Source organism: Pelophylax lessonae (assembly GCF_965119305.1).
Source record: "Pelophylax lessonae genome assembly, chromosome: 4".
Lineage (NCBI taxonomy): Eukaryota > Metazoa > Chordata > Amphibia > Anura > Ranidae > Pelophylax > Pelophylax lessonae.
Window position 1 is genome coordinate 492460785 of NC_138771.1, and position 144179 is coordinate 492604963.

Below are 144179 nucleotides of genomic sequence, written 5' to 3' on the forward strand. Positions count from 1 at the left end.
GTATTATCTGGAATACTGCTACCAGTGGCGTAGCGTGGGGGGTGCAGGGGGGGCCAGCCGCACCGGGAGCAACATCTGGGGGGGCGCATCCGCAGTGTCACTCTGTCTGACTCTGACATACACAGTTCACACACTGTCTGCGGCTACCTCCATCTTTAGGCTGGGAGATGTCCAGCGCGGCCGCCCTATGGCTGAAAATGGCGGGGCTGAATTGTGCCTCACCTGTCCATCAGTGGCGGCTGGTGCGTTGGGGGCGCAGGGGCGCCGCTCCCCCTATCCATGCGTCTGGCACCCTAATCTACATGCGGGGCGCCGGATGCGTGGAGTTCAATGGGTTTTTTTTTTCATTCACCTGATTAGAGCCAGAGGCTCTAATAGGCTTCAGAAAAGGGTGGACCCAGGGCGCAGAGCAGTGCGCCCCGAGCCCACCCATTATGTGACAATAGCGAATGACAATTTGCTATTGCCACACGGATCCTCTTCCTCCTGGCCAATTCTGCATTGAAAGGGGGCACGCTGGTCATTCTGCATTGAAAGGGGGCACGCTGGTCATTCTGCATTGAAAGGGGGCACGCTGGTCATTCTGCATTGAAAGGGGGCACGCTGGTCTCTCTGCATTGAAAGGGGGCACGCTGGTCATTCTGCATTGAAAGGGGGCACGCTGGTCATTCTGCATTGAAAGGGGGCACGCTGGTCTCTCTGCATTGAAAGGGGGCACGCTGGTCTCTCTGCATTGAAAGGGGGCAATGTTTGTTTTCATAACATGGGCTTAGGGGGTAAGGGTTTCTTTAACTAATCTAGTGGAAGAGACTCGAGTGCTAAAAATACCGCGGGTTAGGGGGAGCAAATTACTTGCCTTGCCCTGGGTGCTGACAACCCACGCTACGCCACTGACTGCTTCTGCCATGTTCAGAAAGACTGCAAAAGCTTACAGAGATAAATATGAGAGTAAAGTCTTGGGAAGGATTTGAGAAAACTGCGCTGACTTTTCACAGCCTAGAACCATAGTAATAAAGACAGTTTGCACATAAATAGAAAGGTTGTTTTGTGCTAGGCACGAAATTTGTATTATTAAATTATACATAACTTGTGATTTAAGTCACAACATCCAAGCAATTTGTTTGATTACACATTTTATTGGTATTGTAATGGTTGTTATGAATAATTGCATTATTGCATTCTGTGTAGAAATGGTGAAATAAAATAGTGAACATCACTATGAGTTGTCAAGCAGTAAGTTACATGCTCCCCATTCTCGGATATACTGCATATTTTTTCCGCTCGCAGTGACTGAATGTAGCAGTGAGGAGTGAAAGAAAAGGGAGCATGTGTTGCTGAGGTTTTATCTCCAATTGACAAAATGGTTCTTCAGTGTTGGTGCTGTGGAATTACAGGATAGTACTCTACAGAAAATTTTTCTGGTAGCTAAGGAGGATTTTAAAAAAGGGTATAAATGATAGATATCGTTGGGGGCTGGGTGTGAAAAGATAGACTATTTGCTTACTTTTAGATGTCAGCAATATTTTTCCTCCCTGTTGAAACAAACCCAACCATACAAATCCAAAACTAAAACTGTAATATATTGCAGCCTATCAGTCATTAGATGAGGTGGCTGCATTCGTTTTATTTTGTTAAGCTTTCTTCTCCCTCTGTTTTCAGCTGGTGATCTGGGCAGAAACACAGATCCTGTATTAAGCCTGGTACACACCAGCTCTGGCAGCTGACAGCTGTGGTCAGAGCCACTGTGCTAACAATCTGATGTTCATACAGCGATCTCCCCCATCGGTCGGCTGCTAGTTTTACAGCGTGCATGTCGCCTGACATTTACCAGTGTGTACTAGGCTTTAGAGTGTCCCTACTTGGGATAAAAGAGTAACAGAGACATCTTTTAACTTCAGCACTGTTGATGTTAGATGTACTATTAGATTAAGGGCTCTTTCACACGGTCCGCGTCCGTAGGCGGATCCGTGCTGCTCAGCGGGGATCGATCCGCCGATCCCCGCTGAGCCAGCAGATGACAGCTCCGTATCCGCTTGCAGTGCAGAGAGGGAGGTGTCACAGCCCCCGCTGCTCTCTATGGGGAGATCGGATGAGAACGGACCGCCTGTCCGCTCTCATCCGATCCGATCCCTGAACGGATGGAAAAATAGGGTTTCCATCTGTCCAGATTTCACGGACAGGATTGGATACGGATGGCAGCGGATGTCAGCGGAGGTGTCTCCGCTGACATCCGCTGCCCCATAGAGCTGCATGGAGGATCCGATCAGATCCGCCTAAAAAACTGACAGGCGGATCTGATCGGATCGCCCGTGTGAAAGAGCCCTTAGATAAATTAACAAATTGAAGCTAAACTCCAGCTAATTCTTTATAAGCAGTTACAGGAAAATGTTTTTTTTCTTTTGGGATAAAGATTTTTCACAAATAAATAAAAGCTGATCATTGTAAGCTCCCCTGTCAGTGGTAAATGGTTTGAATCATCCCTACATCTGGAAGAGAGCTTTCTCTTTCGAGACACAACAGACTTACTGGCCAGATCACCAGGTGAAACTAAGGGATAGAAAGCTTAAAAAGAAAATTAATGCAGCTACAACATCTGGGAATTGGGGGGGGGTGGGCACCTTTAAACTATTACCTGACTTTCCTTGTTTTCTTAAAAGCAATATTGAAGTTACAAGAGAAGTGACAAAACACCAAAAGAAGGATCAAGACCTGTACCTGTGCTGATCTCCATAGCATCGTCCAGCACGCTAAAAGCAAATCATGTTCAATGTCCGCAATGAGTTGCCAGCTTCTGAGAGAGAACAAGATGTATGTCACCCTGGGCAAGGGCCATCAGTTCAACTGCTTAAACAATGTTTTGAGTCCAGAAGCCCACAGATTACACCATTGGATGGCAAACAAACTTTTTCACCAAAGTCTTTAACAGCTCATCAACCATCTGATGTTTCACCGAAACCTTCAACAGTTCTACAAAGATATTTATCCATACTCCCACCTCCTGATGTTTCACCAAAACCTTTATTTCCTCCACCATCAAGACCTTTATCAATAGCCTTGTACCCTGATGTTTCACTAAAACCTTCAACAGCTCGGCCAAGACCTTTATCAATAGCCTTGTACCCTAAAACAGAGGGTCCAAGCATTTCACATGAATATAGTGTTGAGTCATGGCTTGATACACTGCAATTTCCAAGGGTACTAAAGAACTCCAGCAACTCTGAGGCTCCACAACCTAAACCAACCATATATTATCCCATAGTATCACCTTTGATGGGTAAGTAGATGAGACTTTTAATCCTGTATAACATAAAACATGAAGGGAACTTCCTGATTCTTATCAAGTGTACTGGAGCAGTCTTGGAATCAGAATTACAACCTCAGGCACATGCACCACCATATACATTTAGTTCTCCTTCTCAGTGCCTATCCTCTCTAGAGCTCTTTTCTTCAATGTCACCTCTTCTCCTGGCCCTGTCTCTCTTTCTACTCATCCTTAGAGTTGCTTTCCCCTGTTTTGTGGTGTTTCTTTGCCTATTCACTCTCCTTCCAGGGATGTCTGCTTCCCTGCTTTGCGTCCATTTTTTCCCAGGTGATTTTTCACCCTTTTTCTGTTCTGAATACTTAGTTCCCTGCTCTGATCCATCCATTAGCTTTCTCTCTCTATATCAGCATCACTGCTCTTCCCTCTTGTCACAGATGGAGATACAGGAATGAGAATGGCTGGTCAATGTGAGGTGTCACTATCTGTCATGCGTCCTAGGAAATCCACTGATATAGAATATGTCTGTGCTCAAATCCAAATAGCATGGCTATACACCCTTACACATTTCTAGCAAACTTTGCATACAAATTGTATTGTTTTGGTTCACATACATTGCAATACATGTTTAAGTTGGCCAGCTGCAGCAAAGTAATCCCTCTCTGGCCAGTCCCAACTCTACTCTGCAAAATTCAAATTACTTATTTGCTTATAGCATACTTCAGTGGATAAAGCGCCAATGTGGGGGCAAATAAGACACATTTGTTGAAGAACTACATACACAGGTCTGGTCATGTACCTGCACTAACAAAAAAAAAAAAAATTAACAGAAATAAATGTAGTGTAACGTCTAAAGGAGCCATTGGTGATGATGGGTCCTCTGCTCTGCCATGACTCTCTAAACTGCTGAGTCCCCACTAACACACTTGGTCATATACTAAAGACTGTTTGCACCTTTGGACTTGCTCTTCCGACCAGGTAGTTCCAGGGATTTCAATCACCACATTTAACTCCCAGAGGCCATTTTACTCATCACACCACTGGGTTGCAGTGGCAGGATCCATGTTGGCTGTGTCTGGCTCATTTTTCTCAGCTTATTTCCTGCAGAACAGAGGAGTCCCAGATGAGCTCCCACTTGTAGCGCTACCCCTGAAAGGAGCTGCTGGTGATGGAGAAGTAAAATACCCCTTGTGCATACAACCCCAGTAACAAGTGGGCGTGCGCGTTCCTAGTGTGAGATAGCCCTAGAGGTGGTAGAAAGTACCTGACGCCTAGTAATTAACATTGCTTGTCTTTTGGTGTGGTCCTTTATGGATGGTGCACTGTCCCTTCAAGAGTGTTAGTAGATTACAGGGCTAAGTTGCTAACTGGGAGAAGTCTCTGTTTGGGCTAACACAGTGTTGCGGCCGTTTAGGACGTGAAGTTCAACTCACCACTTCTGACAGGCAGCTAATTAGGTCCCAATGACTTGGCTATGAGCAGCTCCCAGCGATCAGGTCCCAGATCCTTACACCATCTGTAGTCTCTCTGCTTGGACCCTGAAAATGCAGTTATTCTCTCTCTCTCAACCCAGTCTCTGAAGGCAGCTTCAGCAAGCTCGGGTGCAGGTCTGTCCCCTCTCCCTGATTTGGGGGACAGGTACAGCAACAGTTCTTCTTTGCACCTCTCCAATGGCTCCAGACCCTCAGATGGGAGGCACAGACTCTGACAACAGGTCCATACTTGTTGCTGTCTTCCCTGGACTGCCCCGGTTGCTCTGTTTGCTTGGGAAAATGGTGAAACTCTTCTCCTCTAGCAGCAAGGATTTTTTGGGAACTGAAATCCAGTAGCCATTAGTTTCCATAAACAAGGAAGGTGCAGCACCCCATTTAGGAACTACAACTTCCATGAGGCTCTGCAGCACAGCAAGTCCTCTTCTGAGTTTTCCTATTGGCTATGACTCTCCCTTCCTCTTAATGGATTTGATCCGCTCTGAAAGGAGGAAGTGGGAGAGAGAAGAGCAGGCAGTGTAATTTGCTCACTCCTAACACAGATACTGGAAGTGGGGTGATCGGGGGATGACTCTACACACACACAGACACTTAGCCCGCAGCCATCCACTTTCTACAGTTCACAGCGGCTGGGGAGAAGGTAGAAGTAAGTGAAGTGAACTGGCCTTATCACCTGCAGCCCTCTCTCTCTCTGCTGGCAGCCTGGGGGGGGGGGGGGGATAAACAGAGAGCCAGCAAAGGCAGCACACCTGGCGGGGTCGGTAGTTAGGTGGCATTCAGCTACACAAACTTGTACTGTTTTGAGCAATGTGGTTTATCCTGCTGGTTGAAACACAGCAGAAAAAATTTAGCAATCTATCTTGTTCAAAACAGGCTCCATATGAGTTACACTATACACACTGTATCTTCTGCTAGGCAGGGAGCTTCTTTCTGAAATGGCCATGGGTTAAATGGTCCTCCTAGTTCTGAGGACTAGGTCAGAGATAGGATTACTGACACCAGCACATCAGTCAGGTCGCAGCAAGTTCTACAACAGCAGGGCTGTCAAGGGCAGTCTCTATTTAACCACTTGCTGACCGCCCGCCAGCCGCAGATATACTGCGGCAAGCTGGCTTGGCTGAGCGAACCCCCATACCTGTACGGCGGTACGTGGAAGCGCTCCTCTAGGCAGCGGGGATTCCGATCTACTGGGCCGGCAGCTGCGATTGCTGCCGGGCACCCTCAATCGCTCCCCGCTGAGAGAGAACGACGGTCTGCTGTTGTAAACACAGCAGACCTTTGTTCTCTCAGAAATGAACACAGAGCGCCTGTGTTCCTCCTATTTAGGATCACAGGCCTCTGTGTCCATTTCACAAATCCCTCCCCCACACAGTTAGAAAACACTCCCCCAGGCTCACACTTAACCCTTTGATCGCCCCTGGGTTAACCCCTTCCCTGCCAGTGTCATTATTACAGTAGCAGTGCATATTTTTAGCACTGATTACTGTGATAATGCCACTGGTCCCCCCAAAAGTGTCAAAAATGTCAGTTAGGTTTCCGATCTGTCCGCCGCAATGTCGTAGTCCCCAAAAAATTGCAGATCGCCACCATTACTAGTAAAAAATAAATAAATAAATAAAAATGACCTAAATCTTTCCCCTAGTTTGTAGGCGCGATACCTTTTGCGCAAACCAATCAAAATAAGCATATTGGGAATTTTTTTTACCAAAAATATGTAGCAGAATACAAATTGGCCTTAAAGGATAACAAAAATTGTATTTTTAATTTTTTATTTTTTTTTGCGGGGGGGGGGGGGATATTATATAGCAGATAGTGAAAAATATTGTTTTTTTTTTTTTTTTTCAGAATTGTCACTCTTTTTTTGTTTATAGCATTTGTGTTTTGCTTTCCCTAGATATTCAGGATTAAAATAAAAGGACATCAATTTTATTTTGGTACAGCGTAACACAGTGCCGAATCACAAAAAATGACCTGGTCAATAAGGGGGCAAATCCTTCTGGTCCAGAAGTGGATAACTTATTTTGGGCAACTGAACTACACAATTTATATGTTCATGTAGCCAAAATGTGTATTATTAGAAGGAATTCGTTTAATCATTCTTAAACTACTATTTGTATTTGAGATAAATATATTCCCTCTAATCTTTAAAAGACTGTCATAGTAGACAGTTGGGTGCTTTCCATCCGAGATAACATGGCCGATTGATGATTCTACAGATGAAAGATCTGTTGAGGTGACAGTTATCCACCATTATTTGTACACAAACCTGTGACGTGGGTCATCAGCAATTGAGTGTCGGTTCCTTCAATGCCATCCCAAAGAGCTTTCGATTTGGATATTAAATTGTGACCATTTGTCTGCCTCTCCTACTGCTGAGTTTATAAAACACTGTAATATTAAACATTGAATTATAAGAATATCTGTAATATCCTACCACATTAACATGTAATGTCACATCTCAACTACAGATTGTATCACCCCATGTCTATGTTTATGTTAAACCTCCTGTGCACTCTCTACTCCAGTCCAGTGTCTCCAAGCCTTCCTTTTTTTCTGCTCTAGAACTCTCTTCTCCCGTTTCCCTTCTTCTCAGTATCTCTTCTGCACTTTCTTTGCCAATTTCCCCATGTTCTCCATTTGTACCTCTGTAGAGCTACTCCTGTAGGAGCCACTGAGTAAATGCCCAAGGTTGTTTTCCAGATAATTGCCCCACAGTCAGGCACACAATTTTTATTACCCTTCAGACTCAATAATCAGCCTATGGGTATGCATTTCTTATGCTTTATTGTAGAACTTGAACTGGGGTAGGTAGTGTGTAATTGTAGGATACTCCAGTAACCCTTAGTAGCTATTTGAGAACACAAACCTTTTTCCTTTAGAACTGAGCCAAGTCCTTGCACAGGTAAATGATGGACTGAAATTTGTAGTACCAACCTGAGGAGATTAATAAGCCTCCTAGAAATCTGAGCAAAAAAAAATAGACAGAGCTCTTTAGGACACAAGACACAATATCTCCCTTAAACATGCTGACTCTAGCCTAAAGGCTCGTACACACTTGACGAAAATCAGATGAAATATCCTCCGATTTTTGACAGTGCATAATGTTCACAAAATTTTTTTGTCCGATTTTCTTTTTTTTTTTTGGGAACGTTTGTTCGTAGAGTGTGATGTAAGTACGTATACGTGTGACCCCAAGGCAACTTGACGAGGCGTCAGCAACTTCCGATCATGCACGGTCTTTCGTATCTGATTTTTCGCGAATGTACTGCGTACACATTAAACGAAAATTGGTAGTGCTGGGGACAGACGATGAAAATTTTGGTGTTTGTCGCTCCGGTTTTTTTTCGTTGAAAATGTCGGCATCAGCTGCTGAAAGTTGTGTACACACTAGCCGAAAATCATACGATTTTTACCTCGGATGGGAATTTTGGGCAGATTTTCTACTAGTGTGTACCCCACTTAAGGGGGATGGCAGCAGCACACAGCATCTACGATCTTTCACACCAGTCTGTACTCACTAATGTCCTTGGATAATTGGCTGCCTCTGTCCAATATCTTCCAGACACTTTCACCTTGTGATACCAGACTAGATCCTCAGACAACAGCCCCTCAGTCAGCTTCAGCAACCTCTCAGCAAAGTAGACCTCCAGCTAGCTCAACTGAGACCTCGATGAACTGCAGGCACATGGCAGAATTACCTAGGGGACAAACAGCCCCTCTAGCCTGTGATCTCCTCCTCAGGAAAAAAAAAACCCTCTTTTGCAGGTCTCAGACAATTTATATACCTTACCTTCCCAGTCCCCATCTATGCAGTTTCCCACAGGGATTGGCTGAGACACTAAAAATATTCATGCTGCCCACTTGCCTTCACACCTTGTTCCAGAGCAGCCCAGAGAGAGTTCTGAAGTGCAAGGAGGAGCAGTCAAACCTGCAGCCTGTGAAACACAGAACATATTGAAATAATCACACTCAGCCACACTGACTACAGTGAGCTAGGACTACATTTCCTAATAATTAAATTCAGCTTCACTGAACAGTATGCCAGAACTAAACTTACTTAAAGAGGTTGTAAACCTCTAAAAAAAAAAAAATGTAAAAGATAAAAACCTGAAACACATAGGCATAATGAGCTAGTATGCATCGGATACTAGATCATTAGGAAATACCTTAGAACGAAGCCCCCACAGCACCGTCTGCTCACCGCTGACACGGCCTACATGTTCAGCTGTCTTCCTTCCGGGTTTACATGCTCCGACCATCTGCCGGAGGCGCGATGATGTCACTCCCGCGCAGAGCTGATCATGGCACAGGGCTCTGAAGGAATGGCACAGGCGGTTGTTCCTTCAGAACGCATGCGCCAGTGATGTCACTGGCTGCATGCAAAGTATATATCTGCTAAGCGGTGCATGTTTAGGAGATATTTACAGTACCTATAGGTAAGCTTTATTATAGGCTTACCTATAGGTACAAGTTACAGAAGAAGCTTTAATTCCTCTTTAACCTGGCACCAATCTAGGAGGGTGCTACACCTCCATTTGCGCCCACTCTGCTCCTTCTCCTCATTGTTTTTTTTTTTTCAAGTGCACTAACCCCTTTCCAAGTTAGAAATGATAGGAAATTATAGCACCGCTCAAGGTGATCAAGGTGATTTGATCGATGAACTAAAGATCAGGTGCCAGTCTAGTCCTCGAACTGGGCAAATTGAAAATATAAACAAATGAGATGACCGCACACCAATCCATGACAAACCAAAATCTTGAATGCTTTATTCCATAAAATCCACGTCCAGCATCAGATAAACACAATACAAGTGGACAATAGCAGCATGGTTAACATGTTTCACAAATAAAATCATACTTAAAGATGTTGTGGCTGTTGCAGAAAGCTGTAGGGTGGTTAAGGCTGGCCCTAAAATACTTTTTTTTTTTTTCAATCAGCCAGTGGGCTGATCAAAAAGAAAAAAAGGAATGGATAGAATACACTGAGCAGTGGCTGCAGATGCTGAACAACAAAAGTTTTCCAATGTTTACGTTCGACAGAATTTAATCATTAGACTTACTTCTGTAAAGTGGGAATGGTCTTAATAAACCAGCTGAATTTTGATCCTTTAATGGCCAGCCTAACTCACCTAGCAGATTGATATTAAAACTGCCCCATGGTCTAGCCTATGTCAGACGTCAGAACATGCGATTTGGCTTCTGAAAACCAGCTTGATTGTGCTGGGTTACATTGTTTTTTTGTCCGATAACTTTTACCTCATATATTATACACGTATTACAACTGAAAAACTTATAGTCCTCAATGTCGATACAAAAATCTTAGCCAAGGTACTTACCATCCGACTAAATCACGTTTTACACGGTCTGATCCATAAAGACCAGGTAGGCTTTGTACCCCATAGACAAGCCGCAGATAATGTTCGTCGCACGCTCCTCCTCACCCACACGGTGCACTGTCTAGCTAATCAACTAATGTTGCTTTCCTTAGATATCTGTACAGCATTTGACACTCTATCCTGGACCTATCTAAAGGCGGTTCTGACCCACAGGGGTGTAGGAGACTCTTTCCTAAACAGGATAGCTGCTTTGTATAGCGATCCTTCAGCTACTGTAAAATACATGGGACACGTTTTGTCCTCTTTTCCTATAGCCCGGGGTACCCACCAAGGATGTCCTCTCTCCCCACTCTCCTCTTTATTATCACCCTAGAACCCATAGCGAAGCACATGCGTCTCAATCCCAACATTAATGGCATTGAATTGGCCAGTATATATCACAAGCTCGCAATGTTTGCCGATGATATTTTGTTTTATATCACCTCTCCACGTACTACACTCCCTAATTTGGTATCTCTTTTAGACAAATTTTCCCCTTTCTCAGGTCTTCATGTAAATCAGGCCAAGTCCCGTGCATTGAACATTTCTTTAGCAGATGACGCTCTTCGGTCAGCATAAGATAATTTTTCTGTTCAATGGTACGATTTCATCCCCTACCTTGGAATCAAACTTATGCCAACATTTTCAGCTCTATATAGTACCAACTATCCTCCCCTTATTAAGGAACTTACCCATCTGTTGGAGTCTTGGAATTAACGCATATTTCTTGGTTGGGCCGGATATTTGCGATAAAGATGACTCTTTTGCCCCAGCCGTTCTGGTCCTCCCACATGTTTTACGGTCCTTACAGCGCCTCCTCTTTAAGTTTGTCTGGGGCTCGAACAAGCCAAGGCTGAACAGACACTTACTCTACAAGTCCGAGCTTCAGGGAGGGCTGGGGATGCTGAACATCACTTGTTACTACAAAGCAGCCCAAACAGCATCTCTGGCCCAATTGTTTGCAGGAAAGGCAGCACCCCTTTGGACCTTTATTGATGTAGTAGACGCAGACCTGGTCCCACTCTCTTCCTTACCTTGGATCCTGCGGCTACTTCACTCTAAACCTTTAAACCCTGTCCTAACGCATATTCAGCTCAATTGATCTCACCGCATCTCCCTCTTCTAGAAATATTTAACTGCCCTTTATTCCCCCCCATCTCGAAAGTCCCCGGAGCTATCAGTGGTGGTACAGCAAGGGCCTAACGACAGTTCAGTCTTTTCTCTCTTCCATAGTCTCCTTAAAATACCTCAAAGATACATACGACATTCCAGACTCTGAAACATGTTCATTACCTCCAAATTCGTCACCAACTAGAAACCTTGACAAAAAACCATGATTGGTCTATGACCACGACGGCATTTGAAAACAGATGCAGGACATCGCCCACCACTCAAGGTCTCATCTCCTTGCTATATTCTTCTATACTAAATAATACTAATTCACATGTCCCATCTGTTCCAATTGGGAAAGGGACCTCGGTGCCACACAAACCCCCGGAGACATGGGAAAAAATGTGGGACGCATTATTTCATTCCTTGGCTAAGATTTTTATATCGACATTGAGGACTATAAGTTTTTCAGTTGTAATATTATGACGTTGGAAAATTCCTTTAAAGTTCTTTCTCCGTGGTATTTTACCACAGCTAGAATTGCGAAATGCTTTCCTTCTTATCCCTCTACATGTTTCAGAGGTTGTTCAGACCTAGGCGATATGAAGCATACAGTATATGGTGGACATTCCCTAAGGTCAGGCATCTTTGGATTAGGGTCTATAATATGGTCAATTTGGTGCTACATATAAATCTGCAAAAAGATCCCTGGGAGGCACTCTTACACAAACCAATAGATGGCGTCACTAAACATGAGCACACCCTAGTGACTCATATCTTCTCAGCCACAAAGCAGACAATCACAAAGACGTCGAAGACGTCAACTCTCAACTTCGATGAGGTTAAAAGCAGGATGCATGGCACATTGGTAAATGAGAAACTGACGGCTATATTAACGGATACACATGATAAATTTTTACACGCTTGGCGACCCTGGCTAGAATACTTCCCATCAGCACAACCACCTACACGATTTCTCGAACTGTAACTCACTATCATGGCAAACCCCTTGGGCAGAGGTGGCTTGCCTCTCTTTTCCTTTCTTCCTTTCTTTCTTTCTCTCTGTTCCTTTCTTTCTTTCTTTCTTTCTTTCTCTCTTTCTCTCCCTAATTCATCCTCCCCCCCCCTTTTTTTTTTAGTTTGTTTTTGGTTTGTTTTTGTCTAATACTACACTTTGATCTAAAGTAGGGAGAGTTTCTCTCTGACACTCTTTATACAGTCCTTCCACTTACGTATTTGAGTGGTCTTGCCCCCATCTGGACACAGTTAGCTCCCAATAAGGGGTGTCCGGATGCCCTTGCCCTACTGTTTGTTTGTTTTTTATTTGTTTTTGAAAATCTCTAATAAAAACATGGTAAAAGAAAAACTTATAGTCCGTTACTGACCATTAATGGAGAAATACAATGAAAGCTCATTTGGCTGTACTTCTCCTGTGGATCTCAGGAGTGCAGTTTGTTCTGCAACCCATGTGACCCATTTTCAGCAGACAGCAGGCTAAAGCTCGGTGTTGGCTGATGTCACAGTGCCAGCCTAGGCTGGGGAAAGATTGTGACCATATGGTTGGATCCACTCAGGAGCCTGGACCAGCACCTGGCTCAGCCTCTCAATGCCCTGCTGAGAGCCATAGCTAGCAGCGCCCACCCCCTCCACAGCCCAGCGCTCCAGTGAGCGTGGGGGGGCAGAGAAGAGAGCCGGTGACTGACAGTCACCAGCTCTCTGCTCACAGAGCACTGAGAACTGAGTGATCAGCGGTCTTTGATCGCCTGGTTCTTGGTCTTAGAAACAGTAGGGGACAGATGCAGCATCGGACCAATGCTGCATCCACCTAGGTAAGTATGATTCTTGAAAAAAATCCTAAACTTCAATGTAAGCCCTAAAACTTAGTCTGAAGCAAAAGCTGCACTGTCAGTCCAAATGAAAGTAAAATTTCAAAAGTAAGTATTTTTGCTGCTTTAAAAGGTTAGTTCACCTGTATCAATGCAGTTAAGGGGTGTCTGTAGATAAAAACTAGTTGTACTGCTTCGACTGAAGTTGGATAATGCTCTTGCTATAGGCATAGGCCATCTATGTACCTCTTGAAGCTTGACTGAAAAACTCCCAGAGATGCATCATCCTTTCCTGCCTTGTTGCTAGGACCTTGCTAGACACTCAGAGCCATTACTGCTCACCCCCACGATCACAGGAGCGAGTTCTTAATCCCCTGCATATGTGTGGTCCACTACCTCCTCCATAGCAGCATTGCGGAGCTCAGAGCCACTGCGACAGGGGATAGAAAGCGTATGCAAGGGAATTTAAATCCACTAGAAGTATCTTAGCAATGTCCTAGCAACAAGGCAGGACAGGATGATGCTGTCTCTGGTAGTTTTTCAGCCAGGCTTCAGGAAGTACCTTTGGTCACAGCTGCATATTTGTTTTTACCTGCAGGCACCCCTTACCAGCATATGCAGCTTTTCAATAAAGGTGACCTAACCCTTTAAAGCGTAACTCCACTTTTGTTGAGAAAAAAAAACATTCCCTCTGGGTGACCTATGTACATTGCAAGTATTTTAACAAACTTTGTTTCAGATTCCTACCTTTTTTATAAGAAATCCCTGTGTGTTTGTCTGTGTCCATGTGGGAAAGTGAGTCTAATGGGAGTGTTTTCATAATTATCAATCAGCTGTGCACCTGCAGGGCTCTAATGAGGAAAGCTGCATCACTTTAGACGGAACTTCCTATTGGAAGTATCTTACCAAAATGTACCTTTTTGTTGCCGGGGATGCCTGAAATCTGACTTGTATCTTAGTGCAGACTTATGGGAAAAGTGATGAGCCAATCACACAAGCAGGAAATGTTTCTGGGGGGGTGTCCAGTACACATTCTGTTCACAGTACTTCTCCAGGTAGCCATATTGCATTGCATTTTCAGAAATTTACAGAGCTGCAGGTTGAAAAGAAAATGTCATTTTTATTAACATTCAATTACAATATGACTTGTGTCACAATTGTACTGTATACGCTATATTGTTTTTTTGTTTCTTTTCTATTTTTTTCCCCACGAAAGTGGAGTTACCCTTTTAATATCCTGTGGTAACATTTCACTGCTCTATGGCTGAAGGTCAGAAGCCTGAGATTCCTCTCTTTATTACAATTAAATATCTTTTTGGCTACCAACTTTCCACACTCAAACAGAAAAGTGAGGCAGCACAAGTCAGTAAAAGTGACATCTATTGTAAAACAGCCATTTGTATAATTTGTCTTCCTTTTCTGTTGATTTTAGTTTCACCAGAGAAAAATCCCGAAATTTGTCTCTCTCATATCTGGAAGCACTGTGAGTCTGAAGGTAAATAAGCTTGCGTCGCAAGAGTCCTATTTCTTCACCTGGTAAAATTTGTTACATATAGTGCATCCGGAAAGTATTCACAACATTTCACTTTTTCCATGTTTTGTTATTTTACAGCCTTATTCCAAAATTAATTCAATTCATTATTTTCTTCAGAATTCTACAAGCAATACCCCATAATGACAATATCAAAGAATTTTGTTTGAAAATTTATTAAAAATAACAATCACATGTACATAAGTATCATAGCCTTTGCCATGACGCTCAAAATTGAGCTCAGGTGCATCCTGTTTCTACTGATCATCCTTGAGATGTTTCTACAACTTGCTTTAAGTCCACCTGTGATAAATCCAGTTGATTGGACATGATTTGTAAAGGCGCACACCTGTCCACCAGGATTTTATCGAGGCACAGATCTGGGGAAGGCTACAGAAAAATTTCTGCAGCATTAAAGGTCCCAATGAGCACAGTGGCCTCCATCATCCGTAAATGGAAGAAGTTTAAAACCACCAAGACTCTTTCTAGAGTGGACCGCAGGCCAAACTGAGCGATCGGGGGAGAAGGGGCTTAATCAGGGAGGTGACCAAGACCCCAATGGTCACTCTGACAGAGTTCCAGCATTTCTCTGTGGAGAGAGGAGAAGCTTCCAGAAGAACAACCATCTCTGCAGAACTCCAACAAGCAGGCCTGTATGGTAGAGTGGCCTGAGAGAAGCTACTCCTCAGTAAAATCCACATGACAGCCTGCCTGGAGTTTGCCAAAAGGCAACTGAAGGACCCTCAGACCATGAGAAAAAAAAATTCTCTGGACTAATAAATCAAAGATTGAACTCTTTGGCATGAATGGCCAGCATCATGTCTGGAGGAAACCAGGCACCGCTCATCACCTGGCCAATACCATCCCTACAGTGAAGTATGGTGGTGGCAGCATCATGCTATGGGGATGTTTTTCAGCAGCAGGAACCAGTGGCAGCTGGTGCTCCATGAGCAGGGGGGGCGGCAGGCGGACCACACCATACCCCCCCCCCCCCAACCACACCAGCTCGTCAGTTCGCGAACCCCCCCATCGCCGGCTCACTTACATTAAAGTGCTAAAAATGCCCTGGAACACTCCTGCCTGGCCCCATTAGAAGCCTCCCATCAGCTTCATCTCCAGCGGTGGCTTTCCCTGGCAGCGACGGCGGCGGCTTCCCTGGCGTCTCCTCCCTCCTCCTCCTCATTGGCCAATAGCATGGCCTCTCCTTTTGGTCAATCAGGAAACAGGTCTCATGATCTGCTTCCTGATTGGCCAGGAGGAGGATCCCTGTGACAATAGCGAATTTTCATTCACTATTGTCACACAACTGGGTGGGCTCGGGGGTCAGTGCTCTGCACCCCGAGCCCACCCTTTTTTTAGCCTGCGAGAGCCTCTGGCTCTAATCACATGGTTAAAAAAATCGCCATTGAACTCCATGCGTCCGGCGCCCCGCATGAAGATTAGGGGGCCGGACGCATGGATAGGGGGGCGGCGCCCCTGCGCCCCATATACACCAGCCGCCACTCGCAGGAACTGGGAGAGTTGTCAGGATTGAGGGAAAGATGAATGCAGCAATGTACAGAGACATCCTTGATGAAAACCTGCTCCAGAGCTCTCTGGACCTCAGACTGGGGTCAAGGTTCATCTTTCAACAGGAGAACAACCCTAAGCACACAGCCAAGATAACAAAGGAGTGGCTTCGGGACAACTCTGTGAATGACCTTGAGTGGCCCAGCCAGGGCCCAGACTTGAATCCGATTAAACATCTCTGGAGAGATCTGAAAACGGCTGTTCACCAATGCTCCCGGTCCAACCTTATGGAGCTTGAGTGGTCCTACAAAGAAGAATGGGAGAAACTACCCAAAAATAGGTGTGCCAATCTTGTAGCATCATACTCAAAAATACTTGAGGCTGAAATTGGTGCCAAAGGTGCTTCCACAAAGTATTGAGCAAAGGCTGTGAATACTTATGTACATGGGATTTTTTTTCCTTTTTATTTTTAATAAATTTGCAAAGATTTCAAACAAACTTATTTCATGTTGTCATTTTGGGAGATTGTTTGTAGAATTTTGGGGAAAATAATGAATTTAATACATTTTTGAATAAGGCTGTAATATAAAAAAATGTGAAAAAAGTGAAGTGCTGTGAATACTTTCCAGATGCACTGTACACTGCATGGCAAAAAAATGTGGACCCTGACTATCACACCTTTATGAGCTTGTTGGACATCCCTTTTGTCACTAACTTGACTACTAGGTGTACAGGAATGAGGGAGGCAGGTGATGTGCAAGGCATCGCTGTCCATCATGTGTCCTTCAAAATAAGCCTGCAAACTGGCAAGTTATTAATTGAGCCTCAGGTTACCCAATCTGGTCACAATTAACAAATGTATACACCACATGCACTCTCATATTCTATTGCTGTCAACAGATGCCAATGATCATACCTACAGCAGCTTGCTAACTGAGGCAAGATCTTTGTTTGGTGGTGGAGGAATCAGGAGAAAACTTGTCTTGGGAAGATAAAACAGTTATAACAGCCTGCAATACCACTCCTTTCCTGCTAGGTTTTGCAGTTGCCAGGTCTAGTGAATTATATAAAGGTTTGTGAGATGACAGTTGATTAAATCCTTTAATACTTCCAGAGATCTCTTAGCAGCTAGGTGTTAGCTCCTCCCTTGTCCAGACCTCAAACTGTCTATTTAGATTCTAAATCAGTATTTCTCTACTTTCTAACATTGCGGAAGACCTGGCAAAAAGTTTGAGATCTTGGGGGACCCCTGAAATAAGGTTCACATCTACAGCTCAGGGAACATTGGTATGATCAGCAAGCTGTTGATAATAATAACAATATTTTTTAGAAACAGCATTCAATAAAAGAATAAATATTATTTAATACATATTAAAACGTACCTATTTAATGTGAAGATAACCAGAGTGTGTGTGTGTGTGTGTGGAGGGGGGGTGTCAGCAGGGCAAGGCACAGGGGCTCAGAAAGGCACACTACATAAGCGGGAAGCAGGGCACATTATGTGGGGACAGGGCATGTTCTGTCCCCACTACACGTTCCCCTATGTGTATTACGACATGCAGCTAAACCTTCCTATTCTGCAATAAGCCAGACTTGAAGCAGGATGGCTGAAACTATGGGAAGAAAGCAGACAAAGTACACTTAATCAGTATGTGAAACACATAGAAATACAGTACAATAAAGCAGTGAATGGCAGTAAGGTTCATACCAGCGTTGCTGTGATTAAGGGCACCAAACGAATACAAGTCTCAGTCAACATATACTCTGATAGCAGGTTCCTTCTCACTCAGTCTATAAAATGGAGTTTGACCCCCCATGATGTATCTTCTTCCTTTTCTTGGACTGAAGAATAATGGGAAGCTTATTAAAGGTGAACAGCTTTCTAGTTTCTGCAAAACTAAACTTACCATTGGCTTTATCTTGTGGTCAAATCTGATGTTTCAGGCAAATAACTAATAGATATCCTGCTGGAGGCAGAACAGAGCAAATTACATGAGGGCAGGGGCACAATATGTGTTGCTTGGCACATCACATGGGGGCAGGGCACATTATGTGGGAGCTAGGTGAATTACATAAGGGCAGGACACATTACATGAGGGCAGGGCACATTACATGTGAGCAGAGCACATTACGTGGGAACAGGGCACATTACAAGTAGACAGGGCACATTACAAGTAGGCAGGGCACATTACAAGTAGGCAGTGCGCATTACATGGGAGCAGGGCACATTACATGGGAGAAGGTCACATTACATGAGGGCAGGGCACATAACATGAGGGAAGGGCACATTTTTAGGGAGCATTGCACGTTACATGGGAGCAGGGCACATTATGTGGGAGTAGGGCACATTACAGTACATGAGGGTAGAACACATTACGTGGGAGCATGGCATATTACATGAGGGCAGGGCACTTTACATAGGAGTAGGTGACAATACATGAAGGCAGGGCACATTATGTGGGAGCAGGGCACACTGCATTGAGACATGGCACATTATGTGGGAACAGAGCACATTACATAAGGGCAGGGAACATTATGAGGGAGCAGGGCACATTATGTGGGAGCAGGGAACATTACATAAGGGCAGGGCACATTACATGTGAGCAGAGCACATTACGTGGGAACAGGGTTACATGGGAGCAGGGCAAATTATGTGGGAGCAGGGCACATTACAGTACATGAGGGCAGAACACATTACGTGGGAGCATGGCACATTACATTGAGAAAGGGCACTTTACATAGGAGCAGAGCACAATAAATAAAGGCATGGCACATTATGTGGGAGCAGGGCACATTACACTGAGAAAGGGCACATTATGTGGGAACAGGGCACATTATGTGGGAGCAGGGCACATTACATTGAGAAAGGGCACATTATGTGGGAACAGGGCACATTACATAAGGGCAGGGAACATTATGAGGTAGCAGGGCACATTATGTGGGAGCAGGGAACATTACATGAGGGCAGAGCACTTACGTGGCAGCAGGGCACATTAAATGTAGGCAGGGCACATTAAATGTAGGCAGGCCACATGATGTGGGAGCAGGGCACATTACATGGGAGCAGGGCACACTACAAAGAAGCAGGGAACATTATGAGGGAGCACAGCATATTGCAAGATGGCAGGGCACAATATGTGGGAACAGGGCACATTATGCAGGAGCAGGGCACAATACATGGGAGTAGGGAACATTACATGAGACAGGGCACATTACATGGAACGGAGCACAGGGAACATTACATGGGACAGAGCACATTACATGAGGGCAGGGCACAATATGTGTTGCTTGGCACATTACATGAGGGCAGGGCATATTATGTTGGAGGTACATTATGTGGGGGCTGGGTAAATTACATGAGAGCAGGGCACATTATGTGGGAGCAGGGCACATTATACGAGGGCAGGGTGCATTACATGGGAGTAGAGCACATTATGTGGGAGCAGGGCACATTATGTAGGAGCAGGGCACATTAGAATGGGAGCAGGGACCATTGCATGAGACAGAGCACAGGGAACATTACATGGGACAGAGCACGTTGCATGGGACAGGGCACACTACTGTACATGTAACAGAGAACATTACATGGGAACAGTGAACATTACATGGGACAGAGCACAGGGAATGTTACATGGGATAGACCACAGGCACATTGCATGGGACAAGTCATATTACATGGGACAGGGCACATTGCATGGGACACATCATATTACATAGGACAGGGCCTATTACATGGGACAGGGCACATTGCATGGGACAGATCATAATATATGAGACAGGGCACATTGCATGGGACAGATCATATTACATGGGACAGGGCCATTGCATGGGTCAGGGAACATTGCATGGGATAGACTGTTGGGCACATTGTGGGGGACATATGCAAAAGGGTCCCAGTCAAAGAACTGGTTGGTTGGGGAAGTCCTTCACAGACTCAGCCCAAAAGGGGGTGTGGGGAACCTATGGGAGTAGAACCATCAAAAACAAAATGGAATGGGAGTAGCCATTCACAAGATAAGGCGATACCCAAGCGGTGTAAAGAGTAAAAAGAAATAAACATTGTGGGGGACACAGCTGGACACACTACAGTACCAGCTTCCTTCTTCTTCTGGCTTCAGAGGCAGCAGGTTTCATAAGTCCTCCAAAGGTGCACTGTTCCCACCGGCCCATCCTTCTATCCTGTCAATTCCAGATTATATCACATACAAACACCAGGGATGGACAGGAGGGGAGAAGGGGCCGGAGGGGAACCGCACTCTACAGCCAAGAGTATGCCAGCTGCTTCCCCGCCTGTCTCTTCATGTGTCCATACAATCTACTTGTCAGCTGCCTATACCAGTCTCCACCCTTCTGGGAATGCTTTCCACAATCAACGTTCAAATTTATCCCAAAGGTGTTCAGTAGGGGTTAGATGTAGGCCACCTGACATTCTCCAATCCAAACTCAATAAAACCTTGTCTTTATGGAGCTGGCTTTGTGCAAAGGGCACAGTGATACTGGTGCAGAAAATTAGCTTACATGAACTGCTATCACTAGGTTGGAAGCACACAATTAGGCCATATGATTAAGCCCCGGTGGGCGGGGCAAAATGCCTCAGGGTGTGTGGCTTGGTGGAGACATTAAATTATATCTATACTATAAATATGTGCAAATACTGTATTAAATTATGTGCTAAAAATGAATAAGTAAATATCATAAATCCAATAAACACCTATATAAATGAACAATATTTTAGCTAATATGCAAATATATTATAAAGTGCTAGGTGCAACCTCATAAGCATATATAATATATATATATATATATATATATAAATACAGGTGATTATAAATTATCCAATAAATATGTGCCAAGTGAAAACTTCTTTTACTGTACATAAAAAATCAAAGTGTCCAGTGCTTCAATATATGAATGAATAAATAAATAAAATGATCAATAATAAATACTCAAAGTGTCCAGTGCTTCAATAAATGAATAAATAAACAAATTCATAAATGTGTGACTCTCCTCTTCATGCAAATAAGTGCTCAGTGCTGATCTGCTAGCATAATCAATGTGGAGATTAAGAAAAGTGCTCCGTGCTTGTACACGGGTGTTCCCCTCTCAGTCCCCTACTCACCGGACTGTCAGAGAAATTGAGCCTTTTGAATAATCCCCAGCGGTCAGGATCCTGGGTAAGCCACAAGTTACAAGCTCCACAGATCACTATCTCCTTCTATTCTTATTGCAGCAGCCTCCAATATAATTTATCCAGCAGCAGATCCACCATGAAAAGTTTAAATAGAGAGAGACCTCATCGTTCAGTATTAAAGACTTTATTTCAAATCAATAAAAAGTTGCACTTACAGCGTTAAAAGATATTCAAGCGGTTGAAATCCTATTATGGGGACGCCGGACATTCCTGTGCGTTCCACCCAATCAACCCGGAAGTGTCATAGGTACGTGAGAGTAAGGGCTTGACACGTTTCGCTCTGCCAATCAGAGCGTTCTCAAAAGCGAAAATGCAAAACGCGTCAAGCCCTTACTCTCACGTACCTACGACACTTCCGGGTTGAGCGGGTGGAACGTACAGGAATGTCCGGCGTCCCCGTAATAGGATTTAAACCGCTTGAATATCTTTTAACGCTGTAAGTGCAACTTTTTATTGATTTGAAATAAAGTCTTTAATACTGCACGATGAGGTCTCTCTCTATTTAAAATTTTCATGGTGGATCTGCTGCTGGATAAATTATATTGGAGGCTGCTGCAATAAGAATAGGAGGAGATAGTGATCTGTGGAGCTTGTAACTTGTGGTTTACCCGGGATCCTGACCACTGGGGATTATTCAAAAGGCTCAATTTCTCTGACAGTCCGGTGAGTAGGGGACTGAGAGGGGAACACCCGTGTACAAGCACGGAGCACTTTTCTTAATCTCCACATTGATTATGCTAGCAGATCAGCACTGAGCACTTATTTGCACGAAGAGGAGAGTCACACATTTATGAATTTGTTTATTTATTCATTTATTGAAGCACTGGATACTTTGAGTATTGATTATTGATCATTATTTTATTTACTTATTCATATATTGAAGCACTGGACACTTTAATTTTTTATGTAAAAGAAGTTTTCACTTGGCACATATTTATTGGATAATTTATAATCACCTGTATTTATATATATATATATATATATATATATATATATATATATATATATATATATATATATATATATGTATATGATATATGCTTATGAGGTTGCACCTAGCATTTTATAATATATTTGCATATTAGCTAAAATATTGTTAATTTATATAGGTGTATATTGGATTTATGATATTTACTTATTCATTTTTAGCACATAATTTAATACTGTATTTGCACATATTTATAGTATAGATATAATTTATTATCACACAGCAGCGCTGATACTTTTTAATACAGCACATGAGAAAGGTTCCCCCTTTTTTATCAGCAGCAGCTTGTAATTATTTATAGATATTTATTTCCTAAGCGCAGGTACTTACCTTTTAATTGGTGGAGACATGTAGGCTGAGGCTGCTTTTTATCGTTTGCCTGGGGCCTGGGCTGGTTGGGAGTAGCGACAATCCTTTCCTCTTTACATTTACTAATCCCTGGATTGGTATTAGGACAAGCCTGCACCCCATGTTCTCGGACACAGGGGTATGCTTTTACCTATACTTTGAGCAGCACCAAAAGCAATCTAACTTGTCTTTATGGAGTTGGCTTTGTGCAAGGGGAACAGTATTACTGGTGCAAAAAATGGCCTTGCTCAGACTGCTGTCACCAGAGTGGAAGCACACATTCATCTAAAATGTCTTTGTATGCTGTAGCATTAACTGTATCCTTCACTGGAAACACCCAAGCCCAATCATTTGGAGTGGGTGCACATACTTTTGGCCATATAATAGGATATACTGAAATGTTGTTCTACCAGAGATGAAAGTCAATGTGTTTATTTGCAGGTAAGTGTGCCAACATGCACTACTACTTGCCGTACCGCTGGCAAATGTTTAATGGATCCGACTGGGAAGACTTTGAAAACATGGAGGATATTGAGATGGCTTATTGCAATCCTAAGATTGACATGTAAGTACACCTGAGCACAGATTATAAACTGGAACTCTGATTTAGAAAGTAGGAGGCCAAACCCTGCCATAAGCCAGGGGATTGGGTGCTAGACTGAAGTTGTGTGCTACTCATGACATCATGACATATCCCCTAAAAGTTACTACATACAGTAGAGTATACAGATAGTTCTGATTTATTTTATTATTTTTTTTTTGTTAATAGTATTAGTATTGAAAGTCACCTGCAACAAGTCAGAATTCCATGAAAAAAAACTCTGATGATGTCACAAACTTCAACCACTTCATTCCACAGAGCCAAAATGACTGCCTTTGCCTGTGGGCAGCCCACTCTGACGCATTTCTCCCACACAGGCTTAGTGGTAGAGGCTCTCTACCACTAAGCACATGTGGGTGAAACTTGCCAGAGTGGCTGGTCCACAGATGGGGTCTGTCATTTTGGCTCTGAGGAATAAAGTTGTTGGTATTCATGGCATCATAAAAGTGCAGCTGTGTGCCTTTTTCTTGGAACTCCGACTTGTTTCAGGTGACTTTCAAACAATACTGATAGTAGTAACAATAAAGGTATCAGAACTACCTGTATACACTGCTGGGTGTAGTTTACTAAGTTAAATGTTAAAGATAAAGAGATATGTTATCAGTAACGCACTGGGGTTGATTTACTAAAGGAAAATGCAGTTGCTCTACAACTTACTAAATGAGGTAAAGCTTCACCCCGCAAAGAATACCTAATCACGTGCAAGGAAAATTAAAAAAAACTGTATTTTTGCTTGCATGTATTTGGATGATGGCAGTCAGCAGAGATTCTGCTCATTTACTAAGCTCTGGAGCAACTGCTCTTGCAGTGTGCAACTGCACCGTGCAAAGTGCACAGTCTATTTGACTTTAGTAAATCAAGCCCAAACTGTGTACTTTGCAAGTGCAATCTGCAAGGGCATGTGTTTAGGGCCAGATTTCCCATTAGGCACTGTAGGCATGTGCCTACAGGCGCCCTTCCTAGATGGGCAACCGTCTGTATGAGGTTTTTTTAACAGTTCTTCTGACTTCTGAAGAGTCCCGGAAATGAAGGTCTGTCATGGACAGCTGAGCTGCTTGCAGTGAACTTAGTGCAGAATGGCACCAAAATAGATGCTGTTCATCAGTGTGAGTAACAGACATAACTAGCGGCACACATATCCTTCCCCCTTATCAAGCTGCTCTATTGGCGAATTGAAGCTTGCAGTAATTGGGAGGGATTTGGGAGGGGGTGTGGTCGCCTTGGAGGTGAATGCGCTGGACCACCTCCTGGTGCAGGTGTGACAGGCTCAGTCAGGCTTCAGACACTGTGAACTGAGCCATTCCCTCTCTAGTAGGTACTGGGGGAGGGAAGTGAGCAGAGGAGTCCGGGATCAGGGACAGTCAAGATCTTTCTAGGCGGAGCAGAGAGGGCACAGCAGTGAGTCCCTTTCACTGATCAGAGTGGAGGGATCTCTGCACAGCTGTCTTGCACACAGAAGAGGAGGGGGAGGGGGAAGAGTGGATCACACAGAACAGGTCACTGTGCAACATCACCATCTCCACAGAGATGTGATGGGGCTGTGGTCATCAGAGACCACCCCCCACCCCCTTAAAGAGTTCCCCTTTACATTAGGGTCGGCAAAGTTCCCCCTTGCACTGTAAGGGGGAGCCCTGCAGATTCTGATGTAAAGGAAAATTCTGAGGACTCTGATCTAATGGGAACTCTAAGGACTCTTGTGTAAGGGGGGGGGGGCTGGTGACCAGAGACCCCCTTACATCAGAGTTCCCCTTTACATTAGAGTCTGCAGTGTTCCCTTTTACATCAAAGTCTGCAGCTTTCCCCTTTACACACATAAAAATATTTATATAAAAATATTTTATCAAGAGAAAAAAAAGTTTGTCTTACTGTCTTTTTTTGGACAGGGGGCATGGTGATTCAGAATTCTCAGCCTATAGGCTCCTGAGATGTAAATCCAGCCCTGCATGTGCGCCAGATCTTAGTAAATAAAGAGAAGCTCTACCAACTTCCATCATCCAATCATGTGCAAGCAATAATTCTGTTTTTTTATTTTCCTTTTATGTGATTGGGTATTCTTTGTAAAGTGAAGCTATGTCTCAGTTATTAAGCTCTGGAGCAACTGCGCACAGTTTATTTGCCTTTAGTAAATTACCCCACTGGGTACCAATTTGATATTGTTACCTGCACCCATAGACCAGCATTATTGATTTATTTTCTGTAAGAGCAATAAAAATAGACATTCCACTCATTCACCCTTAAAGTGATTGCAAAGGTTGTAAATAAAAAATAATAATAATAACAAGCATGTTATGTTTACCTGCTCTGTGCAATGGTTTTGCACAGAGCAGCCCGAGCCTCTTCTTTTTGGTTTTCCCATCCGGGCTCCTCACCTCAGGGGCCCGCAATAGCAAGCCTCCTGCTATGGGGGCACATAAACAGGCTCACTCCTGAGCCGCACTCCTCTGACATTGTCCATTCACACAGAGAGAGCGGCTCGGTCCTGCCCCCCTGCTCCTGCTGCTCTGCGAGCCAATGAGAAGAGAGAAGAGGAGGGACTGGGGGAGCTGCATTTTGAAGGTTTTTTTACCTTAATGCATAGAATGCATTAAGGTAAAAAAAAACCTTCTGCCTTTAGAACCACTTTAAAATGGATGAAAACACTGCACAGGGGTTGAATTGCAGTGAGTGGAAAACTTTTCCATAATGTGGCATGATTTTATTTTTGAGACTAATCCATCTGAAAACTGAAATTAGGACATTATGAGGCTGTCATGCAGTTAAATGTTGGCTTATTTCATCCTTTTTCAAGACTCCAAATTGTCAGAACCATTCCAAAGCCAAATTATGGTGTCCCTCTCTCATAATAAATTCCCTATATTTTAACCATTTCACGCCCAAGCTATAGCCAAAAGACGGCTACAGCACAGAACTAAATTGCCGGAAGGACGCACCTGTTCTCACACAGGTGGCCCGCTCTGTGACACCTGATCATGTGATGTAAACAGAAGCTGGTCCTCACGTTGACAGCGTAAGGAGAAAAAAAAATAAAGCCGATCACTGGCTTCTGTAAGAGGGACATTGGCCCCACACTGTCCCCATCAGTGCTGCTAACCAATGCCCACCAGTGCCACCTACCAGTGCCCATCAGTACTGCTAATCAGTGCCACATATCAGTGCCCATCAGTGCTGCTAATCAGTGCCCATCAGTGCTTCATCAGTGCCATCTATCAGTGCTGCCCATCAGTGCCACCTATTAGTGCCCATCAGTGCCAGCTATTAGTGCCCTTCAGCGCCGCCTATCAGTACCCATCAGTGCCACATATCAGTGCTTATCAGTGCCATCTATCAGTGCAGCATCATCAGTGCCTTCTGATCAGTTCCCACCAGTGCTCCCTCATCAGTGCCCATCAGTGCCACCTATCAGTGCCCATTAGTGCTACCTTATCAGTGTCCATCAGTGCCCATCAGTGCAGCCTATCAGTGCCCATCAGTGCAGCTTCATCAGCACACATCAGTGAAGGAGAAAAATTACCTAACAAACTATGAAAACAAAGGGGTGGAAAGTCCGGGCTAAGGAATAGACTAAGGCTGAAGCCTACCTCAAGATACAACCCAAAAGGTTGTATTCAATGAATAAGTAAGGGGGTAGTGAGGTAAATGCCGCTGCCTCTCAATTGACAAGTAGGGCACTGTACACAAACGTATTAAGCAGGGTAATCCAAAACACATGTAATCGTATTATCACTTCTAACACCACATTAAATATGATCAATACATATGAATAAATAATTATTGAAAAGTGAAAAAGGTGCAGCAAGGTGTTATTCATGATGTGAACAATACATAAATTATTAATTAAGTAAATTAAAGCAATAAAAAATATATACGATAAATACATATAAAGTGCTCAGTGGGAGATAACAAATTTAGGTAATAAATAATATCCAAAGTGCATTGACAAGTGATCAATAAATATACCAGCTGATAAGAAAAATATCACTGTGTGTGAGTGGACACATACAAGTGAATTAAACGGAATTAGTGTATCCAATAAATATAAAGTGGAGTAGTGCTAATTGATCCAATATATGGTTTTACAAAAGTAGCAATAAAATGCAAAATAATATGACTAGGTGTGGCCTGGCAAAGACCTTGCACTATGGGGCGGCCAAAGAAATGATATAAAGTGACTAAAAAAATATTTAAATTAAAAGTATAAGTCCATAAGGTGATCAGTTGGTGAAGTAAATTCCAAAAAAAAAAAAAGTTGATGGGTGAATCTCAGGGTGATCCAAATGGGACGTGACAGGTGAGGAAACTAGTGCTCCCCTCTCAATTCTGCCCGCACTCACCGGAGCTCACTAACCCTACAGGGGTAACCAGCATGATGCAATTGGGGGTTCCCTCTACCAGACAGGGCCCAGATGCCGGTAGCCTCAGTGGTTCTATTGGATCATCTCTCCCTGATATATGGTATACCCAGTATAAACGATACAGCCTCGTATGATATCAACATCCCATCATGTATTTACGGCAAGTTCCAGATCATATACAAGAAGAAGAGCCTCATATAGTGAAGTATTGTATGAAATCCTTTATTTATTAAGTAAATACGGTACTCACATTAAGAGCAGGTAAACGGGCATATACTGGTATAGGGACCGCAACTTCCTCGTTCACGGTATGCTTCTGGAATGCTATGCGTTCCAACCGCCAGATGTGCGTTCCAAAGGTAGCAGAAATGACGTGATTACGCTCTACGCGTTTCGTCAGATTGACGTCATCAGGAGCAGTATTTCATACAATACTTCTTTGCATGATGTAGCAATCACAGTCACTGGAAACACCTGACCCCAGTGATTGGGAGCTGGGTTCACATACTAAGCCTTATTGTGCATTTTTAATGCTTTGTTGTTTCACTATTTCTACAGAATTCCCAAAAAATTTTTAGGATCTATTGACTGATGAGCTTGCTCTCTGATTTACATTTTCCACTCATATCCCTTTACCTGTCAATCTATGTTTCTGTTCTAGCATCAAGAACGCAATCCCATCATCAAGGCCAGAAAGAAATAAAATCGGCAGGTGAGGAAACCTATTTTTTCTTTAGAGAGAAGTGAACCTATGCGCTACCAATGAGGTGCAAAAATGAATAGAAAGTAAAAAATATATATATAGATGTAATGGAACACCAGAAATCCGCAGCTAATTCAGTAGTGTCAGCACATGCTAGACAGAATATAACAGAGGGGAGAATCAGTGCTGGATCTCTAAAATTGGTGGACCACAAATAAAAAATCACTAGTAAAAAATGTCTCCAATATAAACGTAAAAAATAGTGATAAGAACAATAATGTAAAAACCATAAATATACATTTCTTATATAGCAATAAAACTGATGATTAAGATGCTGTAGTGATGATCAATAGAGTGATCTGTGCTAAATCATATACGTGAGCAAGAATGGGTGAAGGTGCTGCTAATAAATAATAAGTGCAAACGTACAGTAGTAATAATCCCAATGATCCTCCTATCGCAATGTGAACAATATAAAGGTGCTAGAGTGACAATAAATCAATATAGTGATCAATGCCCAATAAAAATCATCTAGATGATAAAAATAAAGTAGCTAGTGGTAAAATCAAGTGCAGGTGAATGTGTCGGTGGATATTCAGTGGTGCCAAAAATGATGATCAGAGCAAAAGATAATAGAAAGGTGCCTAAAAGCATAAGATATATATATATATATATATATATATATATATATATATATAAAATAAAAATCAAAATGATAAATAACAAATAAAATCGCACAAAATCGCAAAGTCCCTAAAAATGTGCAAAAAAGTGCAATAATTATAATAATTGAAGAAGATGAGAGTTCATATGTGATACGGTGATAAAAAGACACTTCTGGTGAAGACCAAGTGCGACAATTCGTTAGCATGGAATCCAAAATTATGTGTAATGGCCGCTCACCTCCATTAACCTCCCTGGCGGTATGATTCTTTTGGATTTTAGGTGCTGAAAGCGGTACCATTATTTTAGGTGCTGAAAGCATGTAATTCTTGTGAATGAGCAGCCCAAACCAACTGTATACATTTATTATACATATTATATATATATATATATGTATGTATACATATATGTATGTATACATATATTATATATATATTATATATATATATATATATATAATGTATACAGTTGGTTTGGGCTGCTCATTCACAAGAATTACGTGTATATGTATATATATATATACGTGTATATATATATATATATATATATATATATATATATATATATATATATATATGTATACATACATATATATATATATATATACATACATATATATATATATATATATATATATATATGTATATGTGTATATATATACGTATATATATATATACTGTATAAATATGTATATATATATATATATATATATATACATATATTTACATAAAAAGTACAGTAAAACTGCAGGAAAGGGCACTGGGGGGTAATGTAATGTGATTTTATTTTATTTTGAACGGTATCAGTGTGTTTGGTGCATTTTACATTCAAATTTGCCGCCGGTTCCACCCCCCGGCGGACGTCACGTCGCCGGAGACGGAAGCCGGGGCTCGCAGACGATCGGGAGAGAGCTCCGCCGCCGCACACCGCTCGCAGTCTTCGCTGGATCCCGGAGAAAAGGTAAGTAAAACCTCCTCCAGCATCCAGCGATCTTCTTAGCGCTACCACGAGTGTGACTCGGGGTTACCGCTTTTGGCACTAAAATCTTACCCCGAGTCACACTCGGGAATACCGCTAGGAAGGTTAACACTCAATCGAGCATTTTGGTGTAATTAATCACCGTAGGGCAGTGGTCCTCAACCCTGGCCTACAGGGCCCACTAACAGGACAGATTTGCAAGATAACTGAAATACATCCCAGGTGATATCATTTGCTGCTCAGTGAATACTCTAGTCTGCATCTCCCCAAGGTAATACTTAAAATCTGGCCTGTTAGTGGGCCCTGAGGACCGGAGTTGAGGACCACTGCCGTAGGGGACCTCCAGATAATCTCCAATCAGATGAGGGGCTTATGGGGTCGCTATGGAATCGCCAAATGGATCTCCAAGAACTGTAAAATGCCCAATGGATAATCTTTTCCCTTCTATGGGGTCATCAATTAGGTGGCAAATGTAGTGTTCCTGGGATACTCGCTCGCCAAAGATAAAAGGCGGGCTCTCATTGTGTAGTAATTAAGACTTTAATACATCCAAAAGTATATTACAAACTTACAGTTAAAATGGGGAAGATGTGTTCAGTAGTACAGCGAGATACCGCCGATGCGGCCTGTTCCGATACTTCCGGTCTCGGCCGTAGACCGGAAGTGACGTCACCCGGCTTCTCCTGATGCGTTGCGTCACAAACTCACGTGACTTTATCAAGGGTCAAGGGTCAGAAGATGAGAGTGTGATCTGCACTCCTTCCATGCAAGTATTGCTCAGTGAGGATACGTCAAGTGCTTAAGGTTCCATTCACATATGGGCGTCTTGTATCCAGTTCCGAACCACAACAAAATACAAGAAATTCAGTCTAACAGTTCCTGGGAGCTAAAATGTATCTAAAGCCCAAAACAAAAGGTATTTTTTTCAACATTTACATGCTAACTAGGGATCCTTGTTGCCCTCATTACAATATCACTCATTGCATTGTTATGCGGTAACCGTGGCGATCTGAGCCAGAAGTGGAAGCGGGTACCTGTCAAAATCAGGCAACCTCAGTTGTTGCAGTTGTAGAAAAAAATTGGGGGATGGTTTTGGATTTCCCCTATTTAAATTATAAATATGTATTATCTTGTCTATTCCTATAGTTAGCTAGTCAATCATGTTACTCGTGATGATATAATACCAAAATTAGCTATAAAATAAACACAATGCTCAAAAAAGCATTTCTTTGTTCTATTACATATTACAAAGAAAGTAGAACACTAACACAGAAAACTAAAACAATAAGATAAAGAGCGTACAAAATAAAAAAGCATAAATGATACGTTACGTTGATAAGTTCGTCCTCGATCTTCAGCTGGGCTCAATGAGCATAGAAGAGACAGACCATCGCTTGCCATTGCCTTTGAATGTACTCTCAGACACGACCCACTCAAACACCCTTTGCCCGCCTGTGTAGTCCTCCGTACAATGAAAAGCTATAAGGGGCAGTTCTTCCTAATCACCAGAAGGTATTACCCGCACATCCACTTTAATCTTCCAATCACTTGGTGGTCCGAACAAAGCTCTCCTATTCCCTATTCCCATAACCCACCGCCAGGGGATATACATGAATCCTTTTTCTAGATGAGGATTTTGATATGCACTCTTCAATTATACACACCCTGTTGTATAATCTTGTTTTACTGACATTGCAAGACGACTTCCAACAGGTCAAATGGCTTTATTACCAGGCAGTAAAAATCCATAAATGTCTGATATAAAAAAAAATGTTGCGCCTTTGTAGAATTTTTTTTATTAATTTGGCTTCATTATAGATATCTGACATATGCTATTTTCACAGATTCTCGTTTCTGAGAACCTGGCATAGGTTAAATCCTGAGTGTGAATGTAATTTTTGTCCAGTTGTTCTCCTGTCCAGAGTTTATTGCTTAAGGTCAGTAGGTCAGTAGCTATTCAGTCAAATATAACTATAGAGATATTTGAGACAAAAGAGTTAAACAAGACATAGGAATATATATTTTATGAAGAGAATCATTGGTTAGCTATAATACAGTTAGTTATTTATTTAAGTTAGTTAGTTATTTAAGTTAGTTATTTAACCATTTGCCTACAGTGCACTTTCACCCCCTTCCTGCCCAGACCGATTTTCAGCTTTCAGCGCTCTCACACATTGAATGACAATTACTCAGTCATGCAACACTGTACCCATAAAAAATTTGTGTCCTTATTTCACACAAATAGAGCTTTCTTTTGATTGTATTTAATCACTACTGGGTTTTTTATTTTTTGTGCTATAAATAAAAAAACTGAAAATGTGAAAAAACTAATTTTTCTTTGTTTCTGTCATAAAATTTTGCAAATTAGTCATTTTTCTTCACAAATTTTTGCCAAAATTTATACTGCTACTTATCTTTGGTAAAAATAACCCAAATAAGTGTATATTATTTGGTCTTTGTGAAAGTTATAGAGTCCACAAGTTATGGCGCTAATCATTAAAAATTTATCACACTTGATCACACCTGATGTACTGAAGGCCTATCTCATTTCTTGAGACACTAAAAAGTCAGAAAAAGTACAAATACCCCCCAAATTACCCCTTTTTGGAAAGTAGACATTCCAAGGTATTTAATAAGGGGCATGGTGATTTTTTTGAAGTTGTAATTTTTTTCCCACAAGTCTTTGCAAAATTAAGATTTTTTTTTTTTTTTTACAAATTGACGTATTAACAGGTTATTTCTCTCACACAGCATATGTATACTTGCAACTACAACCCAAAGCACATTCTACTACTCCTCCTGAGTATGGCGATACCACATGTGTGAGACTTTTTCACAGCCTAGCCACATACAGAGGCCTAACATCCAAGTAGCACCGTCCGGCATTCTAGGAGCATAAATTACACATATAATTTCCTGACAACCTATCGCACTTTTGAAGGCCCTGGAGCACCAGGACAATGGAAACTCCCATAAAAGGACAGCATTTTGGAAAGCAAACACCTCAACGTGTCATTTTGTTTTCCACAAGTTTTTGGAAACTGTGGAAAGAAAATGAAAATGCATTTTTTTTTTTTACACAAAGTTGTCCATTTATGAAATATTTCCAACACAGCATGTACATAGCAAAAATTGCACCCCAAAATACATTCTGCTATTCCTTCTGAGTATGGCAATACCACATGTGTAACACTTTTACACAGCCTAGCCACATACAGAGGCCTAACATCCAAGTAGCACTTTACACAAAGTTGTCCATTTATCCACTTTAAGACTGGGCCTATTTTTGACACTTGGTGTTTACAAGCTAAAATCATTTTTTTTGCTAGAAAACAACTTAGAACCCCCAAACATTATATATTTTTTTTTAGCAGAGACCCTAGAGAATAAAATGGAGATTGTTGCAATATTTTTTATCACACCATATTTGCGCAGCAGTCTTCCAAATGCAATTTTTTTGAAAAAAATGCACTTTTTTGAATAAAAAAAATAAGAAAACAGTAAATTTAGCCCAATTTTTCCATAATGTGAAAGATAATGTTATGCTGAGTAATTAGATACCCAACAAGTCATGCTTCAAAATTGCGCACGCTCACAGAATGGCGCCAAACATTTGTACTTAAAAATCCCCATAGGCAACAATTTAAAAATTTCTACAGGTTACCAGCTTAGATTTACAGAGGAGGTCTAGGGCTCAAATTATTTCTCTCGCTCGAACGATCGCGGCGATACCTCACATGTATGGTTTGAACACCGTTTACATATGTGGGGGGGACTTGCGTATGCGTTCGCTTCTGCGCCCGAGCTAACGGGGACAGGGCGCTTTAATTTTTTTTTTTCCTATTTATTTCATTTATTATTTTTTTATTTTTACACAGTTTAAAAAAAAATGTTTTGATCATTTTTATTCCTATTACAAGGAATGTAAACATCCTTTGTAATAGAAATAGGCATGACAGGTCCTCTTTATTGTGAGATCTGGGGTCAAATAGACCTCACACCTCACAACTACACTAAAAAAGAAAAAAAAATCACGCAAACAACGCATGACGCCCCAAAGAAGCTCTTGTACCTTTTTTGGGCATCGTGCGTTGTTTGCGCGATGTTACCGCGATTCGGCAGGCGGAAATCGCGGCAACATCGCACAGCATTTGGGGTGCTATTGCAAATCACGGGCAACGCACAGGCGTCCTGCGATTTGCAATGATTTCCGGATCGCGGGCAGAATCGCAGTGATTCTGCCCGCGATCGCTACGCTCACATGTGAAGGTAGCCTTATGGGTGGCAATTTCTGGGCACTGATGAGGTGACTGTTGGGTGACAGGTGCAATTGGGGGGGTCTGAGGACTGTGTGGGGACCTTTTATTTGTGTGCTTTTACATTGTGACAGGTGTACAGAGCAGTAACTCACTGTTTCTGGCTCTGCTCTCCTCACACTGGAAACTATGTGAGGGGAGAAGAGCTAGTAACAGTGAGTTATTGCTCTGTGTTTACATTTTGTGATCGGCTGTGAATGGATTCACAGCCGATCACATAGTAAACAGCCACTGTCAGTGACTGTTTTATACTGCCGGTGACTAGCTGTGTTCCTAGGGAACACAGCGCCACCGACATGACCGCGCTGCGCGCTCCCGATCGCGCATGCACGCTCTTCTTCTGGGCTTTCCCATTGTGATCGGCTGTGTGATTGGAACACAGCCGATCACGTGAGAAACAGCCACGCCCATTGGCTGTTTCCCCCCTGCCGGTGACGCGCTGTGTCCCGGGGACACGCCACCACCGACAGTGCAGGGCAGCGTGCGCCTGCCCTGCCTGAATGGGCCGACATCATATGACGTCCGCCCAGAACAATGGCCGCACCGTCCCGCCGTCATTTGACAGTGGGCGGGCGGCAAGTGGTTAATATAGTTAGTTCACTAGTTAGGAATAGTGTGCTATAGTATATTCTCTATTGTAATGGATTATGTCTATTAGGGATCGACCGATTATCGGCAAGGCCGATATATCGAGGGCCGATATGCACTTTCCCCGATATATCAGAATCGAGGCCGGATGCTACCGATATTGCTGATATTATGTGCGGCACACACGTGACGTCATTGCGTGTGTTGCTTCACGTGTCTCCGCAAGCTGTGCCTAAAATATGGCATGTTCTGCCTTCTAAGACCACCTCCCACGCCTCGGACAGTGTGTGCAGCTGCAGTCCGGTCATGGTGCCATTCAGCCAGCCCCCCACAGGCCCTGGCCTCAGCCACCCATCACAGGGTGCCAGCCAGCCACCCACCACGGGGTGCCAGCCAGCCAGCCAGCCACAGCAGGGTGCCAGCCACCAGCCATCGACCCTCAATAGGATGCCAGGCCAGCATCCAGCCACCCAACCCTCAACAGGGTTCCAGCAAGCCAGCCACCCACAGGGTGACACCAAGCCAGCCAGCCACCCACCACAGTGTTCCAGCAAGCCAGCCACCAACAACAGGCCAGGGTGAGTGACACCAAGCCAGCCACCCACAACAGGGTGACACCAAGCCAGCCACCCACAACAGGGTGACACCAAGCCAGCCACCCACCACAGTATACCAGCAAGCCAGCCACCCACAACAGGGTGACACCAAGCCAGCCACCCACAACAGGGTGACACCAAGCCAGCCACCCACCACAGTGTTCCAGCAAGCCAGCCACCCACAACAGGGTGACACCAAGCCAGCCACCGACAACAGGGTGACACCAAGCCAGCCACCCACCACAGTGTTCCAGCAGGCCAGCCACCCACAACAGGGTGACACAAAGCCAGCCACCCACAACAGGGTGACACCAAGCCAGTCACCCACAACAGGGAGACACTAAGCCAGCCACCCACCACAGTGTTTCAGCAAGCCAGCCACCCACCCACCACAGTGTTTCAGCAAGCCAGCCACCCACAACAGGGTGACACCAAGCCAGCCACTCACAACATGGTAACACCAAGTCAGCCACCCACCACTGTGTTCCAGCAAGCCAGCCACCCACCCACCCACAACAGGGTGACACCAAGCCAGCCACCCACCACAGTGTTCCAGCCAGCCACAGCAGGGTGCCAGCCACCAGCCATCGACCCTCAATAGGATGCCAGGCCAACATCCAGCCACCCACCCCACAACAGGGTTGCATTCAGCCAGCCACCCACCCCTCAACAGGGTTCCAGCAAGCCAGCCACCCACCACAGTGTTCCAGCAAGCCAGCCACCCACAACAGGGTGACACCAAGCCAGCCACCGACAACAGGGTGACACCAAGCCAGCCACCCACCACAGTGTTCCAGCAGGCCAGCCACCCACAACAGGGTGACACAAAGCCAGCCACCCACAACAGGGTGACACCAAGCCAGTCACCCACAACAGGGTGACACTAAGCCAGCCACCCACCACAGTGTTTCAGCAAGCCAGCCACCCACAACAGGGTGACACCAAGCCAGCCACCCACCCACCAGTGTTTCAGCAAGCCAGCCACCCACAACAGGGTGACACCAAGCCAGCCACTCACAACATGGTAACACCAAGTCAGCCACCCACCACTGTGTTCCAGCAAGCCAGCCACCCACCCACCCACAACAGGGTGACACCAAGCCAGCCACCCACCACAGTGTTCCAGCCAGCCACAGCAGGGTGCCAGCCACCAGCCATCGACCCTCAATAGGATGCCAGGCCAACATCCAGCCACCCACCCCACAACAGGGTTGCATGCAGCCAGCCACCCACCCCTCAACAGGGTTCCAGCAAGCCAGCCACCCACAGGGTGACACCAAGCCAGCCAGCCACCCACCACATTGTTCCAGCAAGCCAGCCACCCACAACAGCCCAGGATGAGTGACACCAAGCCAGCCACCCACAACAGGGTGACACCAAGCCAGCCACCCACCCACCACAGTATTCCAGCAAGCCACCCACCCACAACAGGGTAACACCAAGCCAGCCACACACACAACAGGGTGACACCAAGCCAGCCACCCACCACAGTGTTCCAGCAAGCCAACCACCCACAACAGGGTGACACCAAGCCAGCCACCGACAACAGGGTGACACCAAGCCAGCCACCGACAACAGGGTGACACCAAGCCAGCCACCCACACAATGTTCCAGCAGGCCAGCCACCCACAACAGGGTGACACCAAGCCAGCCACCCACAACAGGGTGACATCAAGCCAGCCACCCACTACAGTGTTCCAGGAAGCCAGCCACCCACAACAGGGTGACACCAAGCCAGCCACCCACAACAGGGTGACACCAAGCCAGTCACCCACAACAGGGTGACACCAAGCCAGCCACCCACCACAGTGTTCCAGCAAGCCAGCCACCCACAACAGGGTGACACCAAGCCAGCCACCCACCACAGTGTTTCAGTAAGCCAGCCACCCACAACAGGGTGACACCAAGCCAGCCACCCCCAACATGGTGACACCAAGTTAGCCACCCACCACAACAGGGTGCCAGCAACCCACCTACACTGCCAGGCGTCGGCCACCAACCCACAACAGGGTGCCAGCCAGCCACCCACACTGCCAGGCATCACTCACCGACCCACAACAGGATGACAGCAGCCAGCCAACCCAGAACAGGGTGCCAGCAAGCCACCCACACTGCCAGGCGTCAGAAAACCGACCAACAACAGGGTGACAGCAAGCCACCCACACTGCCAGGTGTCAGCCACCGACCCACAACAGGGTGACAGCCAGCCAGCCACCCCACAACAGGGTGCCAGCAAGCCACCCACACTGCCAGGCATCAGCCACCGATCAACTACAGGGTGCCAGCAAGCCACCCACACTGCCAGGCGTCAGTCACTGACCCACAACAGGGTGCCAGCCAGCCACCCACACTGCCAGGCATCAGCCACCGACCCACAACAGGGTGCCAGCAAGCCACCCACACTGCCAGCAAGCCACCCACAGCAGGGCAGGGTGCCAGCAGCTAGCCAGCTATTTTTTTTTTTAACCTTATTGTCTCTTTCAAATTGCAATGGAGATGGATGAAGACAGAAAAAGTAAAAGCATGGTCAGGGACTATTTCTGGTCTCAACCATCTCCAGGAAAAGCAGCAGTGTGCAACACATGCACAAACAATATAAGCATGGAATCAGTAACTGTAAAAAACAAAAATTTGTCAAATCTTTGGACCCATCTAAGAGTTCATCATATTGAATTATATCATGCAGCACAGAAAAACCAAAATGAATATCATTTTCAATTGCAGTAATGATTTAAAATTATTGCAGTGAGTGAGTGCACTACTGCAGCAGTTTATGCATCATTCACAATCAGATGATGTGAAACTGATGTCCCTGAAAGTGCACTTTTCCTTATTAGTTTTCATGCAGTTAAGGTGTGAAGAACGAGCCCTTAATGTTAAAAATGTTAGTAAATAAACATTAACATGTTCGGTTAGGATCCATTCACACTAGCGCGACTTGTCAGACGACTTGGTCGCCTGACAAGTCGCGGTCGGTCGCTCGCAATTGAATAGTACAGGACCCATTCTAATAGGAGCGACACAAGTCGCTCCAACTTAGAAAAAGGGTCCTGTACTACTTTGGGGCGACCTGGAGGCGATTTGCATTGACTTCAATTATATGAAGTCCCTGCAAGTCGCGCCGAGGTCAAGCTGTGCACCGCGACTTAACAGGTCGCCCCAGCAAGTCGTGTCGCGCCAGTCTGAATGGGCGCTAACAGATTTGTGTCGAAATTTGTGTTTATTTTGCATAACTTTAAATATACAAAATATTGGCCCATATCAGCCGATACCGACATGCAATGGCCAAAATATTGGTATCAGCAACGAAAAAAACGATATATCGGTCGATCCCTAATGTCTATGCGTTTGTAGGTTTGGTTTCTTACTGTTTTAAAGAATGTATATGTTGCAGAAGATGACCCTTTAACTTAAGAGAAGGTCATACCATGTTTTTTTCCAGAATACTACTATGTGTTTCTGTCAATCAAAGTAGTTTAAGTCTTGTCAGCTTTTTTGGCCATATGCATATTTGGAATAATTACTAATATGGGTATTACACATACATTTACATACTTTGTTTACTTTAGGCCTACACATGGGCTCTCTTCAACAGCTGTTCTATTTCTCTCTTCCTAAAAACCTACAGACACCTCTGTAGCACTGCCCCCTAGAGGACTGCTGGATATTACACTTTAAGGATTTTCCTGGGTTACCCGTAGCAACTATTTGCAGAAAACGTAACACTTTAGGTTCTTGGCTCAGTCAAAGATCAGTCCAGGGGTTGTTCTTTTTGTGGTTTTATTTAAATTGGGATGGAAGAAGGGATGAGTGGGATACTCCAACTGTTAACAATACACTAGGCTGACTGCCTGTGACCATCACCAACTGCTGCAGAAGAGGAGGCAGCAGTCACCCTCCTTCTGGGACCTGGTTTCCCATCCAAAGACCTCTACCTCATGGTAGCTTTTTATACCCTGTCCCATAATGCACCACTGTCTGTGCCAACCCCTGGGACAGTACCAAAAGCCTGTGTGTCACTGGTCAGGTTTCCTCCAGCATCCAACGTGCCTCCCCATTGGATCAGCTGGGACACTCCCTGAGACCAAATGAATCACACACTGGGCACACTGAGTAGACCTAACTGCAAATCCTGCTCCCCGATAAGCAGAGTACATAAAGATTTTGCCTTCTGCTCTTCTGGTAAGCAGAGAGAGCCAAAACTACACTCTCTAGCTAGCACCGGACTAGGAGGGTGCTACTCATCATTGCGACTAAGCTGACAAGAAGCTATTACTTTTTCCACAATATCTAACTACAGATTTCATCCCTTTTTATTTTATTTACACTAAACTGAACTGTTATACATTTACATTGTATTTAGGTTGATGCCAAGTGTGATTGAATAAACCCACACTTTGTTTTAAGTCAGCCTGGCTATTGAACTATTGAACGGAACGCCTAAAAGACACTACAGATATTTTTAGATATCTGCATTTTTACAGCCTTCCAACAGTTGTGCATTTAGCTATTGTTTGACATCAATTTTAAAACCATTTTCACTGGCCACCAATCCTCGTCAGGAAGAACGCTGCACGTTTCTCTGTCCCTTTATATTGCAGATATCTTAACATCAACATTGAGACAATGGAAGCCAATACCAAACCTGTCCGCAGGCTGTCCACCCCTTCTTCTGTCACACAAGCCCCAGAATATGTACTGACCACTGAATGGATTTGGCACTGGAAAGACGAAAGAGGCACTTGGATCGAGTACGGGCATCCAGTAAGCGTAAATCTTTTTTTAAAGAGTCTTGCTTAATCTTCTTCCATTGAAGCCATGCATGGGGCCTCAACCAGAGCCCATGACTGTGGCCTGTCTCTAGGTAGCTTGAGAGTCAGGTTGACTTTGGGCAGTACATTTTCTGCAAGTACAGAAAAATGCTTGCTGATCCTGCCAGAAATTAAGTGTCGTTGTAACTTTTTGTGCAAGGAACTGAAATCTCAAACAATGTTATCAGCCTTCCTAGCTATTTTCTGTGAAACATAAAATGCTTTATTTCTATTTAACAGTGATAAGTAGAGTGGAAGGTGTTAGTTGTCTAAATAGGAGCATCCTAGGTTGGCAGCTTTGCCTCTCCATGGATACAATACACTAAGTGAGGGTTGTCACCCTAGGACAGGAAGTGCTTTACTGGTGGGACCACCAGGTCAAAATAAAGTACAGATGGCCTCAAAATATTTATTGTCTGCCCCTGTTATTCCAGAATATATCAGGCACACGTGCCTCCATTTCATCATCATACCTGGAAGATGTCTACAGCTACAATACCACTGAGAAGATCCTGTTCACTGCTGGCAGGCAGAACTATGTCCTGGACCTTCAAGGTGGGCATCAACCTTTCTATCATAAATCAGTTAACATACCAGTTCACTGAAAGTATGCATTTATATACATTAATACCGTGCAATTATAATCAAAGTAAAACATGTGAAAAACATATATGATAAATGATCAACTCATTTAACCTAAAAGTATCCAGTGAAAAGCCATGAAGTGAAATCAAAGTCTTTCCAACGTGTCCTTTATACTTGAGCTCTGGAAGATTTTATCCCCTTCATGATCAGGCCATTTTTTATTATTCGGTAAATTATTAGTATGCATTTATATACAATAATACCGGGCAATTATAATCAAAGAAAAACATATATGATAAATGATCGACTCATTTAACCTAAAAGTATCCAGTGAAAAACCATGAAGTGAAATCAAAGTCTTTCCAACGTGTCCTTTATACTTGAGCTCTGGAAGATTATCCCCTTCATGATCAGGCCATTTTTTATTATTCGGTACTGCGCTACTTTAACTGGCAAATACACATACATGCAATGCTGTATCCAAATGACATTTGAATCATTTATTTTCACACAAATGGAGCTTTCTTTTGGTGGTATTTGATCACCACTGGGTTTTTATTATATCAATGAAAAAAGACCAAAAATGTTGATTAAAAAAACAAAACTTTCTGCTATAAAACATATCCAATAAAAAAAGTTTAAAAAAAATCTAATTTCTTCAGAAATTCAGTCCAAAAGGTATTCTGCTACGTCCCAATAAGTGTATATTGATTGGTTTGCGTTAATGTTATAGTGTCTACAAACAATGGTGTGTATGTATATATATATATATATATATATATATATATATATATATATATATATGTATGTACATATGTATGTATGTATGTATACAGTAATCCCCCGCTCCATCGCGGTTCAGTTTTTGCGGTCCCGGTAATTTGCGGTTTTTTTTGTAATGTTATTTTACTATATAAATCATTAAAAATGAAATATTTTTGTGTTTTCCATAGCTCTTGCTATGTCTCTTAGTATCTTTTAGGTGTTTAAATGAGTTTCTATTGTTTTAAAAGTGTGTTTAAAGACCTTAAAATGCTTCTACACGTACAGTGACAGTAAAATAAACATGCCTACAATGCATTTTAATAGGGTTTTTCTATTTTCACGGAATTTCACTTTTTCGCGGCTAAGTCCGGAACGTAACCCCCGCAATGGAGGGGGGTTTACTGTATGTGTGTGTGTGTGTATATATATATATATATATATATATATATACATTGAAATTTTATTTTTTTTATACTAGTAATGGCGGTGATCAGGAAGTTATAGTGAGACTGTGATAGTGTGGCAGAAAATCTGACACTAACTGACACTGGGTGGGAACTGGCTAACTGCTAATGACATCACCAGTGACACTAATACAGTGAACAGTAATAATACTATACACTATCACTGTACTAATGACACTCGCTGGGAAGGGGTTAATATCTAGGGCAATCATGGGGTTAAATGTGTGCCTAATAATGCATAATGTGTGCTTATACCAATAATCCATATCTCTGTGCAAATATGCAGCACAAATCAATAATACATATCCAAGTGCATACTGTAAGTAACATGAGATGACATAATTGGGTTTATTTACTAAAGCTGGAGAGTGCATAATCAGGCTCACTTCTGCATATAAACCAATCAGCTTCCAGGTTTTATTGCCAAAACTTAATTGAGCAAGCTGAGACTAGAAGCTGATTGGCTTTTATGCAGAAGTGAGCCTGATTTGCACTCTCCCACTTTACTAAATAAACCCCAAAGTGCTTTGCAAGAACATAATGTGCTTCAATAAAAGTCCAAAGTGTCTTGTGTTAAATTTTCAAAGTGCTCAGAGCTCATTGTCTTTAATTCTTCATGTTATGCGCTATTGTGAAACACTTCACCCACGTGCCATCAGCTCTATATGAGGAAACTCACCTGACAATTTTTACCCTTTTTTGAGTCATGGAGCGCCTTTAAGGGAGGGGATCCCATCCCCCAGACCACTGCTGCTGTCTCTCCTCTCAGTACTCTCCTCTCCACACATAGGAATAAATGCCACCATATAGAAGGGTTAAAACTCATATAGTGTAAAACCTTATTTTTTAATAAAATAATTACACTAAAATCAACAAATTGGCCACTCACATTCAGAGGCATACCTAGGGTCTCCAACGCCCTTGGCGAGGAGCTGTATCGGCGCACCCCTCCCCACCATGAAAAAGTAGAAAATGTATTTTTTTTTTTTTCTTGTTTACATCAATTTCACTAATTTTCACTCATTTTCTACATTTTTAAAGGTGATATTCCTATATAAGTTCTCCACCCTGTAAAAGGAAACCAAAGAAACATATGTAGCATTATATTTTGTTTCCTAATCCTCCCTGTCCCATAAAAAAAATGTATAAAAGGAAATTGAAAGATTCTGAGAGATTCCAGCAGTCACTCAAAGCCCTCTGCGCTATATGAAATCACTACAACTCGTACAAATGAAATAGCAAGGCTCCATATACAATGCTTTCCCAATCCGCTTCAGTCTGGATTTCGCCGGCAACACTCCACAGAAACTTCTCTCCTAAAACTTACAAATGACTTACTAACAGCAAAAACCAATGGTCGCTACTCGAAACTCTTACTCTTGGACCTCTCGGCTGCCTTTGATACTGTTGACCACCCCCTCCTTCTCAAAAAACTCAGTCTGCTCGGTCTCCGTGACTGTGCTCTCCACTGGTTCGAATCTTACCTATCTCACCGCACCTTCAGTGTCACTTACAATTCCACTTACTCCTCTGCAACTCCTCTTACTGTTGGGGTCCCCCAAGGTTCTGTCCTTGGACCTCTACTATTCTCAATCTATACCTCCTCCCTGGGTCAGCTAATAGCCTCCCATGGCTTCCACTACCATTTCTATGCTGATGACACCCAAATCTACCTCTCTACCCCTCAGCTCACCCCATCAGTCTCCTCCCGCATCACTGATCTACTAACAGACATATCAGCCTGGATGTCTCACCACTTCCTCAAACTGAATCTATCTAAAACCGAGCTCATAATATTTCTTTCTCTACGTGCCCCTTCCCCAGAATTCTCTGTCAAGATCAATGGTATAACTATTAGTCCTTCCACACATGCCAGGGTGCTAGGGGTAACCCTGGACTCTGCACTGTCCTTTCAGGCTCACATCCAATCCCTGTCCAAATCATGCCGCCTTAACCTCCGCAACATCGCTAGAATACGGCCCTTTTTAACCAATGACACCACCAAGCTCTTAATTCACGCCCTGGTTATCTCTCGCCTCGACTATTGCAACTCCCTCCTCATTGGATTACCCTTACATAGATTATCCCCCCTTCAATCCATAATGAATGCAGCTGCAAGACTTATCCACCTTACCAACCGTTCAGTGTCCTCCAACCCTCTCTGCCAATCCCTTCATTGGCTTCCACTCACCCAACGAATAAAATTCAAAGTGCTAACAACAGTTTACAAAGCCATCCACAACTCTTCCCCCAGCTACATCACTAACCTGATCTCAAAATATCAACCTAGCCGCTCTCTTCGGTCCTCCCAAGACCTCCTGCTCTCTAGCTCCCTTGTCACCTCTTCCCATGCTCGCCTCCAGGATTTCTCCAGAGCTTCTCCCATTCTTTGGAACTCTCTACCCCAATCTGTCCGACTGTCCCCTAATCTATCCATCTTTAGACGATCCCTGAAAACCCTTCTCTTTAAAGAAGCCTACCCGGCTACTAACTAATAACGCTGTTTCTCTTGCTCCATCAGCGCATCCCCCACAGCTATTGCCTTTTGTATCAATTGACCCTCCCTTTTAGATTGTAAGCTCTAACGAGCAGGGCCCTCTGATTCCTTTTGTTCCAAATTATAGTGTAACTGTAATGTCTGCCCTCATTTTGTTAAGCGCTACGCAAACTGTTGGCGCTATATAAATCCTGTATAATAATAATAATAATAATAATAATAATAATAATAATGCCAATAATAATCTGTGTTATAAACCTCAAATCATAAATATATATTTACACACACATATTTAGACTTGTGTGATGATGGTGATGTGCCAGAGGAATGCTTGTCACCATATTACAAGCATAGTAGAGGCACATCACACCTTATGATAACCACAACACAGGCCATTACACCTTTTTGTAAACACAACATTGATAAATCACACCGTTTTACAAGCACTGGGACATCACACCATAACATCACACCATACCAGTGCTGAACTGAGGATAAAAACCAGCCTCGGTTCAAGTTTTATACCAATTCACAGGACTTGCCCCAGGACTTACATCAGCAAAGAGATTGCACTCACAGGACTTGGCCTAGCACTTACCCCATCACTGAGATTGGACATACTCTGGCATTTAGATTGCACTCACAGGACTTGCCTGAGGATGTGAATCAGCCTCCTGCATGCACCATGCAGAAGGAAAAAGATGCCGGATATGAGATTTCTGGTGGCAACAAAGGCGGCATAACATTGGCAGAGAGAGTACGCTCTCACACTCTTACGGCCGCATCTGCATCCCGCCACTGCCAAATTTTTAAAGGCCACATCCCACAGCGGCCCCAGGGTAGTCTGGCCCTGCACCCTATTACAAACAGAAGTCTTTACTGGTGTCACTACATTTTCTAAAAATAATTTTATAGCTAACAAATACTTTGGTTGTGACAGATGAACTCAGGCTGCCTGAGTATAGTGGGGACTGCACGTAATGTATTAGGGTGTCAAGGTGTAATGGGCACTGCATATTGATCTGTCTCAGTGTAATGGCTACAGTTTGTTTGTGATGTATTTGGCTACATGTGATGTATTATATTGTTTGTGTGTGGTAGTGTTATGTTTTTGAGCTGTGTACATGTGATGGAAACATTGTGTTGGCATTGGGCTGGCTGTGTGTGATGAGAATGTGTGTGATCATTTTGTGCTGGTAATGTGTGATGGGGACTGCTTGTGTTTGTGATGGTTTTGGGCTGTCTGTGTATGGTGGGACTAACTGTGTTTGTCTTTGAATGACAGTAATAACCACTGATGAGTAGATAGCAGCATGTAACTGGTCATCTGTGACCTGTATAAAGTTGGTGAATCCTAGAGCAACACAAAGTAAAATTATGTTTTTCATTCTCACACAATATGTAATCCTGGGTACATATATATCATCCACTCAAAAGCTTCACTTTGTTACTTACGGTATTAGTAGTGATGCCACTGTCTAGAATGCCCACTCCACACGCTCCCTTAGTCCCTATGCCAACTGCAGTCTCAGCCAGGTAGGTAAGGTATCAAACCTTAGGTGTAGCCGTATTATTCGATCTGCTCGGTCCCTCCCTAGTCCCTCTGCAATCTCCAGGCAAGGTAAGATGTAACTGCACTCTCCGCTCACTTCTATCCCCTCTCATCCATGTCTCTTCTACCCCCCACCCCTTCCTTTCTCTGTTCCCCTCTCTTCCATGTCTCTCCCCCCCAACCTCTCCATCCATCCATGCATCTCATTTTCTATCCATATCTCTCTCCCCCTTCCATGTCTCTCCTACCTTTTATTCATATCTCCCCCTTATGTCTCCCTTCCATCCATATTACTCAAGCCCCCCCCACCCCACAGCGTTTCTCTTCCATCCATTTTTCTCTCCCCCATTCCATCCACATCACTCCCCCTTGCCAACCTCACACTTTTCATCTATATCTCTTCTACCCCCCCTTCTGTTCTCTGTTCCCCTCTCTTCCATGTCTCTCCCCCCCCCCCTCCCTCCATCCATCCATGTATCTCATTTTCTTTCCATATCTCTCTCCCCCTTCCATGTCTCTCCTACCTTTGTTTTATATCTCCCCCTTCCATCCATTTCTCTCCCCCTTATGTCTCCCTTCCATCCATATCCCCCCCCCCCCACCCAGTGTCTCTCTTCCATCCATATCCTCCTTCCTCCCTTTCATCCATTTTTCCTTCCCCAATTCCATCCACATCTCTTCCTCTTGCCAACCTCCCCCTTTTCATCCATATCTCTCCCCCTTGCCAACCTCCCCCTTTCATCCATATCTCTATCCCCCTTGCCAACCCCTCCTTTCATCTATATCTTTCCCCTCTTGCCAACCACCCCTCTTTTATTCATATCTCTCCTCCCTTTCATCCATATCTCTCTCCCACCAACCTCCCCCCTTTAATCCTTATCCCTCCCTCCCTTGCCAACTTCCCCCTTTCATCCATATCCCCCCTCCCCCGCCAGCCTTCCCCTTTCATCCATATCTCTCCTCCTCCCTTGCCAACCTCCCCCCTTCTTCAATATCCTTCCCCCGTTGCCAACCTTTCCCCTTCCTCAATATCCCCAGCACCCTTGCCAACCTCCCCCTTCCTCAAATTCCCCCTCTTGCCAACCTCTCCCCTTCCTCAATATCCCCCCCCCCTGCCAACCTCCCCCCTTCCTCAATATCTCCAGCCCCCTTGCCATCCATATCTCTCTCCCCACCAACCTCCCCCCTTTAATCCTTATCCCTCCCCCCCTTGCCAACCTCCCCCCTTCCTCAATATTCCCCCCCTCCTCAATATCTCCAGCCCCCTTGCCAACCTCCCCCTTCCTCAATATTCCCCCCCCCCGCCAACCTCCCCCCTTCCTCAATATCTCCAGCCCCCTTGCAATCCTCCCCCTTCCTCAATATTCACCCCCGCCAACCTCCCCTCTTCCTCAAAATCTCCAGCCCCCTTGCCAACCTACACCATCCTCAATATCCCCCCCTTTGCCATCCATATCTCTCCCCCCCCGCCAACCTCCCCCCTTTAATCCTTATCCCTCCCGCCCTTGCCAACTTCCCCCTTTCATCCATATCTCCATCTTTCATCCATACCTCTCCCCCTCCTTGTCAACCTCCCCCCTTCTTCAACATTCCCCACCCCCTTGCCAACGTCCCCCTTCCTCAATATCTCCAGCCCCCTTGCCCACCTCCACCTTCATCAATACCCCCCCCCCCCGACCAACCTCCCCCCTTCCTTAATATTCCCCCCTCCTCAATATCCCCCCCCCTTGCCAACCTCCCCCTTCCTCAATATCTCCAGGCCCCTTGCCAACCTCCCCCACATACTCAATATACCCTCCCACCCTTCCTGAAATGTACCTACCTATGCAATCCTAGTCCCACGCAGCACTCACAGAGCCGGCTGTCCAGTAAATGGCTATCCTCACTTGCCTCCCTCCCTGCCATTTTGCCTGTCATGGCAGGGGAGCGGGGCGCCCGATGTCTGGCATGCTGTCTCTGTCATGCTGAGCGACTGGTAGTCACGTGACACCCGGTGCTCCAACGCAGACTGCGAAGGGGAGGTGCTCCCCCTGTGTACTGTGCGTGCGGTTCCTTGATGGAGCCACACGCTGCCTGGGGGCACCGGGGGCGCAGGCTGAGCGGAGGGTGCAAAAATCACTGCTAACACTGCCAATTGATTTTTGCGCTCCCCCCCTCCCAGCCGGGTTGCGCCCCTGGCGGGCACCGGTCTCGCCGACCCCTTGGTACGCCCCTGCTCACGTTCCATTGTGCATGACACTACACCAGGATTGCAGCATATAAGCATCAGTGGCGGCTGGTGAAGTTTTAAGATGGGGGGGCGCAAGACCCCGCCCTTCTATTTTGGCCCCTCCCATTTCTCAGAAGCCACACCCCTTATAGACCCCACCCATTTTGTCCCCTGTATTTTGCTTGCGTGAACCAATTCTCCCAATATATCACATATTAAGGGCTCCATCAGTACTAGTATATCCCATAATAGGGAGCAGGGGCCCTATTATGGGATACACTGACAGAGTGGCACAAACCCCACAGTACAGACCCCCTAGCACAGACCACACAGTACATGCCCCCTTTCAATGTAGTGACCAGCGTACATGCCCCCTTTCAATGTAGTGACCAGCGTACATACCCCCTTTCAATGTAGTGACCAGCGTACATACCCCCTTTCAATGCAGTGACCAGCGTACATGCCCCCTTTCAATGCAGTGACCAGCGTACATGCCCCCTTTCAATGTAGTGACCAGCGTACATGCCCCCTTTCAATGCAGTGACCAGCGTACATGCCCCCTTTCAATGTAGTGACCAGTATACATGCCCCCTTTCAATGCAGTGACCAGCGTACATGCCCCCTTTCAATACAGTGACCAGCGTACATGCCCCCTTTCAATGTAGTGACCAGCGTACATGCCCCCTTTCAATGCAGTGACCAGCGTACATGCCCCCTTTCAATGCAGTGACCAGCGTACATGCCCCCTTTCAATGTAGTGACCAGTATACATGCCCCCTTTCAATGCAGTGACCAGCGTACATGCCCCCTTTCAATACAGTGACCAGCGTACATGCCCCCTTTCAATGTAGTGACCAGCGTACATGCCCCCTTTCAATGCAGTGACCAGCGTACATGCCCCCTTTCAATGTAGTGACCAGCGTACATGCCCCCTTTCAATGCAGTGACCAGCGTACATGCCCCCTTTCAATGTAGTGACCAGCGTACATGCCCCCTTTCAATGTAGTGACCAGTATACATGCCCCCTTTCAATGCAGTGACCAGCGTACATGCCCCCTTTCAATGTAGTGACCAGCGTACATGCCCCCTTTCAATGTAGTGACCAGTATACATGCCCCCTTTCAATGCAGTGACCAGCGTACATGCCCCCTTTCAATGTAGTGACCAGCGTACATACCCCCTTTCAATGCAGTGACCAGCATACATGCCCCCTTTCAATACAGTGACCAGCGTACATGCCCCCTTTCAATGCAGTGACCAGCGTACATGCCCCCTTTCAATACAGTGACCAGCGTACATGCCCCCTTTCAATACAGTGACCAGCGTACATACCCCCTTTCAATGCAGTGACCAGCGTACATGCCCCCTTTCAATACAGTGACCAGCGTACATGCCCCCTTTCAATGCAGTGACCAGCGTACATGCCCCCTTTCAATACAGTGACCAGCGTACATGCCCCCTTTCAATACAGTGACCAGCGTACATGCCCCCTGCAGAGGTATGGCAGTGGGAGAGATGGGATCAGGCAGAGGGATGGTGGTGGGAGAGATGGGATCAGGCAGAGGGATGGAGGTGGGAGGGATGAGGGCATGAGGCAGAGAGGGATAGCAGTGGGAGGGATGGTCATGGGATGAGGCAGAGCAGAGGGGGATGGCGGTGGAAAGGCTGGATGGATGGATGGATGGATGGTCATGGCCCATGATGACCATCCATCCAGCCTTTCCACCGCCATCCCCCTCTGCTCTGCCTCATCCCATGACTCATGGGATGAGGCAGAGCATAGGGGGATGGCGGTGGAAAAGCTGGATGGATGGTCATGGAGGACTGACAGGAGGACCACGAGGACTCACCGGTGGTGATGTCTTCCAGCAGATGACCTCCGGTGGTCTGGTCTCCTCTCCGGTGCCGCCGTCACTCCCGTCCGGTGTCCACCCGACTCCATCGCCCGCGGTCCGGTCCACTGCTGCGAGTGACGTCAGCGGGGTCAGCGTTGGATGTCCTGGATGCTGTGATTGGTCCAGGCTGGAGGCTGGACCAATCACAGCCAGGAATCCACGAAGTGGGGGTTTCCAAGGAATCTGCCTTGCGCCCAGGTTACGCCCCCCACGCCCCCCAGAAGGCAGCCAATCGGCGCCTCTTCTGGGTGGTAACCCCACCCCCCCACCCCCTCCACATCGGCTGGCGGCGGCGGCGGCGAACGCAATTTTTTTTTTTTTCAAACTTTATTGCTCGTTTTGCAATCTTTTTTTTTTTTTTTATCTTTTTTTTTTTTCTTCCTTTTTTCAGGGGGGGCGGCGCCCTGGCGCCCCCTATGCACCGGCCGCCACTGATAAGCATATAAAGCACTGATTTTGTCATCCTAGCACTCCTAACAACCAGAGCCCCGACGCATGTTGATGTCTTCAGTGGGCACCCCCTGAAGACGTCAGCATGACGAAACTCTGGTTTTATAATTTATTTCGGTTTTAAGGACATGTTGGAAGGACTTTGATTTAACTTTATGATCTTTCACTGGATACCTATTATGTTAATGAGTTGATTCTTTATCACATATGTTTTTTCACATGTTTTATTTTGATTATAAGAACATGGTATTTATGTATATAAGGGGAGCATAGCACTTTATTGCATTTTTCTTAAAATAACTGTTTTCCATTTAGATAGGGCAGTATATGGTTCACACAGTGCTAGTAGCCTCCAAGGAGTAGGAACACCATAGTGGTAGCATAAGCACAGGATCTTTGTAGTTTTTAACTCTAAACTGGTAATCTGTAAAGGCTTTTAACCACCTCAATACTGGGCACTTTCACCCCCTTCCTACCCAGGCCAATTTTCAGCTTTTAGCGCTGTCACACTTTGAATGAGAATTACTCAGTCATGAAACACTGTACCCAAATGAATATTGTATCATTTTTTTCACGCAATTAGAGTTTTCTTTTAGTAGTATTTAATCACCACTGGGTTTTTATTTTTTGCTCTACAAATTAAAAAAGACTGACAATTTTGAAAAAAAAATGGGCTTTTCTTAGTTTCTGTTATAAAATTTTGCAAATAAGTAATTTCTCTTCATACATTTTGACCAAAATCTATTCTGCTAAATTTCTTTGGTAAAAAATAACCCAAATCAGTGTATATTATTTGGTCTGAGTGAATGTTATAGAGTCCACAAGCTATGGTACCAATTACTGAAATTTGATGTACTGGCGGCCTATCTCATTTCTTGAGGCCCCATAATGTCAGGACAGTAAAAATATTCCCCAAATTACCACTTTTTAGAAAGTAGACAGTCCGAGGTATTTAGCAAGAGGCATGGCAAGTTTTTTGAAGTTGTAATTTTTTCCCCCAATTGTTTGGAAAATAAAGAAATTCATTTTTTTTTTCACAAAAATGTCATATTAACAAGTTATTTCTCACACACGGCATAGGCATGTGTGCAACTACACTCCAAAACATATTCTGCTGCTCATCTTGAGTATGACAATACCACATGTGTGAGACTTTTTCACAGCCTGGCCACATAGAGAAGCGTAACATCCATGGAGTACCTTCAGGCATTATCCACTTTAAGACCAGGCCTTCTTCTGACACTTTTTGTTTACAAGTAAAAATCTGTATTTTTGCTAGAAAATGACTTAGAACCACCAAATATTGTATATTTTTTTAGCAGAGGCCCTAGGGAATCAAATGGTGGGTTTTGCAAATGTTTATGTCGCACAGTATTTGCGCAATTTTACACACTAACACATAAATACATTTTAATCATTTAAATGCACACAGAGATAATATAATACCCACATTTCTGGTAATATATAAACATAGTGTTGCACCGGGTAAATAGATACCAAACATATCACACTTTAAAATTGCACACGCTTGTGAAATGGTGCCAAAATTCGGTATTTAAAAGTCTTCATAGGCAATGTTTTATAAGCCTTTATTGGTTACCAGTTTAGAGTTACACAGGAGGTCTGGTGCTAGAATTCTCGCTCTGAAGTTCACATCGATACCTCACATGTGTGTGTGCTACCGTTTTTTACATATGCATGCGTACCCAATGTGTGCGTTCGCCTTTGCACGGGGGGATGGGGGCACTATAAACGTTTTATTTATTTATTGGTGGTAAACTGGTACACTAACAAATGTTTTTGTGCACTTGTACACTGACAGATGTTGATCGGCTACCGGCAGACACTGATAGATGTTGATGTCACAATGGTACACTATTGCAGATGTTTTGTGCACTGGTACAGATGTGATGGGACACTGACAGATGTTTTGTGCACTGGTACAGATGTGATGGGACACTGACAGATGTTTTGTGCACTGGTACAGATGTGATGGGACACTGACAGATGTTTTGTGCACTGGCACAGATGTGATGGGACACTGACAGATGTTTTGTGCACTGGTACATGTGTTGGGACACTGACAGATGTTTTGTGTACAGGTACAGATGTTTATGGGGTCACTGTGACAGATTTGTATGGGGACAGGGACAGTGGTGCTTGGTGTACTGTTTGTGGTGGGATCTGTGAAAGCTCTGTCTGTGAAATCATCCTTACACACATAGCTGTCACAGACTTTGCAGATTCCCCCACCCCGCACTGAGCTCTCACTGAACTCACACTGAGCTCAGCGGGAAAAACTGACATAGAGAAGGCTGTGACTGGACACAGCCGTCACAAGATCAGGATGGTCAATCACAGTGCCCATATCCCAATCCCGTCTTGGCTGTGTCCCGTGATCTCAGCCATCACACATTGGCTCATGTTCTGAGGGATGCCCCTGTAAGTCCATTCAGAACAACGAAAGGCCCAGGTGGGAAGAAGTTAAAGCATTGCCTATGGAGATTTTTAGATACCGTAGAGTGTTGCCATTCCATAGGCATGCTCAATTTTAAAGTGTGACATATTAGGTATCCTCAGTATGATATCAACTTTTATGTTTTACCAAAACATTGGGTATTATAATGTGTTTCTGTGCACTAAAAGTCATTAAAGTGTATTTCTTCCTGAAAATCGCAATTTAAAAAAAAGGCTACACAAATATTGTGTGACATAAAAAGTTACAACCACCATTTTATTCTGCAGGGTCTCTGCTTTCAAAAAAATATATGTTGGGGAGTTCTAAGTAATTTTCCAGCAAGAAAATGCAAACTGGGTGCCAGTCACTTTCCTAAAATAACCTGTTCCGGGCCGCCCGCTGCAGACATACTGCAGCAGGCAGCCCCTCCTGCGTGAACCGAAGTAGCCCTACGTCGGTCCCGCGTCTGCTGCTAGGGGGTGAGCGCGTGCCAGTGGCAGCGCGCTCCCGCCCCCACTCGGCAGTGGGGACTCTGATGCATGGGGCGGGCGGCTCCGATTGCTACTGGCCAACCGCGATCGCTCCCCGCTGAGAGAGAAGGATGTTCAGCAATTGTAAACACAGCTGACCGTTCTTCTCTCTGGAATGATCACAGAGCGCCTGTGATCCTTCTATATATAGGAACACAGGTCTCTGTGATCATTTCAAAAGCCCATCCCCCCACAGTTAGAAACACTCCCCTAGGCTTACATTTATCCCCTTGATCGCCCCTGGGTTAACCCCTTCTCTGCCAGTGTCATTATTACAGTAACAGTGCATACTTATAGCACTGATTATTGTAGTAATGTCACTGGTACCCCCAAAAGTGTCAAAAATGTCAGCTAGGGGTCAGAACTGTCCGCCACAATGTTGCAGTCCCGCTAAAAATCTCAGATCGCCACCATTACTAGTATAAAAAAATTTACATTTTTTGGGGGGGAATGTTATATAGCAGAATGTGAAAAATATTGTGGTTTTTTTTTTTTTTTCAGAATTTGTCGAATTTGTTTGTTGATAGCGCACAAAAAAAAAAATAGCAGAGGTGATCAAATACCACCAAAATAAAGCTCTATTTGTGGGAAAAAAAGACATCAATTTTATTTAGGTACATCATCGCACAACCACACAATTGCCTGTTAAAGTATCGCAGTGCCCAATCTCAAAAAATGGCCTGGTCATTAAGGGGGCAAATCCTTCCGGTCCAGAACTGGTTAAAGAAACTATTTAATTCTTATGTATCTTAGGAGAGAGGGTACGGGTCACAGCTGTTACTGCACAGAAAAGGGCCCTTCACTAGACATTATAGGCAACAACTGCATTTCTCTTTAGGAGAGTGAACCAGCACAAACTAGGACTTCATCCCAATGCTGTATCTTTGCCTAGGCCAACAAGGCCCAGGCCTAGGGCAGCACTTTCACAAAAAAGCCGCCCCGCATGAAAAAAACAGCCTCCTCCTCCCGGCTCCTGCACAAAAAGTGTCCCCACCGCTTGCACTACACTTTCAGTGTAGAACCAGTCTTATGGGACAGACTGAGCCGGGTGGCAGGGCCTAGGAGACAAATCGGTCTGGCGCCCCCATAAAGGGGCTGCACTGCTGCCAGTATGATAATACTGGCTGGCGGCCGATGACTGACCTGCCGTTTGGACAGACCGTCCACCACACTTATTACAACTGGCGGCCGCCAATACTAGTAAGTGTGGCACTGGCAGCAGGTCTTAGCAGCCTAATGCTCCGCTTACCCTCCTCTGCGGAATACCAGGCTTTTGTAGTCTTCTGGATGAGAAGTAAAGCAGGAACATGTACTTTTTTTGCTCATGGTTTTAGCAACCTGCTGATTTGTCTTAGGTTTTTCTCTATAAGAACATCTTAATGCCAGTTAATCCTGTTTTATTTAGCAAAAGGTATTGTAATTAAACATACACAGGTAAAAGATCTTTCAGTCTGTGTGTTGACATATTTTGGGGTAATTTTTGGCCTGATTGAGTCCTAATGCTTTAACTAATAATCTGGTTTGTGAATGTCACATGACCACCTTCAAATGGAACTGTAGTTGGGCAGGTCCCCATCCCCAGTGTTCCTCCTGGGATAAGTGGCACTGACAGCCAAGAGCGGTACCTGTGTTGTCAGATCAGCATTGTATGTCCAATAATCCACAAATATGGATTTAGCCCAACCCTATCTGCTGGCCAAATGTGATGTCATTTAGGGGTATTTTAGCAGGTGAATATGAGCACTTCCACCACTGGAAGTGCTTTTGTTATCACTTAGCACTGGCATTTGTTCTGAAATTAGTTTGCAATGCTTCAGTAATCATTCAGAATTTACTGACAGGTGCACTTGACCTCCTTCTGACCTGCATTTACCCGTGCTTAATGCAGATTTTGCATTCCAATAGACTTGCATAGGTATGGAAAACCTACTTGAAGCAAGCAAAAGCCTCTCAACACAGCTTAGGGTCCATTCACACCAGCAGCTGCATTGGTAAAGCAGGAAGGGGTGTGGTTTGCAGATGACTAGGGAGGGGGTCTTAAACAGGAAGGGGTGTGGTCTTGGCAGGAAGGGGTGGGTCATATTTAAGTTAGGGGGTGCACGAGTTTAGTCAGGCCTAGGGCAGCACAAAAACCTAAATACACTACTGCTTCATTCTATGCGTGATCTTCTTCAGGAGGGTCAAGCAGCATCTCCTGGGACATCCTGCCTTCAAAGACCGCTCCAAACAGTCACATACAGGCCTCTTCAGGCACGCAGGCCTAAAGAAGCAGCTCCAAACACTTGCCTCAGCTCACCCCAAAATCTATACACTTTCCCATGATGATGACTTTCCCACTGACAAAGAAATTCCTGAATAAGGATATGAATATTCCTAACCCAAGTCCACTGTGTGTATCTAGACAGAATTTAGAAGGAAACTGGACAAATCCAGAATACAAATTAGATTTGACAAACTACAACCATGCAGACTAAATTTAACAGAGACACGCCAGGCAGGGTGGCTACAATAGGAATAAGAGCGCTGTATATTTTGGAACAACCTCATACTATATCTGTTAGATATACAGTAAACCCCCGCTCCATCGCGGTTCCGTTTTTGCGGTCCCGGTATATTGCGGTTTTTTCTGTAATGTTATTTTACTATATAAATCATTAAAAATTTAATATTTTTGTGTTTTCCATAGCTCTTGCTCTGTCTCTCAGTATCTTTTATGTGTTTAAATGAGTTTCTATTGTTTTAAAAGTGTGTTTAAAGACCTTAAAATGCTTTTAAAAGTACAGTGACAGTAAAAAAACATGCCTACAGTGTATTTTAATAGGGTTTTTCTATTTCGCGGATTTTCACTTTTCGCGGCTGGGTCCGGAACGTAACCCCCGCAATGGAGGGGGGTTTACTGTAAATACAGCAGCTGAGAAGGGTTTAGAGCAGAGGTCTCCAAACTGTGGCTCCGGGGCCGGGTGCAGCCCTTTGATTGTCTTTATCCATCCCTTGGGACACTATTCCTCCCACTGACATTAACAAAGGGACATAATTACTCCCACTGACACCAACGATGATGCATTATTCCTCTCACCGACACCAGTGATGGGACACTATTACTCCCACTGACAACAGTGATGTGACACTATTCCTCCCACTGACATGAACAATTGGGCACTATTCCTCCCACTGACACTAATGATGTGGCACTATTCCTCCCACTGATACCAATGATAAGGCACTATTCCTCCCACTGACACCAAATACAGAGCACTATTCCCCCTGATTATACCAATGATGGGGCAATATTCCTCCTACTAACACCAACAATGGGACTTTATTACTCCCACTGACATGAACAATGGGGCACTATGCCTCCCACTTACACCAATGATAAGGCACTATTCCTCCCACTGATACCAATGATAAGGCACCATTCCTCCCACTGAGACCAATGATAAGGCACTATTCCTCCCACTGATACCAATGATAAGGCACTATTCCTCCCACTGAGACCAATGATAAGGCACTATTCCTCCCACTGACACCAAATACAGAGTACTATTCCCCCTGATTATACTAATGATGGGGCAATATCCCTCCTACTAACACCCAACAATGGGACTTTATTTCTCCCATTGACACCAATGATGGGACACTATTTCTCTAATGCCAAAAACTGTTCAATCCTACTGACGGCAGAACATTTTCTACTCCCACTGACCACAGTGCACTCCTTCTAAAGTCTGAAGGACATTAACTGGCCATTGGTTTGAAATGTTTGGAGACCATTGGTTTAAAGGATAGAAAAGGTGAAGAGCATACCTATATCGCTAACGGCTTCAGTATCACTAAGCTGTATTAATTGACCCTGTGCGCAGTTGGTAATAATATATCTGCCAGTCCGATCAATAAGATTTTGTGTAGTCTACTTTACTGGTGGCAAACCACAATGATCCTTTTTTACATTAATAGTTTGCAAACAACCCAAACTACCGCACCCAGGGGAAGTGACAGACTCATGTGTGAGAAGTGCGACAATACATGTAACCAGCCAATATCAGAGGAGCATCAATAGGAGAAAAATAATTCTGGGGCTGGGTTCAAACTGTTGTGAATTGGATGCGGGTTTCCCTGCATCCAATTCGCATGACAGGAGACTGTGCCTGGCTCTCAATGGAGCCGGTTCACACAGCTCAGTGTCAGCTGCGGGGCGGCTTGCAGAAAAATCCTGTGTGTCTTCTGGTCAGTTTCAGGTCTGAATTCAGTCAAAAATTCATGCCTAATTCGGACCTGAAACAGTCCACAGGTACGCACCAGACCCCCTGCTGCAAGCTGCTCTAAATTCAGTGTGAACCCAGCCTAAACTTAAAATAGAACATTTTCTGTACCATTATAAGGACTATGACATGAATATCATTAGTCATTGCTGTATATTATAACTTTTAATGGAAATAATTAATTTTTTTTTTCTTTCCATTCCAGTGATGAAGCAGAAGAACACCATGTTCAAAACAGAAAGGGAGGTGCGTCGTAGACCCAAATTCTTGGATTTTGAGCATGTAAAGAAGTTGAAAGGAAGGTAATATTTTCATATTTATACTATATGGCCAAAAGTCTGTGGACACTTAAACATCATACTCTTATGAGTTTGTTGGACAAACCATGGTCAATATTATGGGGATGCACCTCCCTCCTCTTCCTTTGCAGCCATAACAGCCTCCACCCTTGGAGATTTCCAGAAGATTTTAGGGTGTGTCTGTGGCACTTTGTGCTATTTATGAGGAAAGAAACTGCTGTCGGATGAGAAGACTTGATTTGCAATTGTGTTCGTTAGGGTTGAGGTCAGGGCTTTGTGCAAGCCACTCCACAGCAAACTGGAGTGGTTTACTGGAGCCACTCCACAGTCCACACCAAACTGGTCACACCATGTCTTTGTAGAGAACAATAAGCAATAAAATTTGGATTCCTGGCTCTACCTGCTTCCTATAAAATGTTAATAGTGTTTACTCATGATGACGCGTGTCCATTGAAACAGACAACCTCTGACAGATACCATTACAAAACTCTTTATTGTACACAAAAAATAACAAAACACACATGGTTTGAAAACTATAAAAAATACCAAATGCCCATGTTGTATAATAAACTAGAAAGGAGAACAATCAGGGCTGTCTTACCGCATGGGCATGCCCCACCTGCCCAGCAACCCAGCCCCAGCCAAGCATTAGTCCTGACAGCCATGTCCTGCCTGAGGGGTGACACTCAGGGCCGGCCACCGGATTGCCTGCGCCGCCCACTAACACAGGAGGCACTGAGGCAGAACAGGAGAGAGTGAAACAACCGCGCTGAATAGACAGCAGGAGCTGCCGGAGTTAACTTTCTAAGTTAACGAGCAGGTGATTGGTTGCTAGGACCCCTTAGCAACCAATCACCTAACTCTTAACTTGCAAAGTTAACTCCAGCAGCTTGCGCTGTCCATTCAGGGCTGCGGTTTCGTTCTGCCTTAAGCCCCGTACACACGTACCGATTGTCGGCCGACCGTTCGGCCGTCTTTTGTCCGGTGCTGTTTTGTTGGTTGAAAAGTGCTCAAGACTGCACACGAATTTTGTCGGCCAACAACAACCAACTGCATAAGTGATGTCATGTTCTGGTCTACTTTTCGTGTGTTTTTTCTTCACTGAGCATGCCCAGTCTTGATCATCACATTTTTGTCGGCCGAAATCTGTACTGACTGACGAACAATCGGCCGTTCTTTGTTGGCCAACAAAAATTTTAAAGCCTGCACACCAGATTTTGTTCGGCCGAAAAGTCGCAGTCGGTTGTCAGAAGCATCATACTAACAAGCCGACAATCGGCCGATCAGACGTTGGCCGAACATTTACGGCCAACAATCGGTGCGTGTGTACGGGGCTTTAATGCCTCCTGTTCTCTGCTCCGCTCTCCTGTGCCTCCCACTCTGCATGCAGCATGCTTAAATACGGTAGGAAGGGGGAGAGCTGGGAGGAGCTGTGTAATGTAAAGGGGTCAAAAGGTAGGTGGGGGGCTGTGTAATGTAAAGGGGTCCATGGGGGAGCTGTGTAAAGTGAAAGGGTCCATGGGGGAGCTGTGTAAAGTGAAGGGGTCCATGGGGGCTGTGTAATGTAAAGGGGTCCATAGGGGGCTGTGTAATGTAAAGGGGTCCATGGGGGGGCTGTGTAATGTAAATGGGTCCATGGAGCGGCTGTATAATGTAAAGGGGTCCATGGGAGAGGCTGTGTAATGTAAAGTGGTCCAGAGGTGTGGGGTGGGGAGCTGTGTAATGTAAAGAGGTCAATGGGGGGGAGCTGTGTAATGTAAAGGGAACCATGAGAGAGGCTGTGTAAAGTGAAGGGGTCCATGGGGGGGCTGTGTAATTGTAAAGGGGTCCATGGGGGGCTGTGTAATGTAAAGGGGTCCACGGGGGGCTGTGTAATGTAAAGGGGTCCATGGGAGAGGCTGTGTAATGTAAAGTGGTCCAGAGGTGTGTGGTGGGGAGCTGTGTAATGTAAAGGGGTCAATGGGGGGGGGCTGTGTAATGTAAAGGGGTCCATGGGGGGCTGTGTAATGTAAAGGGGTCCATGGAGCTGCTGTATAATGTAAAGGGGTCCATGGGAGAGGCTGTGTAATGTAAAGTGGTCCAGAGGTGTGGGGTGGGGAGCTGTGTAATGTAAAGAGGTCAATGGGGGGGGGGGGCTGTGTAATGTAAAGGGATCCATGAGAGAGGCTGTGTAAAGTGAAGGGGTCCATGGGGGGGCTGTGTGATTGTAAAGGGGTCCATGGGGGGCTGTGTAATGTAAAGGGGTCCACGGGGGGCTGTGTAATGTAGAGGGGTCCATGGGAGAGGCTGTGTAATGTAAAGTGGTCCAGAGGTGTGTGGTGGTGAGCTGTGTAATGTAAAGGGGTCAATGGGGGGGGGCTGTGTAATGTAAAGGGGTCCATGGGAGAGGCTGTGTAATGTAAAGGGATCCAGAGGTGTGGGGTTGGGGAGCTTTGTAATGTAAAAGGGTCCAAGGGGGGGCTTTGTAGTGTAAAGGGTGCCATGGGGGTGAGGCGCTGTGTAAGAAAAATGAGCTTCGCAGCACAATGGGGCAGCAACCTTTGAACTGGCTTTCAGTCATGTGTATAGAAAATGACATCCTGAAGACCACTGACTTCAAACCAATTATAAAAGAATTCTCTACAAACAATTATTGCAAATTTAATAAATAATTCATAGTGCTTTCGTACTGTGCCATTTCAGTCTGTAATTTCTTTTTCAAGCTCATGTTATATTGTCCAAACTTTGTGTTAATGTTTAAACATTGATTTTGTTGGAGGTACCAATAAATATAGCCTTATCGATAATTTGCATTTTTATTCTCATGGGTGATTGTGTATGCAGGGCCCCAGTGCATTGCATTGCCCGGGGGCCTATAATGCTCTTAAAGCGGAGTTCCACCCTATTTTGACACTTTGCTCCATCGATTACATTAAAACATCCTGAAAAAGAATTGGATAATTAATATTTTTTTTTTGTTTTACTTACCTTATTTTTCCTGAAAATTAACTTACCTTCCTTCCACTTCCTCCTCCTGCGGCCACAGCCCCCGACGTCACTTCCTCCTTTGCATTGACTCCTGGGAGATGAGCGTCATCAATCCCAGGAGTCAATGCACCTGCACCGGTGTCACTCGTCACTTGCGGTGCAGGCGCGTTATTCCCTGATGAATCAATTAGAACAGCTTCTGGGCATGCGCAGAACCAGCTACGGGATGACGCACCTGCACCGGAAGTGACGAGCAGGGCATTCTGGGACTCCAACATCACAGAAGAGGACACAAAGAGGGACGCTACAGCTTCAGCTGCCCACAACACAGATGGCAGCGCTGGACAAGAAATTTTCAAGGTACGTTTTTCTTCTTACAGGCAAGCTAAACAGGGGACAGTTCAGAGCCTATCATTGCTTAAATGCACTAGCCCTGACTGTCCTAGGGGTATTTTTTTTAGGGTGGAACTCCGCTTTAAGGTGGCACTGCAAACAATGACTCCTAGGAGCCTAATAATCTTAATTTTATGCAATTTAAGGAAGAAATTAAAGCCAGGGACAATTTCTCTTCTCCAAAGATAGATGGAAATATGTCCCCAACATGAGCTTACAGGGCAAAGATAGTATCATTTATAGATTTCCATAAGGTTTCATAGTGGCACAATATTATATGTTTTGTACTCAGCAACTGAAAAATCCACCATGCACTGGCTATTTAGCTAATTGGTAAAGTGTCACCCATGAGCATGATCCCTGTGTTCTTGAGGAATTCAAGCTATCATTCATAAAGTATTCCAAGAACAGTGGCCCTTCACATATATTATCAGTCTAGGTGATAGCCTCATCTGACCTCCCTCACACTTGAAATGAAAGCTCAAACCACATGGTACATGTAATTATAGGATAGTTCACAAAGCCACTAGAAAGGTCATCATGTATCCAGAAAGTCATCACCATGTAGCTATCTTTCCAAAAAATAGGCATCATGCATACAGATATTCCTTGTGGTCCAGAGGAGGAGATACCAAGAAGGCATAATATGGAACAGGCAAAACCGGTCAGGTGGTTTTTAGACCATCTTGTCTTCTTGTTATTTCAGGATGCTGAGTCACAGTTCGGGAACTGATAAGTATAACTTTATTCTTATATGATGGACACTCAGAAATCCCATATGGAGTCAAGTATACAGCGGATATTTAAATTGCCTATTTGAAGCACCATGCAATTTCTACATGCCCATTGAATATTGCCTAAAGTGTAAGGGAGGTTGTATGTGACTGTTAGTTATGCTGTTACTATATGTGAATGGACATCACTTTCAGATAATCCACAATAACAACCCAATCTCCTCGTCTGGACCACAGGAACCATCTGTATGCTATTATGTGGCTAGATAGCTACATGGTAATGACTTTCTGGATTCATAGTGACCTTTCTATTGGCTTTGCGAACTTTCCATTTATTACTTGTACCACCCAACTTCCTTTTGAGGTTTGAGCTTTCATTTTAAGTGTGAGGGGGGTCAGATGAGGCTATCACCTACACTGATAATATATGTGAAGGGCCACAGTTCTTGAAATACTTTATAAATGATAGCTTGAATTCCTCTTATGGACCACAGGGACCATGCATGTTTATGAATGACACTTTATCAACTAGCTAAATAGCCAGTGCATGGTGGATTTTTCAGTTGCTGAATACAAAACATATAATATTGTGCCACTATAGACCCTTGATAGATGGAAATCTATAAATGAAACAATTTTTGCCTCCGCAGGCTCATATTGGGGACATATATCAATCTATTGTTGGAGAAGAGAAATTGTTCCTGGCTTTAATTGCATCCTTGATTTACATAAAATTAAAGATAATTAGGCTCCTAGGAGTCATTGTTTGCAGTGTCATCTTAAAGCGGAGTTACACCCTAAAAAAAATGTTTTAACAAAAAATACCCCTAGGACAGTCAGGGCTAGTGGTATTGGGTATGTTATTAACCACTTGCCCTCCAGAAGATTTACACCCTTTCATGACCAGGCTACCTTTTGCTTTTTGGCACTGCGTTACTTCTACTGACATTTGCATGGTCATGCAATGCTGTATACAAATGAAGTTTATATCATTTTTTCCCACAAATAGAGCTTCTTTTGGTGGTATTTGATCAACCTATAAATTAAAAAATACCACAAATTTAAAACACAATATTTGTTTTTACTTTCTGCAATAAAACATATTCAATAAAAAAAATTGTAAAAATCTAATTGCTTCATAAATTTAGGCCAATATGTATTCTTATACATATGCAAATGTTTTAGCATCTACAAAATATGGTCTATATGTATATATACTTGAATTATTATTAATACTTTTTTATGTTTTATACTAGTAATGGCGGAGATCAGCGACTTATAGCAAGACTGTGATAGAATGGCGGGCAGTCAGTGCTAAAAATATGAACTGTCACTGTACTAATGACACTGGCTGGGAAGGGTGATCAAAGGATTAAATGTGTGCCTAACAGTGCTTAGTGTATTGTTTACTGTGAGGTGTTTAGAAGAAGGGATGTACTGGTTTTTATTCCCTGCTTTTCAAGGAAACAAAAACCAGCACATCACTGATGACAGGACGGAGTTTTGTATTGTTTACATTGACAGAACTCTGTCCTGTTTTCTTCCTCACCAATCAGCGGGTACTGGCAGTCAATCATTGCCTGGCACCTGCTGATTTGCGCTGTGACTAATCACAACACAGGCAGCACACTCGCCCCCCTACCTGGAAGTGCTGCATCACGTACTAGGTAAGCCGCACTCATACGTTAGGAGGTCGGCAACAGGTTAACCACTTGCCGACTGCTCACGTTGCTGCTACTGCAGCAGAGCGGCTCGGCTGGGTCCAGCGACGTAAACCTCCCTTCCTCCCTTCAGACACAGCGGGAGTCGGGCCAGGGGAGGAGAGGCGGTGATCACCGCTGCTCTTCCCCGATCGTCAGGAAAAGAGTGAGTCACACAATCCCCTCCCCCCACACACGTCAGTAAGCATGCGGCACACATTTAACCCCTTGATCACCAACAGTGTTAACCTCTTCCCTGCCAGTGTCATTATTACAGTAACAGTGCATATGTATAGCAGTGTCAAAAATGTCAGTTAGGGGTCCGATCTGTCCGCCGCAATGTCGCAGTCCTGCAAAAAAAAAATCGCAGATCGCCGCCATTACTAGTAAAAAAGAAATAAACAATAAAAAGACAAATCTTTCCCGTAGTTAGTAAACGCAATAACTTTTGCGCAAACCAATCAAAATACGCTTATTGTGATTTTTTTTTTACCAAAAATATGTAGCAGAAAACAAATTGGCCTAAAATGTTAAAAAAATGTTGCTTTATAAAAGATTTTTGGGGAATGTTATATATCAGAATGTGAAAAATATTGTTTTTATTTTCAAAATTGTCGCTCTTTTTTTCGAAAAATAAAAATCGCACAGGTGATCAAATACCACCAAAAGAAAGCTCTATTTGTGGGGGGAAAGGACATAAATTTAATTTGGGTACAGTATGACTGCGCAGTCGTCCGTTAACGTAACGCAGTGCCAAATCGCAAATTATAGCCTGGTCAGAAATGGGGTAAAATCTTCCGGTCTTAAAGTGGTTAAAAATACGCTCATTGAGAATTTTTTTGTCAAAGACATGTAGCTAAATACATTTTGGCCTAAATATATGACAAAAATTGAATATATTGGATATTTTTTAACTGTCAAAGTAGAAAATGTCAATTCTTTCGCAAAATTTTCGCTCTTTTTTTATTAATGTCGCAAAAAATGAAAAGCGCAGAGGTGATCAAATACCACCAAAAGAAAGCTCTTTTTGTGGGAAAAAAAGGACGTAAATTTTGTTTGGGTACGGCATTGCATGACAGCGCAATTGTCAGTAAAAGTTAAGCAGTGCCAAGTTGAAAAAAGTGGCCTGGACGTTAAGCAGGAAAATCCTCCGGTCTTAAAGTGGTTAAACTATGTCTGTTTCATTGGTATTTTTATGAATTTGTGTACAATAAAGAGTTTTGTAACGGTATCTGTCAGATTGTCCATTTCATTGGACAAGTATCTTCAAGAGTAAACACTATTAACATTTTGTAGGAAGTAGGTAGAGCCAAAAATCCAAATGTCATTGCTTATTGTTCTTTAGTCCATGTTTTTTGATAGCTCTCCTTCCTCTGTTTAATTCCTAAAGTTAGAGTAATAAGTGTGACAGGACCTGGAGGATTTTTATTTAAGTATTGTCATGTCTTAATAGAGCTGGCTTTGTGCACAGGAGCATAGTCATGCTGGAACAGATCCTTTTTCGCCAATCTGTTACAACAAGGTTGGAATTGTAGCATTAACAGCACCCATCACTTGAATGTAGTCATTTTAACCATATATTGTATCAGAAAACCAAATTACCAGCTGTGTAGCTAATGGAGGATTTGAAGCTGTTGGTGAAGACACCACTAGATGGCGTACAAATACCATCTGTTATTTGCTTTCATTTACAGCACAAAATCCGATTTAGCCAATTCACTCCTATGGACGCTGGACATTCCAACAGAATGGAAAAAAGCACACACATCACATGACGGAGGCGGAGCTAAGGTATGATGGTGGGAACCTCTAACAAAAGAAGAAGCCCTCTAAACACTATAAAGGCTGATTTAATAAAAATGTGCTGTCTTAACATTCATGCAAACATTACAGATATTTAGTGTAATATTTGTAATACAGTGCTTGCGAAAGTATTCGGCCCCCTTGAACTTTGCGACCTTTTGCCACATTTCAGGCTTCAAACATAAAGATATAAAACTGTAATTTTTTGTGAAGAATCAACAGCAAGTGGGACACAATCATGAAGTGGAACAAAATTTATTGGATATTTCAAACTTTGTTAACAAATAAAAAACTGAAAAATTGGGCGTGCAAAATTATTTAGCCCCTTTACTTTCAGTGCAGCAAACTCTCTCCAGAAGTTCAGTGAGGATCTCTGAATGATCCAATGTTGACCTAAATGACTAATGATGATAAATAGAATCCACCTGTGTGTAGTCAAGTCTCCGTATAAATGCACCTGCACTGTGATAGTCTCAGAGGTCCGTTTAAAGCGCAGAGAGCATCATGAAGAACAAGGAACACATCAAGCAGGTCCGAGATACTGTTGTGGAGAAGTTTAAAGCCGGATTTGGATACAAAAAGATTTCCCAAGTTTTAAACATCCCAAGGAGCATTGTGCAAGCGATAATATTGAAATGGAAGGAGTATCAGACCACTGCAAATCTACGAAGACCTGGACGTCCCTCTAAACTTTCAGCTCTTACAAGGAGAAGACTGATCAGAGATGCAGCCAAGAGGCCCATGATCACTCTGGATGAACTGCAGAGATCTACAGCTGAGGTGGGAGACTCTGTCCATAGGACAACAGTCAGTCGTATACTGCACAAATCTGGCCTTTATGGAAGAGTGGCAAGAAGAAAGCCATTTCTTAAAGATATCCATAAAAAGTGTTGTTTAAAGTTTGCCACAAGCCACCTGGGAGACACACCAAACATGTGGAAGAAGGTGCTCTGGTCAGATGAAACCAAAATCGAACTTTTTGGCAACAATGCAAAACGTTATGTTTGGCATAAAAGCAGCATAGCTCATCACCCTGAACACACCATCTCCACTGTCAAACATGGCGGTGGCAGCATCATGGTTTGGGCCTGCTTTTCTTCAGCAGGGACAGGGAAGATGGTTAAAATTGATGGGAAGATGGATGGAGCCAAAAACAGGACCATTCTGGAAGAAAACCTGATGGAGTCTGCAAAAGACCTGAGACTGGGACGGAGATTTGTCTTCCAACAAGACAATGATCCAAAACATAAAGCAAAATCTACAATGGAATGGTTCACAAATAAACATATCCAGGTATTAGAATGGCCAAGTCAAAGTCCAGACCTGAATCCAATCGAGAATCTGTGGAAAGAACTGAAAACTGCTGTTCACAAACGCTCTCCATCCAACCTGACTGAGCTTGAGCTGTTTTGCAAGGAGGAATGGGCAAAAATTTCAGTCTCTCGATGTGCAAAACTGATAGAGACATACCCCAAGTGACTTACAGCTGTAATCGCAGCAAAAGGTGGCACTACAAAGTATTAACTTAAGGGGGCTGAATAATTTTGCACACCCAATTTTCCTGTTTTTTATTTGTTAACAAAGTTTGAAATATCCAATAAATTTTGTTCCACTTCATGATTGTGTCCCACTTGTTGTTGATTCTTCACAAAAAATTACAGTTTTATATCTTTATGTTTGAAGCCTGAAATGTGGCAAAAGGTCGCAAAGTTCAAGGGGGTGAATACTTTCGCAAGGCACTGTATGTGTGTAATAGTTTCTATGTTGCTTTTTTCGTCTAGGCATATGTAATAACCCTGACATTCGATCCTAAGATAAAAATAGCATAAAATGTTTCTAAACCCACAACAGTAAAATCAGTCTGTATATGCAGTAAAGCATGCTTGTTATACTCACTGTGAGTTAATTCCCTGCATTGTGTATACAAGCTATTTGATTTTATCTTCTCTGATCCTCCCATTCTTACACAGTCCCCAAATTATCTGCTGATAGAACAGAGCCTTGGGGGCACTCTGCACATGCTCAGCTTGGTGTTTATTGCTAAAGAGTTTTTTTTTTTTTGTAAGGGTGCATGTGATCAGCACAGGGCCAATTAGCACTGTCCAGACAGAAAGTCAGGGATCCTACAGCCTCATAAGACAGTCAGAGGAGTGGGGAGGCGATTACAGTAGCACTAACCGGGTACCGTTAATCCGCTCTGACAGTATAGGGTGGCAATAATAAAAAAATAGAATTACTCACCCGATACTGTGTATGGCAGATCCAAACTTCTGACACCAAACTGTTAGCTCATTTACGTCAGGAGGCAATTGCAAGATGATTTACGACCCTTCAGTTCTAACTCCCCTGTGTAGGGAATTTTCCTTCTGCTGGCCAGGAGATGTAACACATATAACACTTAAGCTTAATGCAGATACATCTGATTTATTTCATTTCAGCTCACATATTTATGGGCCATTTGAGTGGCAAAAACCAGTTTAAACTAGTGTACAATCCATGGGTCAGTTTAACAATAGAATATATCTACTAAACAATACATGAAAAGGTGTTTGTTTTCCCTAACAGATAGACAAAATGTGGGGTGTAGTGTGTGTCTGAAATTGCATTTGTGGAAGAGCCGTTCCATCTCTGCTCAGCTGTCTGATGTGTTAATATGTAAGTAATTGTCAATGTGTTCAGGTGTAGTCTGTAATCCATATGCAAAAGTTAAGTGTCCAGGATGAATGAAATGTGTTTAATATGTAAACACTTATCAATGTGTCTGTAATCTGTATGCAAAGCCTAACTGTTAAGTGTCCAAGATGAATGAGATGTGTTTAATATGTAATTGCAAGGGACCACATTGGGCATAATGAGGAGAGGTTCTCCGGTTGGTGAGCACATGTTGCAAGTAATCAGACAGTGGCTACTAGTGTTGAGCTTGCTACAAAGAGTACCACTGCTGCACGGATGGGAAGTCTTCCAGGAGTAGGAGTGTCCGTTGGCATTGTACCAATGCGTCTGTCTGGATCCAACTGGAATTTGTCTGGTGCTCGTCTCAATCTCCGGTCCGCAGTCGTGGGGTCCAGAGGTGGGGCTTCCTTCAGTCGCTATGCGTGGATCCAAACCGGGGCGTCGTCTGTCAATACCGCTGTTCTGGTCACTGCTTGAACTGTCGCAGGAGGTCCGTAGAGTGGGTCTAGCGACTTCAGCTTATGGGGGGCCTTCACCAGGACTCTGTCTCCAGGCTTGAATGGGTGGGTCGGTGCACCTGTTGGCAAAGGAAACGAGAGCAAAATATCACCATAATCACGGTTTAATTTTTCAATTAATTTTGCCACATATTGCTCTTGCATCTGCTGCAGATCTCCAGGTATGAGAATTTAATGGATTCATTGTCCATGGGGTTGGGAAGGGTCTCCCCATCAAAATTTCAAAGGGAGATAGCTTGGTTCTTGGGTCTGGAGTCATTCTGACTTCAGCAAGAATAACAGGTAAGTACAGAGACAAGAACTTGGATAGCACGGAATACAAGTTTTACAAGAATGGCAGGAGTATAGTGCGGCACTGGGCTTCTGGTCTTACAGGCAGGCAGCAAAATAAATGCTAGTAAAAACCACTTGCAGCACTGGAGTTCAGGGCTTACAGGAAGGCAGGTAATTTTAAGACAGGAAGGATACCTAATGGTACTAACTTGGGAGAACACAGCATGTCCACACATGCAACAATGGTGAGGGCCCTTGGAAGGGTTGAGGTGCAAAGTCTAATGGACTGCCTTGTCTTCTCCAAAGGTGGAGATGGGTTAACTTGAAGTCCTCCTACTCACCCATGCAGGCAGCTACCTAGAACTAAAGGCCAATAGACAACTGAGAATCCCTTGCATGGCTAAGGTGCTGGGATCACTAAACAATAGGGAGTAAAATGCAAGCTGTCTTGTGTACATGGACACACAGAGACACACAAAACAGCTAGAAGTGAGTACCCATGCAAACAGAAATTTATAAGAGATGGTACAGTTGCCCAGTGACACCAAACAGGAAATTGAAACCAAACAGGTTTGAAATAGACTTGGAGACACAAGGCTTGACTACTAGGGACATTAATATGCAAAGCCTAGGGCAATGAGTCACCTTAGAATGAAAAGAGATGGCTTGGCTGGCCATGCGGCTAATTGAATTAACAACAGGAGGTTTGCCTAGTTTTAAACTTTAAATCTTAGCAATACCAAAGTAATCTTAACAATTTGTAGTGACACTGACATACATTCGTTATGATTCTTAGCACACTATAGGTGTAAAAATAGAGCAACAATTTATCCAATTCCATCCTATTCTTCCATCTCACAATATAATAAAAACTTTATAAGACAGGAGATGCTTAATTATCTAAGGCATAGAAACTCATTAATGCCAGAGCTCATACATGTCAGACCAGAACACATCAAATATCTGACACCCAACAAATAAGAAATTAGAAACTGCCACAAGCAGTACAACAACCATATTAGCTATATGGGGGGGGGGGTGAAGTCCATAAACATTTACACATGAAAACAGTTTAATAAACCAGAATTAAAAACAATTTGGAAACAATACTCCCATTGGTGAATTGTCTTTGAAGGCTGTGATCTTCTTTCGGTCTGAAAGTCTTAAATCAATAAAACCAGGGCATAGAATTTGTCTGAGAAATAAGCATCAAAAAAAAAAAAAATTAGTAACAAAACATTATATTTTCCTCCTAAAATAAACCAAAGTTTAGAGGAATGTAGCATACAGTAAGCATGTCAAACATTTTCCTTTCTAACAGTGCACTTCTCTAATACCAAAAATTGTTGACGTCAAATTAATTGTTACCACGTGGATTTCTATTTTTTTTTGTTATGGTATACCATAAATTTAAAGAAAAAATTATTATTGTTCACCATGGTTAAAAAATGAGCAGCTCAAAAATAAACATTAGTAATTTCCCATTTGGCTACAAGAAATTATACGTCACCATATTTCACCCATTTGGAACATTCTTCAAAAACAGTTTTTTTCTACAAAAGCAAAAATGATAGTTAATACACATCTGCATATACAATTAACAGATTCTTTTGTACTTTCCTCTTAAAATTTACTCGGCTCAGTCAATTGGCATGACAATACAGCTGTTTACACTCCCAAGCCTTGCAATTACCTGTGTCAAAACAGGGAGGGGGGCCAATAGTGGGCTGAAAAGCACCAGAAATTTTTTGTTTTAAAAAGTCAATTGTTACCTCAATTATAACGTTCAAATTGCTCACGGTTTAAGAATAGAAATACAATTTTAGCCCTTTAGGTCACACTTTACACACCAAATATATATTCTTGCTTCTAAACGTTGCCATGACCAGCATAGCACAGATTTGTTACCTTTAGTTGTACTTGTGGCAAAGTCACATCACTTTAAAACATAAGTAATAAACACAAAACAAATCATTATGCAACCAGTATTCATTCAGTGTTATCAAATGTTTTGCTGATACAGCACTTTAAGAACATTATTAAAACTTACACAACATAACAATCCATGGATCTCACACACCTCTACACGACTAAGGTTGCCCATACACGATACAATTTTCATACAATTTTCTTATAACATGACTTTCAGTTCTAACCCTAAATTTCATTTTTCCCTTGGGTTTCTCCATACCTTGATAATTGCCCATTATTCTAAGCTCAGAATATGAAGTGAGATTAGCTGAGTTTGAAGGTTTATCTAGGGATATTGATGTCAGTATTTTAGACTTTACTGGTAAACCTAGTTTTCCAGCTTATGTGGTTTCCTGCGTCTTTCTAATCAGATTTATCTACACCCAATTTATGGTTTGCTTTTTAACTATTCTCAGTGGGCAAGTTTATACCTTCAAGCTCAGCTTGATCTCACATCCAATGTACATATACATCTATACAATGGCATGCAATCATATAGAACGACTAAAAATACACTTAAGTGTCTATACAGTAATATACAATGTTTAGATGGAAAATTCACTATCACACACAGTACTGCTTTGTAACCGGGCATCAGACCCTCTTATTATCTTTCTAACTGGGGCATCAGACCCCTATTATCTTTAGGAATATCAGATTCCTGGGAGGCGCTTACAGTAGCGCTAACCGGGTACCATTAATCCGCTCTGACAGTATAGGGTGGCAATAATAAAAAAATAGAATTACTCACCCGATACTGTGTATGGCAGATCCAAACTTCTGACACCAAACCGTTAGCTCATTTACGTCAGGAGGCAATTGCAAGATGATTTACGACCCTTCAGTTCTAACTCCCCTGTGTAGGGAATTTTCCTTCTGCTGGCCAGGAGATGTAACACATATAACACTTAAGCTTAATGCAGATACATCTGATTTATTTCATTTCAGCTCACATATTTATGGGCCATTTGAGCTGCAAAAACCAGTTTAAACTAGTGTACAATCCATGGGTCAGTTTAACAATAGAATATATCTACTAAACAATACATGAAAAGGTGTTTGTTTTCCCTAACAGATAGACAAAATGTGGGGTGTAGTGTGTGTCTGAAATTGCGTTTGTGGAAGAGCCGTTCCGTCTCTTCTCAGCTGTCTGATGTGTTAATATGTAAGTAATTGTCAATGTGTTCAGGTGTAGTCTGTAATCCATATGCAAAAGTTAAGTGTCCAGGATGAATGAAATGTGTTTAATATGTAAACACTTATCAATGTGTCTGTAATCTGTATGCGAAGCCTAACTGTTAAGTGTCCAAGATGAATGAGATGTGTTTAATATGTAATTGCAAGGGACCACATTCCATTGCAAAGTGGGCACGAGCTGAAATGTATCATGAAATTTAATATTTCATTAAGGCACATTGATACACTCTTTCAAGGAGAATGAAAACTCCTTCTACAAGCTTTGAAAAGTAGGGACACAAATGGGATACTATGGATGCTGCAAACCCCAAATATATGTTACAAAAGAAGTTTGAGATGTCCCCAGGGGTTTTTTGGCAGCAAGAAAATATATATCAATAAAGTGTTGATGTAAAAAATATAATTTTATTGCACATGCATTCAAATCTAGGTAGGATTTTAAAACATGAGCTCTGGTTTTACACACTCCTATTTGGCCCATCGGCCGTGACAACAATGATACAGGCAGGTATACTTATGAAAACACGGGAAACCCCTAACAAAGGGGAATACTTTTTGTACATACACAATATACATAGAAAGTACCAAAGTGTACTCAAACAATAAGACTTAAATATGTATCAATAATAGAAAGAAAGAGTAATTACATGATACATGAGACTTGGTGGTAACAAAATACTATACATTACATCACATAATTAAAAAGTTTACCTTACCTCTATTTGTGCCTTTAAAGTCCACCAAACTTCTCCCAATGATTCGATATATCTACTAAGGATGTGGCACATTGTTCTCTAATTTTGTTGTGCTCACACTGTGCTGCTGTACTGGCTGTGCAATAATATTCATTTATTCATACTTACTGTAACAAAAATTGTTTTCATATTTGTCCTGCACTAGAGGTTTCGACCAAAGGAATCGCGGTCTTTTTCAGGGGGACTGTGTTGTCTCCAACAAATGGGTGATGGAGTTTGGAACCAGATTATTCAAGAGTAGCAAACAAGATCCTTCCTAAAACATTCCAGCTGTCCACATGGTTGGGCCCAGCCTGCTTGGCTTGCAAGAGACCATGTGTAGGGTGTTTAGGAGAGGTCAGGGTTAAGCTCACCTTGAATGTAAAGGCCCTTAATATTCCCCCATGGGTGAAATCTCTTATAGGAGACAGGGAAACAAATCGTCTGTGGCCTACTACAATGGGTGATGTACAGTGGAGTAGGGGTAGTTGGTTCTGAAAAAGCCCTGTTTCCATCTAATGGATCACCAATGTGCAGCTCAATCGCTCATGTCCCTACACATGGTCTCTTGCAAGCCAAGCAGGCTGGGCCTAACCATGTGGACTGCTGGAATTTTTTAAGAAGGATCTTGTTTGCTACTATTGAATACTCTGGTTCCAAACTCCTTCACCCATTTGTTGGAGACAACACTGTTCCCCTGAATAAGACCCTGACTCCTTTGGTCGAAACGCGTTTGAGCAGCCTCTAGGGCAGGACTAAAACTGTAACAAAAATTGTTTGTATAAGTATACCTGCCTGTATCATTGTTATCATGGCTGAACGGCCAAAAAAGAGTGTGCATAATCAGAGCTCATTTTTTTTTTTTTTTTAATCCTACCTTGATTTTAATGTATGTGCAATAAAATTATATTTTTTGCATCAAAGCTTTTTTGATATATATTTTCTTGCTGCCAAAAAAACCCTGGGGACATCTCAAACTTCTTTTGTCACTTCTTCTCGGCCAGACATTGATAGAAGTCACAAGACTGCTGTATACTGCTGTTCAGAAAAGGCATTTAGCAGTTAATATTTATCAAAATAAATGCATTTCTGTGTACTGTGGGAGACCAGATATAGTGAATGCCTGGGTTTAATAACACTTTAGGAACATTTGACCATGCAAGTTAATAGGCTAAGAACATTCTACCAGCAGGGGACATCATATGAGGGAGACATCTGCACTTTGTATAGTCTATGGAGAATTTTGTGCGAATGGTTGGACTGGGTGTTCAGCCGAATGAACCTCACATTCACACATATTAACCACTTAAGCCCCGGAGGATTTGGCTGCTAAACGACCAGGGGGTATTTTGCGATTCGGCACTGCGTGACTTTAACGGACAATTGCGCGGTCGTGCAACGCTGTACCTAAACGAATTTGGCGTCCTTTTTTTCCCACAAACAGAGCTTTCTTTTGGTGGTATTTGATCACCTGTGCGATTTTTTGATCATGCGCTATAAACAAAAAAAGAGCGTCAATTTTGCAAAAATAGCAATATTTTTCACATTTTTTTATATGAAATTCCCCCCCAAAAAAATGTAAAAATCAACATTTTTTAACATTTTCGGCCAATTTGTTTTATGCTACCTATGTTTGGTAAAAAAAATTGCAAAAAGCGTATTTTGATTGGTTTGCGCAAAAGTTATCGCGTTTACTAACAAAGGGAAAGATTTTTGTCATTTTTGTTGTTTTTTTTTTTTAACGCATAATGGCGGCGATCTGCGATTTTTTTTGCGGTACTGCGACATTGGGGCGGACAGATCGGACCCTTGACTGACATTTTTGACACTTTTGGGGTTACCAGTGACATTTCTACAGTAATCAGTGCTATACATATGCACTGTTACTGTAAAAATACACTGGTAGTGAAGGGGTTAACTTTATTTGGGAGGGAGGGGCTGTGTGTGTCCCTAGGGGCGTGCTTTCTACTGTGATTGGCTGTGGCTTGAGCTGTAAGGACACTGATCAACGGATCTACATAGTAGATCCGTGTGATCAATGTCTTTACACCGAGGAGAATGACAGGCAGCTCGCTCCCCAGACCCTCCCAGGCTAGTGATGTACCGATACGTCACTCTGCCTGTGAGGGGCTGACCGCCGCAGTATATAGTCGTGCGGCGGTCGGCAAGAGGTTAAAAACATCATCATCACACTTGCACAAATGTTGAGACATTTGAAAAGCTGTGCCTGCTCCCTTATTCAGTATTTTAACATTAAATATGAAAACATACTATAATATTACAGATATGATCCTAATTCATCCAAGTGGTAATTAGTTAAGAATCCTGATGACGCTGGCTGCAAAGATGCTAACAGATCTCTGCCAGGACCTGTAGGCTTGTTCCTGTAGATAAAGCAATTTATCTACAGTGCATCCAGAAAGTATTCACAGCACTTCACTTTTTCCACATGTAGGTGCTAGGAAAACTATATGGGTGGCCCTGTCTGCTTATCAGGGGGGCCTTAATTGTTCAGCTAGGCTGTCATGTGTTCCCAGGTGTGCCTGTTGAGCTTGGGCAGTCTCCCCACTGCGTCCAATGAGGGCTCTCCTTGGACAGTGGAGGAAACCTGGCCAATAGCACACCAGGGCTTGTATCTACCCCAGAGGGCAGAATCTGCCGCAGTGCATCCTGGGAGATGATATAAGTCTGAGGGGAGCACATGACAGGGTGCCTTTGGCGGGAAGCAGATTCCCAGGAGGGGGGTGACGGCTGTCTCTCCTCCTGTCAGCATCAGGAAAGGTGTCCTTGGCAGTCATCCTAGAGGACAGAAGGTTGAGCTGAGCTGCAGAGAGGGATCCAGAGTGCTGTGGACCATGTGGAGCTGCGGGCAGGAGAGTCGTGAGTACTGAAAACTGCCCAGGGGTCTGCCTAAGAGAGGCGACCACTCCAGGAGGTCAGTGGGATCCAGGAGCCAGCTAACCAGTAGAGAAGGCTTAGAAAGAGGGTGCCAGTGTCTAAGCCCTGAAGAGAAGTGTGTGTAAAGAGGGTGCCGGTGTGGGCCCTGAAGTGTTAAGTAGTGCAGCAAATGTACAAGTAGCTACCTCACAGGAAAGTGTCAAGGGAGCTTCTACAAGGAATTTGTGTCACAAGAAGGTGTCAGAAGTCAGTTCAGTGCAAGCAGACAGCAAGTCAGCGTTAATTAGCGCCAGCCGGCGTTGACCGGCATTCAGCCAGCGTCAAGTCAGCGTCAGCAGGCATTTTTTCACTTGTTCCCCTAGAATTGTGCATAGTGAGCCAGAAGAGTATCCCACTCATCCCTTCTCCCATCCAAGTTCTTAATAAACCACAAAAACCAAAGATACTGGACTGATTCTTATCTCAGTGCTCACACTTGGAGAAAATGCCTAACCGTGCTGTTGTTGTTGGCGGTAACCCTGGAGGACCCACATCCAGCAAAACGTCTGGGAATCCTTTGTTAAATACAGCCTTTTTCCAAAATTGAATAAATTCATTATTTTCTTTTAAATTCTACAAACAATACCCTATAACGGAAATGTGAAAGAGGTTTGTTTGAAATCTTTGCAAATGTATTAAAAATAAAAAAGGAAAAGATTCCCATGTACATAAGTATTCACAGCCTTTGCTCAATATTTTTTTGAAGCACCTTTGGCACCAATTACAGCCTTAAGTCTTTTTGAGTATGAAGCTACAAGCTTGGCCCACCTATTTTTGGGCAGTTTCTTCCATTCTTCTTTGCAGGACCTCTCAAGCTCCATCAGGTTAGAAGGGGAGCGTCGGTGCACAGCCATTTTCAGATCTCTCTAGAAATGTTCAATCGGGTGCAAGTTTGGGCTCTGGCTGGGCCACTCAAGGACGTTCGCAGAGTTGTCCTGTATTCACTCCTTTGTTATCTTGGCTGTGTGCTTAGGGTCGTTTTCCTGTTTTAAAATTAACCTTTGCCCCAGTCTGAGGTCCAGAGCGCTCTGGAGCAGGTTTTCATCGAGAATGTCGCTGTACATTGCTGCATTCATTTTTCCCTCGATCCTGACTAATCTCCCAGTTCCTGCCACTTAAAAACTTCCAACAGCATGATGCTGTCACCACCATGCTTCACTGTAGGGATGGTATTGGCCAGGTGAGCGGTGCCTGGTTTACTCCAGACATGATGCTTCCTCGATGAGTTCATTCTTTGTTTCATCAATTTTTAGAATCAGCATATCATATCAAACCATATATAACATTAACAAAACAAAACAAAACAATGTATCAGTCCATAAAGTGTCCTTTAGTATGAATTCGCTTGCATATGCTCAATCTTTCATTAAAAAAAAAAAAAACAGGCTTGTATTCGCACATCCAAAGGACTGCTTCCTTAATTAGTGTTCACCACTATGTGCTCCAATCATCCACATACATTGGTGATAATTCCCTCATCCGATGTGCCCTCACCCAGGGGATAACACCAACCAATGGTCTATATGCCCTTTTGTCCATTTTATGCTGTTTCACTCCTTTGGTGGCAATCTTGAGTTCAGAATCCTTTTTTTCTTACACTTATCTCCATACACCCAAATCATAAAGAGAGAAAGCTGGACATAGTGCTTTATCTTTTAAAACAACCAGTTTTATAAACACTAAATATATAAACACTCATATTTTCCAGGTGTATTACCACGGTATGCTCACAATGTGGGCCTCAGCGTGATCACAGATTGGCCCCTCCCCTACGCGTTACGCCACAGGGTCACATGGCTTCCTCATATCCCCCTAATATGAGGGGTAACACAAGCCTGTTTTTTTTTTTTTTTTTTTTAAGAAAGATTGAGCATATGCAAGCAAATTCATACCAAAGGACACTTGATGGACTGATGCATTGTTTGTTTTTTTTATGTTATATATGGTTTTATATGATATGCTGATTCAGAAAATTGCTATGCAAACAGATTTAAAGGGACACTAGCACATTAGCATTTGGGAGCACAGCACCACTTTTGAATGTCATTTTGCACATTGATACACGTTTAGAGAGTGTGTGTGTTCAGGTGTGAGTGATCTACTTTGTACGTTTTGTAGTCTTATAGCACTCAATAGCACAACATAGCAGCGTGCAAGTACACCTATTTTTAAATGATCTTTCTTGTCCTATTGTATTTCTTTTTTAAATATTTCTATGCAGTACCCATCTAGGAATATTGAATTATAAAATAATAAGTGCTCTTCTGTGTACTAAGCTAAGAATTCATGCTCCTAAAGAGATAGTTGCATTATATTGCTAGTAGTGCCTATATCCTCAGTTGTAAGTTAACTGTTAATTTGTATAAAATTCTGCATTGTGTGGCTGCTACTTGCATGCAGACTAGTGTCAGTGTGTGAAAGCTATCGTATCAGGGTGTGTATGGTTGCCCAGCACAGGTGACAAATTAGAGGTGGTGGCAAGTTATCCTAAAGGTGAAAGTACACCAGGATTCCATCTCAAAGGGGGGGGGGGGGGGACTTGGTGCAGCTGATAGCTCAGGTAATCTCAGAAGTGCTTTGGAATGTGCCATGATCCATAGGCTAGCCATATATGTTAAAGGAGAGTTCCAGCCTCAAAAAAAAATTTCCGATAAAAATACCCCTGGGACAGTCAGGGCTAGTACATTTCAGCAATGATAGCCTCTGGACTGTCCCCGGGTTCACTTACCTTTTAGAAGAAATACTTACCTTGAAAATGTCTTGTCCAGCGCTGCCATCTCAGGTGTTGGCAGTTGAAGCCAGAGCGTCCTCTTCGGTGTCCTCTTCGGTGTCCTCTTCGGTGACTTTGGAGTCCCAGAATGCCCTGTACCGGCCCTGCTTGTCACTTCCGGTGCAGGCGCATCATCCCTGCACAGCTTCTGGGCATGCCCAGAAGCTGTTCAGCAGGAAATAACCGGAAGTGACGAGCAGGGCTGGTGCAGGCGCATTGACTCCTGGGAGCGTTGACGTTCGGCTCCCAGGAGTCAATGCAAGCAGGAAGAGACGGCGCGGGCCGCGGCCAAAGAGGGAGGAAGAGGAAGGAAGGTAAGTATATTTTCTTTAATAACAAGGTAAGTAAATAAAAAAAAAAGTTGAAATTATCCAATTCTTTTTAAGCGACAGTACAGCAATCGGATCATGTAAAGTCGATTTTGAGGCCGGAACTTCCGCTTTAAGATCTCTGTTAACTGTTTTGCTTTTCATTTTCCAACTGGTCTTTTTGAGTTTGTTGAGCCCGGTGGTGCCCTACAGTAGAAATCAGCTAAAGTTCAAGTTATTGTAGATACAAAACAAAGAAAGGGCGCACCAGCCTAGCGCATTATCCTCAGTGAGTTTATTAATGATATCAAGATAAAAATCAGCTACTCACAAACATTCGTGAAAATCAAGCACATCAACTCCATAAAGCCGCCTCATTGCAAGAGTCCGATATCTCATGGAAGAAGAGGGCTGACGCATTTCGAGGCCGTGCCTCTTCCTCAGAGTTCAAGTTATGCATTACCAGCATTGCCAAGGTGCATTCCTGTGTGTTTTTTCACTCTCTAGTGGAGTTCAACAGTATTGCAGGCTGTCATATCTGTTTTAGGCCTGGTTCACAGCTATGCGTTTTGTGATGCTTTTTGCAGAAACGCACTACAGTCCATTTAACATGGTTTCCTGTGGCACACTTTCACATCTATGCTTTTTTCAGCAGCTTCATTTTTGGAAAGGGTCAGGGACATTTTTTAAACGCAAAACATCGCATTTTTGGTTCAGTAGACTTCAATGGAGAAGCTGCAGAAAAGCATGTAGTGCATTTTTAATGCGTTTTTTACGGATTTTGCGTTTTTTAATCTGCCCAACAATAAATTGGCCAAAAAAAGCCTATAAACGGCAAAACACATAACGTGAAAATGTGTCAAAAACGTGTGCAAACCGCAAAACGCACCACTAAAAGCACTGCAGAAACTGGTCAAAAGCAAACTGCATAGGTGTAAACCAGGCATACAATCCTGTTTTTATTCTCCCAAACTACCTCATTCCTGTTCCACCAAACAAGCATCTTACTCTGATTAGGGAGTCCCCATGGGCATGATTCTTTGACAAGTATATCATAATGAAAGGAGTTTGAAATCACAGGGCATAACACAGCTCAAGAGATGCACCCAGAGTTTCTCTGTGATGTGAGAGCGGGCAAGCACCGGCTGTAGGCAAAGCAACGTACCTGTACAACTGCTGCAGTGAATGTACACAGGGAAACCTGTCAGCAAGTCCCAGCCAATGATTCATGGCCGGGACCTGCTGATCGGTTGTGTGCAATAGCAGCCCAGAGCTCTGTATTAATAAACACCACAGAGCTCTGAACGAAGGGAGCTATTTATCAGTTCTCATCCCTGCAAAGCAGGGACAAGAAAATAAGAGATCCTTAGTGAAAAGCAGCACACTATACACACATTATACATAATAAGGCACGCTTTTAACTTCTTGATCGCCCCAGATGTTAACCCCTTCCCAGCCAGTGTCATTAGTACAGTGACAGATAGTATTATCACTGATCACGGTATGAATATCAGTGGCAGTTAGTCATTCTCCCTCCCCCCCGCCAACACCAGTTAGTGTCAAATTGACTTGCAACAGTATCGCAAATCCATTAAGTCACTAACTGCCGTCATTAGCAGTATAAAAAAAGAAATTCCAGTAAATATACCATAGTTTATAGGTGCTACAACTGTCATGCAAACCAATCAATAAACAAGTAGCAGAATACATTTTGGCTAAAATTTATGAAGAAATTTTTTTTTTTTTTTTTCATTTGACAAGTTTTATGGCAGAAAGTAAAAAATATTGTTTTTTCTTTTTTTTTGGTTTTTTTTTTGTCTTTTTTCGCTTATAGAATAAAAAATAAAAAAAAAACAGTGGTGATCAAATACCATCAAAATAAATCTTTATTTGTGTGAAAACAAGTTTTATAAATTTTGTTTGGATACAGTGTTTCATGACCGCACAATTACCAGGTAAAATCTTCAGCTCAAGTGGTTATTTAGTAAGGTGTGGCGGTAGAATAGGACACAGGGACATCATCTGTGAGGGTGTCAGGTATAGGATTTGCTTATTCATTCTGGACACAAGTTCACCTTATTTATCATTCACTTTGCGAGTGAACAGCCTCTACTCTTGTAGTGGATTAACTCCATTGTGTCTGTAAAAATGTAATACCAGCCTGGGGTACTAAAAGAGGTGCTAAGTCTAAAATCAAATTCTCCATTCGTGAACACAAATGGGTTGATTTACTAAAGGCAAATAGATTGTGCACTTTGTAAAGTGCAGTTGTGCTCTGCAAGTGCAGTTGCTCCAGAGCTTAGTAAATGAGGTAAAGCTGCACTTTGCAAAGAGTGCCCAATCACGTGCAAGGAAAAAAAAAAAAAAAGCATTTTTGCTTGCACATGATTGGATGATAGAAGTCAACAGAGCTTCCCCTCATTTACTAATCTCTGAGGCAACTGCTCTTGCAGAGTGCAACTGCAAGAATTTATAAAAAAAGATTCCTTTTTCCAATTTGTGAAATTAAAAATTAGGTTGGCAACCCTGTATGTGAGCTGTCAAATCATTTAGCCTAGATTCACATTGAATGCAGGTTTGAAATGATTTCAAACCAGCATTGTAATCTGACTTCGGGGGCGATTTGAGAGATATCTGTGGGTTCATGCACAGATGTCTATTGAAATTACCCCCAAGTCGCCAAAAGTAGTGCAGTAACTACTTTTGGGAATCGGTGCGGCGCTGAAAAGTGATTCGGACGTTTCTGGCAATAGGCTCCAATTTGGCATGCGATTTGATGTCAAATCGGCCCAATGTGAACGGGGGGTTGAATTTCATTTGGCCATGGGGAATGAATTTCATTTGGCCATGGGTGATAACTACAGGTGTGCACCACTGTCATCTGCTGGCGGTATAGGGTACTACCGCTAAGACAGTGTAACGTGACGAGGTGCTATGATGCCTCCTTACCTCCTGTGTTACTCCTGTAAATGCCTCACCAATATATCGCAATCATGTGCATACCAGGCGATTATGAAGCATTTGCGGGGTGTCCCCATTCTCTTGAATGGGTCATGTTTGCCGGCAGTACTGCTTGCCGAGTCACTGATCATTTTTGTCGTGGGTGCATCAAAACCATGGCATGTAAACAGCCCCATCCACAGGCTTAAGTGGGGCAGTTAAAGGGCACTAAAAATGCAGCTCCTCCGTATTTTAATACCTCCCCAACCGCAAGTCTAAATGAGCCCTTAGCCTGTTTTGTGGTCTTTTGCTACTTCTGAGTGCTGTTCTTACCTGCTTTGTTTCATCCCAACAGCATTGTGCAGCTAAATCCAAAATTTCCTGGGGGGGGGGGGGGGGGCTTTGGTTATAACAGGGAGCTGCCTAGATTCTATGCTACAAGGATGCCTATACATACCAACACATTTTATGTATAGCCACCCCCTCTTCTGATGACAACTGTAACATTTTGGAAATGTCATCACTTTCTGTCTAACTCAGCCTTTTTCAACCAGGGTGCCCAAGCACCCTAGGGTGCCTTGATGTTTCTTCAGGGGTGCCTTGGCCAAATGCTTAAATATTTGTCCTAAAATTGTATACAAGCTGGTGGGTGGATGAAACCTGCCTTTTAGTTACACAAAGCCACAGGTTTTCATTGTGCACCATTATAACCTACTAGCTGCCAACTTCCTAACGACCAAAGACATCATCAGTTGATCAGGAGTATGGCAGTTGCCTGCAAATTATCCTTGTTTGACCCTCCCTTGCCCCTCTCCATCAGCTTTGGGGTCTCAAAACTGAGGGAGAAGAGAAATATTGGAATACTAGTCTGTACCAGTGTAAAAAAGTGTATTTTCTTTGGAAGAATGAATCACCTCTAACGTTGGGTGTCCTACATGTATTGATGTTGCTGCAATATGTAAAACTATCAGAAAAGTTCTTACATTTTAGAATGGGGCGCCTCAAGACTGTCCATAATTTTGGAGGGTGCCTCGAGATTGTCTATAATTTTAAAGGGTGCCTTGACTGAAAACAATTTGAGAAACACTGGTCTAACTTACAATGGTCACCAGGACAAATATAGAAAGTAATAAAGAAATTGACAGGGGTTTAAACCTATCCACACTGTATACTATCCACGCTTAACCACTTAAAGCGGAGTTCCACCCTAAATTTATACTTACCTCCATCTTCTCGCTCCGGGTCACCTGAAAAACAAATGGATAATCACAATTTTTTTTTTTTTTTACTTACCTCGTATAGAAGAAAATATACTTACCTTACTTCCTTCTTCCTCCCCTCGGCGGCCACGGCGATTTGTCACTTTCTGCTTTTGCATTGATTCCTGGGAGCTGAACGTCATCGCTCCCAGGAATCAATGCGCCTGCACCGGCCCCGCCGTCACTTCCGGTGCGCGCGCATCATTCCCTTTTAAACAGCTTCTGGGCATGCCCAGAAGCTGTGGAGGGATGACGCGCGCGCACCGGAAGTGACGGCGGGGCCGGTACAGTGCATCGTGGGACCGAAGAAGACGGAAGAGGACGCAGAAGAGGATCGCGCTGGCTTCAAGCTGCCCACACCTGAGATGGCAGCGCTGGACAATACATTTTCAAGGTGAGTATTTCTCCTAAAAGGTAAGTGCAACCCGGGACAGATCAGAGGCTAGCCATTGTGGAATGTACTAGCCCTGACTGTCCCGGGGGTATTTTTATTAAAGCGGTTGTAAACCCTAAAATAAAAAAAAAAACCTGCAAGACAAAGGCATAATGAGCTAGTATGCATCGCATACTAGCCCATTATGTGTAACTTACCTTAGAACGAAGCCCCGACACGGACCCCCGGACATCGCTGTGGGCGCTGCCATGATCCCTCGCCGTCTCTTCCGGATTGCGCGCGGGAGTGATTTTCCGGCAAGCTCCCGGCAAATAAATTGAAGGTCTCCCCGAACCTTCAGAGCGCATGCGCCGCTCGCGCGAGCGGCTGCATGCACTGTAAATATCTCCTAAACCATGCCGGTTTAGGAGATATTATTTGTACCTATTTTGTAATAATTTGTACCTTATTATAGGCTTACCTGTAGGTAAAAGTGTCAAAAAGCGGGATACTACCGCTTTAAAAAATGTATTCCCAGGGTGGAACTCTGCTTTAAGCCCCAGCCCTTTTTCGGACACTTTAAGTTAAAATCAGTATTTTTTCCTAGAAAACTACTTAGAACACCCAAACATTATATATATTATTTTAGCAAAGACTCTGGAGAATCAAATGGCGGTCATTGCAATATTTTTTGTCACGCAATATTTGCGCAGCGGTCTTTAAAACGCCATTTTTTTGGAAAAATTTAGAAAAATCACATTTCACTGCATTTAAAAAATACTAAACAGTAAAGTTAGCCCATTTTTTTTATATATTGTGAAAGATGATGTCACGCCGAGTAAATAGATACCCAACATGTTACGGTTTAAAATTGCGCGCACCCGTGGTCAATAGAAATCTCAATAGGCGACGCTTTAAATTTTTTTAACGGTTACCAGTTTAGAGTTAAAGTGTAGCTCTTTTTTTTTATTATTGCTCATGCTCTGGCGATCGCGGCGATACCTCACATGTGTGGTTTGAACAGCGATTTCATTCGCGGCTCGACTTCCGTATACGTTTTTTTTTTTGTGCGCGAGCTTATGGTGACAGGGGCGGCTATAAATTTTTTTTCCTATTTATTTTATTATTTTTTTTACTTTATTACAGGTTTTTAAAAAAAAAAAAATCTGATCACTTTTATTGCTATCACAAGCAATGTAAACATCCCTTGTGACACCAATATGCAGTGACAGGTACTCTTTATGGAGGGATCGAGGGTCTAAAAGACCCTAGACCCCTTCACTACACTTCCATGTATGCAAAACGCCGAAAACAGCGTTTTTGCATACAGACGTTTTTTAAATTTGCCGCCTTTTGCAGCACAGTAACCCGGAAGTGACGTCATGGACGCCGTCTCCAGGTTACGTCATTGAAGACCCGATCGAAGCCATTTCCGGCTTTGATCGGGACTCCATCCAGCCGGGGGACGTGCCAGCTGGGTGCTCGGGTCTCGCGGTGGGACGGGAGGCCCGTTAAAAGTCACGGAAGGCGGCGGGAGGGGGGGGACTTCCCCTCCCGCTCACCCGGGTAACGATGGAGCGGCTCCCGAGCCGCATCGGTCGTTACCAACAGAAAGCCGACCGTTGGCACTAAACCACGGTACCGGGATGGTGCCTCTAGCTAGTGGCATCATCCCGGTATAACCCCGCAAAGTTACCCGACGTACCCCTACGTCACTTTGCGGTAAGTGTTAACTAGAAAAAAGCCATATAACCAATAAAAACTATTATGAAATTGCAGCCACAATCTACATAGGCCAGGTAACTCCAGATCTGCATAGCCCCGCTTCTCTACTGTAACTTAGTACTAAGTGAAAGAAACCTGCATGAAATACAAATATTCTTCATTTTCCTTTGCAGATCCTTCGCATAAATAGAGATTCCAGCGAGTTCTCAAACATTGCTGCAATGTTCCGGAAGACGATGTCCAAGTATACTGTGAAGAAATTGTGGCGTGTTCAGAACCTCACCCTTTGGCAGTCCTATCAGTTGTACGTTGGCTAATACTACAAACAAAATATAATGCTGGGACCCTATAAATGTAACCCCTTTAATTTCAACATTTGTAGCCTGACTTTACAAATCCCTTCAGCATATGTATTAGAAGTGTTCTGCATCCACTAGGCATGCTACAACAGGATTTCCAAGGGTTCAAACATCATACTAAGTGGTTTGTGAACCACTTACAGTGAACTGTTAGAATTTGGAATCCCTTTTAGGCTGCATTCACACCTGAGCATAACGTCTTTGAGAGCTTTTCCATCGTTATTTTTATGTTCGAATTTTGCAGGCTTTTATGTGCGATTTGGGCATTTTTATACTGCGCTTTTGAGCCGTGGCATTTTTTTATTAGTCAATAGAGAAAACTATCATCTGTTGCATCATTTGTAGCTAGTTTTTTTTTAGCCTTTTTACCTTTCCATCTGCTGTTACAGTATTTCTTTTTTTATTATTATTCTTTTTTATTTTTTTTGTTAGGGTAAGGTGTTAGAGCTAAGGTTAGGTTAGGGTTAGAATTCGGGGCTGGGGTTAGGATTATTTATTTATTTTTATTTATTTTTTTTGTAAGGGTGGTAATAATACTAATAATACTACTACTACTGCTAATGATAATATTAATAATAATAATAATAATAATAATAATAATAATAATAGGATAAATAAATGTAAAATAAATACACAAATTAATAAAAATAATTATAAATAAATAATAAATATGATAAATGAATACTATGTAATAATAAATTAATAATTTACCCATAACCTTTACACCTAATCCTTTAAAAAGATAAAACAATAATAAAATAATAAATATCTAAACACCCTAACACAAAAGAAAATAAATAAGTTATTATTAATGCATTTTTTTTTTGTTCAGGTGTTTATCTATTATTATTATTATTATTATTATTATTATTATTATTAATAATAATAATAATTTATTTAATATATATATATATATATATTTAAGATTAGGAGTTAATTATTATTTATTTATTTATTATTACATATTATTAATGTGTATTTATTTTACATTTATTTATTCATACAAAATTACATGTTTTTAAAAAATGTTTTCATTTAAGCAGAAAGTCACACAAACGTACGAGAAAATGCATACAAAAAACTGCACACAAAAAACGTGCAAATTTTGCGTTCCATTCATTAGAGGTTATATGATAATAAAAAGGTGCCAAAAATGCACAAATTTGCCCAATTTGAGCTAGAAAACAAGCTCCAGAACTTTTAGTTTTCAATAAGTTTTTATTAGGAAGCAATAAAAGAGAAAAACAAGCGGACAAGGAATACAGTTTCAATACAATATGTGACACAGCATTAAAGAGACAGTGAAACTACCTTGCTGCATTAACAACATAACCAAAAAAACCAGCAGAAAGAACAATTTGTGTCTGTCAAAACGTGCAGGGCACGTACTATAGAACCTTATCCGCAACCGATCATGTAAGGCCGGAAGCATAAAATGGGGAGTCAACCTCCCGCTACAGTAGCATGATACGGTACTAGAGTTACATCAATGTGAGAACAACAGAAGGCAAAAGAAAAATATGAGACGAGAACAACATAAAATGAGAAGGACAAATTAACTCTACTCAAAACTTCAGGTGCAGGAAAAGTCTGACAATGACGTAGAAAACACAGCTTAACCTGCTACCTCCGAGAGCTTTGTTTTTAAAGTTGACGATCCGGGTCCCCAGCACCTGAAGAGGTTGCAAAACATTGGGGAGCCAGGACGGGCAACCAATTAGGAAGGCTATTGGAGATCCTCCAGGATGAGGAAATCCAAGTGCTCCACTGGGGTCAACAGAGGGAGCAAGCAGATGCACCTTAGAGGAGAGAGGAATCGGCCCTGAGAGAACATAGGTAAGAAGGAAGCATGAGCGGGGTAGAGAGAGAGTGGTGAGAAGTGGAAAGGGGAAAGGAAGAGGAGAAGAGGGTAGGATCACCGGGGGATCTTGAGCTATGGAAGGTGTATCTATGAAATCGAGATATGATTTAGTCAAGCCCACGGTTCCCAGATCAGTTCAAACTTGGAAACCTTATCCTGCAGGATCGCCACCATTTTTTCCTGGGCCATGATCCAAGATATTTTGCGCTTGGCAGCACTATATGAAACTGAGGGTTGCTTCCACGCTTTAGCCACCGTGAGTTTAGCACCCAACAAAATAAAAAAAAACAAGGATAGAGAGTGTTTGGGAGTGCCAGGGAGTTTATCATGTAAGAAAGCTGATTGAGGTGTTTGAGGTAGTGGTATTCCTGTGACCGAGCGAATGAGGTGGAAGATTTTGTTCCAAAAGTTTCTAATCCTGGGGCAAGACCACCATGTATGCATAAAGGATCCTAAGTGTTCACAGCCCCTAAAGCAAAGTGGAGATGTCTGCGGATACATGACGTGTAAGCGAGCGGGGACCAGGTACCAGCGAGTGAGTATTTTGATATTGGCTTCTATAAGCGTGATATTAATGATGCCCTTAAAGGACCTACAGAAAATGCGGTTCCAGACTTCAGTCGGGTAGTCAATCTCCAAGTCCCGTTCCCAATGGCGCGCAAAGGTAGGTTTATCAGGGGAGGACATCAGAGCTGAGTATATAATAGATATGCCCCCCTTCTGTATATGGGAATCCGCACACCATCGTTCGAAGGGTGTAGTCGCAGGGGGTGTCTTTCTATCTGACCATAAGTTCCGGAGGAAGTGGGTAATTTGTAAGAAACTAAATGTCTCAGAAGCTGGCATTTTGAGTTTGGTACTACAAAAAGTCAATGACAATGAGCCAGAAGGGGTAAGGAAGTGACCTATACGGTAAAGACCTTTGTCTGTCCACCACTTAAATGCTTTAATATTCTGGCCAGGGAGCTCCAGAACTTTTATGAGTATTTCTCTACACAGCAGGCGTTCCTCTTTCACATAAAAGTGGTACCATCAGTGGATTCGCCGCGGGATAACTTTTATGGGAGAGGTGCCCACCCCCCTCCCGCCGCTTCCCGGTCGTTTTCCCCGCTTACCGGGGCCGTCAGTAGCGGGAAAAACTATCCAGTCCTTCAGGGTCCCAGGCAGGAAGTTGAGTGAGGGCAAGATGACCCCCCACTTGACTCCAAGGCCTTTTTTGCTTTTAAGTGTAGATGTGAGATTTGAGGTCTTTTTGAAAGAGGACAATGTAAAAATAAAAAATTGAAAGGTAAAATAAATAAGAAAAAAAAAATTTAAGGCGCCCTGTCCCTCTGAGCTTGTGTGCAGAAGCGAACGCATACGCAAGTCGCGCCCACATATGTAAACGCTGTTCAAACCACACATGTGAGGTATTGCCACGATCATTAGAATGAGAGCAATAACTCTAGCCCTACCCCTCTTTTGTAACTCTAAGCTGGTAACCTGTTGAAATGTTTAAGCCGTCGCCTATGGAGATTTTTAAGTACCAATGTTTGTCGCCATTCCACGATGCGTGCGCAATTTTGAAGCATGACATGTTGGGTATCAATTTACTCGGCGTAACATTATCTTTCACATTATAGAAAAAGATTGGGCTAACTTTACTGTTTTCTTGTTTTTTTAGTTAAAAAAATGTTTTTTTTTTTCCAAACAAATTACATTTGTAAGACCGCTGCGCAAATACAGTGTGACATAAAGTATTGCAATGATCTCCATTTTATTCTGTAAGGTCTCTGCTAAAAAAAAAAATACATACTGTTTGGGGGTTCTAAGTAATTTTCTAGCAACAAATACTGATTTTAACTTGTAAACAACAATTGTCATAAATAGGCCTGGTCCTTAAAAAGGTTGTAAAGCGAAAAAAAAAAATTTTTTTCCCTTTCCATCCTGAAAGAGAGAGACATAATGAGCTAGTATGCATCGCATACTAGCTCATTATCAAATACTTACCTTAGAACGAGCCCCCGCCGTCCCGCTCACTTACCTCTATGACGGGCGACATGTCCAGTCGCCCATCTTCCGGGTTCGCAGCATCCGGCCATCTGATTGGCCGGAGCCGCGGTGATGTTACTCCCGCGCGCGTCACGGCACGGGGCTCTGAAGGAACGGCACGAGCGGCCGTTCCTTCAGAGTGCATGCGCCAGTGACGTCACTGGCTGCATGTAAGGTAAATATCTCCTAAATGGTACATGTTTAGGAGATATTTACAGTACCTATAGGTAAGCCTTATTATAGGCTTACCTATAGGTAAAAGTGTCAGAGGAGGGTTTACTTCCTCTTTAAATGGTTAAGGAGGTAGTAATCCCTCCTCTGCAAGTTGTACCTATAGGTAAGCCTATGATAAGGCTTACCTATAGGTACTGTAAATATCTCCTAAACATGTAGCGTTTAGGAGATATTTACCTTAAATGCAGCCAGCGACATCACTGGCGCATGCGCTCTGAAGGAACGGCCGCTGGTGCCGTTCCTTCAGAGCCCCGTGCTGTGACCGTCGGCTCCCGCGCATAATTGTGGTCTGGCCAATCGGATGGCCGGATGCCGCGATCCCGGAAGTCATACAGGTAAGCGGGCGGCACGGCGGGGGCTCATTCTAAGGTAAGTATTTCATAATGAGCTAGTATGTGATGCATACTAGCTCATTATGTGTTTCTCTTTCAGGTTGGAAAAAAACATTTTTCAATGAGTTTACAACCACTTTAAACTGATGTTTTATATGTATTTTGCCCTATTTATATCAGTTATTTTGTAAATAAATATGTAATACAGGGTCCACCTATAGCACACGACTTCCAGAGCACAGAGTTTTCTTAAGAGAGTAGAGAGTGCACAGCAGAAGCAGTTTGCCTTCAGACAGTTTCTCTCTGGTGGAAACTCTGTTTAGCCCTGAACAGAGCAGGTGAGAGGTGAATTGATCACTGCAGACTATTAGTGTGAATTTCTGGTTCAACCATTGAGCTCTGTAAACAGCCTTTTTTTGCTAGGTTTTCCCTAGCTGGACTATAGATTGTCTCCAGGACACAAGTTTATCTAGTTTCACCAATAAAAATATGTTATGGAGATGAGAGCTAGTGCATCAGGGGAGAATTCAGGTAGGGCTGAAAATAATGCTGAGGATTTTAGTGCAGCAGAGCCCTTCGCTAAAATAATTTAGAAGCTCATTGGATTTCTGGCAGACCACCAGCTATTTTTCTGTACTTGCAGAATATTTTAGGAGAAAATGAGCATGTATTGTAGAGATGTACTGAATATTATTTTACCCAGGCATTCACTTTGTTTTTTACTTAATGAAAAAAAAACAGCTGTGTTGATATGCATGTTTATGTCTCAGGCAGAAGAATCAAATGAAGAGGAAGAACATGGATACTGAAGTGGATGAGCGCCAGCTGTTTCACGGCACAAACCACGTTAACATTTCCGCCATCTGCAATGAGGGCTTCGACTGGCGTCTTCATAGCACCATTAATTCATATGGAAAAGGTGAGTCTCTGTTTCACACTGTATTCCTTCTACCTCTGTATCACACATAGTGGCTTACCCCTGTTGATTACATTTAGTGCCCTATACCTCTGTATTTCACACAGTGCCTCATACCTATCTATCTTTTACATACCTCTTACTACTGTAATATGCACAGTGCCTCATATCTATCTATTAAAGGCAGAGCCTTGTTCCTCTGTGTTGTACTTAGTACCGTACACCTGTCTACCACATAGAGTATCTCATACAGTATCTATACCTCCCAACTGTCCCGGATTCACCGGGACTGTCCTGGGATTTGATGTAAGTCCCGGCAAATCATGGCTCGAAGTTGAGCCCAGTGCTGGAAGAATTTCCGGCACTTGGTTCTAGTGACTTGTCTGGTGGGGGCGCACTATCATGGGCATTGATTGCCTCTGCCTTGCAGCTTGTGCGGGGTGTATGGGGTACAACACACTGCGATCCAGTCTCTGTATTGCAGCCGACATCTCCCCTCCAGCTGCCTGTCAGATCAGATGTCGGCTGCAATACAGAGACAGAGAGTGTGTGGTATCAAATACACTATGTATCACCTCTGGCTTCTCCCGCTCCCTTCTCCCCCCCCCCCCCCCGGCCCCAGATGTACCTTCTTTCTGCTGCCTAAATGACAGCAGGTAGCTGTCGGCCAGCCGAGTTCTTCCCGGGAGTGGATTGGCTGAGTGCAGGCGGCCACGCCCCCAGCCCCACTTTCTGCACACACAGAGCAGAGGATGGGAAGTGAGCTGTTAGTGTTTGCTACCTGTGCGGGCAGGGCCGTTTGAAGGAATTTGGGAGCCCCAAGCAAAATGGACATGGAGGCCCCCCCGACCCCCCACACACACGCAAAGCCTACAGGAACCACAGCATAGCCATACAGTTTAAGTATCTATCTATCTATCTATCTATCTATCTATCTATCTATCTATCTATCTATCTATCTATCTATATATATATATATATATATATATGTGTGTATATATATATTTACATATATGATATAGATAGATAGATAGATAGATAGATAGATAGATAGATAGATAGATAGATAGATAGATAGATAGATAGATAGATAGATAGATACAGTAAAACGCTTTGCAAGACAAGCAAAATTTTCTAATAAATTTTGACTTGATATACAAGCGATGTCTTGATATACAAGTAGCCTCAAGTCACAGCTGAGTATAAAAGAGAAGAGAGGCGCCTCTAAGTGTAGCAATATGGTTAAATTTAATGAAGGTACAACATTTAGCAACTCACATGGTTTATGATTGGAACAGGCACATCTAAGGATGCAGGCATCAGGGGTAAAGCTGTCCACATAGGACCATCCTCCGCACCACCATCTACGTCATCCCTTCCATGCTGCCCCTCGCTTTCAGATCACTTTACTGCAGGGTGGTCTTCCCGGTCAGGATTACAGACTAGCAGGCGGCGGTGCAGAAGACAGTCTATGTGGACAGCTTTACCCCAGATGCCTGCATACTTAGATGTGCCTGTTTTATTCATCAACCATGTGAGTTGCTAAATGTTGTACCTTCATTAAATGGAACCATATTGCTACACTTAGAGGCGCCTCTCTTCTCTTTGATACCCTGTAGCTCCTGCTGGATTTTGATTCCAATCCCCTTGTGGAAGCGGCATTTTGTGGATGGACATTTTATGGTTACACAACCTATCGCAATGCTATAATCTTTTCATATGGACTATAAATTGAAGGATTTATGAATAAATGGTTGTGGAACGAATCATCTGAGTTTCCATTATTTCTTATGGGGAAATTCGCTTTGATATAAGAGTGCTTTGGATTACAAGCATGCTTCCAGAACGAATTATGCTCGCAATCCAAGGTTTTACTGTAGATAGATAGATAGATAGAATAAATAAGGAAAGAAAGAAAGAAAGAAAGAAAGAAAGAAAGAAAGAAAGAAAGAAAGAAAGAAAGAAAGAAAGAAAGAAAGAAAGAAAGAGAAAGAAAGAAAGAAAGGAGAGAGAGAGAGAGAGAGAGGAGGGGGAAGGATAAACAAAAAGAGACATTGGAAGACTAAGATTAGAAGGGAGATAGAAAAAAAAAAAGAAAGAAGTTTTCAGACCTGTCGGCACTCGGCAGATGTAGAAGCAGAGGGTCCTAGCAGCTACTCACCCTGATGCTATCTGCTCCTCACTCATCCACACCGGCTGCAGGAATTTTAATTGCATTTAGAGCCCTGCTATCTGTATACAGTAGGAGCTGTCCGTCTGCACTGTCTATGGGCTGGTCCATACTCTGCATAAAGTCTAGCTGGTAAGCCAGGGATCTCTCTTGTGTCTGCAGATCTTATCAGACTTTTTTACAAACCTGTTGAGGCAGAGGGGCCCCCTTGAGGGAGATCCCGATAACAGTGTGATTGCACTTTACTGCATTGACGATCAAAGAGGCGCTCACAGCCTTACACAGTGTCGTTGCATTTATTCTTAACCAGTCGTTGTCTTGGGGCCCCAGGCCAGCTCGGGGCCCAAAGCAATTACTTGGTTTGCCTGCCTTGTAGCAACGGGCCTGTGTGCGGGGATCTATAGAGAGTTGGGACCCTGGTAAGACACTATGGATGCATGCTGACTGCCCTGCTCCCCCTGGAAGGGATCTGCTCACAGTAAGCAACCTGCTGATCTATTCTATGGCTCTGATAGGTCATATGTTAACCACTTGCCAACCGCTCACAGTAATATTAGTTCAGCAGGTCGGCTCCCCTGGGTCCAGCGATGTAGACCTACGTCACTGGACTCCTAGTGGTCTCGGCAGCATGATTACTGTAGTAATAGCGGCGTGAACACTGATTACTGTAGTAATGTCATTGGTCCACCCAAAAGTGTCAAAAATGTCAGTAAGGGGTCCGATCTGTCCTCCGCAATGTCACAGTCCCGCAAAAAATCGCAGATCGCCGCCATTACTAGTAAAAAAAAAACAATAAAAATGACATAAATCTTTCCCGTAGTTAGTAAACACGATAACTTTTGCGCAAACCAATCAAAATACACTTATTGCGATTTTTTTACCAAAAATATGAAGCAGAAAACAAATTGGCCTAAAATGTTAAAAAATTTAGATTTTTTAATTTTTTTTTTTGGGAATGTTATATATCAGAATGTGAAAAAGAGCGAAAATTTTGCGAAAAATTTACATTTTCTACTTTGACTGTTAAAAAATATCCAATATATTAAATTTTTGTCATATATTTAGGCCAAAATGTATTTAGCCACATGTCTTTGACAAAAAAATTCTCAATGAGCATATTTTTATCCACTTTAAGACCGGAAGATTTTACCCCCTTCCTGACCAGGCCATATTTTGCAATTCGGCACTGCGTTACTTTAACGGACAATTGCGCGTTTGTGCGGCGCTGTACCCAAACTAAATTTATGTCCATTTTTCTTACAAATAGAGCTTTCTTTTGGTGGTATTAGATCACCTGTGCAATTTTTAATTTTTGAAAAAAAGAGCGACAATTTTGAAAAAAAAAAAAAAAAAAAACAATATTTTTTTATTAATATCGCAAAAAATAAAAAGTGCAGAGGTGATCAAATACCACCAAAAGTAAGCTCTATTTGTAGGGAAAAAAAGAATGTCAATTTAGTTTGGGTACAGCATTGCATGGCCGCGCACTTGTCAGTTAAAGTCGTGCAGTGCCAAGTTGAAAAAAGTGGCCTGGTCATTGAGCAGCAAAATCTTCCAGTCTTAAAGTGGTTAAGTAACAGCACCCAGCTGGGACCAGGGGCAGGAGCACTTCCAGCAGGGGCAGGAAGGGGGAGAGAGGTGGGTGCATGCCACCTACATCCAGGGGTGTCCCTTCCTTTGATGGGGGGTGTCTCTGCCTCTGATCCACCTTACATGGTCACTAGATCCCTTTTATTAGGAAGTGATTATTTTTATTTACTGTGCACAGGCTGGTAACGCTATAGGTTGAGTCTTACATAGCTAGCCCCTGTTCGTGCTTTGCAGCCCTGGCTGGGCGGCAAGGGGGGGTTCCTGCTGTGCTGGTGGGTCATGGAAGTCCTTGAAGGTTGGGCCCAGCTTGGAGGAGGTGGTGGACGACATTATCCGCTGGAGCAGGATCCTGAGGAGAAAACAGACGCTGAACCGGATCTTCTCCTCCCAGCCCAACCTGTGCTGCTCCAGGGATGATATCCTACCCTCCAGCACCCCCTGCATTAGCCCTGGCAGTATCGCCAGTACCCCAGAGCCCAACTCCACTCTGTGCCGCCTCTAGGAACACCTCCTACCCTACAACCGGAGCTAGGCTACCTGGGATGGAGAGAGACAGCAAGGACTAGAAAAAGTGTTAAATGGCTTAGTTTTACTATTTTTCAAAAATGTGTGCTTCACCCCAGTACGTATCTGACCTCCCCCAGCACAATCACAATTCTGCATCCCTCCAAAAAAGCGCCCCCCCAGTATGTATCTGACCCCTCCCAGCACAAGTCCACTTCCTTCCCTAAGTGTCCCCCCAGCACTTATCCGATCCCCTCCTCTGCTCCCCTTCTAGTACAAGTCCTCTCCCCTCCCAATGGCACCCACAGCACATATCTGACCCCATCTCACCTTCTAGCACAAGTCCTCTCCCCTCCCAAAGCACCCCCCCCTCCCTAGTTAATATCTGTCCCCCACTCTACCCCACGATCTAGCACAAATCCTCTACCTCCCAAAGCGACCCCCCAGCACATACCCAAAGCCTGGGTTTTGTTTAACCATACCCTTAAGCCCCTCCGAGTGCAAAGTTTGGTCATTCCCATTTTTTTACCGCAGCACACTTCATACCCTAAAGGCTTCTACTTCCCTCAAGTGTCCCTCATTCTTAAGTTTGAAAGGTGGGAGGTATGCAGTATCCTGTAGAAAAGTATTATACATAATGCCTCATACTGTATCAGTCTGTTACATACAGTGCTTCATTGCACATAGTGTCCCATCCCTATCTATTAATTATAATTCCATGTATCTCTGTTTTACTCAAAGTGCCTTATACCATTAACTTAACTGTAGTGGAGAAAATTAGATCAGGAATGTTGCTGTGCTGGGTGCATATCAAATGTCTAAATTAAAGGAATTACAGATCCTTTGGATCTCAACTGTAAATTTATCTGTTTGCTTTGAGTTTAATTTTAATTTCATGATCGCATACCAAAAGACACAAGGCATTTTGAAATTCATGACCATTGGATTATGCTGCCACCTTCAGGTAAATGGAGAATGGCTAATAAAAAATTCTTCCCTGCTCAGGCAAAACTTAGTCCAGCATATTTCAAGCTTAGTTTTGTGCTAGTGTCTTAAGGTAATGGACGTGTCGATTGAGTCTTTGCAGATTTTTTTTTCATCCACCCCTAATGGGACAAGGACAAGCAGTACTTCAAGAAGGTCCAGTTGTCCACAACGTGGATTTCTCCTGCCATAGACCTGGCTATTTTCTATCTGAACAAAGGGTTCACAGTTCCAGTGGATGAAGTTTTGTTCTTTAAAAGTGCTACAGTTAAGAGGTTTAAGGCTCTCTTCAATGTGTCTTTTTCTCTAGTTATAGAAGCCCTGCAGCTGGTGGTGGTTGAAATGGGGGTATGCTCAGGTCTGGGGGCATTGGAGAATTCCATTTGGCACCTTTTGAGGGTGGGCATAATGTTTATCCAGATATGGTGCCCTTTGAATAAAGGTAAAAAGAAAGTGAATAAAATATAAATTCCTAGTGCTCCTGGTGCACCAGGAATTTTTATTTTATATATATATATTATATTTTATTCACTTTACCTTTATTTAAAGGGCACCGCACACTTATATACATAATGTAAATAATTGAGCAACGCATATCCACTACCTTTGAAACTTTCTATCTCAGACTCTTACTACTACTACTTAGGTAGTTGTATAAGTGGGGACAGCAGCTCTAATAAAAAAAAAAAAAAAATTAACAGCACAGAATAATATAAGGTTGATATCTTATCTTTATTATGCTAAATTCACTTTTTGAAATGCTGTTGGCCTACTTGGTGGATATTTCTTGGAACACTGTTATATGACGTATTATTATTATGGTACATGTACTACTTTACTCTATTAATGAATATTTCATCCTACCATATTTTTTCATTGTATATTTTTTTCTCTGACCTTTTTGTTAAACAAAAAAAAAGTTAAAAGAAGTTATAAAAAAGAAAAAATCCTGCGTGCAAAAAAAATGTGTAGTGCCAAAAGTGAATGAACAACAGTGAAATGTAAATACCGTGGTATAAATGAACAACACATTAAATTAAAGTCCAAAAAAGTGCTAAAGTGAAAAAAAAATGTATATACAGTATATATATATATATATATATAAAGTCCAATCTTGAATGAAAATCAACAATAAAAAAACAAATATAGTGAAAAATATAGATTTAAATATGTCCCATGATAGGATCAGTAATATAAACATATTGGTGAAAGTGCAAAGTACAGTGTACAGATGTGCCCAAAAAATTAGTGGTGACTTAAAAAGTGAAGAAGTGATCCAGTACAGTGCTCCAGAATCATCCACCACACCCCTGTGAAATGGACACTCACCGGAAAAGCTGGCTGCCTTTACAGCACCAAACAAGCACTCAGTGTAAATCGGCCATCTGTTGTGGGGAAGGCTGTTCAGCAACTCGCACCATCCAGCTGTAGCTGTGGTAAATAAAGCTCCCCAGGAGCCAGATGAAGTCTCCATAGTGTAGTATTTATTGGATGTGTATGTTAAAAGCCAAAATAAAATGAATCATAAAACCATATGACAATGGGTGCCACTACCGACCCCATATCAGACAGCGGCCTGATGTCAGTACTATTATCTCCTCCCCGACACGTTTCATCCAATAGGATGTTATCAAGGGGTTCTCCACTGCTCAGATAAGTTGGGTAATGAACCTCCGGATTTGTCCCAACAAAATGTCTAAAATACTCGGTGGAGTTTAGCATGGGCAGGGAAGCATGCCTTTTCTTTGGACAGTGTCAATTCACCTAAAGTCGGCAGCACAACACACTGGTCATGGATATAAAGTTGCCCTGTGTCCTGTAATATACTCCAAGAAATGGAGTTTAAAGGTAAACAGAAAATCCTACTTTTTTCACTTTTTGAGTTTGAGAGGTGAAACTGTAATTCAAATTTTGTAATTTGTTCAGAAATAACATATTGTTCTTGATATTAGATACAGTGTTTAGCATAAATCTATATTTTCTCCCACCAGGAAGTTACTTTGCTAGAGACGCATCCTACTCACATCGTTATACCAGCAAACAAATGATTTTTGTGGCTCTTGTGCTGGTGGGTGACTTTATCAGAGGGGATTCAAGCATGAGACGGCCCCCTCACAAACCAAAGAGCAGACAGATGTACGACTCCTGTGTGGATGATGTTGACAGTCCATCCGTCTTTGTAATATTCGAAAAATCCCAAGCCTATCCGCAGTACATTCTGAACTACAATTAAATACCACAGAAAACCAAGCAAAAACTATAGCCTGTAAGCTGACGCCTGTTCAGATGACGCTTTTACAACGCAGTACTGTAACCTAACAGAAAACTGTTATGAGGGCAAACAGGAATGGGTGAAAACTAAGTTTATTTTTGCTCTTTCATTTTCTGAAAAAAAAATCTGTCTTGATTGTCTGTTGTTTTCTAAATTCAGTTTTTTTGGAACTATTAAACCTAAAAATTAAAAGTTATGTCGTATGAAAAGTTCCTTACAGACAGGGTTATCTTTTTCAAATCCTATCTAAAGTTTGCGACACACCTTACAATATGACTGTAGAATTTAATAAGGGCTAATAGGTGCAACAATTATTGTAAATTTTACATTTAATGGAAACATGGAGGAAATGTAGGTGACGCATCTTTGACCTCCTTTTAAAAATACATGATTGCTTGACTGTCATGCTAATTTAAATTCTTCATACTTTCTGAATCACTGGTCCAGATAGGTTTTCAGAACAGAAGTTGTGAATTTGCTTGCTGCTGCCTTGTTTTGGGTTACTGACTAAAGCTAACTATACACTGATAGAACTGCAAGGAGTTGTAGAGTCAGGAAGTTTTTTTTTAACTTAATGCATTCTATGCATTAAGATAAAAAGCCTTTTGTGTGTAGAAACCCCCAGCACCCCTAATACTTACCTGTTGTAACGCTCCGGCGTTTGTTCAGTGAGTTGGATTTGCAGCTGCAGAATCTCCACTCAGTAGTCGTGTAGAGATGTGTTGAATTACCATATCCAACTCTCCAGACTCATCATTGTGGCCCAGCCTGCTTCAGCATGCAAATATACAGACACTCAATAAGATGTTCCTGGAGTGATAGGTTGTATACGATAGTATAGAGGTGATGTGCTGAAAGGACAGGCGTGAGTAGATAGCAATGATAAGCACTCAATAGTAATGTTCAGGAGAGTAGTAGATGGTGATAGATAGTATGCAGATAGGTTAGCAATCATGTACAAGTAACAGGTGGTAGGGGACAGCAGATGAAGTGTACAGGAGTGGCCAACCTAGTGCAAGGATATAGATGGTAGTAGATTCAAGAGCTAGCAATCTATGTAACAGTGCAGATGATAGAATTAGTAATGCATAGATAGTAACAGTCTTTAGTATGCAGAAGTAGATAGTGTAAGTTTGATAGGAAGGGATCCCCTGTGGGGTACTTATCACTAGTTGGATTAGTAAGCTGAATGGTCCGGTAATGAGAGAATGATCAGGTAGCGAGATACGGGATCAATAGCGAGGTTCCGGTCTATCCAGGTATGGGAAATAGCTGGAGGCTCCGGCAGCGTAAGACAAGGCTGTATGACATGCGGTTTGAACGAACGACTTGTGAGAGAAAGCCGGCGATTGAAAAGGCCGCTCAGAGCGGCGCTTAGTGATGACGTCATGCGGCTTAAAGGTATATGCGTTCCACCTAGCTGAAAAGGTGGGACGCAATTTGTAGAAGAAAATGGGCTATAAGGGTACCGTAGGTACCAGAATCTTACAGTATAACCCCCTTTAAGGCCGGCTCCGGAAGGCCTACAGCACTGGTCTCTCCGGGTATTTGGAGTGGAACCTTCGTATAAGCCTGGGAGCGTGAACGTCAGAAGTATCCAACCAGGTGTCATCTTGGGGTCCATAGTTCTTCCATCTTATGAGATATTGGAGTTTTCCTCTGTGGATACGAGAATCCAAAATCTCCCTAATCTCAAATTCCTCTCCGCCTTCAACTTGTACTGGAGGTGGAGGCAAGATGGTAGGCCTTATTCCTTGGTTGGGAACATGTGGTTTCAGTAACGACACGTGAAAGATGGGATGTATTCTAAGATCTGCCGGTAAAGTGAGTTGTACTGCAGCTCTTCCAATGAGCTTCTTAATTGGGAAAGGTCCCAGAAATAAAGGTCCAAGCTTTTTACTGGGGATCTTTAACCTCAAATTTTTCGTAGATAGCCAAACGAGATCCCCAATAGCATATTGAGGAGAAGGTTTCCTACGAAGGTCGTAGTACTTTTTTTGTTGGCTATGAGCATGTGAGATGGTGGTGTTAAGTAAACCCAGAGAGTCTTTTATTTGGGTAAGATAATCAGAGGCTACTGGGTTACTTGATGGTAGGATGCGTGGTGGAAGAAGTGTGGGATGAAACCCATAGTTTAAGTAGAACGGACTTTGCTTAGTAGTACTGTGGGTTGCATTGTTATAAGCAAATTCCACCAGAGGGAGGTGAATCCAGTCCTATACTGTGCAGAATCTCTTCCTTCAGGGAACGGACAACACCAATAATACGATCATAGGGTATTATAGGAAGTGAAGAGATTTGGGCGCAGTTATCTTCGGTTAATCGTGATAGCGCATCCGCTTTTTTGTTTTTGTCTGCAGGCGTGTAGGTCACTAGGAAGTTGAATCTTAGGAAGAATAATGACCAACGTACCTGCCGGTGGGAAAGGGTCTTGTTAGTCTGAAGGTATTGGAGATTTTTATGATCTGTATATATGAGTATTGGCAATCGAGTACCTTCAAGTAGATGTCGCCAATTCTCTAGTGCCAGTTTTATGGCAAGCAACTCTTTTTCACCCACTGGGTAATTCACCTCTGGGCTGCTTAGTGATTTAGAGAAGAAAGCAACTGGGTGAAGTGGTGAAGTATTTGTTGGTCGTTGGGAGAGAACTGCTCCTACTGCCATATTTGACGCATCTACCTCCAGGATATATTGGAGGGATGGGTCTGGATGGCGTAGTATGGGAGCAGAAGTGAAGCTTGATTTTAACAAGCGGAAAGCTCCATTTGCTTCTTCAGACCATTTGAATGGTTTCTTTACACTTGTAAGTTGTGTGAGAGGTCTCACAATAGAAGAGAAGGTCTTGATGAACTTCCTGTAGAAGTTTGAAAATCCGAGGAATCGTTGTAATGCTTTGTGAGTTGTTGGTACAGGCCAATCCAGGATACACGATATCTTGCTCATATCCATCTTGATTCCGTTCTTAGATATGATGTATCCTAGGAATAGTACTTCTTCCTTATGAAATAGGCATTTTTTCAATTTTACGTATAAATTGTGTGCGAGTAATCTGGACAACACAAGTCTTACATGTCTTATATGTTCAGACAAAGATTGAGAATAAATGAGTATATCATCCAGATATACTACAACACAAACATCAAGTAAGTCTCTGAAGATGTCATTTATGAATCGCTGAAAAGCTGCGGGAGCATTACACAACCCGAAAGGCATCACAAGATATTCGAATAATCCGTATCTGGTTCTGAATGCTGTCTTCCACTCATCCCCGTCACGGATTCGGATTAGGTCGTATGCCCCTTTTAGGTCCAATTTAGAAAAGTAGGTAGCTCCGCGCACTTGTTCAATGAGTTCGGGAATGAGGGGTAAAGGATAGCGATCCTTTATCGTAATGGTATTTAATTGCCTATAGTCAATAATAGGCCTAAGACTTGAATCCTTAGTGCGGACAAAGAAGAGTCCTGCAGCTGTGGAGGAAGTAGAGGGTCTGATGAACCTTTTCGCTAAATTCTCATCCAAGTATTCCTTGAGATGAGAAAGTTCATCCTGAGAGAGAGGATAAACATGACCGAAAGGTAATTTGCTATTAGGGAGTAGATCGATAGAACAATCATAGTCCCTATGGGGAGGCAATACTTGAGCATTTTTCTCAAGGAAGACTTCTGACAGATCCTGGTAGCATGGTGGTGGTGAAATTTCATCTGACACCATGGACAGAATCTTTTTATATGATTGGAGGTTACACGTGGTCTCGCAATAGTGAGAAGGGAAGGTTAGAGTCCGTGTTTTCCAATCAATGGTTGGTTGATGTATGTGTAACCAGGGAAGTCCCAAAATAATGGGAAAATGTGGTGAAGGTAATACATCAAAAGTGGTGGTCTCCGCATGAGACTCATTAGCAGTAACAAGGAGTGCTTGTGTCTGATTGGTGATTGGACCAGAAGATAACGGAATACCGTTAATGAAACTAACAGAGACAGGTTTAGGTTTTGAAATAATGCACCAATTGTATTATATTATTTTGTTTGTATTTCTACATATTCTTTGCTTAATAGCAAGAAATTTTCTATTAATCTCCAATAAATATAATTTTTTAATAAGCCCGTAAAAGTCCCATTTCCTTTGACCTGAGGCATCAAAATGTTTTAATACGTTTCTCTGGGACGGTGGCTACACCAATTTAGTTTAGGTATCAGGGATCGCTTCTTTTTTCTCTTACCCTTTGTGGATGGATAACACATCCGTGTCCTCATAGACCCCTGACCTAATACCTCCACACATTGTTTCGTTTTTTTGCCCAGCAGCAAGGCAAAAAACACTATACTCTTTGTGACCTATAAATCCCAGCATCACCTGACTGAGAGTCTTTACTCCCAGCCAGGCAGCTGCAGGACAATCATTTCCTTCCCTCCAGCCTCTTATTTACAAGCTGGAGGCACCTTCGGGAGAAACGGGGGACACCATGGGGGACCTTATGGGCACCGAGTGGGACTCCCTCATGTCAAGCATACAGTCTACCTTTAAGGAAAAAGAACAATTAAATTCGGATATATTTGCACTTTTCGCCACTTTAAAAAAACACCTGGAACGGAAATCATCCCTACATTGGCATGTCCGCACATTCGATAGATATATTAAGGAGAACATCAACCCAGCCGGCCTACGAATTCAAATTTTCCCCACAATCGAGAACATAACATCCCAGTTGAAACATGACTGGGAGGAAATACTCAACCAATGCTCTAAAAATCTGATGCTACTTCTGCAAGAAGAATATCTTAAGCAAAGTAAAAGCTTGGAAGGAGAAATTAAGAAAATATATGATCAACTCGCACCCCTAAAAACAGCTGCTTTATATAGTGAACAGGAAAAAAAGTTAAAAAACCATCTTGAAGAATATAGTAAAGAAATTCTTGTTAAAAAAGAAAAAAAGTATTGGCGAGACAAAAACGCTTTTACACAAGGCCGAGCCTACAAATGGACCAACCAATCTAGAACAAACCGCAACAGGATCCGCACCCCAAGAACCCAACACCAACAACAGTCCTCAGACTCATCCTCCTATAACTCAGGCGCTGAAATCTTTAGGGGAAAAGACAGAAGTCACCCCCAGAAAACATCTGACAGACGCGAACATGAAAATCTTCAAGAACAAGGAGGTGCACAAACCAACGACACTGAGATATCTGACACTACAACAACCCAAAAAAATCTAAAACCTCACGAAATCTTTACGCGATCCAAAGTTAAAGGGGTTTTTTTAGGGAAACCCAATTCAAAAAACCTATCGAACTAAGATCCCACGGAAACAAGACCGGAGAACAAGAAGGATTGAATATCATCAATCTTTCTTCACATATCCTCACACAAGCACAAAAAGAAGTATTCTCCCTTGGATTGTCATTTTGCCCCAGTCAAGGCATGGACAAATTTGAGGTCATAAAAGACCTCAACTTATTCGCTCGAAATTTATTACTAAAAGCTACTTATAGCAAGAAACCCATAACAGAACCAACACCTACCCCCCTGACTGCGGCCGAATACCGAGCCATCAGAGATCTTAATTTATTATTAGAAGAAGGCGGACTAGAGGATCTTGAAGAGACAGAAGCACTCTCAGATAGCGAAGAAGAAGACAGCGCGACAGGATCTACCAATGAAACACAATTTAAGAAAAAATCACACATTTTCCCTCCTCTCAATACAAATCCGGCTATTGCACTCTTCGTACGCCAAACTACCAAAGACATCGAACAAATACGTCAAACCACGTACCCCACCAATCTTACACGTCATCAGACTCAAGCCTTAAAAGAACTACAAGCAAATGATTCCATCACCATAAAACCCTCTGATAAAGGGGGCAATGTGGTTCTAATGAACAATGAGCAATACCAAGAAATGTGCCTTAACATTCTGAAAAATAAAAAATATTATCAACAAATTTCCCCACTGATGGTACACAGCTTCAATGACGAATTCTACAAACTCATTGACAGAGCATATAACAATAAAATAATCACTCAAACCCTCTGGGAATTTATTCGCATCAAACACCCACGAGTACCAACATTTTATGCACTCCCCAAAGTGCACAAAAATCCACTCAACCCGCCAGGACGACCCATTATCTCCGGAAACGGATGCATTACAGAAAACATCAGTCAGGTGATTGATGCTCACCTCAAACCCTTTGTAACCAAACTTGCATCATATGTTAAAGATACTGGACATTTACTCAAAATACTAGATAATATTATCATACCAACAGATGCTTTCCTCGTCACTATTGACGTTGAAACGCTCTATAACAACATCCCTCACCCCAAAGGTCTCAAAGTGGTAGAAAAAGTCCTTCAACAAGCAAGCAGATATGATACCAATTTTAGCAATTTCATTTTACAGATGCTGAAATTCATATTAAATCACAACATTTTCTCCTTCTGTGGTACGTACTACGTTCAAACGTGCGGTGTGGCAATGGGCACAAGCTGTGCACCCACATACGCCAATATATACCTAGGCGGATGGGAAGAGGATTTCCTATCATCAGAAAAACTCATCAAATACACAAGTCACATCTCCCTCTGGCAAAGATACATCGACGATGTTTTCCTCACATGGACCGGATCAGAAACCTTATTATTAGAATGTCTCAATCAAATGAATCAGAACCAATATAACATGTATTTCACCATATCCTATAATCAAACAAAAATACCATTCCTGGACACTTATATTTACAAAGATGATGCAGGCAATCTTCTAACAACTCTCTTTAGAAAACCAACAGCCGGCAACACAATACTTCACTTCAAGAGCTCCCACCCTGAACCTCTCAAAAACTCAATACCCTACAGTCAGTTCCTCAGACTTAAGAGGAACTGTAGCAAAACCTTGGAATTCCAAAAAGAAGCTAATGCCCTTACAGAACGACTCATAAACAGAGGATACTCCAAGACATGCCTTAGAAAGGCCTTTAACCGAGCCAATAAATTGGACAGACATGAGATCCTTTACAAACAGACTAAAAAGGACACAAAAACAGATGCACCCCCCACGAGAATCATCATGCGTTTCTCAAATGAACATAAAAAAATAAGAAACGTAATACAGAAGAATTGGTCCATTCTTACCGAGGACCCCTCACTTAAGGAATTGGTACCTGCTCACCCCCTCATCACTTACAGAAAATCTCGCTCTGTTCACCAAACTCTAGTAAGAAGCGAAATGAAATCCCAAAGAGACCCATGCAAAACCGTGGGAACTTTCCCATGCGGTTCTTGCGCCCAATGCGCAGTGATACGCAAATCCACACGCTTACTTCTTCCCAATGGTGAAACTTTCATCCCCCGCCATTTTGCTAACTGCAAAACTAAAGGGGTAGTATATATTATGAACTGTGAATGTGGATCATTTTACATCGGGAAAACTCGCCAAGAATTTGGACTAAGAGTAAATAAACACATGCAAAGTATGACCATGGGCAATTTCCATCTCCCATTAGGTCGCCACATAACTCATCATCACAAATACAAAATGCCACAAGTCACGTTTTCTGCTCTAGATCGCATCCATATACCAGCCAGAGGAGGGGACTGGAATAAGTCCCTCCTACAAAAAGAGATGCGCTGGATAAAAAAACTTAACGCTACAACACCCCCCGGATTAAACGAAAATGAAAGTTACCGTCCCTTCCTTGAAGGTTTCTGTTCAGGAAAAACAGACTGATGATCCATACCATCTGGAATCTATTGCCCATAAACAATGATCAAGAATACCTCTTAGATCCACCCCACAAACTTGACATTTGACAACTTTACCCAATTATTATTCTCTTCCCCCCCCCCCTTCCCCTTATTATTTTTTTTTTTTTTTTATTATTCATTATTTATTTTTTATTTCTTATTTTCTATTATTTAATTTTCTTCATTATTTATTTTCCATCCCAGGTATGACATGTGTGCCCTCATTTGGTACCACCGATCGATGCCCATCGATCACCCCACCAAAATGGATAGCCCCCCTTTTCCTCTCCTTGTAATTACTATTGCTGTTTAATATAATGTTCAATGCATAATTATCCACTTATTATTATTATTATTATTTTTATTTTTAATGTTTGTACCATTTATGTACATTGCAACCTGTGACCAGGATAGGTCTAATTGCCCGGGACTGCCGTATTCCCCTCCTGCCTTCCCAAATCCACCCGGCACGGGGAGCCCCAGAGCACCCTTCTCTGGGGACAGACAAAGACTCTGGGGATTTCTATCCCCCGAGATCTAAGTCTCATCTTCGTGTCGGCGGCTACGGAACATCCTGTACTACACCCATCACGTCACAGGTAGGGTGCGCGCGCAGTCCATCAGCGCGCGCATCACCGCCTTCACGCCGACCTGGGATTGGATCAGCCCGGAGACATGCGCGCGCAACTCCACCGGCGCGCGCATCACTTCCTCGCTCCGACCCGGTCCCATGATCGGCGTCATGACGCACGCCTGCGCCATTGCGCATGCGCGGTGGGCTATATATAGCCGGGGATTTCTAACAGGGCGCCACTTCCCTCTAACCGAGGGACAACGCGGACGCCCTAGGACATGCTCTTCTGGACCCATACCACTTCAATCCAGCCTTACAAATCGTAAGTTTTCATCCAATCAATGCTCTACTTTTGCATTGTTGGATGTACTTTTGTCACAACGTGCATCAAATGCCTCTCCACAAGGCTGATCAGCACAAATACTTTTTTACCAGGGAACTAACAGGATCCATGACCAGGGCTCCCCCTGCTGTTCTGAACCTGGAATTCCCTATATATGTAAGTCTCAATACGTTTTTACACCAATACCTTTTAAAAATAACCATACCTGTACCGTCACCAATCACATTCCTCTACCATGCAGGCTCCATGATAAGCACTCTCCACAGGCCTCCTTATTAACAAAATTGGATCACCATCAAGTCTTTCAATTGTAAGTGACCAGCACCATACTTTATAGTGCTCTCAGGAAAAAGCTATTGAAATAATAAAATAAATACATTTTCAAAATATTTGATCCAATATGCTATACCTTTAGGCCAACCAGAAGGATTTCCTTCATGTGATCCCCATGCTGTGTAAGATAAGGATCCCCTCCATGTGATCCCTATGCTATGTAAGTCTGCTTAACATATATTGCCTATATATTTCCTATTTTAACCATATCAAACCGGCAATATTACCATCACCCAAAATCATATCATTTCAGACAGCCACTTCACAGAAATCCCGTGAGAATAGTTTTGGAAGAGCAATGGGAATAATACAACCCGGGACATAAACGCCTTGGTCACCTGTATGTGTTTACTACATATTTTTTCACTATTTTTTCAAATAGTGTTATATTGTACACTTCAATATATATTTATTACATCTTTCAGACATGGTGAACTGTCTCCGCTTCCTTGATAAAGGCAATATACGCCGAAACGCGTTGGAAGTCTGACAAGACACACACTCTCTCTCAACAAGCTCACAATTCTGAGCCCCACAGACAGAGTTTCAAAAAAGTCACCATTTCCACCTTGTCACCTTTCGTTCCATTCTCACCTTCTCACATGGGTCTATAACCCATTTGCACCAATTGTATTATATTATTTTGTTTGTATTTCTACATATTCTTTGCTTAATAGCAAGAAATTTTCTATTAATCTCCAATAAATATAATTTTTTAATAAGCCCGTAAAAGTCCCATTTCCTTTGACCTGAGGCATCAAAATGTTTTAATACGTTTCTCTGGGACGGTGGCTACACCAATTTAGTTTAGGTATCAGGGATCGCTTCTTTTTTCTCTTAGGTTTTGAAATAATAGGTATTTTATTTAAGGTAACAAAACAAGTATCGATGTAGTTCCCACAAGATCCTGTGTCGATCATAGCCTTGGTGGTGATCCTAATTTGGTCCCACTGTAATGTCAAATGAATAAAGAGATAGGGATTAGAAAAAGAAGTCGTTAATCCCCCCAGCAAGACATGTGAACACTCACCCTCTTTTTTGCGGACAAGGGGACAGACGCTTATCAAATGATCCGGGGAGGCGCAGTACATGCAGAGATTTTCGGATCTTCTCCTGGCTCGTTCAGTAGACGATAAAGGTGGGCGTATCGTTCCTACCTCCATAGGAGTAGAGTCAACGGGCGAAACCCGAGAAGGACTGGACAATGGCATTCCCATCTTCTCAGCCTTTCTTTCTCGCAGTCGCCTGTCAATATTGATGCTGAGTTGTATTAAGGCATCCAAAGTGCCAGGTAAATCCGCTCGGGCGAGCTCGTCTTTAACGGCTTCTGATAACCCGAGTCTGAACTGAGTTCGCAGAGATGCATCATTCCACCCTGAATCAAGGGTCCATCTTTTGAACTCTGCTACAAAGTCTTCAACAGGTCTCCTTCCTTGTTTTAAAGCCCTCAATTGGCTGTCAGCAGTACTCTGCCTATTGGGGTCTTCATATAAGCTAGCGAGTTCCGCTAGGAATAAAGGATAGGAGTTGAGAAGAGGGTCATCTTTCTCAAAGAGAGAGTCTGCCCAAGCCCGTGGATCACCCAACAAATATGAAATAGTGGTGCAGACTTTAATTTGGTCTGTAGTGTAAGTACGAAGTTTTAATTTAAAAAGCAATTGACATGCGTTTTTAAATTCACTAAATTTTTTCCGATCACCTGTAAACACTAGAGGAGGGTTTATTTTAGGCTCACGAGGTTGAGCAGCAGTGAGCTGTGAAACACGGGCTATCTGCTGTCTCAAAGTCTGATTTTCATTTTTTACTTCAGTAAGAGCAAGGATTAATGCATCTACCTTTTGTGTTAATTGTATCACTTGAGTGACTAATTCTGCTGAATCCATTTTTTACGTTCGTTCAATCTGTAATGCTCCGGCGTTTGTTCAGTGAGTTGGATTTGCAGCTGCAGAATCTCCACTCAGTAGTCATGTAGAGATGTGTTGAATTACCATATCCAACTCTCCAGACTCACCATTGTGGCCCAGCCTGCTTCAGCATGCAAATATACAGACACTCAATAAGATGTTCCTGGAGTGATAGGTTGTATACAATAGTATAGAGGTGATGTGCTGAAAGGACAGGCGTGAGTAGATAGCAATGATAAGCACTCAATAGTAATGTTCAGGAGAGTAGTAGATGGTGATAGATAGTATGCAGATAGGTTAGCAATCATGTACAAGTAACAGGTGGTAGGGGACAGCAGATGAAGTGTACAGGAGTGGCCAACCTAGTGCAAGGATATAGATGGTAGTAGACTCAAGAGCTAGCAATCTATGTAACAGTGCATATGATAGAATTAGTAATGCATAGATAGTAACAGTCTTTAGTATGCAGAAGTAGATAGTGTAAGTTTGATAGGAAGGGATCCCCTGTGGGGTACTTATCACTAGTTGGATTAGTAAGCTGAATGGTCCGGTAATGAGAGAATGATCAGGTAGCGAGATACGGGATCAATAGCGAGGTTCCGGTCTATCCAGGTATGGGAAATAGCTGGAGGCTCCGGCAGCGTAAGACAAGGCTGTATGACATGCGGTTTGAACGAACGACTTGTGAGAGAAGGCCGGCGATTGAAATAGCCGCTCAGAGCGGCGCTTAGTGATGACGTCATGCGGCTTAAAGGTATATGCGTTCCACCTAGCTGAAAAGGTGGGACGCAATTTGTAGAAGAAAATGGGCTATAAGGGTACCGAAGGTACGAGAATCTTACACCTGTGCCCCCTCTCTGTTCAGCGATGTCCACGATTCCCTCGGCCGTCCTGGGACTCTCTCTTCTGATTGGCTGAGATACAGCCGCGGCGCCATTGGCTCCAGAGGCTGTCAATCAAAGTCAGTGAGCCAATCAGGAGAGAGAGGGAGCCGGCCGAACGGCAGCTCCATGTCTGAATGGACACACAAAGCTGCAGCTCGGCTCGGGTACCCCCATAGCAAGCTGCTTGCTGTGGGGGCACTCAACAGGAGGGAGGAGCCAGGAGTAGGAACGAGGGACCCAAGAAGAGGAGGAGGATCTTGGCTACTCAGTGCAAAACCAACTGCACAAGTCATGTATAACATGTTTATTATTATTTATTTATTTATTTTTTTAAACAAGACTTTACAATCACTTTCAGTAAAAAGTCTTTGTTTTAAGAACGTACATTCAATTTTCTATTTATTAGTGGGGGTCAAATCAACATTTTTGACCACAGTAATGAAACAATTTGAAGGAGCAGGATGGAATTTGCTTCTCAAACAAATTAATTTCCAACCACCAATGTAAGGGGACACTGACTATCAATATAAGTGGGCATTTCACCACTAACCACCAATATAAGAGGGTGTAATGATATCCTGCACTGGATATATGAAAAGCTGTCACAAGCAGCCATGTTGTTCAGAAGCAGCCATGACAGTCTGGAAGACCAGATATACACGCAGTGATATTTTCCCCCCTCCCCACCTCAGTTAACTCATGGAATGCATAGGTTGTACACTTCAAAAGAACCGTTATCTCAACTCAGAGACATTAAACTACTAATTGATCTCTGGCAGGATGTCTGTTCTTCCAAAACAGGCTGTCGTAAAACTTTGAACAAATCCATTAAGGATATCCAGCTGTTCATTAAAAAACGTAAAAAAATACACACACGAATCATAAATGCAGACAGGAACATGACCCATTAACAAAAGTATATATTTGGATGAGAAATGTCATACTGATCGAATTAAGACCATGCATGACCACCCTATCACATATAGAATGGGTGACAAGTTTATCAGACATATTCTGTGTTTGGTATCCCTGGATGCAAAATTACATGCTGAATGATAAACTTTCAGTTTAAAGAATGTAACCAATACATATTTCAAGATATGAATAGTGGTATTAAACTGTACAAAGAGGAAGGTCCTGATATTGTCATAACCCCAGGACAGCCCATGGCCACTCCATTTTAATTGGTCAGGGGCATCTGTCTGATCTCAGAGAGAAAAGGGTAGACTCCTACCCAGTTATCAGAGTTCTCATGGTAACTTTAAGAAGGAACATCTATCAAGTTTGAGAACCAATCACAACTGGCTCATCGATTGAACTCTGATAACACCCAGGACATTGAATGCAAGTATTCTTACTTCTCAATTCTACCTTATTTTTCTAATTGCTGAATTGTGTCTCTATTTCTTTGAACCACCTTTTTTTCTGTAAATATTATTTTTGCACCAACTTTGACCTTTTTAATTATTAAAACCTTATTTTGAAAAGTGTTACATTGTCCCTAAGCTCTTAATGCAAGCTAACAGAGAACCTGTCTCTTGAAGAGTGCTACTGTATATAATAAATCCTATGAACATACCTGTCTGTGGTGACAGTGTGTGTTACAAACGATTATTCTAAAAACATAATTATTTCTAAAATTACGAGTGTCCTCTGGGCTGATAACGCAGAGGTGGTGGCATTGAAAGGGTTAATTGCCTAATTAGCCCGCTGACAATCGCTCTCAGCCTGCTGGCACCTAGATTGTGGTCCCGCAAGCTGGAAAATCTTTGTGCAGGGTGCAGCTGAGAGTGGCATTGTTACGTAAGTGACGGCAGGGTGTGAGATTGGCTGGTTCTTTGTCACAAATTTGTGAGAAGGACAAGGATCTGATACCCGCGTCCGTCACAGAGGGCTCTTCCCCTCTGCCCACCAATGTAAGGAGGACCTTTTACCCAATGTTTCTTTATTCAAAATTCTTGCAAAGAAATAAATATAAAATTCATATGAATAAATTATTAAACAGCATATACACAGTACTGTATATTGTATAAAGTATATAGATGTATTTACACAAAAAAGATAAAATAATTTAAACGCAGCAAATTCTGTTCTCAATACAAAAGATAACATTATGCCGATATGATGAAAGAAAAATGGCATAAATGAGCATATCATTATCCTGGGATTATAGATCTTAAAAATAATCACATCACAACACAAGACATCAAATTGCAAGGTCAAGAAACAAACCCACATTAGTCATTCAGCACATTTAGCACTTCTTCAAAAAGAAAATATTAAACAACAGAAACTAAAAGAGTAAAAAGAAAATCATAAGAAAAACTCACTAAGAGATGAACATTTCACCAAAAGAAGGTATTGTATCCCTCAATGCCCTTTTTCAGGCTGACTATGGCTTTCTGCCCTTCTCAAGACCCTGAATCTGCTCCATCTCATCCATGCCATGCACCACCACCCCCCAAAAAGTAGAAATGACTTTTTTCATAAGTAAATCTGGCACTGTGCATTTCATGTGAAGTAAAGGACAACTACACTAACTAGTGTATCCAAATCAAAATCCCAACAAGTCTGGAAATGCCCTGTACACCCATTCCACATAATTCATGTGACACAGGGAGGGGATGCCTAGAGCCGCCCCCTCCCTTTTTTACCCCTGTATGTTAAAGAAAAACTGAAGAGAGAAGTGGTCCAAAGACTCCTGTTTACCAACACACTTTGCTCTAGGATAATTCTGATGATCCACAGGGCAATGCTTCAGATCCCCCCCTCACATAGAGCCTTCAATTGAAAGGGAGCCAGGATAGGTCCCTAAACTTCAAATGGATTATTTCCAAATTAACTAATGCAACTCCTCCCTCATTACAGAGTCTGGCCAATCCCAAAAGGCCAGTGACACACTTAAAGCAGAATTTAAAATCATCTTCTACAGGATACCAAGATTGTATTTAAAAAAAGAGCAAAAAAAAAAAAAATAAAATTTAGGTTGACCATTCCTAGGCCACTCTCCCTTCTGGACCGGTAAGTTACATTCTGTTTGATAAAGTTCAGCCTGTTTCCCCATAGCAGTTGGAAAAAACAGCTGTAGACCCTTGCATAGAGAGACTGGTAGGATATAGATGAAGCTGAGATAGGAAAAGATCTGGATTAAGTATGTTTTGATCATTTTGACCCTTTCCATTAAGGAAAGTCTTCATCTTTTCTGGTTTGCCACCTTAACATTGGCATCTACCAACCTGCTTTTCCAATTTAAATAACCATAGTCACCAAAATTGAATTTGATGCCCAACATTTTAATTTACTAAGGGGGCTCTGGGATAACATCTGGATATTTGGACAAAGCTTTCACCCACCTCACCCATCCAGAAAACGTCATTCTTCTCATAGCTGACTTTGGAGCCGGAAGCCTCCTTGTCAGTGGCGTATCATCCATGTGTGCAGGGTGTTCACTGCACATGGGCCCCGAGGGGTGGAGCCCCACTGTGACCCACACTGCACCCATTGATGATTGCCTCTGGTGGACAGTCGGGGTGATCGCTGCAGTGAGAGGGACAGTTGCAAGCACCGATCTGCCTGTATAGTTTCCAGTGAAGCAGCTGACAGCCGCTTCTCCTTCTCTCTCTCTCCCATGGCTGTCACCTAAAAAGTCATACAGTGCTTGCAACTGTTCCTCCCGCCGCACCGATCATCCCTGACTGTCCCCTTGTGTCCTCCTCCTGCGGCCCCTGTGTTCTCCTCTGGCCCTCCAGTGTGCTCCTCCTCCAGCCCCCTGTGTGCTCAAACTCCGCCCTCCCCCCAGTCCCCCCGCAGACGGCTTCTCTCCTCTCCCGCTGGCTGCTGTGGGAGATGTCAGGACGGTGAGCTGAGGTAAGAAATGTAATTTTCTCCTTTTTCTGAATTGGGCACAGTGAGCAATCGCTACCAATCACCCCTGTGTCCTTTGATAACTTAGCATAGTTTACTATACCTCAGTTTATGAATGAACAGGAGCCTCTGTCTCCTGGGCATTCATTTCCAATGCTGAAGCTGCAGAGAAAGGGAGTGGGGAATCTCCTTTTCCAGTCCCTCTCTCTGCCTCAAAGGATAGATGTCAGGGGTCTGTTTAGACCCTTGATATCTCACCAAAGCCCACCAACAGGGCTGATAAAAAAAAAAATGTCAATATATATCAAAAATTAAAATTGTAAAAAAAATGATAAAAAATAAAATTGCAAAAAAAAATATATAAAATAAAAAACTACTGCCCTACCGACTGCCCCCCCCTTTCCGCCCCAAAAAAATGAAATTGTAAAAAAATAAATACATAAAAATAAACTACTGACACCATCCATTGCTCCACTGACACTGTCCACTGCCCTACTGACATCATCTACTGCCCCATACCCCCCCCCCCCTTTCCCAGAAGTACTAACTATTTAAAAAAATAAATTGTAAGAAAATTATAAATAATAAAATAATAAAAACAAAAAAACTACTGATGCCGTCCACTTCCCTACTGACACTTTCCACTACCCCAAAATGATTGTAAAAAATAAATACAAAAATAAAAAATAAATTGTAAAATACCACTTTACACCTTATACTCCTCTCCTGCAAATATTGCCCACCTCCATATATTCTGCACTCCTCTCCTGCACATATTACCCACCACTATACACTCCATAATCCTCTTCTGCACATACTACCCACCTCTGTACACTCCGCACACCTCTCCTGCACATACTACCCACCGACATACACTATATACCCCTCTCCTGCACATACTACCCCCCGCTGTACACTGCGTACTGTACATTCCCTATTCAACTTTACCACATTCTGCACTATGTAAGTCGTCTCAGACTCTACTAATCATTTGCCAACCGCACTATAACCAAATTACAGCTACAGCGCGTCCGGCTTGTTCTGGGAAGGGACGTGTATTGACATCTTCCCGTGTTTGCAATTCTCGCCTGCCCCCTGGGGCACGTACCCAGAAGTGTCCATGTTCACTGGGTCCCCGGTACCCAACTCATTACAGTTTGGGGTAAAGGGCCAATCACAGCGCCCCTTTACCATGTGATCACTCCATCCAATGATGGAGCGATCACTGTCAACAAACCAGGATCATGCCCAGTTCAGCTCATGCTGCTGCAGTGTTTCTCTCTCCTCTCCTCACACACTGTATCGGTGTAAGGAGAGGAGAGAGAAATACCGCAGCAGCATGAGGTGGCATAATCCCCAGTGCCACTACAGTGCCATCAGGGCTTTCACAGTGCCCCTACAGTGCTATCAAAGTGCCCCTACAGTGCCATCACAGTGCCCCTACATTGCCATCACAGTGCCCCTACAGTGCCATCACAGTGCCATCAGTGTCCCTACAGTGTCATCAGTGCCCCTACAGTGCCATCTCAGTGCCCCTACAGTGCCACTACAGTGCCTCTACAGTGCATCAGTGCCACTAGAGTGACTATAAGTGCCACTACAGTGCCCTATTAGTGTACATCAGTGCCTTATAGTTTACATCAGTGCCTTATAGTGTACTTCAGTGCCCATTAAAATTGTGTAAAAAATGCGTTTTCTTTCCACATTTTACAAAAACTCGTAGAAAAAAAATGTTCAAAAGACTCATTACGCCTCATAGAATATATGCTGGGGTGTTTGCTTTCCAAAATTGGGTCATTTTTTTGGCGTTTCCATTGTCCTGGTGCTCCAGGGCCTTCAAAGGTGTAATAGGTATTCAGGAAATTAGATGCGAAAACGCATTTTCTCTTACGTCCTCCGACAGTCGCCGCCCATTCACACAGTCTTCACTAATGGGGTATTGCTTCCTCTCTGCAGGAGTTTCTAGGCATAAGACTTGTAAAAGAACAATTCATCTACATAGTCACACCCATGGGGGCTGTCCTTCTAGTCCAATACCCCCCTGCAATAGCCATCCCAACTCAGTTTGTCTTCTGCCTAGCTTAGGAGTGGATAGGCTTCCCTGTGCTGAGGCTACAGTCTCAGCCTTCTTCTTTTCTTTTATGATTTATTTTCTAAAAATGTCATTTTTCTTTACATTGCTAGCTGTTTATTTTATCAGCGCTAGTTAGTTGGATCTTCGGATGAAGACAGCGTTTGCGGAGCTGGGAATCGGACTGACCGTCCTGGTTCTCCAGGACAGAGGGTCAGATGGAATCCCAGCCTGCCATTGAGCGTTTCGCAGGCTATGTTTTCGCCCTGGCCTCGCAAACGACCCATCCCTGTCCTCAGGGATGCAGCCCGTGAGGTGGCTACCTCACTGGACACAGCATAGGTTCGTCCGTGCACTACTAGTGTCCTGCGTTTCTGGCTGACGGCACTCCCCTGCCATCTGAGGGTGGGCGGTTTCCTGTTTGATATGAGGCACCCCACGCCATCGGGTACAGGTAAGTACACTCTGTGTGGGGCCTCTGTCTGGGGTCGGCAGTCCTGTGTGTTTGTGGTGTCCCCTATGTCTGTGCGTTTTGGGCTCCCTGGTCCCGGTCCCTGCGGGGGTTTTATTCTCTCACAGCAGCGCTGTGTGGGGTTTTGGGGGTCCCTCTCCTAATGTCACTTCAGGGTGCTTGGAGGTACAGACACATTCGGCGACCGCTGCGGGGTTAAAAACCGCCGGTCCGCCATTTTAAGTGTGGGTAGCATGTCTGGCTTCACTATAGGCGCTTATACAGCATGCTATGTAGTGTATTTTGGCGCCTTGCGGCGCCATCTTGCGTGTGGCAAACGATCGTTCCGAGCACATGTCGGCGGCCATCTTGCCGAAGCCTCCCATTAGTTTTAATAGGCATCCATTTTCCCTTGGTCTGCAGCCTCAGTTCAGCCTCCGGCGGTGACATCACTTCCCTCTTTCTCACAGAGCCGACCGAAGGAGCTGGTAACACACTTGTGGGGTTCTGTCCTGCTGTTCCTTTCCTTTCCTACTTGTGCAATTTTCCTGGTCAGTTTTGTCCCTGCGGGGGGGTCTGTGTCTCACAGTCCTTATAGCGGTGTGCTGCGGGGGTCTGCGGCGCTCTTAAAGGGCCAGTACAAAAAAAAAAACTTTTATTTCTGCTATGGAATCCCAGGACAGCAAATTCCCTCCAGCTTTGGTGGGGGATTCAGGTTCCTCTGAATCCTCTACCCTGACTAATTTGACTGCTGTTGTGGCAACTTTGGTGTAAAAAATGGATGTGCTGATGACTGAACGTGCTGCTAGAAAAAGGCCTAGGATTTATTTTTCTTCTGATTCTGAGTGTGACATGGTTGCTGTAGGTAGCGTGGCCCTTTCGGGGTCTCGCTCTTCTCAGGACCCGCAAGAGTCTGAGGGGGAGGCGGAGGTTGCAGGGGTGGATGATTCCCCCCCCCCCCGGGACACCCGAGGAACGCGCAGCTATGGATGCGCTGATTCTTGCCGTAAAGGAAACACTACATTTGGAGGATGAGCCCACTCCTCCGGGCGTTGTGTCCTCTTTTGGTACACACAGGACTCGCAAGACGGCGCAGGTTTTTCCTTGCCCCGCAGAGTTTCACCATAAGGTGAATGAGCTATGGCATAATTTGAAACACACCTTCGTGGTGCCTAAGAAATTTCAACTTCTCTACCCTTTTGCGGCTACTACAGTTGCGCGCTGGTGTGTGCCTCCTCAAGTGGATCACACGGTAGCCAGATTGAACAAGGCTACTCTGGTCCCCACCGAAGACTCTCCGGTGTTTAGGGACCCTACTGATAGGAGGCTAGAATCTCTTGCCCGACTTTTCTACATGATGGCGGGTTCCATGCTCAAGCCTATTTTTGCCTCTGTAATGGGGGCTCAGGCTGTGGCGGATTGGACCAAGGTGCTCAAACGCACCCTCGTGGCTGACTCTGTCCCCCCCCCACTACAGTGGAGATGGTGGATCAGATTTATCAAGGGGTCATGTATCTGTGCGATGCGGCCCTGCATGAGGCCCCTTTGGCGATACGCCTGTCCAGTGTCGCAGTGATTAACCGTCGACTAATCTGGTTAAAAAGCTGGTCGGCTAACCAGAAATCCAGGAGGACAGTGGCTGATATCCCCTATGTGGGGTCTCGCCTTTTTGGGGAATCCCTGCATGAATTGGTTAAAGGAGTCACTGGGGGTAAGAGCACCCTGCTGCCCCAGAACCTTAAGGGTAAATTTTTCTGCGGTAAGCGGGGCTCCTCCTTTAAACCTAATCAGGGGTCCTTTCGTGCCTTCAAGGCGCAGAACAAGGGAAAACCCTTCAAGGGCCAAGGTGGCCAGAAAAAGCCCTGGTTCGGCAAACAAAAATCCAGCCAAGCTGGGACGGCGACTCAGTCCACCTCTGCCTGAAGGGGCGCCCTCACCCGTTTCAGGGGTGGGGGGACGTTTGCGCAGTTTCCTCCAACCTTGGCTGCTCCGAATCACGGACAGGTGGGTTCAGGAAATCATTCGGTCAGGGTAAAAGATCGAATTTCTTTCACGGCCGGCAGACAGATTCTTTCCCTAAAATCTTCATTTGACCCCAGGGCGGTTGCAGGATCTCCTCGCCCAGGGGGTTGTCATCCCGGTGCCTCATCGGGACAGGTTTCGGGGGTTTTATTCAAATCTGTTCACTGTGCCCAGAAAGGAGGGCAAAGTCAGTCCGATTCTGGACTTAAAAGCTCTGAACCACTTTGTGCTCGTTCGAAAATTCCGCATGGAATCACTTCGCTCGGTGGTGGCCTCCCTGAATCCAGGGGAGTTCCTGGCCTCTATAGACCTGACGGATGCGTATCTGCACATCCCCATTTTCGAGGGTCATCAGAGGTACCTCCAATTCGCTATCGCGGAGGATCATTACCAGTTTGTGGCGTTACCTTTCGGTCTCGCTTCAGCTCCAAGGGTCTTTACCAAAGTGTTGGCGCCTGATCTGGGCCTGTTGCGGGCACAGGGCATTGCAGTCTTAGGTTATCTGGACGATCTCCTGTTAAGATCAAGTGCCAGTCAGAGCCTGTTGCGCGATCTGTCCACTATGGTCCAGACGCTCCAGGAGTTCGGTTGGACGATCAACATTCAGAAGTCGACCTTGTCGCCTTCGGTTCGTCTCCCGTATCTGGGAATGGTTTTGGACTCTGCTCAAGCAAAGGTGTTCTTACCGGAGGACAAGCTCCGGACCCTACAGGACGAGGTCTGGTCCCTCAGGGACAACGAATCCTCGTCACTCCGGACCTGTATGCGGTCCCTGGGATTGATTCTGTCGGCCTTCGAGGCGATACTGTTTGCACAGTTTCACACGCGAGCTCTCCAAGCGGAGATCCTCGCCAGGTGGGACAGACTGCCTTAGTCCTTGGACCTGAGGGTGTCTCTGAGTCGCCAGACCAGAATGGATCTATTGTGGTGGCTTCAGTCCCCGGCTGTGTCAGACGGAAAATCCTTCCAGCCAATTCTGTGGACGGTGATAACCACGGATGCCAGCCTGTCGGGCTGGGTTGGCGTTCTGGGCAACCTGTCTGCCCAGGGCACTTGGTCGGTGGAGGAATCCTCCCTCCCGATAAACATTTTGGAATTAAGAGCAATCAGGCTGTGCCTGATCCATTGGTCGGATCGTCTTCAGGGCCGTCCTGTACGGGTGCAGACAGACAATGCCACTGCGGTGGCTTACATCAATCACCAAGGGGGCACCAGGAGTGCCCGGGCGGCCCAGGAGGTGACCGGTATCCTGTCTTGGGCCGAGACTCATGTCCCGGCGATATAGGCAGTCCACATTCCGGGTGTGGAAAATTGGCAGGCCGACTATCTCAGCCGCCAGACCCTGGACCAGGGGGAATGGTCCCTACACCCGGAGGTGTTTCAGATGCTGTGTGCGAAGTGGGGATCCCGGATGTGGATCTGTTCGCATCTCAGCTAAACCACAAGGTGGAAAGGTTTGTGGCAAGAACGTTCGATCCTCTGGCAGATGCCTCGGATGCGCTGGTGGTGCCTTGGCATCAGTATCAACTGATATATGCCTTTCCTCCGATTCAGTTGTTGTCCAGTTTCCTTCGCAGGTTGGCCTCGGAACAATCACTGGTGATTCTGGTAGCGCCGGACTGGCCTCGCCGGTCCTGGTACGCGGACATTGTTCACCTGGCCGTAGAGCCTCCGTGGCAGCTGCCAATGCGAAAAGATTTACTGTCTCAGGGACCGATCTTCCATCCTGCTTTACAGTCGCTGGCTTTAACGGCCTGGCTGTTGAAAGCCAGGTCCTGAGAGACAGGGGTCTATCCTCAGAGGTCATTCATACTTTGATCAAGGCTAGAAAAGCCTCTTCTGGTAAGATTTATTATAGTACATGGAAAGCTTATTTTGCCTGGTGTGAGTCCAGGGGTTTCTCTCCTCATTCCTACTCGGTGGCGAGGGTGTTGGCTTTCCTCCAGGCTGGTGTGGACCAGCGCCTTGCGTTGGCCACGATTAAGGGCCAGGTATCTGCACTGGCTATTCTTTTCCAGCGCCCTGTGGCGTCTAATTCCTTGATTCGCACCTTTATTCAAAGTGTGCGTCACTTGGCCCCTCCTAGAAGGGAGCCCTTACCTCCATGGGACTTGAACTTGGTTCTGTTCGTGTTGCAGCGTTCCCCGTTTGAAAACATCAGGGAAATTTTGTTACCTATGCTATCTAAGAAGGTTGCGTTCCTGGTAGCGATCACTTCTGCTCGCAGAGTGTCGGAGTTGGCGGCGTTGTCTTGCCATTCCCCTTACCTGGTGGTTCATAGGGATAAGCTGGTCTTGCGACCTAATCCGTCTTTTCTGCCAAAGGTGGTTTCGGATTTTCACCTGAATGAGGACATTGTTTTACCTTTGCTTTGTGCGAACCCTAAGCATCCAAAAGAGGTTGCCTTGCATTCTTTGGATGTTGTCAGGGCGATCAGGGTTTACCTGTCGTCGACTGAATCCTTTCAGAAATCGGATTCTCTTTGTCCTTCCTGAGGGACCTCGGAAGGGTATGGCTGCGTCTGCGGCAACCATTGCCAAATGGATCAGACAGACCATTGTACAGGCCTATTAGTTGTGGGAATGGGTTCCTCCCTTCCCTGTCAAGGCGCATTCTACCAGGTCGGTGAGTGAGTCCTGGGCCCTCCGGTATCAGGCTTCGTTGGCCCAGGTGTGATAGGCTGCGACTTGGTCGTCGGTGCACACCTTTTCCAAATTCTATAAAATTGATGTTCTGGCATCAGCTGATGCCTCCTTTGGCCGCAAAGTTCTCTGTGCGGAAGTGCCATAGGGAACTCTGGTTTTGTAGGGGTTCCTAGCTGTTGGGGTTGTTTTCCCCTTGGTTATTTGTTTTCCTGGGTTGTTGCTCCTGTTGAGCCCTTTTTTGTTACCCAGAAGGTTGCCTTTCTGTTCATGTAAGGTTCCTTTCTCTGATGTGGGTACTGCGTTGCCTTTCTGACGGTTGTCCACCCCTCATGTCTACACTGCTTTGGGACATCCCCATTAGTGAAGACTGTGTGAATCTTCGGCGACTGTCGGAGGACGTAAGAAAAAACTGAATTTCTGTAAAATCTTACCGTAAAATTCCTTTCTCTGAGTCCTCCGACAGACGCCGCCCCCGCCCCTCTTTTGGGTTTTTTCTACACTATTACTGCTTGTGACCAAACTGAATTGGGATGGCTATTGCAGGAGGGTATTGAACTAGAAGGACAGCCCCCATGGGTGTGAATATGTAGATGAATTGTTCTTTTACAAGTCTTATGCCTAGAAACTCCTGCGGAGAGAAAGCAATACCCCATTAGTGAAGACTGTGTGAATGGGCAGCGACTGTCGGAGGACTCAGAGAAAGGAATTTTACGGTACGATTTTACAAAAATTACGTTTCTTTACACAATTTTAATGGGCACTGATGTACACTATAAGGCACTGATGTACACTATAAGGCACTGATGTACACTAATAGGGCACTGTAGTGGCACTTATAGGCACTGATATGGCACTGTAGGGGCACTGAGATGGCACTGAGATGGCACTGTAGGGGCACTGAGATGGCAAAGGTGTTTAGTAAGTGGTGAGTTTTTTGAAGCTGTAATTTGTTGTCACAGTTGTTTGGAAAATTAAGATATTAAATAACATTTGTTATGTCTCACACACAGCATAGGCATACTTAGAATTACATCCTAAAACACATTCTGCTATGCCTCTGAAGTATGCAGATACCGTACGCATGAGACTTTCACAGTCTACAGTAGGTGCTTAGAAGGGCCCAAAATCCAAGGAGTGCCTTTGGCCATAAAGGAGCAAAAATCACACATAACTTATGCATCTAATTTACTGAGTACCTATCACATTTTTGGAGGCCCTGGTGCACCAGGTCCGTGGAAACACCCCTAAAATTACCACATTTTGCAAAACAAACACTCCAAGGTATTTTCTAAGAGGCATAATGAGTCTTTTGAAATTTTCCTTTTTTTTTGCCACAAGTTTTTGGGAAATGCAGGAAAGAAAATGAAAATTATATTGTTTACACAAAGTTGTCAATTAATAAGATATTTATACCACACATCATAGGCATACTTAATGAATTACACCCCAAAACACATTCTGCTACTCCTCCAGAGTATGAGGGTACCACATGCGTGAGACTTTTTCACAGCCTAGCCACACATAGGGCCCAAAATCCAAAAAGTACCTTTAAGGAGCAGAAATTACATATCTAATTTCAGTGGAAGCACGCATAAAATGACCACACTTTGGAAAGCAAATACCACAGGATATTTCCTAAGAGGCATAGTGAGTCTTTTGAAGACTTAATTTTTTTGCCACAAGTTTATGGAAAATGCGGAATGAAAATGAAAATGAATTTTTTTACACAAAGTTGTCAATGTAATAAGATATTTCTCAGACACAACATGGGCATTACACCCTAAAACACATTGTACTACTCCCGAGTATGGTGATACCACATTTGTGAGACTTTTTCAATCTTTGGACTGATCATATACCAGACATTGTATCTTGTGTATCACACAAACCAACCAATTATATCAAAACCAAAAATGTAACCATTAAAATGTACTGGAATGGTTGCCTCTATATGAGTGGTCAGGAAATATAGCTTAGTGTAGCATCACCTCTAGGCCTAGCCTACTGGGATGTGGCTGCCCCCAGGAATGCCGTGTTCACTGGCCAGGAAGTATAGGAGGCTAAAGAAAGGAAGAACAAAATAGTTAATATGGTTCCAGAAGTGCAGTTGTCTGCAGGGGATGCCTGGAACTGGTGTCTTGCAGGAACGTACTCAGTGGGATGTGTGGAGGGGTCAGTTCAGGCGCAAGTAGAGACATGGTCAGCAAAATAGGCAGAAAGATGGTCAATAAACAAGCCAGGGTTAGTACAGTACATGCCGTGGCTGTGATGCTTTGCAGGTGTTGCATCAATTATACCCCCTGTACTCCCACCGATCTTGACCCATTCAAGTAAACATGGTTGTTTGTGTGGGGTTCAGGGGGTAAAAGAAGGTAAGGAGGCAATACAATGCATTCTAACTGCCTGCCTCTGAAGAGCGATCTGAATATGGATGGCTCTTCGGAGAGCATCACACATGTAAACAAGTCCTTATGGTGACACTGACTGCTGTGGCAGTGATCATGGACACTGTAACTGCTGTGGTTGTGATCAGGGACACTGTAAAGCTCCTTTCACATGGCTGGATTGGTGCAGCCGCTGGATTCATACGAGATTCTTGCTGCTGAAATGACCAGGTTATGCAATTAGCCTATTTAAACTATTTAAACAAAGAATGGTTAGTTGTAGTTTTGGTGAAACTGACTTTGTCTAGGCTCAGATCTGTCCCTAACGGTAACCGCAGCAAATCGATCTGCGTGCAGCTATATGAAAACTGCTGGCAGAAAATTGCTCTGCGTGCAGATATATGAAGACCGCTGTCAGCCCACCATTTGTTTAAAAGGGCTGAGCAGCTGCTGCTGATTGCATAACCAGGTAATTCTAGCACAAGCATCTGCAGATTCTTGCAGAAGGAATCTGGCGGCCGCACAAACCCAGCCGCGTGAAAGGGGCCTAATTTGAGAGGTGGTTAGGGGCACTGCGACTGGTGCGGCGGTAATTAGGGACCATAGTGACACTGTACTACTCTGGGAAGGTGATCGGGATTTTCTTTTTTTACACTGTGATTGCTTTGTACAGTGATGATCACTGTAACAACACTCAATTTAAAGGCTTAGGCGATTCTGCCCACGATCCAGGATGCCAATATGTGAATGGAGCCTAAGTTTGCCTTTTTTTTTTTTTTTAATTCCAGCTTCCCTATGTACCAATATAGCATTAATGTACTTCTTTTGCAGAAAAGTAAAAAAACTTTCTATTTTTCTTATACCATTCCTTACCTCAGCATCCAGTTTGTTGTATGGAAAACTTCCTGGACGGTACCTTAAAGAGGTTGTAAACCCACTTCACAAACTTTTACCTATAGGTAAGCCTATATTAAGGCTTACCTATAGGTGCTATAAATATCTCCTAAACATGCACCGTTTAGGAGATATTTACAGTGCATACTGCCGATTACGTCATCAGCGCATGCGCTCTGAAGGAACGGCCACCCGTGCCATTCCTTCAGAGCCCAGTGCCGTGAACGGCGGCTCCCACGCGCACGCGCGGGAGTGATGTAATCGCGCCTCCGGCCAATCGGATGGCCGGAGGACGCGAACCCGGAAGCAGGACAGCCGGACATGCCAGCCGTCCTGTTGCTGAGGGGGCGGCAGGGCGGGGGCTTCGTTTTAAGGTAAGTACTTCATAATGAGCTAGTATGCGATGCATACTAGCTCATTATGCCTTTCTCTTTACAGGGCTTTTTTTTTCTCATTTTTTTAAGTGACTTTACTTCCTCTTTAAGTCTCAGTTTACACTAGTGCGACTCCAAAGTGGCGAAATTTCCAGTCCGACTTTACACTCTTTGGCACTCAAGTCACATCATAGTCACATCACAGAAGTGCAGGAACCTTTTCAAAGCCGCTGCAACTTTAAGTTGGTAAAATTAGTAAGATACAGAAAGGAGTTCAACAGCTGACCTCATTAACACACACCCTTCACCTGCCCTGCATTGGTCGTTTATTTGGCAGAGTGTGCAGGTGATAAATGATCATATAACAGCCTATGTGGATAGAATTGTAGTAATAAAAACAGAAGAAGTGTGTCTCGGAAGCATGTAAAGCTCACCATACAATATACAATCTATTCTAGATGAACAATCTCACTTAGATCTACCATCAAATATGTAGTGCAAGGGTCTGCCTGGTTTGATGCAAAGTGATTGGATAAATGATGTGTCCTCCTATTATATAGTTGATGGTAAATCTAAACGAGATGGTACAATCAGATCGTACAGTATATGGCCACCTTTATACACCTAAAATGAACTAGTCGCACTTATGGCCATTAATTGTTAACGGCACCCCAAAGAAGCAAAAACACATTTTACAACGTGAAAAAACAAGTGACAAACGCAGCAAAATGCATAGTAAAAAAGATGCAAATTGCAACACGCCAAAATATCCCATGAGCTACTTTGCTGTGTGTAGGGCAGCCTATTGAAATGAATGGGATACCCTATGCATGTCACGTTTAAGCCCCGGTTCACACTTGTGCGTGTGCGGGGTTCGCATGTAATGTCGGAGCGCACTGCTCCGACATTACATGCGATCGGCTGTGCGGTGCGAGTTTAGCCATACAAACTGTATGTCTAAATTCGAATCGCACCCGCAGCAAACACGCACAGGAGGCATTTTTGCAGCCGCATCAGGATCGGATCGCACAGCGGTTCACACTTGTGCGATCCGATCCTGTGCTAACTGCACGATCGCACTGCGATATGCGATCAAACTGGGGGTGTCATTAACATTACATTGACACCCCCAGCGGATCGCATATGGCAGTGTGAACTGCCGGGGGTGCGTGTGCGATGCGGGAACAGGCTGCGAGTTCGCAGCCTTCCCGCATCGCATCAGTGTGAACCGGACCTAAAACGAGCCAAAAACTGTGCACTACACTAGATGTGAAGGGGGCCTGAAAGTGAAATTGGTGTGTTTACACAAGAACATTGAGGCTCCATTCACATCTGTGTGTTTCTGAATGCACAGAAAACTGCGTAGAAAACGCATGCTTTGCCGTGTGTTGTGCAAACACACATTGCATTTACATTGCCGTTAAATGTTAATGGCACCCCAAGGGCAGCTAGTAGGTGTGCATTTGGCATGTGACAAATGTGATGCAGCTGCACCAAAAAGCGTAGGACACCTCATTAAAGTGAATGGCTGCCCTATGCATGACAAGCAAAAACTCTCCAAAATGCCCAAAAAGAAAAATGCGCGTTCCTACTATGCAATGGTGTGACCTCCATTTACACCCTCCTATGTACTTGTATAAAGATACCCACACACTGTGCAATCTGATTCTACAATCTCTGTACAATTTCTTGTAGATTTGCCAAAACTCTGGTATAGGAGGACACATCTTAACAATCCATTCAATTTGTATCAAATCAAACAGGCCCTTGCACTACATAGCTGATGGTAGATCTAAAGAAGATTGTACAGATTGTACAGATAGTAGGTGGGAAGGTGGAATAGTAATGAGGGAGGTGTGGTCCAGAGTAGTGAACATGCCCCATCATGCCCTCTTCTGTGATGCAGCAAGACAGTGCATGCTGGGGTGCAAAGCCTCCTGGATGTCATATGATCTACAGGAAGTGATGGAAGCCAAAACATTTTTCAAACAGATGAAATTTAAAAGATGCTATAGGCAAGGTAAGTAAGGGTTAGGGCACATTAGGATGACTTGAGCAGAAATTACATTACAAAAGGCTTTTTATTATGAAAAGTGAAATTCTGCCTGAAAAGGTGGCCTTGAACTGTCATGAATGGGTTTTACTATTGTGATGCTGTGATTGGCCACAGCTATCACATGGTACATGGTCACTGTAATTGGCCCTGTACACCATGTGATCACTGTGATCAATCACAGAGATCATAATAGTAAAGAATGAATCATGAATGGCTGCCATTCATGACAATTTTTAACTTGGTGAGTAAGTGACCACTGTAATGGGTCACAGTGACTACATAATACCTGGGACAATCAGTCAGTTCCACTGTGTCCGGTGGACTCATCGGTTGCAGATTGTGCAGCTGCAAGCCCCAGGGAAAATGCCATATGACATCCACCTAGGATAGGAAAGCTCCTGCCCGGCCTATTGTAAATTGATGGCCGGATGGGAGCTTTCACAGGACCAATCACAGCGGCCATGTCCCATGTGATAGCTGTGGCCAATTACAATAGTAAACAAGCATAAAAAAGTGGTTAAAATCACAAACAAAAACACTACTGTACTACACACACTCCTATTTTACGATGCAACAGTCTGCAGCGATATTACAAGCATAATTTGATTTAACCTCTAATGCAACTAATGAATCATGTTGAATTAAGCATCTCATAGCAAATTAAAGCAAAAACATCAGTGGCATTAAAAATTATCTCCAAATTCATTTCAACTACTTTCCACCTTCACAGTGGAATCGCCTGTCCCCTGCCACCTTAACTGTACAGCATTCCTACTCCTAAAGCCACATTTACACCTGCGAATTGGCCCAACAGCATGTACATGTGGGAAGCCTCAGCACGAGGTCCCAGTAATTAGCTGCGGGAGGCAGCCCCAATAAAAGCAATGGGAGGCTGCTGGCTCCTGCAGCTAATTGTGGGGCATTCTGTGTCCAGGGCCAATCACTTACAGGTAATGATGCCCACTTGTACACTGTTTATCTCAAGTTTGGTAGATAAGAGCACAAGATTCCATAACTGACTTATTTGCTGTCTTTTTTGCACTATATTAGGTGGTGGACTACTTCTATGAACTTTGCAAATTTAAAATTATTTTTATTGCACTTTTCCAGATTGTTTTATGAGTTATAAAGTTTATATGTAAATTTGCACATTTTTGTCATATTTATTGGATTGCAGTTGATTGCACTTTATTTATATTGATTGAGAATTTGTCACTGTATTTTTATTGATTTATGAATTGATTGATTTTTATATATAATATTTTAGTGCTGCTTTGATGATTTTATTCTGTTTTCACTTGGTATCACAATTGCTTAGTAGCTGCTTTACAAATACTATTGCTTCACCTCAGCACAGAATAATTCAAATATTTATCTCAAGTTTGACCCAGCTTTGAGTATCTGTGCAGAAGAAAGCAAACACAAGTTTCAGATTACTGTAAATTTAAAAGAAGTATGGGATTTTTTATCTTTTTTTTAATCATACTTACCTTGGTGGATGCAGCATCTATCTGATGCTGCAATTGTCCCCCACTGGCTCTAAGGCTGAGAACCGAATTATCAAACATTAGTACTCAGAGCTCCCTGAGCAGAGGGCTGGTGACTGTCAGTCACCAGCTCTCTGCTCTGCCCCCTCCTCCCTGCACTCACTGGAGTGCTGGGCCGTGGAGGGGCGGGAGCAGCCGGCCCAGGCTCTCAGCGGCTTGCACCAGGCATGTGGGCAGATCCTGACTTTATTGTTGCAATCTTGCACCAGCCTGGACCGGCCTTGTGACGTCAGCCAACAGCGGGCTTCAGCCTGCTGTCTGCTAAAAACGGGTCTCAGGAGTGCAAAACAAACTGCACTTCTGTGATTGATAGGAGAAGTACAGCCAAACAAGTTTTGGCTGTACTTCTCCTTTAATAACCCATTCTATTATTTAATGTTTTTTTTCTAAAAATAAGTTATAATATCAACAGCTTGCTGATCACATGAATGTTCTGTGAGCTGTAGATCTGAAAATTATTTCTGGTGTTTTCCGAGTTCTCAGACTAAAAGGATTGAGAAAGACTGGTCTAGAGCCACCTCTGTAAGGGTCCTTTCAAACAGGCTGTCTCCTTGCAGTCTCCTCTATGGAGCGGCGGATATCAGCGGACAACCCGCCGCCATCCGTTCCGATCCTGCCCACAAAAACCAGATGGATGGTGGTCCTATTTTCCATCCGTCTTGCAGTCTTTTTCCATCCGATTTCCCCATAAAGGGAAGCGGGACTGTGTCAGTGTCTGCTATGCACAGTGAGCAGACACGGATCTGTCATCTGCCTGCTCAGCAGAGCGATTCTCCCTTGAGCAAGCAGAATCCGTAACACGGAGGCACCCATGTGAAAGGACCCTTAGAGGTTTTCCTTTCACTATGCAGAGGGTTCTTCCAAAAGAGAATGTTTTACAGGCAGCTGCTTGTACAGTGCCTTCTCATTCTGCTCACCAGACAGGACAACGTCCACAACAGCTACTGTGGCAGACATACAGTATTGCAATGAACCAACTTTGTGTAACATTTTCTCTGCTTGTACTAGTTTTATATCTCCTATGACCACCCTCAAGGACTTCAGATGGATCATCAGAAAAAGAAAACCTTTTTGCCCTCAGGGGTGACTGTTCATTTTCAACACCCTCAGTGGTGGTCTCTGATGATTCCCAGGATTGACAATGGAGGAGATGCGCTGAGGCAGATGGAGCAGGGTCATCAGCGGCTTCAGGAGGGGATTTTACCTCTGACCACCAATGGATGCAGCACTTTACCAATGACTACCATTGAAGGGGCACTTTTCCCACCAACACAGGAGCCCTTTTCCACTGACGACTAAAAAAGAGGCAGTTCACCATTTACCACCAATATAATGGGAACCTACACAACTTTGGTCGAGAGAGAATTCCTGACTCATTAGAATCTCCCCCAGTCACAGATCACCCAAAGCTTTAATTCCCATAGGATGGAAAGTTTAACAGCATGAAAAGAAAACATCAATACAGTGGATATTTCTTGAGCACATGTGCTAAACACAAGGCTTGCCAGACCATTTTATGTGGCCCTGGCACCTTTCCTGTAGTTGCGGCACCCCTCTTCATCTCCTCGTCTGGACATCTGCTTATATTTATTATGAGAATAATACAATTCTACAGCGCTTTGAAAAAGTATTCATACTTGAAATTTTCCACATATTGTCATGTTACAACCAAAAATGTAAATATACTTGATTGGGATTTTATGTGATAGACCAACACAAAGTGGCACATCATTTTGAAGTGGAAGGAAAATGATAAATGGTTTTCAATTTTTTTTACAAATATCTGAAAAGTGTGGCATACATTTGTATTCAGCCCCCCTGAGTCAATATTTTGTAGAACCCCTTTCACTGCAATTACAGCTGCAAGTCTTTTGGGTATGTCGCTACCAGCTTTGCACATCTAGAGAGTGACATTTTTGCCCATTCTTCTTTACAAAATAGCTGAAGCTCTGTCAGATTGTGAGGAGAGCGTCTGTGAACAGCAATTTTCAAGTCCTGCCACAGATTCTCAGTTGGACTTTGACTGCGCCATTCTAACACATGAATGTGCTTTGATCTAAACCATATCACTGTAGCTCTTGCTGTATGTTTAGAGTTGTTGTCCTGCTGGAAGGTGAACCTCCGCCCCAGTCTCAAGTCTTTTGCAGACTCTAAGCCCCCGTTCACACTGGGGCGACCTGTCAGGCGACCTGGTCGCCTGACAGGTCGCCGTAGGTCGCCTTCCATAGAGAAGCTGCGGACCCGTTCTAATAGGAGCGAGTCTTTGGGGCGACCCGGAGCGACCTGCATAGACTTCAATGTTATGAAATCCGTGGCGGCCGCTCCGAGGTCGCGGGGCGAGCAGCGCGCCGCGACCTATGAGGTCCCCCGGCAAAGTAGCGTCGCCCCAGTGTGAACGGGGCCTAAAGGCCCGTACACACAATAGTAAAATTGCATCCGACAAACGATCTGCTGATTTTCGGATTGTTAGTATAGTGCTTTCGACAGCCAATTACAAATTTTCGTACAACAAAAACTGGATGTGTAGGCTAAAAAATGTTTATCGTATGTGAATTGTGAACACAAAGTCCGATTTTCGATTAACTAGTACAGTTTTCATCTGAAAAAAATTGTAAGAGCAAGACTAGGCATGCTCAGAAATGAAAGAACACATATAAAACAATTCAACACATAACAACACTTCTGAAGTTGAATTCTGTCGTATGAGAATATTCGTATGAAAGTAACCTCTTCACTTTCGATATGAGACTAGCATGCAACAAAAAACAGACGAAATTCTTCCCATAATCTGATCGTGTGTACGAGGCTTTAGGCTGGGTTCACACTTATGTGATTTGGATGCGGGTTTCCCCGTGTCCAATTTGCATGATAGCAGAGTGTGACAGGAGAGTTCACACACCTACGGGACGCCAGGGTCCGCACTGGAAAAGGGTCCTGTGCATCTTTGGCCCCGTTTCAGGTCCAAATTCAGGCAAAAATTCAGAGCTGATTCACACCTGAAATGGAAAACATGGATGTACCAGACCCCCTGCTGTGAGCCGCAGCTGCAGCTAGCCTGAACCTGGCCTTACAGGTATTCTTTTAAGATTGCCCTCTATTTGGCTCTATCCATCTTCCTATCAACTCTGATCAGCTTCCCTCTCCCTGCTGAAGAAAAGCATCCCCACAACATGATGCTGCCACCACCATGTTTCACGGTGGGGATGGTGTGTTTAGGGTGATGTGCAGTGTTAGTTTTCTGCCACACATAGCATTTTGCTTTTAGGCCAAAAAGTTAAATTTTGGTCTCATCTGATAAGAGAACCTTCTTCCACATGTTTGTTGTGTCCCTCACATGGCTTCTTGCAAATTGCAAACATGACTTCTTATGGCTTTCTTTAAACAATGACTTTCTTCTTGCCACTCTTCCATAAAGGCCAGATTTGTGGAGTGCAAAACTAATAGTTGTCCTGTGGACAGATTCTCCCACCTGAGCTGTGGATCTCTGCAGTCCCGAGTTACCATGGGCCTCTTGGCTGCTTCTATGATCATTGCTCTCCTTGCCCAGTCTGTCAGTTTAGGTGGGCGGCCATGTCTTGGTAGGTTTGCAGTTGTGCCATACTCTTTCCATTTTCGGATGATGATGGATTGAACAGTGCTCCATGAGCCATTCAAAGCTTGGGATATTTTTTTATAACCTAACCCTGCTTCAGGCTGGGTTCACACTGATGTGGCCAAAGGTCACAGCAAAAGGTTTTGGTGTGTCCCTGTTCACCGATTCAGATGCGAATCAGGCCCAAATTTGTGCTTGAATTGAATTTGCACCTGAAATGGAGCCAAAGATGCACAGAGGCTTTTTTCCAATGTGAATAGCAGCTGTCCTGGAGCTGTGTGAACTGGCTCAATTGAGAGCCGGTCACACTCTCCTGTCATGCGAATTGGAAGTGGGGAAACCTGCATCCAATTCGCATCAGTGTGAACCCAGCCCTAAACTTCTCCATAACTTTATCCTTGATCTGTCTGGTGTGTTCATTGGCCTTCAGGGTGCTGTTTGTTTACTAAGGTTCTCTAACAAACCTCTGAGGGCTTCAAAGAACAGCTGTATTTACAATGAGAATAAATTACACACAGGTGGACTCTATTTACTTATTAGGTGACTTCTGAAGGCAAATGGTTCCACTAGATTTTAGTTAGTTAGTTAGGGGTATCAGAGTAAGGGGGCTGAATACAAATGAACACCACACGTTTCAGATATTTATTTGTAAAAAAATCTAGAAAACCATTTATCATTTTCCTTCCACTTCACAAATATGTGCCACTTTGTGTTGGTCTATCACATAAAATCCCAATAAAATCCATTTACGTTTTTGATTGTAACATGACAAAATGTGTAGAATTTCAAGGGGTGTGAATACTTTTTCAAGACACTGTATATAGTCTTACAGATACAACCAGCCCTTTGAGGGCAACTATAATGCTGAAGCAGCAGCAATGAAACTGAGTTTTACACCTATGTTCCAGAACATATACTGTATGTCAAACACACGAGCGTAACTACAGTGGTTGCAATTGCAACCGGGCCCTATCCTCCAGGGGGCCTGTGCGGCTCCCCTGTACACCTGGATAGGAGGGGTGGCGGGGGCAGCATGCAGAGAAATCACTGTCCTCCTTTTTTTCTTCTCCTGTAGCTGCAGGAGGAAAATGGAGGTGATTGGTTCCTCTGTATGCTGCCCCCGGCACCCCTCCTATCTAGTTCACTTGTGTTATGTGCTCCCTTCCCTCTCCTGCCGGCTGCTGCAGGGGATGTGTCACAATAGAGAACCAGGAAGGGGTCAGTAAATATGTAATTTACCAGCTCCTTCTTTTTCTGAATGGACAGTCATAGTCAGTGACATTGTAAAAAAATAAAATAAAATGATAAAAAATAATACAATTAAAATACCAAAAAATAAAAACTACTGACACCAGTGGGTGAACTTCCAGGGTCGCAAAGGTCACACTTGCAACCAGGCCCTGGCATTCCACCACCGTGGGGAGGCCCCAAAATGGCAGGAATGGGGCCGACTGCAGAACTTGTGAAAGGGTCCCGCTGTGGAACCGTAATAAAGGGCCCCAGGATCAGTGGGAAGAGCCCCAGGCTTGAAGGGAAGAGCCCCGGCCAGGGGTCCGGGGGGCCCTTCATGGTTTCTTGCACGGGGCCCTGAAGGTTCTAGTTACCCCTCTGGTCATACTCAAGGTCCGCGGGCCGAATCCCGCCCTCCAGACTATTTCATGTGGCCTTCACACCTTTCCTGCAGCTGCAGCACCCCCTTGTCTCGGCCCCCACCTTGTCTCAGCAGTTGGCAGTAGATAAGAGGACAGAACTCCTCCACTAGATCCAGCGCTTCTCTATGCAGTGGTGAAAAGGCTCGTCTCTGTCTGCCCCCCCTCAGCAGTCTACAGCAAAGAGGAAGACAGAACTTCTCCAACAGATCCTGTGCTCTCTGTGCAGCTACAGTACCCCCTTGCCTCTGCTTTCCCTGGTCTCAGCCTTCATCTGACTCCAGCCCTCCTCCAGACCCTACTTCCCATCTCTGCCCCCGCTTCTTCCCAGCAGCAGCAAAAGGAGAATATTTATATAGTCTTTCTGATACAACTGGCCATTTTAGGCCGACCATATTGTTAATGCGGCTCTCGATGAAATTGAGTTTTACACATCTGTTTTAGAGGATCCGGCAGCCTGCAAAATGTGGGACATCACATAAGTTAGCTAACTAAAGCTTTACCTTCAGCTGCTTATAACCCCTTTTCATTTTCACTCTGCACCTTATTTAAATCCCAGTGATGTCATCACTGGGTCTATGTGCTTCTCTATGCAATGCAGGCAGATCATGGCTGGTGTTGAGGGCCAGCAGGTTGTTGTACATAGCTCCCTGAAAATCTCACAGCATGCTGCCTTACTTTCAAGAGCCCTCAGACATAATGCAAGCAGTGTACAGTGGACTGATGTCAGCTTGGAAAGCATTGCCTTCTTAGGCAGACTGAATTTGCATGCAAACTGCCTTAGGTAACGCCTACATGTAAGGCTGAGCCTCCAAGATTGGAAGAAGTGAAATCCAATGACAAAGGGGCGGGCCAGGAACAGTCAGTCTGCTGGGGAAAGATTGAGATGATCATGGATGTCCTCCAGCCAGGACATGGGATGGGCTCTATCTGACTTGTTGCAGCTTCTAATGCACATTATGAGAAGCTCACAGTGTGCAGTGAAATCAGAGTAGGCAATTTCAGTACAGGAGAGGAGGCTGTACAACTGTGCAAGACTGATGGAAGGCTTGAGATCAGCTAAAATAAAGTGATTGTAAAGGATATTTATTTTTTTACAGTGATAAAGGGAAAAAAAAATGTATTAAAAAAAAAAAAAATAACAAACATGTTTTACACTTGTGCGACCTAAAAGTCGTGCGATTTTTCTGTGATTTTTTTGCTGCAATTTTGACTGGACTTGAAGCAATGCCTGTGTAATCTTGAGGGCTACGGACCTCAAAAAGCATCAAAGTCGGATAAAAGTAGTGCAAGGACTACTTTGAAGTTGCACAGATATGAATGGAACTCATTGGAAATCATGGAGTATAACTTTTCATTCGACTTTGCTGTCCCAAGTCGCAGGACAAGTCACGCAAGTGTGAAAGGAGCCTTACCTGCCCTGTGTTGTTGGTTTTGCCTCCTCTTCTCGGGTCCCTCGCTGGCGCTCTGGGCCCCTCCCCCTTGCCTAGTGCTCCCATAGCAAGCCCCTTGCTGTGGGGGCACTCATGCGTGCTTGCTCCCGAGTCGGATCTCTGCATCCATAAGACACAGACAGCGTGGCTCAGCCCCGACCCCCACTCCTATCTCACTGGAGCGGGAGCCAATGGCATCTCAACCAATCAGGAGGCAGAGACCCGGGAGAGCCTTGTGTCTTGTGCACATCGCTGGATCGAGATTGGGTTTAGCTAAGTATTGAAGGGGGGCTGCACACTGTAGGTTTTTTACCTTCATGCACAGAATGCATGAAGGTAAAAAAAACTTCAGCCTTTACAACCACTTTAAGATAAAAAAAAAGATATTTTACTTGCCAATGGTATTACACAGAGTAGTCCCTTCCTATGAGTGCCCTCTTAGCGAGCTGTGCGGGTGCACTCTTGAGCCAGACTGTTTGCGTCCATAGACACGAACATCACTGGTAAGCCATGCCCCTGTTCCCTTCTTACAGGAGTTTGGCTGATAGCCTAAGGGCTCTTTCACACGGGCGATCCGATCAGATCCGCCTGTCAGTTTTTTAGGCGGATCTGATCGGATCCTCCATGCAGCTCTATGGGGCAGCGGGTGTCAGCGGAGACACCTCCGCTGACACCCGCTGCCATCCGCATCCGATCCTGTGCGTGAAATCTGGATGGATGGAAACCCTATTTTTCCATCCGTTCAGTAATCAGAGCGGAGCGGATCTGATGAGAGCAGACAAGCGGTCCGCTCTCATCCGATCCCCCATAGAGGGCAGCGGGGGCTGAGACACCTCCCTCTCCGCTCTGCAAGCGGAGACGGAGCTGTCACCCGCCCGGCTCAGCGGGGATCGCAGATCGATCCCCGCTGAGCAACACGGATCCGCCTACGGAGCGGACCGTGTGAAAGAGGCCTAAGGCTCCTGCTGCTACCTACGGCTCCTGCTATCTACGGCTCCTGCTGCTACCTATGGCTCCTGCTGCTACCTATGGCTCCTGCTGCTACCTACGGCTCCTGCTGCTACCTATGGCTCCTTCTGCTGCTACCGGTGTCTCCTGTGAGACCAGAAAGAGAGCAGCAGTAATGCGGTGGGGACATCGGTTGGACTTGTGAGAGGAGCCAGGTCAGCGTTGAGGGAGAGGGTGGGAGGAAACAGGTAGTGGGGACTTTTTTTTTACCTTAATACATAGAAATGGTCCTGCTCCCTCGTCACTAGATTTGATTGACAGCAGCAGGAGCCAATGGGCTGTGAGGAGATACAGCAATGCCACTGCTCTTGGACACAGAGCTGGACCAAGATAGGGCTCAGGTAAGTATTTAGGAGGGTGTTGAGCTGCACCAAAAAGGTCATTTTTTACCTTAATACACAGAATGAATTAAAGTATTTGTTACTTCATATTCCTGATATTTACATGCTCTACCATGTACTTGTATGGGAAAGTCTCCTGTTCTCTTTTATATTGCTTGCTTTGTGTGAAATCCCTGGTGTTCTTGCCTGCTGCTCTGCTTTCCTAATAAAAACTGACCGCACTAAGCAGAATACACCATAGTCAGTTCTCTAGTTGTACTAGAAACTCAGCCTGCTCTCCTCAAATGATCAGACTTGTCCTAGCACACCCTCGCTGCACAGCCATTCACTGGGAAAGCCCAGTGTGCTGCTGCGTCTCCTTCTCCTCCCCCAAGCTCTTATGCAGCTGAGAACAGAGGGAATGTGATCGCTTATAAAAAGGTATTTATAAACTTTTTTTTATGTCTATACAAAAATGTCTTACCTTTCATTTCTATTTTAACCACTTAAATACCAAGCCTATTTCTGACACATGTTGTTTACAAGGTAAAATCTGTATTTTTTACTAGAAATTTACTTAGCCCCCGTTCACACTGGGGCGACCTGTCAGGCGACCTGGTCGCCTGACAGGTCGCCGTAGGTCGCCTGGCATAGAGAAGCTGTGGACCCGTTCTAATAGGAGCGACACAAGTCGCTCCGACTTAGAAAAAGGGTCCGGAGCTTCTTTGGGGCGACCCGGAGCGACCTGCATTGACTTCAATGTTAAGAAGTCCGTGCCGGCCGCTCCGAGGTCGCGGTGCGAGCAGCGCGCCGCGACCTATGAGGTCGCCCCGGCAAGTCGGATCGCCCCAGTGTGAACAGGGCCTTAGAACCCCCAAACATTATATCATTTTTTTTAGCATACACTCTGGAGAATAAAATGGCAGTCGTTGGAATATTTTTTGTCACGCAATATTTGTGCATCAGTCTTTCAAACGCAATTTTTGGGAAAAAATACATTTCACTACATTTGAAAAAAAAAACTAAACAGTGAAGTTTTCCCAAGTTTTTGTTTATTGTGAAAGATGATGCCGAGTAAACACATACCTGTCATGTTATGGTTTAAAATTGGGCACACTCTTGTAATGGCAACAAACTACGGAACTTAAAAATGTCCATAGGCGACGCTTTACATTTTTTTTAATGGTTATCAGTTTAGAGTTACAGAGGAGGTCTTTTTCTAGAATTATTACTCCCACTCTGGCGATCGCAGCGATGCTTCACATGTGTGGTTGGAACATCGTTTTCATTTGCAGGCGCGACTTACGTATCTGTTTTCTTTCGTGCACGAGCTTATGGCGATGGGGGCACTTTAAATTTTTTTTTTCCTATTTATTTTCTTTCATTTTTCATTTTTAGCACTGTTTTAAAAAAAATAAATAAAAATCTGATCACTTTTTTATTGCTGTCACAAGCAATGTAAACATCCCTTGTGACAGTAATAGGCAGTGACAGGTACTCTTTATGGAGGGATCTAGGGTCTAAAACCCCAGACTCCTCCACTGCACTTCAAAGTATTCAAAATGCCGAAAACTGCATTTTTGAATGTGGCAGTTTTTTTAAATTGGCGTGTTAGCAGCCAAGTAAACCGAAAGTGATGTTGTGACGTCATATCCAGGTTACTACTTTAAAGACCCAATCAAAGCCGAATCCGGCTTTGTTCCGGACACCAACCAGCCTGGACCCGCTGGCTGGTTACTCGGGTCTCTTGTTGAGAAAGGAGACATGGGCAGAGCCGCGGAAGGCGGCGGCAGCGGGGGGGGGGGGGGGGGATTGGGGGGGAGATGTCTCCTCCTTCTTGCTGGAATATCGGTCGAGCGGCTGCTGAGCCGCATCGGCTCTTATCTCCTAAAAGCCAGCCGCCGACTCTAAAAAAACAGTACAGCTGCAGGCATCATCCTGGTACAACACTTCTGCAAGCCGATGTACAGGTATGTCGGTTTGCGGAAAGTGGTTAAACTGAATGGGTTGTTTTACAAGGTGATCATTTACAACCACTTTAAAGTGATTGTAAAGTCTCCTTAAAAAAAAAAAAAAATGTTATACTTGCCTCCTCTATGCAGTTGGTTTTGCACAGGGAAGCCTGGATCCTCCTCTTCTCGGGTCCTTCTTCCCTACTCCAGGCTCTTCCCTCCCATCGAGTGCCCCCACAGCAAGCAGCTTGCTATGGGGGCACCCAAACTGAGACAAAGCTCTGCGTGTCTATTCACACACGGAGCTGCCGTTCAGCCCCCCCCCCTTCTCTGTCCTGATTGGCTAACTGACTTTGATTACCATTGGCACCATGGCTGTGTCTCAGCCAATCAGGAGAGAGAGTCCCAGACAGCCGAGGGACTCGTAAACATCGCTGTAGAGAGAAGGGGTTCAGGTAAATATCAGGGAGGCTGCTTCACACAGAAGGTTTTTTTATTTTAATGCATAGACTGTATTAATATAAAAACCCTTATGACTTTACTAATCCTTTAAGGGTAAAGAAAAAAAAAACTTTAGCCTTTACAACCACTTTAAAGTTTATGTTCAGTCAAAACTTTCTGTCTTCACTTTTGGGCAGTGTGGGGAGGACTGGGACCCCTCTTGGGGTTTTACTGCTAGGCAGGGCTCCATTATAGACATTTCCCCTCACTTTCCCCTTCAGTGACAACAGTTTCACTATACAGGAAGTGATGGGAAACAGGGACACAGACAGCAATACAAAACTGACAGGGGTTCCAGCCTCCCTGGACCCTCTTACCCAGCCCCCTTCACTTCCTGTCCTTATTTTACTAGACAGGAAGTAAAGGGAAATACGTTTTATGGAGACTCAGAGAGCAGAGATTCCAACCCTTTCTCACTTCATCTAAAACTAAAGGGGAAAGTTTTGCCTGGACATACCCTTTAAGAATGATATTGTGACTTTGCCCCCTGGGCACAGCTCTGGACACTGACTTGTAGCTGCAATAATAGTCCCTGGGACTATGGAGGGTGTAAACTCCTACAGCTCTCTGCTCCCCCCAACCAGAATCAGCATGAAAGCTTTCACTACAAAGTCCTGCAGCTGATATTCCTGTGTGGTGCTCCTGCAGGAGGGGTTCTGTGTGCACTTATTACATTGTGTCACGTGACTCCTGCTCGGGAATGAAGGGGTTACAGGGGCTTTCTGTGACCAGCAGCGACTTGGGAGCTTGCACTCTCTCTGCCACTTCCTTCCCCCTCCATTTCCTTCCTGTTTCACCTTTAATTTCCTCTCCATCTGACTTCCCCACACTAGTCATGTCTTCCCTTTCCTCCTTCGTCTCAGCATCTAACAACACTCCATATTGCCATTTCCCTTCTTCCTCCTCTTTTATTCTCCCGCCATTTCCTTCCCCATCCCCCCCTCCCCCATCTTCCTCCTCTTCTCTCTCCCTCCATTTCCTTCCTTCCTCCACACATCCCTCTCCCTCCTCCTGTGTGTGCTTGGCACATTTCCTGGTGCGGCCCCTTTAAGAGGCAGAGCTCAGTGCTGGGAATCCACGTCAGTTTCAGGAGTGGACTCTCCATACTGACATCAATGAGGGAGGAAGAGAGAGAGGGGGGCACCCTGGCTTCCTGGAAACACCCCTCCCCCACCATGTGCTGCCACTGCTGCTAACTTCTGGAGTCTGGGGGAGACTGTACCCCCCCAGCCTGGGGGGCGACACTGAGCGCTGCCATGTGTGCTGCACACTTCATCATTAAGGTGAGAAGACAATTGTGTATGTGTGATCCCTGGGCTGAGCTACATACACAACACAACACAACACAATACACTGCACACACACACACAATGTCACATCTCCCCTGGCTACACACACTGCACAAAGTTTTCTTTTACTATTCAAATGTTTACAAACAAACTTATACAGAGGGAAGGACCGTCCTGGTGTCGCAAGGGTTAAACTGTGCATGTTATTGTTCTAATGTATACACACAGTCACATTATTATTCTACATTTATATGGCTCTGACATATACCGCAGTGCTGTATGGTCACATCAGGCTCTATTACCACAGGAGCTTACACTCTAATGTGTATACACACAGGCACATTATTATTCTACATTTGTATAGCTCTGACATATACCGCAGTGCTGTATGGTCACATCAGTCTCTACACCACAGGAGCTTACACTCTAATGTATGCACACAGGCACATTATTATTCTACATTTGTATAGCTCTGACATATACCGCAGTGCTGTATGGTCACATCAGTCTCTACACCACAGGAGCTTACACTCTAATGTATACACACAGTCACATTATTATTCTACATTTATATGGCTCTGACATATACCGCAGTGCTGTATGGTCACATCAGTCTCCATTACCACAGGAGCTTACACTCTAATGTATACGCACAGTCACCGCATTATTCTACATTTATATGGCTCTGACATATACCGCAGTGCTGTATGGTCACATCAGTCTCTATTACCACAGGAGCTTACACTCTAATGTATACGCACAGTCACCGTATTATTCTACATTTATATGGCTCTGACATGGACACATCAGTTCCCACACCACAGGAGCTTACACTCTAATGTATACACACAGGCACATTATTATTCTACATTTATATGGCTCTGACATATACCGCAGTGCTGTATGGTCACATCAGTCTCCATTACCACAGGAGCTTACACTCTAATGTATGCGCACAGTCACATTATTATTATTCATTTATAAAGCGTGGACATATTCCACGGTGCTGTACAGAGATCACTGAACCATTCACATCAGTCTCTGCACCAGAGGAGCTTACACTCTAATATCCCATCCCTGTCACATCATCATTATTATTATTATTATTAATAATATTCATAATAATTTATATAGCTCTGACATATTCCATGGTGTTGTACAGAGAATACTGAGCCATTCACATCAGTCTCTACACCAGAGGAGCTGACACTCTAATATTCTACCACAGTCACACACTATTATTATTTATTTTATATAACTCTGACATATTCCACAGCCTTGTACAGAGAACACTGAGCCAGTCACGTCATTCTCTGCACCACAAGAGCTTACACTCTGTCTATGCACAGTCACATTATTAATATTATACATATATCTCTGCACCAGAGGAGCTGACACTCTAGTGTCACACTAATATTGATTATTATTATTATTCTGCATTTAAATAGCTATGACGTATTCCACAGTGTTGTACACAAAAAAACACTGTGCCAGTCACATCATTCTCTGCACCAGAGGAGCTGACACTCTAATGTCACAATATTATTATACATTTAAATTGCTCTGACATATTCAATAGTGCTGTACAGAGAACACTGAACCATTCACATCAGCCTCTGCACCAAAAGAGCTGACACTTTAATGTCTCACACTATTTTTTATTATTATTATACACTGTTGTTGTTCTACATTTATATATCTCTGACATAGTCTACAGTACTGTACAGAGAACACTGAGCCAGTCACCTCCAGTCTCTGCACCAGAGGAGCTTACATTCTAATGTCCTACCTCAGTTGCACTATTATTTTACATTTGTATAGCTCTGACATATTCCATAGTGCTGTACAGAGAACACTGAGCCTTTCACATCACTTACTGCAGTAAAGGAGCTTACACTCTAATGTCCCACCGGAGTCACACACTTTTAGTCAATATTATTATAGATTTATAGAACTCTGACGTAATCTATAGTGTTGTACGGAAATCGATGAGCTTGTCACAACATTCTCTGCACCAGAGGAACTTACAATCAAATGTCCCACCACAGTCCCACATTAATAATTATACATTTATATAGCTCTGACATATTCTGTAGTGCTGTACAGAGAACACTGAGCCAGTCACGTCAGTCTCTGCACCAGAGGAGCTTACAATCCAATTTGCCCATTAGTCACACAGTAATGATAATAAGAGTGTGTGACTAATGGGGTGTTACATCTGCACCAGATGAGCTTGCACTCTAATGTCTCTCTGCAGTCACAAACTTCTTAAGGGAAGAGTGTTAACTGACTAATGGCAGACTTTCTGTGCAGCCCCCTTTTCTGAAGATACGTGGTGATTGGGCAGGTTTAAAGAATAACAATGTTTTTATCCAGAAGGATAATTGGCCTCCAACTACAACTGAAATATGACTTTAGGGTGGACTGGGGCTTTAGTAAGCAGATTGTAAAGTTCAGTGATCTATATGCAGTTATTGAAATCTCCAATGTGTGATTTTGGAGGGCTGTGTGACAATGTTTTGGGAGGATTTGACAGTTGATGTGACTCCGTGTACCCAACCCCCACTGCCCTGGAATGTCATATGTAATTTTATAACTGGCATGTGTTTGATTTTCCTTTCCTGTCAGCGGAGATATTGGACAATGCCAGCTGGCAGTTAGTGAGTTAAGCAAAGCCTAGGCATGGCTCCCCCCCCTCCCCGAATGTCAGTATCCACCATCTTTAGAACTGGCAGAGGCCCTGGAGGTGGGATTGGGAAATTCTGTGACATGTTACTGCTGGTCAGCCAGTTGGGGAAGTTGCAGGTGGCTGTGAAAGGAGGAAATGAAACCAGAAGCTACCATGAGTGTTTCTTTTCTAATTCGTTACATTGTTATATACTGTGCTAAATTTATGGGCTGTGTATTCTGTTTTATTTTTATTGGTGTCAATTATATACACCGCCAATAAAGGGTTACATTTGGGTTTGTGTGCTTTGCTAGCCTGTCTGGTATTTTTTGGGCTGGCGGTTGATTTAAACTTTTTGGGGCTTTTTTTGCTTCCTGTTTCCTGGAAGAGTTTACAAATCCCAAGAAGAAAGTGCGTGTAAGGCTGCTGTGGGTTTTGTTTTATTTTTCTGGTTCTTGGAGATGGTGAAGCATCTGTAGCAGTGATTTTGTTAAAGTGGACTCCTCATTAAATTTCACATAAGCCAATGGCATACAACAGCATTGCCAAATCCTCTTCTGTTAAAAAATAAAAAGTCACCCCTTTTTGTGCCTGGGGGTTTTTTTTTTGTTTTTTGGGATGGATAAATTAAGTGTTATTATAACTCGCTCATATGACATTAACCCAGGGCTTGACAAATTTGCTTGAAATCGAAAAAAGTTAGTAGCCAGTTTTTTTTAATGCTTGCCGAATGGCTGGCTTCTGTCGGACCGGCTGCCGTACACACGGGCCCAATTTTCAATGAACCTGCTGATGTTGCCCAGCATTCGACCCGTGTGTACTTTGTTTGCTTCTTCTTAGAGATATTAAAGAAACACTCCAACCACCATGACCACTTCAGTGATTTGAAGTGGTCATGGTGGTAGGAGTCAGAAACACTGCACATGCTGGGATACTTACAATTAT

At 43.6% G+C, this 144179-nt stretch overlaps 2 protein-coding genes across 2 annotated transcripts in view; both read left to right on the plus strand.

Moving 5' to 3' along the window:
• Positions 1 to 2760: 2760 nt before the first annotated feature.
• Positions 2761 to 98844, plus strand: LOC309552720 (protein mono-ADP-ribosyltransferase PARP12-like; the record flags this gene model as incomplete). The annotated part of the gene is made up of 11 exons (XM_082253644.1): positions 2761 to 3274; positions 14492 to 14554; positions 23068 to 23191; positions 28241 to 28291; positions 40025 to 40187; positions 40669 to 40789; positions 58107 to 58203; positions 65689 to 65785; positions 85649 to 85779; positions 91063 to 91211; positions 98448 to 98844. The coding sequence occupies 11 exons, from the start codon at positions 2761 to 2763 to the stop codon at positions 98687 to 98689; spliced, it is 1752 nt and encodes a 583-aa protein (XP_082109770.1). The 3' UTR covers positions 98690 to 98844.
• Positions 98845 to 140288: 41444 nt separating this feature from the next.
• Positions 140289 to 144179, plus strand: part of ETV6 (ETS variant transcription factor 6) — a 109081-nt gene continuing 105190 nt past the window's right edge. Inside the window, exon 1 of the mRNA XM_082256920.1 lies at positions 140289 to 140560. Within this exon, the coding sequence (XP_082113046.1) occupies positions 140534 to 140560 (27 nt within the window). The 5' untranslated portion in view covers positions 140289 to 140533. The remainder of the gene's footprint in view (positions 140561 to 144179) is intronic.